The sequence below is a fragment of the Neopelma chrysocephalum genome, unplaced genomic scaffold (assembly GCF_003984885.1).
Source record: "Neopelma chrysocephalum unplaced genomic scaffold, ASM398488v2 Primary Assembly neopelma1_24, whole genome shotgun sequence".
NCBI lineage: Eukaryota > Metazoa > Chordata > Aves > Passeriformes > Pipridae > Neopelma > Neopelma chrysocephalum.
The window spans coordinates 17,649,556-17,788,035 of record NW_020897693.1 but is presented as its reverse complement, the minus strand read 5'-3'; the positions used below and the strand labels follow the sequence as shown (position 1 = coordinate 17,788,035).

Below are 138,480 nucleotides of genomic sequence, written 5' to 3'. Positions count from 1 at the left end.
CATGCAATTTGAGTGCCTCTCCTTCCTCCAGCAGTCAAGGTTTCTGATGTCCTGGTTCCCAAATCAGTTTTTCAAGTCCTTTGATCAGCCAAGGCTGACCTCACCTCCTCCTTTTTTTCTCTGGATTGTTTCTTGGATGAAACTGGCAGGTAGCAAAGAGAAGGCATAGCTTCTCCCAGCCCTTTTACTGAGTGGTGTAAGTTTAGCTCCTAGAGCTTCCCTTCCCAGTCTTCTTGCTCCTTGGCCATACTGAATATATACCATTTCTGTGCTGCCTCCTTTGATTTGTACAGAGGAAGCCTTTGCCAGTGGTGGATGTGTCTGATTTTTCTCACTATGCTGCAGCAGCTTTGGAGCTGCCGAGATCCCTGGAGACTCAGCAAGTCTTCAAACAGTCAGAGGAGCTGAGATCCAGTCTCCTGAGACATCTGAGTGCAGCACAGCATCCACTTTTTGATACAATGCTATCAAGACATTTCTCTGTTTTGGTTTGTTTGGGTTTTTTTCACAAATCAAGAGAATGGAGCTGGTTTCGCTCCTGCTGTTGTTGGGGGTTGTTGAAGAAGGAGGTGTTTTCATTTCAGCTCTTGAGTCAAAGAATAAAGGAAGAGGAGAAGGTGGGGGAGAGGAGGCAGGAAAGAAATATCAGAAAGGACGATAAGGGAGAACATCTGCTCACAGCTTTTCCATAGGGCTGGTCCTCTCTGAGCCACAGGAGAAGGCAGTCAAAGGGCATTGCCTGGTTCTGGAAAGCAAAGCCCAAGTGGCTGGAGGTGAGCAATAATGAATGGGAGGTGGATAGAGAAGGCTGCGTGGTTGCGGGGTCTGGGACACCCCAGGAAGCCCAGCAGGACTTGGCAGGACAGGACTGAAGGAGCTGCTGTCTTTGCTGAGTCCAGATGCATTGACCATTTGGCCAGTAAATCAGTGTGGCACAAGGCAATTTCCGCCTTAAACCCTCGAAGGGAAGATATTAGCTTTGCCCCCTCCCAGCTCTGTGGGGCACCCTGTACCTGTAATGCCATGCAAAGCCACCCACAGGCTTTTCCATCAGGCTGCAAGGTTTTGACCTGGGGTCCCATGCTCTGCCTTGCTGCCCCAGCCCACCCTCCAAGGACTCCAGCTCCGTTGGCTCAGGAGCCACCTCTGCCAGTGCTTCCTGGGTTCCAGTCCCTGCTCTTGCCCTGGAGTACTCTCCATGGAGACTGTCACAGGGATCAAACTGCTCAGATACAGGGATATTCCAGGTTATCTGGATAAACACTCACTCTGGCTCTGGACCCTGCCAAGCAGACAGGCCTGGAGCAGGATCTGGCCCTGTTCTGTCTTGGGTTGCAAGGCAAATGTATTATTTCTAATCCTCATCTAGCACCTTCTTTGGGTCTGGCCTGTGACCATTAGTATAAAAAATAGCCTTGGCAAACAGCACCCTTCACAGAAGTAATTCTCCCCTCTTGCTTGGCTTAGCTATGAACTTCTGCTCCGGTGGACATCCCAGAGCCTTCTGCAGGAGTCTGCTTTGTTCCAGTTCTACTTTGCCATGGTGTCATCTCTGCCTCAATAAAAGCAACTTGAAACCAGAGCCTTTCTGAATGTCCCCAGGCACACTCTGTGTCCATGAAGGTACTCTTTGTTTGCTTCCCTGACACCAGCGGGACACAGTATCTTCAGCCAAGCTGCTGTTGTTTTGGTGGGTCATCTCAGCAGGGACCTTGCCTTCCCTTGGACCTGGCTGCAGCTTTGGTGCCACTGATAATGGGCCCTCAAAAGTCTCTCTGTACATGCAGGGAGCATGTCAGATGTTAAAATCACCCATACTTCCCATACTGCCCATACTTATTCCCAGCTTCCATATGCATACTCTCTGACAACCTCCCTCTCTTCTGCCCGAAGCAGGTGCATTTTTAATTTGTCTCTGATTTCTTCTTGCTGCTCGGGGCACGCAGACTCTCCTGCTGCATGAGAGGAAAGGGAGCAGGAAAGGATGCTGGCAGAGCCTGGCACTTCCCCTCCAGTGCCTCTCTGCACTTGATCCCAGCATCTTGAGAGTGGATCTCTCTCTCATTCTCCCCCCACAGGATATAAGAGGCTTTTCAGCTCCCCTCACATATGCATGCACTCTCTTCTCTGCTAATCCATGGTGCTATTTATTAACAGACCCAGCAAGAGCTGGGCGAAACTTGTGAGTCATTAATTCAGCTGGAACGATGAGCTAATGAGAGGAACCTTGCGAGCTTCCCTCCCCACTCCTGGTTGCTCAGGGCATATTAATCTTCCTGAGTACATGTGCCAGCAGCATCCCCAGCAGCTGAGCACACTGCTGCATGTTTGCTTTATGGGCCGTTGTTCCCCGTGCCCAAGACCTGTGCTTGACTTGCTATAGTTCTTCCCAGTGAATTTGTTCCAAACCAGATGATTTAGATGCAAGCAGAGACCTGGAGACAGCAGAGGAAGGCTGCACACATTAATGAAGCCCCTGTTAGTACTTGTGCTGTCACGTGAGCAGGGGAAAAGTCCCCAGTTCCTCTGTGCCAGGTGGGACTGAGCGTGGTCCATCCTTCTGTGCATGGTGAGGTGCTCTGAGGTATGAATTTGTCCAGCTGGGCTGGATGACAGCAATTCATCTGCTGTGGGGCAATGCTAGCATTGATGAAGAATAATGAATTCCGTGCACTACCCAGGGGATAGAGGGGAGTTTGAATATGAAGGCTGTAAAACTCTCCCGGGTGAGTGCATCCACCGTCATTTGAGCTTTGTGAGCTTTCCCAGTTGTATACCTCCGTTCTAGGTTCATAAGGATTTTCAAAATTATAAACACTGAGACACGAAGGGTATGAGCAAAGGAACTTTATTCTATTACTCGCGATAGCAATTAGTACATACCGACCCCTGGATTTCCGAAAAGCCACTGAGCAGAAGGAGATGGAGCATGGTACTCAGCAGAAGGGGCAGGCAGGCAATGCACCTTCAGGACATCCCCTGGATCAAAATCATGTGCATCTCATCCTCCTCACCCATCCAACCCAGAACCACCTCTTATATCCCTCTCACAGGAGTGGAATTTTTCAATTGCGACATCAGCTCACGTGGGGCCAGCGCACAAACCAAGACCACAATGGCTTGTGATACCAACTCCATGCTAACAACAGCTTTGTTGTTTCTCTTCCAAAGGTCAAGTTCTCACCAGTTAACCTAACCTATTGTTTTTCTTTCTAAGGTTTAGTTCCCAACAGTGAAACTATACAATATTTTCCTATGCCATATCGACGAGCACAGCCATGGACCAGTTATGGCAGGGCCTCAGACACAACTCAGGTCCCTGACACAACCTCCTAAAAATATTCCCATGGAGTCACAAATTCCTGTAGGGTAACTGTAAGGCTGCTGACAAGAGGCTCGCTTTTCTTAGTTACTCTTAGAAATAGCCCACAGCACTCTCGGGATCCATTGATCCCTGGCTGTTAACCACCGACCTGAAGCTTGTAGAGGAGGGAAGTGAGAGGGTAGGACCATGATTGCCACCCAGAAAAGCCATGCACACCAGGGCAGGCTATTAGTTTAAAAACTGCTGCCTGCCATTATAAACCTGTCACCACCAGGCCAAGAGCTACATGGTCCCTGGGATGTTGGGAGCAGGCAGCTGTCCTGTCCTTGTCAGGCTCTGGCATAGGATGAGGCTCAGAACATGGCGGGCATATGGTGGGCTCCACATTGTCTACAGCACCATTTCCAGTTTATCTTCTGACCATAAATGTTTAATTTCTCTTTAAAGGAAAATTTTAGAGGGTATTGTCCATAGGCTGGTGGCTGTCACCACTGGAAGGACAACCACCAGGTCTCAGCCTTGCTGGAGGGACAGAAGCAAGTGTGTTTTGATGCTGTCAAGCAACAATCCAGTTTTAGGTTTGAGCGTGGGAGGATTCTGCTTCTTCCCCAAGCTCAGATGGCTGCTGTTGCCTGAGCTGTAGGAGCAGGAGGTATTTAAATATTACTGCTAATTGGGAGTATTTTTGGTCTATATTTCTTCTAAAAATTAATTCTCTTGATTGGAAACTCTAAGTCAAGGCATAAAATAACTGACAAAATGTACATTTGTTGCTGAAAAGTTAACACTAAGCCAAGAACACAGGAAGCACCCCAAACCCAGAATGAAACACAAAACCATAATATGGCAACAGCAATGGGCTCTGGTGCAGCAAAAGAACTGTCCTCAGCTCAAAGATAAGCTTGGTCACATTCGAGAGGCTGCAAACACCAAAAATGAGAAGGGCTCATTTTCCTTGTCCTAGCAGTGACATCTGCAAGGTTGAAATCTATACTGCTGAAAATCCTCAAGGACCCCAGAGCCAGAAACCAAGCCGAATTCATTAACTGCCTCTAATGCTGCTTTTAATAAATTGTATGGCTTCTAAATGTACACATATTTTGAGACCTCTTTTGTCCTGTGTCTAAGACAGGTAAGGCAGGATCATAAAACCAAGGGTAGATTCTGACTTTGCACATGTTTCAGTTAATTACCATCCAAATTAAAGCTTATTCAACTGATGAATTTTTTTAAAAAAATCATCTAGTGAAAAAATGCAATATTAAGCCTTTCAACACAAAGTGAAAAAAAATCCAAATAAATGTTAATTACATAATAGCTCTAATAAGCTGGTTTAACTACAATGGAAGCTGGCAGAAAGCAAGTACTGGGTTTTGCTGACCAGCACCAGTCAGCTTGCTTTAGCGAAACAGGGAAGTAACTCAAACGTGAAACGAGATTAGAGTGGATTATTTAAAGGCTTCCTGTTTACAGATTTAGATCAACTTGAATTGAAATCAATTCATCCTTCCTGCCTGGAAGCGGTTTGCTGAGAAAAGTGATGATTTGGGATTGTGGCAGGTGCGATTCCCCCTTACTACCTCTTCAGCTCTTTCCATAGAAAGGTGTTGTACATAGTTTTTATTTATATATTAGAAGAGGCTATGAGATAAGTGAATCATCTGAGGAACTGAGGAAGCCACAGCTGCTGGATCATGCCATGGAACTGGATCGTTTGCTCTGAGGTCCTCCTGTTTGCAAGGAGGGAAGCAGGATGCTGGTCACCTGGCCACAGTCTGCATGCATCCTGAAGCCATGGTTAGACCCTTGTGCCCCCAGTGTGCCCATCCAGGAGAGGGGCCCCTCCTTGCCCCACCCCTCACAGAACCGCTGCAGATGGGGCTGGTGTGACAGATAAATCCCCAGTGCCCGGCCATGCCAGATGCCTGGCACGTCAGTGTTGCTAAGCAAGGAGAAGTTTTAACGTGCTGATTAATGCCCTGACTCTGGGTGAGTAATTAGAATTAATGTGGGATATCAAATCAGGAAATCAGACATTATTAGGAGGAATTAGTGATTTATTTTCATTTTACGCCTGGCTCACCCCAATTCCCCAACACAGACGGGGGATTTGGCAAGAGACGAAGCTCCTTACTTAGAGCACAAGGAGGAAGAAGTAACTGATGATGGGAGGAGGAGAAAGAAAGGGGAGAGCACAGCTCCTGCATGGTTAATTGCCAAGTCTCAAGACAGCCTGTGACTGTGGTGAGTGAGGTGCAGAGCGGCAGTGAGGGACCACAGCCATGACTACTGCTTGGAGTCCCAGACAGCTATGGCTCGAGACATGGTGAAAGCCCAGAAACTACTTGAGCTGGGAAGTGCCATCCCAGCACAAACCCTGACACTTCCCTGCTCTGATTTGCTTTTGTTCTTACAGACTGTGGATAGGACAAATATGCCAGAGGCAAATCTGTGCTCCTACAATAGGCAGCATGGCAGCAGGCCAAGGCAGGGGTGAACCTCAATGGCACTGATGCTGGGGGTCTTCGTCCTCAGAGCAGTCCTGCTCTGGCACAGCAACGGTGACTGAGTGGTCTCAAGCCACGCTGGGCTGCAAAACCTTTGCCCAAACACCCTCTGACATCCCAGCTGGTTATTCCAAAGCTGCTGTCAGTCAGCACATGGTTGCAAGACAGCATGTGTGGCTGACAAATAGCTTGCAACAGATAGCTTCCCAAGCCACCATGGGGTGAGGGTAGGCTGGTAATCATAGAATAGTTTAGGTAGGAAAAAACCTTTAAGATCACCAAGTCCAATTGTTAACTCAGCACTGTCAAGTCCACCACTAAACCATGCTCCTAAGTGCCACATCTACATGTCTTTTAAATAACCTCCAGGGAAGGTGGCTCCAGCACTTCGCTGGGCAGCCTGTTCCAATGCTTGACCACCTTTTCAGTGAAGAAATGTTTCCTTAATATCCAATCTAAACCTCCACTGGTACAATTTGAGGCTATTTCCTCTTGTCCTATCGCTTGTTACTTGGAGGAAGAGACCAACCCCCACCTTGCTGTAACCTCAGTGAAAGGACCAGGGATGCTTAGAGTGACTGAGCAGGGACAAACAGCAGCAGCAGCATCCCACCAGCCTTTGATTGTCCAAGCTCTGCATTTGCAGGGAGAATTTAAATGCTAAGGAGCCCAGAGCTGGTGGTGGAGTAGAAGACCCAGCACTGCTGGTGTCCAGCTGAAGTGCCAGTAGGAAGAAGCAGGGCAGTGTCCCAAAAAGCTCCCCTCTGTGATCAGACCCATTTGGAAATTCATCTTCTCAGGCAGAAGTTTTAGGTAGATTTTTTTCACTCTTTCTTTTTTTTTTTCCCCAGGATGAAAATGTCATTGGTATTTTTTTTTTATATATATATATATATATATATATATATACACATGTATATATATATAAAATAGCCCTATTGTCCTGGTTAGAACGGCTGGGACCAATTCATCACTGGATGGGTGCAACCCAAAACTGTGTATTCTATAGCCTTCCATGCCATTTCCCCAGAAACTGTTGTCAGTGGAGGCCTGCGAGGTGGGGGGATGTTCCTGTCCTCATACCCTTTTATGGAATTCCCCGCTCTGATGCCCTTTTATGGAATTCCCCTCTCTGAGGGAGGGACTGAGCATTATCATGCCCTTTTATGGAATTCCCTACTCTGAGGGAGGGACTGAGCACTCCCGCCTGAACTGGAGAGTATATAACTGGGAGTTTGGGAACCTTGCCACCTCTCCTGGGATCCAGAGGACGACTGCAGACCACTGCCTTCAACTAGACTGCAGACCACCGCCTTCAACCAGACTGAGACCACCACCCTCAACTGGACTGCAATCACCACTTCTGACCAGACTGCAGCAGCTCTCCCACCAGCAGGTTTATCCCCTCTCCCTTTGCTTTGGACTCGGGGGTGGGCCAAGGTACACCACTTTTGTTCATACCCCAGGGTGCTGGATTATACATTTGGGTTTTGTGGGTTAAAACCAATTGTCTGTCTGTATAATTGTACTTATTGCATTATTTTAATAAATTGTTATTCTGACTTATAAATCTCTCTTTTGAATTGAGTTCATTTTCCCTTGCTGGTTAACTTTTAAACCAGCACACCTATATATATACCCTATAGTGTCTCAGCCATATTTAGTCCCTTTGATATATCTTACATGCAGCATGCATCCTGGTAGCAGCGAGAGGAAGCTTCAGGATCAGTGCTCAATGTGCACAAAGGCTGTCTCTCAAGAAGTTTACCTTCACCAAAAAAGGTAGATGATCTTCCTATGTATAATTATTTTGAATCTATAAACAGGGAAAAAGCACTTTCTCCCTCTCTCCTTTCTGCTCAATTGCCAGGGAAGAGAGGAAAGCAAACAAACATAAAACAGGATGCAGGACTGGGTGGCTCAGTCAGGCCTTGTAGTGCAAAACCATATGATGTTCTGGGTACTGCAGATGGAGCCTAAGTGGCACAGCTCAGCCTGTACCTCATACCTGGAGTTTTTATCCCAGCTGAAGAGGCAGTCAATTTGTTTTTGCACAGGACAAAAGTAAGGCTTAGTCAATGAGGTGCCCAGAAAAAACAGTCCCTGCCCTGGCACACAGTCCAGTGAAGGGAGTCAAGGATGAAGAGCTGGGTTTGACAGGGTATGAAGACAGCAAGAGTCCTGTCTCCCAAGCAGGAGGGCTTGGGAGGTTTCAGCCCCCACCAAGGTTCATTGACCAAGCACTCTCCAAGAAGGCATAAGAGATTGCAGAGCCGACTGCTAAAATGCAGCCTGCTGTGAAACATCACAACGATTTACATGTAGATTTTAATCAGAATTGAGATATATTTGTTTAATTAGCACCACTGTAACATAGGCTTGGATGGAAAAGCTTCACAGGGGAGTCAGGTTAATGCAGAGCTGGACGCTGGGCACCCCAGGAGAGCAGTCCGCGTCTGAAAAGCCTGCTATGCTGGGGCAGCTTGATCACTGCTGCATGAGGAGCCAGAAGAGGTTTTCCAATGTGGCACCTAGCAGGGCAATCGGCTCTTGGCTTTGACAGAAGATGCTTTAGCCTGAGGAAGAAAAGCTAGGGGCCATCACAGCAGTCTGCAATCCCAGCCTAAGTGTGGCAGAAAACAGCGGTTTTTCACCAAAAACAGCATCTGTCACTCAGTTGAGTTAAATGAGGCTTAAATAAACGAAACAAACAAACCCAAAGAGAAAGAAAAATGTCTTAAGAATAGTCTGCTTTCCCAGATGTCTGTTTTCAAATGTCTTGAACATTTCGTCTCTGCCTGAAGACACCCCAACCAAACCAGGAGCGGAAGCAAAGGGGTGAGTGCCAGTTGAACACTCCAGAGCAAAACCAGGAGCTGCTTCATCTCCTCTGAAGGGGCAGGGTCGTCCAGCTGGGGTTGCAATATGCTCCCAGCCACTCTGTGGTGGCACTGACAGCCCAGGTATGCAGTTGCACTTGTCAGTCATACCAACAACAAACAGACATGAAGATACCATAAAAATCCCACAGATGTCTGCATGCAAATGTTTGCCATATCAGGTGTTTCCAGCCTTGCAGAAATAACTGGGGCATCTGCTGGCAGAGCAGTGGCACTGATGGCAAGGAGCACAGCCGAAGCTGGGGGGAGAGAGAGACAATCCCACATGAAGAGGAAAGCCCAACATGGAAGGATGTGAAATCACCAATGGGACAGGGTGGACAGCAAGGGATAGTGGTCTGAGCTGGCAGGTGCCTACTGGCTGTGGAACAGGCACCGTGTCCTCCTCTGGCCATTTTCAGGGAGCAGCAAGGGGAGGGTGACTTTCCCATGCCAGGTGGGAGGGAAGACTCGGGTTACTGACAGTGTCAGTTTCAGTGCTGACACTGGTACAGGGCAGGAGCGGGCTGAGGACTTAAGCAATGAGGCACGATACGCCTGTGAGCTCAGTGATGGATAGAAAGTGGCATTAAATGGGACTCGGTGCATGTCTTTATCTTGTCTTTAGCCATCACAGACAGGGTGACATAAATGCTGAGCACTTAGGTCATGGGAGCTGCTGCCTTTGCTGGCCTGGAGGCAGGTAATGCCAGCAGCAGAGTGCAGAAGGGACTGGGGGCATCACAGACCCCACAGTCCTCTTTGCTTCACAGTGCTCTGGAAGTGCCCTTCTGAAAGGAAATGTATTAGAAGGTCTTGTAGCTCTGGCTTACTAAAAACTGAACGGTGATTCTTCCTCTGTACATCCATCCAGAAGCCATGGAAAATTCAAAAGAATTTGAGGAAGCACAAGGCAAATCAAAGCTTTTTCTATCTAAGGTACTCTACCTCATTACATGATCCTAAAAGAGGCGTCCCCTGCCACTTATGTCCCTGAAACCCTCTTTCTTCAATGCTGTCAGCCCTGATGCCACGGGGATGGGCTTGGCTCACCTTGTATGGGCCTGCAGCTCCTCCTCCCAGGGCAGTACTTCAGGGGGAGCCCAGGATGGCAGAGGGCGGATGGGGCAACCCCCAGTGTAATCCTGAATGCTAGCACTAAAGTTGGGCTCTGCGGAGCTTGTCTCAGGGGTTGCTGTTCCACTTGGCACATGGGCTGCCATGTTGCCTTCCACAGTGCCCCTCTGCTCCTCCTTGTCTAGGGGCTGAGATGGGTTTGTCTGCTGCCAGACACCAGTGCCCTTCTCCTCCTCATCTCCTGGAACCTGTAGGGCACACTTCAGCCAGCCCAAAGCACGGGGCTGAAACAAAGCCCTAAGGAAGGGAGTAGCAAATGCCACGTGGGGACAGGCCAGAAGGTAGAGCAAGTGCAGAGATCCCCAGCTGCATCCCAATATCTCACCTGCTGCCCTGGCCCCAGGATGGAGCCCTGCACTCACAGGGTTGCAGGATAGGCAGCTCCCAGGCAGGGGAGAAGGCACCATAGCAGGCAGGAGGCTGCAGGCACGCTCTGGCACGGGCAGTGGCAGGCACACAGACAAGGCTGGGCTCCACTGCGGCAGATTGATAGGTGTCTGGCGGAAAACATCCTACTGATAGGCTGAGAACAAAATGCAAACAGGGAGAAATGACAGCTGTTCCTGTAGCTTTTCCATCATCTCTGCCGATAGCAGCCGCAGCGCCTGCAGCTCCGCTATTGATGCATCTCCAGGGACTCCGAGAGCACGGATGCCACAATCAGGAAGGATAAAAGAATTGCTGCTGGAACCCAGAGGAGACTTCGGATCCTTATCAGGAACAAAAAGGACATCAATCTGGTGCCAGGACAGGCCTGTCAGATGCAGCCACACACTCAGCAGCCAGCCCAGCAAGGCTGGCAAGGCACATTCACCCCTGCCGGGCCCTCCTCCCACCCGGGGTAGCTCTGTTTCAGCCAAGCAGCACCAGGGAGCAGCACCAAGACACAGCCACTCCTTGGCCAAGAAAATCCTTGGCAGGAAAGATGTGGCAAACAGAGCAGGAGATGAGCCTCTTTGGAGTCCCAGCTGGCTCTGGAGGGGTTGGTCCTCTGGCCTCATGCAGCTTGACAGATCATCTGGCTGCGCTGTGAGCCCCAGCCTGAGCCATGATGCCTCATGGCTGGTCCCCTGCTATCTGACCCTTTGGAGTCCTGGTGCCCACAGTGTATGGGACTGCTTTATAGAACACTGTCAGCAGTGAGCATTGACCCCTCCACAATGGACAAAGCTGGCATTCTCTTTTAGGCCTAGCTTCTGGGCACGGTAAGATGTAGGGACATAGCACCACTGTTGGTTGGAAAGCACCCAGGTACTTGTGCAAACTAGTCATCTGGGACTTTCAGACAAATCCTGCTTCAGGAAACCCTGCTGATGCACCTCTGATCTGTGTGAGGGGGCTGGTGCTCTCATGTCGTAGCAAACACACACAGCATCCCTTTGGCTGCCACTGCTCAGTGGGTGGCTGGAACTCCCCACCTGGGGACACAGGAAACTGCCATCCAAAAGGACCTTACTATTGCCTCTCCTGATGCAACCTGATCTGTGCTGCCTTCAGCTTCTCGGGTAGAGCAAACAAGCTGCTCGATAACCACACTATTTAAACATGCAGAGGTTAAAGACAGACTCGCAGGACAGTCTGTCCCCTGGGCACAGCCAGGTTCTGGGCTGGCACAGGTGTCTCTATCACGGGTGGCCAGGGCAGGTGGCTCTGGAGCTGACTAGAAGGATGGAGGCTGCTGGCATTGACTCTGAGACTGCTTTCTGCAGCATCCATGCCTCCTGCTGAAATCTACCATCCCCAGAGCCAGGTGTAGAGCTTCTTTGCTCACTGGTGTGCCAGGACAGGGCTGAGGGGAGCAAGGCTGATTGCAAGACTGCATGCATCCCTATCACCCCCTGTCCTCCACCCCAAAGGAAACGTATGCCACTAGGAGCATCATCCCCATGAAGCCAAGGAGAATTGATAGGCGTCACCATGCAAAGAGCTTTTGTGTAATGCTCTTGTGACAGCTTGTGGTGAAAATACAGCTATTTCTTAAAGTCCATTCTCTGTCTGGTGGGGAAGTAGGACAGCACACTGAACTGTTTCCCAACCTGCAGGCTGGCTCAGGAACCATGAAATGGCACGGAGGCATTCTGGGATGCGCAGGTACATTAAACCTCTTATTTAAACTTTCATGGCCATGGTGATCAGTAGCAAAATCATAAGATTTGGGTAGCAAAAAGGAGCTCTGACTTTTTAGCAACAGAAGTGTTTTGTTTGGCTCTGTGCACACACATACACACGTACACACAGCCCTCACACATGCACAGCCAAAGGGAAACCGTGCTGGTCGAGTCAAGTGTAGCAAGACCTTGTTATGGTGTGGAGCAAATACTAATGCTGTGTAAAGAGTTCTAATTAGTTTAGAAGCAAAGCTGTGTTCCAACATTTTGGGGAACTGCACTGTGGCCATTTGAATCTCCACTGCTGCTGTCCTCTGGAGAAGGCTGGAGATATTTCTCCCTCTTCTGGAATAATGTTTGTCTCTGTGACTATTTTGCCTGAGTACTTCAGCTGATACAGGGCTACTGGAGAGCTGAGCTCCAGAAAAGGAAGAGTTTCTGGGATGGGCTTGAAGTGCTGCAGCACACACAGGGCCACGCAGGGCAAGACACAGTGGTGAAGGAAGGTAGTAGGAGATACTTGGAAAAATGTGAGGATTTGGTGACAAGGTTTTTGAGGCTCTCAGCAAACTGGACAGCTGTAAAAGGTTGCTCTGGCCAGAGCCAAGGTCTTACATGGGTATCACCATTGCTGTGCCTTTCTAAGCACTGGCTGTTGCTTCTGCAAACCCAGCTCCCAATGGCAGAAGGGGCTTGGCTTGCTTTTCTCTCTCTCTCACCTCCCTTCAATTTTAAATAAGCTTCTATCCTTCACCGCTTGGAGGTACACTTTGAAAACCTGACCCCGATGCACCCTAAAAGCTCAGAAAGCAGCAAGTAAATAAAAAGAGTATTTTCTCTTCTGAGTTAAAAAATCACATTTAAGGAAAAAGACCAGCAATTTTCTAACCCTTCTTGCTCTAATTCAGGAGAAAATTTTTTCCTCTTTTCTTTCAAGGCTAGTACCTCTGGGGGATTTTGAGTTGTGGTGCCAGTGCAGCCTGACACCTTCCTGAGAACACTGAGTTGTCCCAGTGGCGGGATAGTGCTGTCACCTGCCAGCCAGCACTTAATGGCTGTGGGGGACCACAGCACTGCTGTCACTGACATCCTTTCCTGATGGAGAGCTTTACCATGAGCATGGACACAGCCACAGAAGCCATACTTTTTCTGAGAGCCTTGACACCCTTCTCTGGTCAGGGTGACTTTGCTCCTTGGAGCCATTAGTCAGGAGCTAATGCACTCACCTAGAGCTCTCTGGTGGCCAGCTGTTCCCTGTCCTAGTCCCAGATGCCTGTCCTGGGCATGCAGGTGTCTCTGGCAGAGAGGGCAACCAGCCTTCAGAGCATCCATGGATGAATTTGTCCTCCCTTCATCTCCTCCCCTCTTCTGCGCATCAGTTGTAAATGCTGGCAGGAGATCTCCAGCTGGAAGCGAGCTGCAAAGCACTGGCAGGTAATTGCTAAAGCAAGCAGGGCTGCATTAATTGAGATGACGGCAGCCAGCAATGTGCTCTCCATTAGGCTTGGCTCTGCAGCAGCCTGTGGGGAAGCAGAAAACACAGGGGAACAGGGGACAGGGTCTGCTTTGCTACAGAGATGCTCTGGGCAAGGGACTGCAAGGGGGCAGGAGGGAAACCTGCCCTTCCCCCTGGGTACTCTGAGCATTCATTAGCTGCACCTCTGCCACTCACTGTGGTTCCATACCCCTTTGGCGTGGGCTGTGCCATATCCAGCACTGCAGCTGGCTTTGCTGACTTGTGCTGGGGACCCCTGCCCGGTTGATCATCCTGCCAAAGAGATGCAAGAGGCTGATGCAGCAGCAGGGTGGGAGGCAAGCAACCATCTGTGACAGGCATGTGCGTGCCCAGCAGGGAGGGGCAGGGGATCTCAGCCCCCCTTTTCGCCCCCTCTCCTCCCACCTGTTCTAGAATCGTGCCTGGAGGTACCGCAAGGTCTGGGCGGGGGTTTGCAGCACCCTGTCCCCAAATGACTCATTGACGCAAAGGAAAGATATTACTCAGGCAACACGTGAGAGTGGGAGAAAAAGGGGGTGATTCAGGCCAGGAGCACGGGGTGTAAGTGGAGTGGAGCGCAGAGCCAAGGCAGAAATTTGGCCTTTCAGGGCTCGGGAGTGGCTTCAGACCTGGCTGGTTAAAGGTGCAGTGGGATGGAGGGGCACAGCACAGCCAGATGTGGTCCAGGTCTTCCTCTCTGTTATCCCAGATCCTGCGTGGGGCCACACAGCCAACCTGCTAGAGCAGAGATGCTGTCGCTCACTTTGTCATCCCAAGCCACCGCTGTTAAGCCTGGACTTGCCAGCCCAGAGGGTTCACAGCGTATCCAAGGCTGCTCAACTGCTGGGGAGTAACCAGGCGCTGTGGCCACAGCAGCTGCTGGCTGCAAAATAAATTGGAAAGGAACAGGTTAGTTGCTGTGGTTTGCCTGCAGCAACAATGAGATAAGCAGGGCTATCATGAGGTGCCCAGAAGGTGGGCAACAGTCAGCAACTACTTATGCCATCCTTCCTGCTGGGTGCTACCAGCTGGACTGCTCTGGAGACGGGTGCTCCTGGAACAAGAGTGTTCCATCCACCTGCACCACTGCCCAGGGAAGGCTGCCACCAAGATGAGGGACCCTGCCCTCTGTGGGGACCAGAAAACAGCTCCATCTGCCTAACACTGGGTGCTGCAGAGATCAAATCCACTCTAATCAGAGGCGTTCCTTTCAGCTCAGTTACAATGCTGCCCACTGAATTGTAGGGGAATTGTTCGGTCACAGACTTCAGGAGAAATGGTTCAAAAACCACCCAGTATCATAAATGTGGCATGTGAGGGCCAAGAATGAAGGCAGAGCCCCTCCACTGTGTAAGCAAGGGGCTTGCAGACACTGCATGGCCCAGAAATGCTCTTCTAACTGGCTATCTCTTCCACACCCAGCATGTACAGGCTCAAGGACGGGCACTGACCATCTGCAGGAGTATGAGCATCTCCTCTGGCCCTGACCTCCAGGGACTCAGGAACCCCAAAGGCAGAACCCCACTGCATCCCATAGTGGGGCAGCCGGCAGGGAGACAGGAGGAGTTGGATGCAGCTGTTATGGCAACAGAAGTTCTCAAGATAGGGAAGGGAAAAGGCACTCTTTAAAGCATGTTTCCATGGCAACAAGCATCTTCAAAGGCCTCTATAACACCCCAGAAATTTAAAAAAAAAAAGAAAGAGGTTTCCTTAGAGGTAGGGACTTCTGTGAGCTGAGCTGCCTCAGGTGCTTTGGGAGTTAAATGAAGAACCTGGGCCTTCCTGGGAGGGAATGGGACCAGCCCTGCAAGGCAGAAAAAGTGGGGGAGCAGAGTTTTGCAGTGCAAGGGCTGTGTCATGCCTCTTTCCTCCCCCACATATTTGGGGTTTTTTTTGCTAGGAGGGCCTTTGCTCCATAAGATGGCCAAGTCCAGCAAAGAGGGCATGAAACAAATAGCTTGGAGGAAGCTGAGGGGCAAAGAAGTGCCTTGCTCTTGCTCTGGCTCTTCCAGCCTTGCTTTCCCTACCAGGTGGAGGACAACCCCACAACATTCCCTCTCCAAGGGCTTGTGGACTCAGCACCCTCCAGGGGTGGGGGCTGTAGGTGGTGAGCTCTGGGTCAATACTGCAGCTGGAAGCATGCGGCATGACTGCCTGCTGGGTACAGGGATGTGGCGTCATGGCCATGGCTGATGTGACAACAAAGGGCCAGCTGTCCATGGGAGCAGCGGTGACAGCCTACTCTGTCTGGGGATGGGATGGCATGGGATGGAGCCAGCGTGGTCAGGTACCAGCTCCATCGTGCACAATTCTGAACTTGTTTTGTGCCACATGTGCTCTGATGCTACAGGATCTCTGAGAAGATGACCCAAAAGGCTTTTCTTTCTTCTTAACACACACCCCTTGACTAGAGAAACATCAGACATTCCTGGAGGGACAAGAGCTCCTGACAAAGGTTTGAGTCAGCCCTGGCCCCTGCATTGTGTGCTGGGGGAGTAGGTTACCTGAATTGGGCACCACAGTGAACGCTTTCAGAAGGGGGCTTCAGCCCGCTTTGCCTTCTTTCTCCCTTCTCTTCAAGGGCAAATTTGCCCCAGCTTTCTCTATTGTGTGATCACAAGCCTTAGGCTCACTTTCTTCATTCTCTGGGGGTGCTACCTGGTGTGCAGGTGAGACACTGCCATGAGCGGAAACAGATGTCTCATGGACTGGCTTTAGACTCATGAAGCACATTAGTCAGTGCTGAACTGCAGCCCCTTTCTCTGCTTTTGCATTGTAAAGAGCTATATAACCACTGCTCTCACATACTCCTTTACCAGAGACTCCAGGCACTACTATGGTGGTCGCACCCTAAAAACAAAGCCTCTTTGCTTGTTAAGAAATGGTAAGCACTGACTTTTCTTTACTTTGGGAAGCAGGGATAGAGGGGTGGTGTGTAGCAGAAGTGTCCTGATGCTGAACAGGTCTTGGCTGGAGGAGCTTTTTGAGACTGTGGAAAACCATGGGGGCTCCAAACTTTAACAGCTGTTCAAAAAAACAGATGAAAAGACACATTCCAGATGGCCAATGCATCCTGGATCTCTTCAGTGTGGGATGCACTCAGTTTTAGCTGATATAATTTAATCTGTGGGCATTCTTTGCTTCAAACAAAAGAGGTTGCAATTACAAGGAGGGACAATATTAGTTGGCAGAGCCCTGCTATTGTCATTTTTTCTCTATCAGAGTACTCCCTGAGAGGTTATTGACCTTCCTGAGAGGATATCCACTACCCTCAGTGTCTCGCTCCACATCAGCAGAATATTGCCCAGCCCCTTCTCTGCAGAAGTCTGTACTTCCATGCCTTATTTTAAGTCTGCTGCTCAGCTTGATGACTAACAAAGTCTATGCTCAAATGATGCAGACTAACATGACTAATTCTGCCAGTAGCCCCTTGGGATGCTGGAGAACAAGCACTTTCCTGAATCCATGCTCTACAATCACATACATCCACTCGTTTTTGCCTGATGCAATAGCCCCGCACATGCTCTGGTCTCTGGTTTTATCAATGGATTTTGAGAGGATACCTGAAAAATCCTTTGAGTGTTTTTTTTTGTCTAATTATCTGCAACAACACAACATTATTGGCAAGTAGTGCAGGAGAGTTTGGGCTTACTCAGTGTAACAGGCTAGAGGTAAATTTAAAAGGACAAGTAAACCAGAAGTGCATTAAAGGGCTTCCTTCAGGTGTACGAGTGAGGGAAAGATTCCATGTGATCAAAAAGGTGCAGCTTAAAGGACTGTCTGAGCTAGCTGGATACAGCAGGGCTGCACAGCAGAGCATTTTCCTAGCTCAGAGGAGGCAGCAGGGGAGCAACCCAGAGTATGGCACTGACCGCCCAGTAGTCCCCTGTGCTGCTGCAAGGGCAGGAGACACCACGGCTGCACCCCAGCTACTGTTAGTTCCCATCAGCAGCTCCCGGTAATAACACCAGGATCAGCCATCGACTTCAGTTATATTTATCAGGCAATCAGTCATGGCAGCCCTGTTAGCACAAACTCTCCCCACGTGCGGGGGAGAGTGGAGTTCAGCACAGGGCGTGTAATGAGAGGCACAGCTAGTGATGCTGGGGGGACTGGCATAATGCCATTCCAAGTGTGCTGGGAACGTGGGCAGGGGATGAGCTGGGGACAAGATGCACACCAACAGGCCTCACTCCTCTCCCTGTCAGCCCCCAGGCACCTTCAGCAGGACCAGTAGGACATATTGTTGTGGGACCGTCTGGGCCTGTGAGATGTTTCCCCTCTGGCCTTTGGTACTTGTTTCTCTCCAGCCTGTCTGCCCCAGCTGGCAGGGAATACTGGGGATCAGAGAGAACCAGAGTGGGGGCTCAAGGCAGAAGTTATGTGAGTGCTTGCATTCACTGAGCTGTTGGGAAGGGTCTTTATATGCTTTTTATATCCTTTGAAGATTAAGTGGAAGCAAGGAAGGGATGCCTGCGGAGAGAAGGAGTTTTTCTTATCAGAAAGAATGTCTAGATGGTAAAAAAAAAATCTCAAAGAGACAAGAAAACTATTCATTCTGACTATATGAACCTTGAGCCAACCCACACAAAACGGGGCAGCAGGGATGCAACGTCACAATACGCACCTCTGTCATCAGAATACAAGCTGCTCTGAGGAGCCCTGCAGCTCCTGGGTTACATTACAGTAGCCAACAGCTCCTCTGTGAGGCGTAATATGGCCCTTCTCTGCCTTAATCCATGGGATAATTTGCAGGGTGCAACTTGCTCCATGCACTGGAGCACTGTCAGCTGCCCTCTTGTTGCTCATATCCTACATGGTTAATACACAGAGAAAGAAAAAAGGAATTGCTTTGGTTGCACTGCAGCAGGAGCACTGAGTCACCTTCCCGGTCCCATGCCCAGTCTGAGCCTGCTTCTCAGCCTCACACAGGTTTTTCCTCCTCAGCTCTCACAGGCTCACAGCTGGATGTCCAGAAGCAGCTCCTGCCTGTGGGCAGCCCACACTTGCTCTCCCGCTGCTCCAAAAAGTTTGGGAGGTCAGGGCTCCTTGCCCCATTTCCTCCCACTCAGTCATGGGTGCTGGGCTCTCATGGGTCCTTCTTTTTAATACTCTGGGTGTGAGAATGTTCAGCATCGTGCCAACAGGAGCCGGACGCTAAAAAGTACAAATATAATGTGGTGAAAATCTCCTCTGCAACCAGCTGAAATGGCAGGGGAGGAGGCAGCTGGGGAGAACTCTGCTGTCAGCCTCCGCTCTGCCCTGGATTCCTCTGACCAGGATTTTTTCTTCTGCGCTTGGGCTGCTGCATCCTCATTACCAAGATCCTAGGCCACAGGGAGGCTGAGAGTTCCATCTTATTAGTTTTGGGAGACACAGCTCACGAGTATGTTTGATCACCTCTGCTCCATGCCAGCTCCCGTCCCCCTCGATTGCTCACAGGTCCTTCAGGTGCAACAAAGCTAGGTGCTGGCTTTAAAGCATACACTCCCACATTTGCAGTGTGGTCTTCATGCTATCCATATTCATTTAATAATAGCCAAGGCCCAGTGTATTCCCTGGCAAGCTTGACCTAAATTCAGCAGCAAGGTTTATTCTGCAGCTTGCACTGCAGCGGATGGGAAAGTCTGCAGCCGCTGGGGGAAAAAAACAAACCTTGAAAGGGAGAAACTTGGATTGAATTAAATCTGAATCAAATCACAGCCATCTCCTCTGTGTTTCTTTAATTGGAAGTTCAAATTCAGTTTATTGTTCCCAGCTCCATCATCTTTAGTTTCCAATGTGCAGCAGGATTTGTGATCTCAAATGGCTGTAATTGTTGTGCAGGGAAATTTTGACTGCTGTGGCTGCTAGAAATTGGGCAAGGGCTATGGTGTAGTTTGGATGACAGTTTACTAGGTTTCAGAGTCAGCCTTGAGCAGAAGGTTCCTGCCTCTGTGAGGCATTACTGGTTTCCTCTTTCGTCACCTGTAGAAGGTATTCACTGGGCTGATTTATTTTGTGTTACTGCCGTGATACCCAGGCAGAAAGGGTATAAAGAGGTGGCTTCAACAAACTGTTCTCAGGGAACAAGAAAATAGCCAAGGCTTAATAATGACAAGCTAAACAGGTCTTATGCACATGCCTTTAACCACCATAACCCCAGGATTGTTACAGCAATTACATGCTTAATCCTAGCCTGCTTGGCCAACTCCTAACTTTGTTAGTCAGCTCCCCGGAGGAGGAGCAAAAGCTACTCACGTATGTACAGCTCTAAGCCATTGGCTATGCTCCAGAAAATAGTCCTCTTTGCTGCTGGAGAAGGATGCTCACCAAAGCTTTGCTTGAGCTCATTCAGACACATCCCCTGAAGGGATTAATGCTCAACAGATCCCACCTGAAACATGCAGAGAAAGTAAAATGGCACTTTTCCCTGGAGGGTGATAACAGGTATACTGTTGGCTTCAGGTGTGGGCAGAAGCCAATGCTGGAAGCTTTCTGGTAATGCCCTGTGCTCCTGAAGAAGCTCAGGCTCTGACATCCTCTTTAGAAAGGTCTTCCATCTACCTCCACCATCTCAGTCAGCTCAGCAGTGCTGTAAGAGACTGGGAATAGAGCTGGATGGAGGAGGATGAGGAGAGAGATGCCTCAGCTGGCACTCCCCAAGAACACATCAGAGCAAACCAAGCACTTGAGGGAGCCAGGCAGGGAACTTTGGAGCCCTGTTAGGGATGGATGCCGCCAATTGGCCACCAAAGCAGGGGAACAACTCTGCCACACCAGTTCCACCTCTTACCTGAGAAGCCACCTTCAGCCGAACTGCAGAGAATGAAGCCAGAGCAAAGCAAAAGCGGAGTCACGCTTTGGTTTCTCCACCTGACCTAGCCTTAAAAACTCAATTTGAAGACAGCATTAGGGAAGTAAGACATCGTTTATCAGGAGTGACAGATACAATCTATAAATTAACACACTTAGCCTGGGAGTCAGGAGGCAGAGATATCTATCACTTCCTCCCTGGCAGGCTGATACAGGCACACAAATTTGCCAGTTCCCTAGAGCATCATCTGGTCTCTAGCAGATCTGAGGACCCAGAAGTGCTGGGAGGGCAGGTGGGGAAATTATATGGGAGAGACCTGGAGAAGAATCAAACTTCAGACTCCACTTCACCCTGTCCTCTGTGGTCTGGGGTCAAGAAGACCCCCAGCAAAATGAGGGTCATGTCTTAGTCCAAAAGCATAGTACCTTTTTAAACACAACATCAAGGCATTCAATATATGATGAGTTGCAAAATGGTTGCAGTCCACTAGAGAAAAGCTGGCTATTTTAAGGTACTTCTACATAGTTTGCCCCCAAAATAAAGGATAATCCGTGGACATTATATTTGCTTTTTACAGGAGACTTACACAAACATAACTTTACATACATTCAAACTACTATCTCTCTGCTCAGTAAATCTGGGGTCTTAACCCAGCCCTGGCAGGTGCTGGGTGGCTTTTGGTGATGCCTGACATGACTCTGCTGTAAAAAGACACGCAAACAAGGACATTCACAACCCTGTCACAAGGCGCTTGTCTCACTGAATCCCTTTTCTACATAAAACCAGAGAGCCTGAGCCAAATGGTGTAAATGGGTTCAATCAGGATGCCCTGGCAGGGCCTCACTCCCATCCCAGGTAGCTGGGTCTCTGCATCAGCCACTCCCTATGGGGAGGAATGGCCGGTGGGGTTGCTGAGGGGACCACTCTCTCCGAGGGACAGGGAAACTAAGTGATTAGGGGGCTCAGATGGTGCAGCCAGGAAGACTGTTAAAGGCCTCGTAAATAAGAGCCCATGTAGACAGCAGCTACTGTGGGGCTTTATAGGCCTATAAAACACTCTGAGCTGCCATGGAGGCTGGAAGGGATGGGTAGGAAATCTAATTTCACAGGATTTAAAGCAGGTGAGAGAGATATAAATGTGTGTTTTTAATAGTAATTAATGCTGCCATTCAGAAGCACTTAAGCACTGGGTTCAGAGAGTTTCCAAGGGCTTGCCTCATAAATCACAGCCCACTACCTGCCCGCCCTACTCTTAGGGAGCTGGGCTGCTGTTCCCTCCCCTGACCTGGCCTTGGCAGTGGGGGAATTTCCAGCTCCAGGCAGAGAGCTCAGCATCTCTGCAGCCAGGCTGCTCCTGAGCCATGGCAAGCAGATCCCCAGCCATCTGTCCAAACTGGGGGCCACCCTGGGATGGTGTCTGCTTCCATCAAGGTTCTCCCCTTTTCTTCAGAATCAGAGGGACAAAACAGCAGCTGCTTCACACCTAGCTCACTTTTTTGCCGTGGGCTGCCAGTTTTCACCCTGCCTTGTTAAGTCATTTCTGCCGCGCAGGCAGTCAGGTCCCAGCCAGTTCCTGCCTGGTGTTAATGGAAACGAGAGGCTGCCGCAGCTCACAGGGATGAGGTGGAGATGGGTGGGTGCATGGGAAACATACAGGAACTGGGTAGTGTATATAATCCGTGATGTTTTGTGTCATGCTGTGATTTCTAATTTGTCAACCGGGCCTTCGGGGTCTGATTCCATACTGTTCTTGGGCAGCGACAGAGGCCAGGTGCTTAGAGCAGCTCAGCATGGGCAGCTGGAGATGTGCCCCTTGCCTTAGCATCCCCACGCACCCTAGAAAGCAGCAGTCGGAGAGCTCCCAGCCCTTGCTGCACGGTGTGCACCAACTCCCGCCTCTCACGGCTGCAAGCGGGCAGGCGAAGTGGGACAGCAAGACCAGGGTTCCCCTCGACCCCAGACCCAGCCCTGCCCCAGCCTCGCCCCAGTCCTGCCCAACTGCGCCCCAGTACAGCCCCAGGCTTGTCCAAGCCCTGCCTGGGAAGACTCCAACCGTGTGCCAGCCCTGCCCTCTAGTGTTACCTCTGCCACAGCCACACCTTATAACCCAGATCATTTCCCCACCAGCGCTGTTAAAGATATTTCAGCAGGGAGTCAGATGTGACTCTTTCAGGCAGAGCTTGTCTTTCACGCCGGGGGAGCAGGGCAGGGGAAGGACTCGGGCTCCGAGATTTGCCAGATGGTGATGCTGTAATCTGGGTTGGAAGGAAGTTGCTATTGTCTTCACCTCCTGTGTCTGCCCATTGTCAAAGCGGATGCCCACCATTTCCCCAGTCCAGAGTGGAGGAGGCCAGGAAAGGACAAGACAACCAGGAGAAACCTTCATAAACTATTTCTTATGTTAATGACCACCAGGAAGGAGTGGTCTCCCCAGCCTCCCTGCTGGCCATTCCTAGCCCCAGGGAGCAGCTGAAGCAGAGACCCAGATGCCTGGGATGGAAGTGAGGCCATGCTAGGGCATCCTGATTGAACCCGTTTACACCATTTGCCTATTTCTTAGGCTGCTGCTAACCACTTAAGATCAGTGAGATTGTCCAGGCTGGGGATTCAGTAAGCCCCAGATGCAGAGAGAGTCTGAGACGTGGCCAAGTATATTAGCTGATGGGGCACCTGCACTGCTTCCAGAAACAGGTCAGGTCTGCAAAGCCCAGGGCTGTTTTAATGTGGCAGAGCCATTGTAGAGGTCCTGTTGGACCCCACTGCCTCTCTACAGAGCTGAGTCAGCATGACTGCTCCAGGGGCCTGGCACCAAACGTGCAGAGATGTGCAGGCAGTGCTGGTTTTGATCCAGTTTCAAAGCTGGTTTGGATCCAGCTGGGAGTTAGCCCCTTCTGGACTGAGCTTCAGCAGATTCTGTATGAGTCCCCCCATGTTCTAGGGTCCAGGAAGGTGTCTGAGCTGGGCATAGCTGGATTCAAGCAGTCTCCAGCTGGTGCCACCTAGCTGCTGGAGGACAGTATGTGGGGCAGGCACCAATGCATATTTGCAACAGCTGTCTGGGCCAACAAAGGTGGCACAGAACCACAGCTAATAAATTCACCTTGATCAAAAATGTTCCTATTCTGCAGTGACATCGGGCTGCCTCTGCACTGGACTGCCCTGGTGCTCTATGTTTTTCTACAATGAGACTGCAGCAACATCTATTATCCTGTACAATAGAGACCTACAGCAGCACTACCCTGCCAAGGCCATTTCTCCTACAAACTAGGGGGAGTCTGGAAAGATGCTGTATTGTAATAGGAAACACCAGTACTAGAAACAGGTGTTATTTAAGGACAATACTGAGAGATTATTCTCTCCCCCTGATTCATGTTTATTACTCTAGCAGAGAGACCTGATTCAGCTATTCTGAGCTGATAAATCAGGCTTAGGTTTTGCATTGGCCTTCTTCTCATATATTGATTATCAGCAAATACTAAATAATGGTGTGACAGCTGAGACCTGTTGTTATTAGGCAATATCTTCAGTTCAAATTTGAAACCTTGAAAGCTCAAGCTAATTTTGTTGAGGTACACAGCAAACCAGAGGAATCACCAACCAGTAGGTTCAGTAAAGTAGTACTCCTGTCACAGGAGAACCTTCCTAGGTTGTTGGTCCCTGCCTGGACACCGTTGTGACACCACACTGCCTGTATGTAGTCTGAGCATGCACACACACATATGTATATGCATATGCGCAGATATACATATACTTACATACATATTTGTGTATATGTGTCTGTCTATACATATATAAAGCTAAATTGATGTCTTGACTTGTACTTTTTAAATGTCAGCATCAAGGATGCTTGTATTAACTGGAAATCAGATACCTATACTTGCAAGGAACAATAAATTCTTAAATACACTGGAATGACCTCACTGCTGAGCTGATTTCTTCCCATGTCCCATTCCACGTAGTGGAATGAGTCCTATTTCTAACTTCAAAGGCCTCTTCCTGAAGACTCAGAAAGAAAATTGGCAATGTTTTCTGCTGCTTCATTTGTTATTTTACATGACTTACAGAGGGCCTATCTCTACAATAACACACTGGTCGATATGTCCAGGCCTCTTGTGTGGCCAGGAAATGCAATTTATGCTGTCTCACCACTGGGTTTGATGTACATCCCAAAGCCTATTGCTGTTTTATCAGCTGGGTGCTGGTTATCAGCTGATTTGCAGACTGTCAAGTAGGTCACCTAATTTAAGTGGGGAGAGCTCTCACCTCGGATGAACAGCACCTGTCATATTTTAAAAGGTTTTCTATTCACTTGGGAAAGGATTAAATAAGACACAGGAGGGCACGTATGTGGATGTGCATGCCAGCACCAACACAGGCTCATCACAAGACATGAAAGCAAGGACACTACTAGCCAGATTTCCCAACATGAGGAGCCTGTCAAAGCTGCTTATTTTCTAGCCTCAGACCTCCACTAGTGAAAATTGTTTATTTTGTAAGCACTCAGGGAACATGAAGCAGCACAGTCCTAAGCCAGAAATAATCCTGTGCTGGCTCCTCACAATATGTGTTACCATGTTAATACGCAACCAGGCAGCAGGGCAGGAAAACATCGAGGTCTCGTCTGCATAAGGAAGTGCTGCGGTTTATTATGTAGTAGCATAATAAACATCTTCTGTAAGGAAGTCAAAGTTATTTATCTTCTCCAAAAACTAGGTTAAAAGGTAACTTCATCTGCCTGCAAGCGCTTGCTTGTAAAAAAATCAGCAAAGTTGTAATAAGACCCAGAAGTTGAAAACTTGAACCAGGCAATGCCAAGTATGAAAACAAGTGTGCATTATTTAGTGGGAAAGAACCGCCACCAGAATAACATTGCTAGTGCCCTATGGAGTTCAGTCTCCCTGGAAGTATTTTTAATCAAAATTAATTTTTTTTCATAAAAGATCAACTTTAGTTCAAGCAGGGGTTAATTCAGGAAAGCCTAAGGCTGGTGCTGTGCAGTAGGCCAGGCTACATTGTCTCAACAGCTTCAATTAGCATTATAACCTGTTCATTACCACTTTTACTCTGAAATTTCTAAATCACAACTTTAAAACACCTTCCCCCCAAAGCAAAGATCCTTGTGAGGTAGGTAGGCAGACACAGCTATGCAGAGTAACTCTGCCAGTCAGTTTTTGCACCTTGGAAAGGCTTTATTCAAAGCACTTGTCACAACCATGCTGTAGACAAGCTCTGCCTAGAGAGATTGACCAGCACAACTATCACAGAACTACTTGATTATTCAAGAATAAATCACTTTTATTTTGGAATACACTGTCAGCACCAGGGAGTTATATTGGCAGAGCTGAGAGAGCTATTCTGGTCAATTCTCCCACGTAGACGTGCCATACATGTGTGATAAGGCTATAGAATAATCCCCCAGGAGAAGCAATGAACATTTTATTGATTTGGATATTTCAAACTTCTGCAAGACAAAGTAATCTTCTGTGCACTGAATGAGCAGACAAGATGGAATTGAGGACTGGGTTTGAGGACTGCTCCAACTTCTGTGTTTAGTTTAGAGAAGGCACTCTGAACAACACTAGCAAGTGGTAGAGAGGGGGAAAAAATATCTATATCTGGCTCTGATTCTGCCAGAGGCACTGTCATTCTTGCAATGTTAGTGGCAGGAGAGGTCATTTCCTTGAAATTCAAGACAAATGTGTGATGCTGAAGCCACAGATATGTGTAACAGGCCGTGAGGACCTCTAGAACCAACCCAGTGCCCCGCACCTAGCCTATCTGCTTTCTTTTCTTCCCTGACCATTGCCATTTATGGGAGGACTGCTGGGCCAGGCACTGGAAGAAGGCGGATGGGAAGGGACAGAGGATAGGAAGCTTGCAATGACTAAGTGCTAGCTGCACTTCTCCCAGTGGTATCAAAGCACAGCTGAGCTAGAGGGGACAGTAGTTGGTCATTTCGATAGCAGCTTTCCATGCCTGAATGCCAGCTCCTCTGCAGAGTCACGATCTCTTCTGTTTCCATAGCAGGATCTGCAGGTCTGCATCTCCGGGATTTCATGCCCCATGTGAGCTCAGGCAAGCACCATGCATACCAGCACTCCCGGCTGTGCAGGCAGGCAGAGAGGGGAGGCTGGTGAGGTGAGCAGGCAAAACTCACTTGGGGTTGCAAGGGCTCTACCAGGTACCCATCACAAGGTGTAAGGGTGAGAGAAGGTGCTCAGCATGCACACAGAAGTCTCCATCACCCTGTGTAGCATTTGGGCAATCCAAAGCAAGCACACAGGCACTAACTTTCTCTGTCCAGAGGAAATGTGATTCTCATCAGCACGCAGATGCTGTTTAAAGGGGAAGGGCTGTGAGGAAAGGCAACATCTTTTACTAAACCAACTGATGAAGCCAGGAGAAAAAAAATCAATTGTGACTTCAAAGATTTGAGATAAGCATGTTATGCCTGAAACATTTTCCAGCCACATCAACTGGTCTAATTAAATACATCATTTTTGTCCCCACATTTTTCTGTCCTTCACAACTGAAAGAGCACAGACTGCTACAGGGGCCATTAAAGCTGCTGGCCTTGCCTCCAAAATCCTCTTAATTATGTCCCCTGCAAATTGCTGGGCCCCAGGACATTGCAGACCAGACACTTTGCAGCAGTCTCAGCTGAAATAAGGAGTGGGGGATCATACTGACCAATGTTCAACACAGAGCTCACTGCTGCCTCCCCCGCCACATGGAATCGAGCATTAATTTTAATTTATTTCATCCTGTCCAGCAGTTTGAGTCCACAACATGCTAGAGTTTGGTACTGAAAAGGCTCCTTTGTTATAAAGCACCATTAAGAGAAGGTGGGACATTTTGACATGTGAATATGGGCAGATGAGTCTTTTATACCTGGAATGATGATGTGGGACTGTGGGGTAATTGCTTTAGCATGAGAATGTGTACAGCTTACCCAAATACTCAGGCTACCTGGAAAGTAGTTAGCACCTGTATAGTTTACAATGTAGCCGGGTAATGCAGAGTTCAGCACAGGCTGCACCAGAGAGGTTAGTGGCATTGGCAGAGACATTCTCCTGGTTAGATTTCAAAGTTGTCACAACAGCAAGGGGACCTAGACAGCCAACACTTCCCTGTGCTGACCTCATGAGCTGTTTGCACTATGTTATCATGCCTACTTCATTTAGGTCGTATCGGGAAGGTTTTATTTACCTTAAAAATGCAAACCTTATTTCTGTACAGAGGGCTTAAGCAGCAGAGCACAGACTTGTGATTTGTGTGGGCTGTAGACAAAACTTGTGTTAGCAAATCAATGCATGTCCAACATCCAGATCCCACTTGCTCCAACCAGCATACAAAGGATGCTGACACAAGCCAGCCAAGCAGTGTTGTTCCCAACACTGGGACCACTACCAGTCCCCTCCTGCTGCCCACTGCCCAGCGTGGATGGAGTGCTGGTCACCATTAAGGACCATGAGAGCGGCAGCCCTTCCCCAGTGGCCCCGCAGGGAGCCTCTCACTCCTGGCTGAGTGGGGTGACTGGGGACTGCACTCAGGGGACTGCTTCTCGCTAAACTGCCCTAGTTGCTGGCTGCCCCTATTGTCCCAAAGTAGATTCTTTCACCCAGTGTGCAAGAGGCCAATCCACACACAGAGTCGAGGTATTTGACTGATTTCCAGTTCTGCGCAAGAAGGGGTGCTTGGGTGGCAAATCCACAAAGCCAGCACCATCTCTACGAAAACTGTACACTATTTATACGTTTTAGCAAACAAAGGCATTGTTTGCTATGGAACAAAGGTAGTTCATTGGCTACAAGGGTTACCGAGTTTTTTATTAATTAGCATTCTATGCTCTGTTGTTTAATGCTAATTAGTCTGCATGCTCAGTCTTTCTTTTCATTTGGGTCGGTGAATCGGTGGTTGCGATCTCCCCCTGCCGGAATTACCTTTCACCCAATCGGAGCTGATTCAACACAATCTCTGGGCTTTGTTAATTTCTTCCTTATCTTGGGGGTTCTGACAAATGTTCTTGTGGCCCGTAAATTCTTCATTCTTCGTGTCCACTATCAGTGGTACATCCTTCTTCCCAAGCTTTGTTAACCTGCCCCTAGGTCTGATATCACTGAAATACGCCGAGCCCTAAGCCTTAACAAGGCAATTCTACCGACAAGCAATTTGTCTTTCTAACACATAGACATCACTTGTTCGCTACTATCTGATTCACGGTAAATCACCTTTCTTGTCGATTAGGCCTGGAAGCATACAAACAGCAAACATGAAAGAGCATCCTTTCTAAGGAACATTTTTACATATCCCACGTTTCCCAACATCCCCGCTGGCCCGGCCGCGCTGCCCGGGGCGGAGCGGGGCGGCGGGGCCGGGCCGGGTCCTCCCCCGAAATGGCGCCGCGGCCGGGGAGGTGCCGAGCGGCGCCCGCGGGGCGTGAATAAAGGGCGGCGGGCGGGGCAGTGGCGCTCCCGGAGGCGCGGGGCCGGCAGCGGAGCCGGGTGAGCGGGGCCGGCGGCGGCGGGAGGCCGGGCCGCGGCCGGGCGGCTCGGCCCGCCATGAGCAGGGCGCAGCTGACGCGGACGGGGATCCTGCGGATGGCGCTGGGCGGTGGCGCCGCCGACCCGCTGCTGCCGGCGGAGGGCGGCGGGGGCCGACGGGCGCCCTTCCTGCTGCGGGCGCTGCGCATCGCCGTGGTGGTCTGCCTCTACTGGTTCACCTCCATCGCCATGGTCTTCCTCAACAAGTACCTGCTGGACAGCCCCTCGCTGCGCCTCGACGCCCCCCTCTTCGTCACCTTCTTCCAGTGCGCCCTGACGGCCGCCCTCTGTCTCGGCCTCAGCTTGGGGGCGGCCTGCGGGCTCCCCTGCTCCGGCCTGCCCACTCTCCGCCTCGACCCTAAGGTGTCCCGCAGCGTCCTGCCCCTCTCCGCCGTCTTCATCGGCATGGTCACCTCCAACAACCTCTGCCTCAAGCACGTCGGCGTGGCCTTCTACAACGTGGGGCGCTCCCTCACCACCGTCTTCAACGTGCTGCTCTCCTACCTGCTCCTCAAGCAGACCACCTCCCTCTACGCCCTCCTGGCATGCGGAGTCATCATAGGTGAGGGGGAGCAGAAGGGGCTGCACCGATTCCGCAGCCAGCCCCAGAGAGACAGAGGTGGAGTGTCTTTCCCTTGGAGGTCATCCCCATATGTGTGGCAGCTTCCTGGTGAGGTGGGGTAGCTCAGGGCTCATGCCTTGCTCTGCCTCCGGCAACTTGCTTTGTATGTCTGGAGGATGTGGATAACTCATTAAGAGAGGAAATTACCCTTGACCATGGCTCCCTTTTTCCTTTGAGCAGTAAAACCTATCTGGCCCCTAATGATGCTTAACTTGCCTTACCTTTTTTCTTTTTCCCCGTACAGGCCATAAAACAGCAGGTGGCTTTCTTCCCGTTCCCAAGTGCTTGTTCATTATTAACTTTGGTAACAATAACGCTTATGTCATCACCACTGGGCCCATGCAATGGAGCTAGCCAATTCAGACAGGCTGAATGCATGTGATGAATGGTTGGCTGATGAAGCCAAATGTAAAACACCACTAGAAGATCTGGTTGCGTGGTTAGGATGTAGGGCCGAGCATTGACTGGCTTAACGGGGTTGCTTACAAGTCTTTAATTCCAAAGGCACTGGGAATGCCAAAAGCTACCTTCCACTCGGGGGTCACTTAGATGCCAAGAATGATGGAATGTTTATTTCAGTCTGGTTCCAGGTGAACCTGTGTTCACTTTGGTGCTTAGACAAGTAGATGGATTCAGGTGAAAATGAGAGAAATCTCATTTCCATAGAATAGGTGAACAGGAACAGAACTACTCTTTTTTTCCACCCAAGTGATGCAAGCAATTGCTTTAGCTAATCTTTTGTTTGGATACTGCCCAGGAATATGGTGTCTGCCAGCCTTACAGGGTTTCTCTAAGGCTCTGTCCCCCTGGCTCTGTCTCCTTTTGCTGTGAGAGCATTGACAGTATGCCTGGAGTAGCACAGCTGAGCATCCTCTGTGGCCTGACGCAAAGCCCTTCCTGTCAGTGCATTGAACCCTTTTGTATTTGGGCTTAGATTAAAGCATGTTGGTTACTTTGCAGGTAACTTGCCAGACCAACTCCAATGTGAAGCAGCTTATGAAAACGTGGTGCAGTTCTCCTTCAGTAGCTCATCTCCCCTTTTATGTTTTGCTTATGAGCTGGATAAGGAGACACAAAGCCTGTAGCTCCTGTTTTGGAGGTGGTTGAAGAGTTCATTACCCATCAGAGTTTAATGTGTTGAAGATACTGCACACAGTTTCTGCCTTGTGATCTTTTCTCAATCATGGTTCTTAATATTACATCCATGCATTTACTATCTTTCCCTCTTTTCTGACCTTTTCCTTCCTGTTAACAGGAAAGCCTGTGAGGCTTTTTTTCCCCAAAACCTTGAAGAATATTTTTCTACCCATGTATGAGTTTGCTGTCTTTTCAATTAAAAAACAATCATACAGTCACCCGAAAATTACCTATATGCAAAGACTAGCTGGAATAATAGTTTCTGAACTAGTGCTGCCTGCTCGGCATGGGAATTAGTCCTCTGAGATTGAATTAACCACACAGTAAATTACCTGCCCTCTTAAAATAAATTTTCCCAGGACACTAGTAGTGAACATTTTTGTGTTCACTTAATAGAAAGGGAAAATCCTTAAGCCTGTCCCTTTGTGATTGTGGTTGTTCAGTATAAAGTAGATGATGAATTTCTGACTATGTTTTGAGCCTTTCAGCAGTTTTTCAGGTGATGCCTGATTTGTTTGGTTGCAGGTGGCTTCTGGCTGGGCGTTGACCAGGAAGGAGCAGAGGGCACACTATCATGGACAGGTATATTCTTTGGGATCCTAGCAAGCCTGTGTGTATCTCTCAATGCCATCTACACCAAGAAGGTGCTGCCTGTGGTGGATGGCAGCATCTGGCGCCTGACCTTCTACAACAATGTCAATGCCTGTGTCCTGTTCTTCCCCCTCATGATGCTGCTGGGAGAGTTCCGCACGCTCTACCACTTTGACAAACTGGGGAGCCCCAGTTTTTGGGGTGTGATGACCCTGGGGGGAGTGTTTGGCTTTGCCATTGGGTATGTGACTGGACTTCAGATTAAGTTCACTAGCCCCCTCACCCACAATGTGTCTGGGACAGCCAAGGCCTGTGCCCAAACAGTGCTGGCTGTTATCTACTTTGAGGAAACAAAGAGCTTCCTGTGGTGGACAAGTAACTTGATGGTTTTGGGGGGCTCCTTTGCCTACACATGGGTGAAAGGACTGGAGATGAGAAAGGCGCAAGAGGATCCTAATGTCAAAAGCGGCGAAAGAAATGAGACTGGTGTGTAGGCAGCTCCTGCACTTCCATTTCTGTGCCTAGGGGGATAACCTTTGGTGCTCATTGCCTCCTGGGAGAAGAAGAGCAGGGATCAGGAAAAAATTCTCCTGCAAACTGTATGGGGAACTGTGTCAGGAACCGGAGCCAAAGACCTGACTGGATCATGTTTTATCCATGGGATCTCACCCCTATCAGAGTTGTGGAGAGCATGTGTTGTAGAGATCAATTGGGGTTTTTTGTGATTGTTTTTTAAAATGGATGTTGCTATTGACCTAATCTGGGAAATTTGCATCTGTGGGGTGTGGGTGGGTTCCTAGCAGACAAAGACTGGGGTGGGAGCTTTCTGTCGTTAGGGATCTAGAATTAGCTGAATGAATGCAGACTGAAGTTATAAAATCCTGAACCTCCAGGTAAGGAAGAGGCAAGTAGCCAGACTGTTTGGGCTTGACTCCAGTAAACTTCTGCTGTAAAAGGTTTTTGCAACAGCCATTCTTCCTGTTGCCCCATTCAGTGCAGAGGATGGAAATTCCTTCCCTTCTGGCTATGTACAAGTCTAAGCAACAGCAGTACCTCCAAGTCTTCTTTCCAGCGAGTCAGTATCACGTCCTTCTGAGGTTTTTTTCTGTGTTGCCCTACATCTGATATCTCAGTTTGGGGAAGCATACTAAGACTCAGGAATTAAACTTCTTACTCCCTCTCCACTGTGTCCCATGAGGGAGAGCAGGCTCCCTCCAGTGGACTTTGTCATGGAGGAACGAGCTTCGCCTCTGTCTCTCTCCATGTCGGGCAGAAGGGGAAAAGTTACTATGAAGTACTTGCTGCTGTAGGGTGGGGATCCCACTTCACGGAGTTCACAACACTTCTCCTCTTTACCCTCTGTGTAGGGGGGTAGATTTGTGTTTGAAAATGGGGTTGTTACTAATTAGGCTTGTTTCAGGAGACTTGTTCCATACATAGTTTGCATCTCCTCTGGTGTTTGCAGTTTGTCTTTTGACTTGTTCCTTTTAAACATCCCCGTGGCCAGCTCAGTGAATCCTTCAACTCAAAAAAAATCCTAGGTTTGCTCAATTGCATCAATTCCTTTGCTTGGAACTTGCTGCTGAAGAGTTAGTTCTGCAGAAATCTCTGCCCCCATATCTGATCCTGTGCAATACTCCGTGCTGCGATTTCTGATCCCACGGGTCAACAGCAACACCCTGTTGTGAGCTGTGATGTTGCACCGGCTTTCTAAATCCCTGGCCCCTTTAAACATAAGGAGTTATTTTGGATAGTGATCCTGGGCAATCCGTGCCATTGCTTCGTACCCTGCCCAATGGATACTACACGATGTACTGTGCCCCGTGAGTGATGTCTAGCCACGCCTACAGAAAAACACTCCATTTCTGCCCGGAATATGTTCCTGTTTAATTTGAGAGTGTGCCAGGTTTCATGACCACAGGTACCTTTTTGATGTAGGCAGCCATTGAGGGTCCTTGAAATATTTTTATTTTATTTTTAATGTTGCACGTACTGCACGGCGGCCGATCCTGCTGAAGGAAGTCGGGGGTGGCTCTCGGACTCCGCTGCGGGTGGGATCTCCCTTGCGGGGGTTTCGCGGCCGCTGGGGGGCAGCAGAGCGCTCCGGGTCCCCGCGCGCCCCGCCCAGCGTGCTGATTGGCTGCCGTGGCGCGCGCCAATCACGCGGCGGGGCGGGGCGGTGGCGGGCGGCGCGCGGTGGCCGCGGCGGCAGGAGTAGGCGGCGGCGATGGCGGCGGCCGCGCTGGGCCCCGCGCCGGCCCTGTGCCGCTCCGTGCACTGGTTCCGCCGCGGGCTGCGGCTCCACGACAACCCGGCGCTGCAGGAAGCGTTGCGGGACGCCACGTCCCTCCGCTGCATCTATATCCTCGACCCCTGGTTCGCCGCCTCCTCCGCCGTGGGCATCAACCGCTGGCGGTGAGTGGCGCCGGGCCTGCGGGCGGGACTGAGCGGGGTGGGAGCGGCGGGACCCGCGGCGGGGAGGGTCCCGCGGCACCGGGGCGTTCTGGGCGCGGCGTGAGCCGTGTCGGTCAGGCCGCATCAGCGGCGGGAGCAGCACCCGCTGACCTGCCTGGCCCGGCCCACGCACTGCTCCGCCGGCCCTCTCTGCAGGAGAGCGGCTCTGCCGTGCCCGCTTGGCCTCGCCGCGATGTTCACAGCGGTGCTGCCTGACTCGGTAGGAGGATGCCTTCAACTTTATGTAATGTCATTAGACTTTCTCCTTACCAGCTGGGTGAATGTATGACAGCACCCATGGGCATTTATCTTTGGGAGACGCTTTTCCCTAGATTTAGAAACAAGCGGAAAGAATCCTCAGCGCTGCGTGGCCTCTCCACGCCTCCCCTCTGCCCTATGGCTGCCGGGCACGCGTAGGCATGTGCGTAGGCAGCTGCGTTCCTTCTACCCCACAAATTTCTGTGGAAATACATATCGGCTGCTACTAAGAAGGTAGAGAGGAAGATATGTGTGGGCTTTTTCCCACTGTCTGCAAATGGAAAAATGTACGGCATGAATCGCGTGTGCAGAGAACAAGACCTCATGTACCTGTAGCCAGTAACATTACATAACGCTATTGTCTCAGGTCTCAGCTGCCTAAACATTTGGAAACCCAATCCAGGTAGAGACTCTCCGCTCGGCAAGACTCCCCTGAATACAAATGAGGCACATCTTCCCTCCCCTCACACTACCCCGAGACAGCCACCTGGCTAAAGATCCCTTGAGAGCCCTTTGAAATGTTATGTGGCTGTGAACTACGAAAACTGTAGTAACTGATTGCCTCTGCTGTGCACCTTAGCTTCATCTCAAGGAATGTGATTATATGAGTGATACCTATGCGTTTCTAAAACCCCACATTAGAGGATGGCTTAAAATTCTAAATGTGCGTATGTTACCTCAATATACACATTCAAATTACAGAAAATTGTGGATTCTGTTACAGATAAGTGTTCTAGGAGCCTGAACTGGTCTTTCGGTAGACCAGACATTCTGCGGGCAGCAGAAATGCCTTTCACGTGCTGCTGTTGTTGCTGACTGTCCCCATTTGGAAGAACCAAAGCACTGCCACAACAGATTAGTTCCTGATCTGTTTAATCCTTGTTTGTTTCTACCAGCATTGCGGAGGAAGGGAAGCAGTTAGTGGTCTTCTTTATGTTGTAGTCTTGGAATATATAAGCAAGTGAAATTTTTAAAATAATGTTTTCTTGGAGGTGTGTGCCAACTGCAGATGTCAGAAATAGCACCACTGGCTGTTGGGGAAAAATGTATCAGCAAGTTACTTACGTTGACTGAAGTTCAAAAAAGATGGCATGTGAAAGGTGGAGAAAAGTGTTGGACAGGTGTCAGTAAACACCCAAGGGTACTATGCTAACTAATTAGAGAACAAGAGTATATAACCAGAGGTTGAAATGGAAGTTTGGTTGGTTCCCATTGGGAGACTTGGCTTTGTTTTGCTAATTTTTTTTTAATGCAAATACTTGTATTCAGGGTTCTGTTCTCCAAAGGCAAAGGTTTGTGTTTTACCTAGTTCTCACAAATTTATCATATTGAAAATTATTTGTTATTTAACTGCACAGCATGTGTGAGCCATATAGGACTAATGCTTGATAAATTTTTAGAACACCTGGGAAAGTTGACATTCTCATTTAATAGATGGAATGTGGGCTAGGGGAGTGGTTTGTTTACCTGGACCTGGTTTTAGATGTTCTGCTTTTTGATAGAGGGTCCCTCTTTCCATGAACCCCATGTCTTTTTCTCCTTTGGGATGTGCAGAGGGAGCTTGTTCTATGTGGTAAGCTCAGTTCACACTATGGGCAGTGCAGCTGAGGAGAGAGGAAACCCCCACTTAATTGTAGCTTAGCTTTCCTTAGCTGTGTGTGGTCTTAAGGGAGCTGCTGCTGATACTCCTGTCTCGCAGATCACGCTGCAGAGTGATTGTGTAGGTGGGAGGACCTGTGTGACTGGGAAAGCAAAGATGATAACCTTTAATGTTTTATAGCTTAGTGGGGGATCAGTCAGACACACCGTTACCTGCAGAAAGCATTTACATGGGTCTTTAGATTTTTGGGGTGAGACGGAATAGATGAATGCCTTGGTATGCTCTCATCTATATGTCTTCATGGTGGAAGATGAATTGCAGTTCTCTTTGCAACTATTTTAAATACAGATGATTCTTGCCTCGGGAGATCCTGGTGCTCAGTCTTGTGCTGCTGATGAGGTAGGAGAGTACATTTCTCTGCTGTGACATGGCGTATTTGTAGCCAGAACTGTAAAACTTGCACAGTTCTTGCAGTATTTCATTATATTCCTTGGAGTAGTGCATTGACATTTTTCTACTTCATATGCAAAATCACTCCTTGCCCCAAAATCTATGAAAGAATATGCAGTAGGGAATTATATGGTTTATGCTTTTCTACGTCTCATAATGTGAAGAGAGCATCTGACAGGAGTGTTCTTCCAGCTCTGAGGGAGAACATGGGAGGGGGATTTCAGGAAGAAGAAAATCCTGGAAACCTCTTGCATCTGAACAAGCTGGCTGGTGCTGCAATCTTATAGCAGTTGTTAGACCAGGGATCAATATGAATTCTTGATTTTGGTTTCTAGTCTGAATTCCAGTTGGATTTGGTGATGCAGGTTTGCTGGAGTTCTGTGCAAATTCTCGTTTGCCTTTTAGCTGTAACCAGTCTGACTGACACTAACTGCTGTTGTTTCTTCTCTGCAGATTTCTACTCCAGTCCCTGGAAGATCTGGACAACAGTTTAAGGAAACTGAACTCTCGCTTGTTTGTTGTCAGAGGGCAGCCAACAGATGTCTTCCCAAGACTCTTTAAAGTAAGAGAATAGTTTTTTGGAGCATAGTGAAGAAAAATTGATGGCCTGGTGCTAAACTTGTTTTCACTCACTAATGACTGGAGATTCCTTTGGCATCTCTTTAGCTATAACTAATTCTTCACTGAAACAAACTTTTGTCTTTAACTACTACTAACTACTATCCATAAGGGCCAGCTTGGGAGCCAGGTCCACTCCTAACTCAGACTGGCAAAGAAATTTAGTAGTAGGGTGTAACCTAGTATCAAGGTTACAGGCTTCTGTATCCTTGTATCAAGCTCAGGCTTCTCTTTTGGATGGTGGTCTTGACCTTCATTACTGTAAGTCATCTCTCACATGGCTGCACTGTAACATACTGACTCTCTTGTGTTGAGAGCTTTTTCCCTACCGGTCATTTGCTTCCTGCAGTTTTTACTTGGGAAGACTGCTGTGTCCGTACACCTTTACGGACAACTGGAAAAGCACATTGATCTTTATGAATTGCAAATAGGACTTTGTGTTAAAATTTCAACATTCAGAAGCTGTTAGCTGACCTTCCTTTTCTTCTTCTTTTCAAGGATGCACTTCAGTCAGCTCAGCAGCAGAATATGGTTTGGGTCCAAGCTTCTTGCTGATGTACCATTTAGGATGTGGAATATGCAGTTACCTTGATGGTCATTGGTGGATTGGGGGATACATTTCTAAAGTGGTATGTCAGGGCTGCAGATGTCAGGGCTGACGAGAGCATCTCCTTGAATATCAAGGCTCCTCAAGCAGTATCATTCTTCTCTATCCTGCTCTAAGATTGTATTTCCAATGTCTTTGAAGCTATCTGACGGCGTCTTTGCTAGAGTGTCAAAACTAAATGAAAAAACACAGTTCCCAGTACTTGTACGAGTTGGGTTTGTCATGTGGACTGTGCTTTACATATGGTTGACAGAACTAGTGTCCCCAAAGCCTATTATAGACCAGTTGCTGAGAAGGAGATGTAAACTTGAATCTGTACCCTCATGCAGTAAATGGTTCTGATGTATATTTTCTGGAGGAGGGCAGTACTGGGGAGGGGAATTGCCCTATGCAGGTGAGAATGGGCACTGATACTTATTTTGGCTTCTGCATCTTAATACATGACACAAACTATGTGCTGCTTTTAGTCTTTTCAGAGTCTGGGTTATTTTTATCTTTTGATCTGCAAATAAGTTCTGGCTATTAGTAGTTCATGACCTCTTTATCTTAGTTCAGGCTATTCACGGGATAATTAAAACTTTGTTGGAGAAAAACGCTTGCTTTGGTTAAAGAACAAAAAGTAGTTGGCAGAGTCTGAGGTTTGGAGAGATGGTTGTGAAATCACCCAAATCTGCTTTTTGCTGTAGTCTGTTTTGTCTGGGGAGGTGAGTTGATGAGTATCTCAGGTGTGCTGTAACACAGCTGAAAAAAACAGAGGCAAGTTTATGCTATTACATGGTAAATCTATGACTTTCATGGGGATTCAGGCGTCTGCAGAGCTGCTGCACTGAACAGTGAATTAGCAGCAGCTCATGCCTTGCTGTCAGCTGTTGTGGAAGGAGAGTTATGTCACATGTGGTAATGCAGCACTTAGACCTAATATAATTTCTGCTCCTGCTACCAGTAGCTGAGCTACCTTGTTGCTAACAGTCTCCGCTAAGACACTATTGTGCATGGATATTGTGAAAAGTGTACTTGTTAGCAATGTGTTAACCTTTGCAGAAGTTTTTTTGTCTCACTCTCTCTGAACAAATGTCTGTAATTTTACCTCTTCTGTAAAAGTGTGTTGTTTGTTCACTGAAGTTTGCTCACAATCCCTTTGGTGTCTTTTGCCCCTACAGTTTTTCTTTGCTATAGGATAGATAAAAGAGAGAAGTTATTAGTCATACCTTTTCTTTTGTATATCTGCAGCAATTTACTGTCGTACAGCTAATGAGTTTTCTGGTTGGTTGTGCTCTGCTTCCTATGTACTACTGTATCACATAGAGCACTGGCCTTCTCAAAACTGTGGGAATACATGAATTTAAAGTTTTGGATGCTTACCTAAAATTTCTGTTAGCCTTACATGTTTTTTTTATTCCATTCTTTCAAGTAATATGTATTTCTTCAAGACTAAATCCATCTTTTTCAAGCCTTCCAGCTGATAATGTTTTTCTTATAAAAGAAGAGTTTAAAATGAAGCTGATAACTCACATAGGAGCAGGGCAGGGCCTGGAACATGTCAGTCTGACCCCTGCTGTGAGTTAGGGTGCTGTCATGTTCTTACTTAGAAAAATGAGTGGAGGACCTCTCTGAGATGTACATTCAGTGATACATAACTGGTTTATTTCTCTGTCCTTCCTAAAATTAATTTTAGGACTGGATCAGCAAGTTTAGAAAAGAATGGGACTTGTGCAGTTGTTTTCTGCTTCTGAATTCCCTTCCCCATCTTTGGCATTATTTTTAATGGTCTTCAGTAAACTAACCACAATTGTTCTTTTGCTTTGTTTCTGTTTTGGAGGTGGAAAAGTCTCCTGTATATACAGAGCTGACTTAGACTGTCTCACTTGGAGAATGTGGTTCGTATGTTCGCTGTGTGAGGGTTTCTTTAAGTGTCTATAGATTTCTTTGACTAAAGTGTTTGCTAAACAAATCTGTGGGCTGCTGCTCTGCTTGATGGATGTCTTGGGAGGGTCGCTGTGGAAACCGTGAAACCTTTTCTCATAGGATTCATTTTCTGAGGAAAACTAGGCCATAGACTTTGAGAACAATCTGTGCTCTAGAAAAACCTGGAAGAGGCTGAGTGCTATTTCATAAGGCCTATTCCATGTAATTTGTCAGGGATCTATTAATGGTATGAAGAACAGAATAGGTGCATGGCTTGACTAGGGTAAACTTCAGGGATTGGAATTATGTGATCTTTAAGGTTGCTTCCAACCCAAACCATCCTATGATTCTACAATTCTAAAATAGCTCCGAAAAGGCAGGACTTTACCTTAAATCTGAATCACAGTATCATACTCTACTGTGCAGACCATAAAGGTTCACTCAGTTGCCATCCTATGTCTTGCATTTCCTACAACCTGTTTCTTGCTCTTTGGGTTGGACACTGATTCCCCAAGATGTCATGTCTTTAAAGAGACATTGGGAAAAATTTAGAATGTATTGGTTTTACTTCATGATAGTTTCCACATAAAAATACAGGGTTTTGAGTGGAACGTGTCTTGAAAGAGTTGTCTGAAATGCGTTCTCTGCAAATGCTGGAACAGGATGGTAGGGTTACTTTGGGATAGCATATGCAACAAAACAAGGTGTTTCTAGGATTGGGGACTGAGCTGAGACCTAAGTGATAATAGAGGAGACCTCAACCTCCTCTCACGTGTTAAACCTGACATTTTGCAAATTTGCGTAGCAGATGTGGTGTTTGCTAGAGCTGATAAAATTGTTGAGTCTTTGGTTATCTCAAATCCAGACTGCTGTTCCTCACAGTAACACACTCTAAGCTTCCAGGACTTAACACTGTTCAGGAATTCTGAAATCCATGTTTGTAATTGTGCTGATTAGAAAGGGTCTTCTGTTTGACAGCTGGGTGTATTGTGCTTTTTGCAGGAATGGGGAGTCACTCGTCTCACCTTTGAATACGACTCGGAGCCATTTGGAAAGGAGAGGGATGCAGCTATCGTCAAACTGGCCAAGGAGGCTGGTGTGGAGGTGGTGATAGAGAACTCCCACACCCTCTACGACTTGGACAGGTATGGGGAGAGCAAGGGCAGAGGTGCTGTCTGGGCTAGGCTGGGATTGTCGTGTCTGGGAAGACTTCAGTCTCCTCCATTACACTGATCACTATCATCCTGTGTGAGCCTAGAAGGATTACTCTGTGCACTCGCACTTTTGATTAGAACACGTCAAAGTGCTCACAGTGACGTTAATGTACAGACAGGTGTTGCCTCAAGCTTATTAAACTCTGCACTTGACTGTCATTTAATTTGCTCAGCTGTGTCCGATTGATTGCTCTCCTTGAGCATGTCCTCACTGTATGGACTGCTTTCTTTTGCTTCATTGTAATAAAGATAGTTGACCTGTTGTCTCAAACAGGCTATGAAGGCAGGGCTTTTAATTCATGGATGTGCCAGGACAACTGGAAGAAGTAAAATAAGGTAGATTGGAACAAACTTACCTTATTCTAAAACCTGAATGCCTTGTCTTTGTTGTGTATTTGCTATGAAGGAACTTTGTTTTGATGTTGAGTTTTGTATATTTACTTATTATATCTCTCTCTATATATGTGATTTTAAGCAGTGGAGACAGTCTTTCAGCTAAGACTCTGAGGTGTGCTTGATTTCAATGATGCACTATTCTTACAGGTTACCTACTTTTTTTCTTTTCCTTTTTTTTCTAAACTTTTTTTTTATTAGACTTGTGCCAGTAATGCTGAATTTGGATTTTCTCCTATAAATCTTTAACATCCATAACTTCTCATGGGAAGAAGCTTTGCAGTTAGCATATGCCATGTGGGAATGTTTGTCTTTGGAGCGAGGAGTATTCTTCTTAAACCTGTTTCATGAGCAGATGCTGCTTTCTAATTTTTATTTACCAGTATTTATTATATCCTCACCCCTTCAATGTCAATGGGCCTCACATTCCTTATGTCATCTTTGTGTTTTCCAAGATGGAGAGTCCTAGTTTTAAGTTTTCAGGTGGAATCTGTTCTATATCTCATAAGCTTTGTCACTTTTCTTTGTACTTCTGGGTATTTCTAGAGATGGAGAGCAGTGGTGAAAACTGTGACTAGTGTGCAAAATGTAGGAGCGACATGGATTTTTAGAGTGCTGTGATGTTTCCTGTCTTCTTCTAATAGTCCTTCTCCTAATAATAGCATTATTTTTGCTTTTTCTGAGTGCTGCTGAACACTGAACTGATGTCTTGGGGCTTCCTTCCAGAATGGTCATAGCTATTTGAGGGGCTGCTACAGTATAAATAAGTTTAGGATTGCATAGCTATGCATGTAGAGAAACAGCATGACCAAAACTGCATTTCATTTGGTATTTTTGTCAGCTGGTCATGTGGTGTGTAGGGAAGTTTTTAAGTTGTCTTTTACCTTTTGCTATCCCAGATAGCTTATTGCATTAGTAAGCTTTATCATCATGTTCTTTTTTGTCCCTTCCCAGATATTTTTAAAAAAATTTTGAGCAGCACAAGCCCCAGCTCATCCCTGTGTAGGATTCCTCTTCCTGTTGGAAAAATGGATTCCTGCTTTATCCTGTATCTCAGTTTTCTGTCTGCATGGACTTTTTCCTTTATCCTGAATCACTGTGGTTTTTAAAAAAATTTTCAGTGAGGGATCTAGTCAGATGGCTTCTCAAAATCCATGTAGGATATTTCAACTGAATCTCCCTTGCCTCAAGCTCAAATGTCACTAATAGATTTTTAGGCACAACTTCCCTTTACCAAGCCCAAATTAACCCCCCAGCATATTGCATATACCCATGCATTCACTGTTTCCATTAGTATTTCCTACCCATCTGCCTAATGCTCATAGCAGACTCTATTCATTCCTCCCTCTGATGCCCCTGAAACACTTTTAAAATCTGGAGCTGTATTTGCTTTTTTTTTCCCCCTTGCAGTATTCGGACAGTTTTATGGTACATTCCGCAGCTATCAGTTTGTGTATTTCATGATGCCCTTTACAGTTCCCAGGTGAATATTTGCTGGTCGTGGGAAGCTTTTGCTGTTCAAGCATAATTTGTTTTGTGGCACTGATCTCCCAGTCTGTGATCACATCTGATACATTTCTTTTAAAAAAATCAAGATTCATAACCTTTGTAGATACCTCCATAGTGAATACACTTGCAAAAGTAAATGCAGAGGGTTTTGCTGTGCTGTTACATTCTCTGCTTTTTGTAATGACTTGATCACCTCTTGGCTCCATAAATATCCTGAAGTGTCTGTAAAGGGCATTTTTTTATTTTTTTTTTTACTATTTAAGCTTTTTTCAAAAGGTTTCTCAAACTTTCATTTGGGTTGGAAGGTGCAAAGGAGGCTGTGGGTTTTAATTTAACCTACCAGGTTGGGGAGTTCTATCTTTATCTTCATTTTTCTGAAGGATTCTGCCTTCTATTGTCTTTGCTCTTATTATTCTTTAATTGCTTTGACTCCTGTGATCTTTCTGAAATGTTTTTTCATGGTTTGTGTGCAATCGTTGAATTTTTTTCCCCCAAAATCATTACCTCTCAGTGATCTGCATCTCAGCTTGTTCTTTTTGCTTAGCACACTTTCTTACTTTTTTTTATGCATTTCCCTTATTGAAAGCAAAGTCATTATGGTATTGTTGCTCCTGGAAAGTTGTTAAATTGATGCATGGCAAAGTCACAGTTAGTGCAGGCAAGTGATAACTAACATTTTCAACTATACCTTTGCACAGCCTAAGACCAAATAATGAATTGCCTCTCCTTGTGGGTTCTTCATTAGCTGTTCCATGGAGAAGTCCTTTATGGCGACTAGAAAATGGGGTTTTGGCAGCTGATGGGGTGTGGCAGGTACCCAGTCTGTGTGGACACAGTTGAAGTCTCCAGTTACACTGACATTTCTTCGTTCTTGGCATCTCTGAGATTTCTCAGCAGATGGTAATACAGTTCTGATACTGTATTTCTCCTGGAAGCCTCATAGTGTATCACCCTCCAGCTGTGTTACCGTATTCTAAGTCACAGTATGTGTTCTCCCTCTGCTCACCCTAATGTTTTTCCTGCATAGTTAGCTGGGAATAATAGTACCTGGTAGTAGCATCCTACTTCTCATCTTTCTTTAATCAGATTTCCAACAAGATTGTTAGCCTGGTTTTAAGCAATTTAGACTAATCTTCCACAGCTACATACATGATTCCAGCAGTTCTCCCCTTGCCCTCCCCTGACACAGTGCCTGGCCAGGGAGGCGGCAGGCAGGGCTGCAGCACTTTGGGACCACTTCCACCAGCTCCTTTTAAACATTTACCAAGAGCCTGTGCAGTTAACTTCTGAATTTGACCAGTTGTACCCAGCGGGAAGATTGCAACGTGCCCCTTGTTGGCACTGCCAGCATAGCTGTGTGATTATCAGAGCATCTTTCCCCTGCTCTCCTCAAAACAAAGAGAGGGCTATAGAAACTCAATATCAGTGCTGGAGAATACTCCTGAGAAAATCTGGGAATTCCCAGTCAAGATTAGCGATGCTCAGGTTGTAGAAGTTAGACAGAAAAGATAATCTCTTGGTTGTTATCCTAGCCTGCTCAAAGTCTTTACTTGGCAATTATTCTGTCTGACAGCTTCCAGCTGACAGATTGTTTTGTCTCTTCTCTGGATCTGCCTATTTTCTCCTTAGGATCTAAATCCTTTGTAGTGTGCTCATTGATGGTCAGCACTGTGGTTTCCATAATCCCAGGCAGGCCTGAGTTATTCTGAGGGAGTGGTTTAGGTCAGAAAAAAACATTGTGATCTTGTATGTTTGTAGCATGCATCCAGAAGCAGCTTTTCCTCAAATGCCCTAGCCTAAGGCTGAAATATTAGTTAAACATATTTTAATAGAAGCACATCCTAACCAAGCACTGGAGAAGCATGCACACCTTGGTGGTTCTGCAGTTCAGTACACTATTGTAAAAAGATGGGTTATTTCCATCTGAGAAGTTCAAGTCAAACTTGTGCCTGCCAGATCTTGTTATCCTCTCCTTTCTTGCATGGTGCTCTGCTGTCAGGTGTTTTCTCCCAGTACAGATACCCAACCTGTCATCAGGTCACATCTTTCATCTGCTCACTATGTGTCTGCAGAAGTTGAATTGTTTGTACTTTGTTCAGCATCTGTTGGATGGATGTATCTGTTGCTTATCTCTCCATACCTTCTTCGAATCTGTAGAAATACCCCTTGTCTTATGTACACGTAGCCCTACATGAGCTCTGTGGAGCAGGGAATTAGATCAGAACAATTGCATAAGCTGGCAAGGCTAACTAAATAGTCCGCGTGAATTGGTAGTGGGGTGCGTTGAGCAGCCTGCTTGCCGAGTGCTGGCAGCCAGCTCTTCCTCATGCAAGGAAGCAGGGAGTATATTCAGTCTCTTGCCAGAACCTGGCCCTGTTATTTGTAAGTGAGCTGAGGTTTCAGGTTTCTGAGGCAAACAGCTTTCCCTGTCCCCTTAGCCATCCTGCTGTGGCACTTCTGTGGAGGTGCAAGTCAGAAGCTGATACCTGTGAGGGTGTGCATTCTAGTCTGCAGACGCTCTGCTGTCACAGGTGACTGACTGTAGGATACCTTATAATCATAGCAGTGCTGGAACTGTGGTTGCTCAGGTTTTGGTTGCCTGCTTTCTTGAGTTAAAGTGTGACTGTGTGACTGACGGTGAAAAAGACCCTCATAACTTCTGGTACCGAGGTACTACTGTCAGGTGGTGCTGGGCAGTATAGTGCTAGTTTGGTAGCACAGCGATTTCGTGTGCTCACTAAGGTTAGGTTCTGTGTGATCAATACAGTGATTCTGCTCTTCTCTGTTCCACTTCAAGAAAACTAGAAAAAAATTGCCACATGCTGTCTGTGGATTGCGCTCAGGGAGATGGATGAAATGGGAGTATTAAATCCTGGGGAGGGATCTCCCTTTTTTTTCACTGGTGAAAGTCCTGTGAGGTTATATGGCCTGGATTAGAAGGACAATGTGAGGAAGGAAAGGCCTCCTGCTTGAGGAGCTTCCTGTACAAATCTTTGTACAGAAGGCTGAACAGCACTACAATACCCAGTATGTGTGGTATAATAATCCATTATTGTGCAATACCAAATATTCAATACTGCTTTTCATGGCAGTATTGTGAGAGGTCCAGGTTTTGTGTGTTGTGCCAGTGAAATGTGCAACTTGTCCTAGTCCTATTTAGAAGATTTGTGTCCCAGATCCAGTAACTCTGTTTAGGAATTCAGGAGCTGTACTAGGTAACTTCACTCATATTCACTATCTTGATGATGTCACATACAGACACTGGCATCCTGCTAGTCACAGTGATTTGCTCCAAGTAGCTAGCTGACCACAAAAGTTTTAGCTGTGGATCTAGGATGTGGTGTGGTGGTCTGGATCTCGGATTGAGCTGCAGCCTCAGCAGATCTGTGGAAGAGGACTGAAAACAGAGGCATTTTGAAAGAAGTAGCTTCCCTGCCCCCATCCCAAGCACCTCAGGGCAGACACAGTGCAGCTTTGTCACCTTTTCTCTTCCAAGCTCTGAATTCCTGTGGAAACAAGTGAGCCTCTCTACAGTGCTGTAACTGGAAATGCTTCACTTCTCTTCCAGTGACAACATTGATTTTCTGGGGATCTTTGGCTGGTCCTGTTTGGCAGCTCCAGGGCTCAAAGCAAACCACAGAGAAGATAGTGGTGGGTAGTATTCATGAGAGTTCTGTTATTTCTTGCCATCTCTGGGATGTTACACGGAGACAGCCAAAAAGTGCATATGGGAAAGCAGAGGAGATGCACTCTGGTGTGGTGATGTAGGACAGGATGTATTGGCTGCAAGGCAAATACAAACAAATACACCAGCCAGAGCGGGGCAGAGTGCTGTGGCCATGTTTATAACCCGGCACTAAAATTGTACAGTGCTTTGTACTCTTTGCACATCCCGATAGCCCTCCCTCCCACCCTCCATGCCCTGTTCGTTAGAGTCTTTTATCTTCTCCCAGTGTTTACAACTTGAAAGCAGAAACACGGGAGGAAACTACAGGTGGCTTCATTTTTAATCTCTGCCACCGTGCTGCCTGTGGGGAAGCTCCCCTTCCCTCGGTGTGGTGTCTGCGGGGTCACTGCGGCGCACACGTGCGGGAGCGCCCGCGGCCGGCGTGTCGCTCCGCCCAGCTACACGTGCGGCAACGGGGGAAGGGACGGCACATGGCGTCCGCCGGAACACTCGGCTTTAAGCCTGGCCCCTTGCATAAGCTGTTGATTGTAATGGGTGGGGAAAGCTGCTGTGCTTCAGCTCCTGTGTGAGCTGTGAGGTTGGCTGCCTCAGCTTTATGTAATGCTGGCGATCCCTGTACTGTCTGCTTTGCTGTTAACTCCTTCCTCTCCCTGCAGGAGAGGGGTTAAAAATGGCATCTTTCAGCCTGGGGAAGCTTACCTTGCCCGGGGAAGCTTACCTTGCCCAGGGGACTTCTCAAAGCTCTCTGTCCCAGGAAAAATTAAACTGCATGGCCCCAGCAGGCTGTGGATGCTTAGTGAAGTAGAGGAATGAGGAACCGTGACTTTCTCTTTCTGTAGCATGATCTGATATAGGTGAATAGCATGACATGGGGCTGCTGTGACCTTATGGCATGGGGGAGGATGGTGATTTCCCTAATCACAGGGAGAGAGGAATGATGCAAACTGGGATTTGCCTCATCTGAGATAGGTGAAGGAGGGGTCACTAATAGGCTAGGTCCTCTGTGTCAGACAAGGAGGAAGTAAGGTCAGAATCAGGTTAGGATATCACAAGGTGTCAGGGAAATAGATGCAGGTCTAGGATTTGCCATCTTGGGGAGACAGACAGGCAGTAATCAAATTGAGATTTCATACAGGGGTCTGATTAGGAGCTCTGGGAGAGAGGTATGATGCAAAGTCTGAATTCAGCTGGAGCTGTTTTGAGGTTTTTTCCTATGGAGATGAGTAAGTATGTGCAGTGTTTTGTTTTCTGATGTATTTTGGGATCTTGTTTGTTTGGTTTTAGTATCCCTTTGAAGAATGCATCAAGTGAAAGGTAGGTCTATAAGGATTTTTGTATCCAAAGTAAAAGGCTATCCAGAGCAGAGATAGCAGGGTAAGTTTGCATGTCATTTCCTTGTGTATTCTGTGTTAGTGAGGCTGTGTGGTTTCACTGTGCTTATTTTATCTCCAGAATAATTGAGCTGAATGGCCACAAGCCACCGCTCACCTACAAGCGCTTCCAGGCCATCATTAGCCGTATGGAGCTCCCCAAGAAGCCAGTGAGCACTGTAATAAGTCAGCAGATGGAGACGTGTAAAGTGGACATCCAGGAAAACCATGATGATGTTTATGGGGTCCCATCGCTGGAAGAGCTGGGTATGTATCAAGAGCGAAGGCAAGGATTAACTGCCAGCTGAAACAGGATCTACTGAAGCTGTTTCCGATGGCTGGCACATGTTCTCACCTAACGTGGGCTACCTCTAGCCATAGAAGCAGGCTAATGTTTTTAGTGAGTGCTGGACCTTGTGGTGTCCCTTGCACTGCTGTCAATGCCCAGCATCCCTCTTAGCATTGCTCTGAAGCGCTCTGCATCTGTCCTTATGTTCTCTGCTATACTGAGCATGTAACCCACTGTATCAGTATCTCATGTCCTCACCAGCTGCTTTCCTCCTACTGCCATCTCAGACACATTGTGTAACAGACCCGAAGAGGTAAACTATGTAACAGGCTTAGATAATTTCATTCAGTTATTGCCAAGCAGCACCAATTTGGGAGCTTAGCAAGACAAAAAATATTACAGAAGCTTCTTTCACTCCTCTCGCTATGCCTTATGGTCCTGTGTTTTCCTTGGAGAAGGAGAATGAATGGCTAAGGCATGGGGAATGCAAAACCTACAGGAAAGTGAATCTAAATGCACGGGAAGAAAGGATTAATGCAGAATATTGTCTGTGTGTCTGTGACTGGAGGCTCCATACCAGCTATATAGGAAATATCACTTTGTACCTTAAGGCGCAATTTCAACAGGCGTTGTAGGAGTGTGGGGCTTCACAACAGGAGTATCTTCAGAGCCACAGTCCTGGGTTGATCCACTTGCTTTATTGCCTGGCCTAATGTGAAACTGCCTGTAACCTTACACTGCTCTGCTTGCTGCCAGGGGAAGCTCCTCTGTCAGCTCAGGAGACTGCATTATTGCTTCACTCTTTGCAGCGGTTCTTTAGCACTAATCCAGTGCCTTCCCCAGCACCAGCTTTCAGCAGAATAGGAGCCTCACCAGGAGCAGCCAGGCTGTCTAGTGAGCTGCAGATGTCAACAGGTATTTTGTGAGGCAGAGTTGTGGAGCAGATGTTCCATTGCCAGCTACTCTGGCCTTTGAAGCAGAGCCCTATGGGTAGTACTGACACACCAGAGAGACTGCTGGCAGTGAACAATGGGGGAAGTCACACTAAGGCTGCTTGAAGTACTGCAGGGAGAGGCCCTTGTAGTGCAGTGTCATGAGCGGGCGCTCCCCATATTCCATATGATTTGCCTGCTGTACAAAGATTAGAGCAGCAAGTAAGCCACGTTAGTCAACTGTAATATGTAGTGTCTTGCTGTTATTAATGCTTAATCCAATATCTATACCCTTTGTCTAGGCGTGGCTTCAAATCTTACAAAGTTCTTTCTCTCAGGCTTTCCTACAGATGGTCTTGCCCCTGCAGTTTGGCAAGGAGGAGAGACGGAAGCTTTGGCGCGGCTGGATAAACACTTGGAAAGAAAGGTAGCCCCTGTTATTTAAGTGGCAATTCCTGCAGACTGTGCCTCCAAATGAAAAATTTAGAGGGTTGCCCATTACTCTGTTCCCTGCTCTTCCTAGCAGTGGTCATAGCGTTTGCCTCTGAAAAGGAATGTTTGGTATTTTTGGAGTACATCTGTGATCTTGGTTTGTGTGTGGAGCAGGGAGCTCCTGGGCTTCCTCAGACCCAAAGAATTAGAGCTGTATATCATTAATGCTGCTGTTTGAAGCAGAGAGGATTCTTTTCCTTGTTTTTACCTCTCAGTTTCCTTTAGAGGAGTGCAAACTTGGAAACTCTCCTGTAAGTTGTTCAGTCCCTGCTACACACTGCACACCATCTCTTTTTATCTTTAGTTGAGGTATTAGTGCGAGTATATGCTTAGAAAAGAATGCCTTCCCCTTGTCCTTTAGCCTGTTAATAGGTTGTCTCACTGACTGGCATTCCTTGAGCCCCTTGCTGAAATAATCCATTTTTTTTCAATATGTTCTTGATTATAATGCATAAGGCAAACAATTTCAAAGTAATGAGAGGTGACCCACCTGCAGAGGCATGGCTCAGTTTTAACCAGTTTGTACTTCTTTAATGCTGAGTGGCTTGGTGGTAGTTGTGAAAATCAAAGCATAAATACTTGCGCTGAAGGGGGACTAAACTTTCAACATAATGCTCCTCAAAAAGGTCTGAATTTCCCTGATTTTCTTCTTTAGTGTGTGAAATGAGATAGATATACCTGGACATAAACAGTTGTATTATCTTGTATCCCTAGGAACTGTCAGGGTTATTAGCTCCTACATGCAAAGCTAATTTAATCCTTTTCTTTGCCAAAATAACTAACTGGTTTAAATCGTGGAGGAAAAGGTTTGCATTTCTTGAATGGGGTGTGGGGGTTGGGATTGCCCACTAGAGATCTCTCCCAGCAGTGATTGGAAGTGAATAGAAGAGACTGTGCTGTCAGACCTGAGTGATCTCACCACCTGCACAGAGGCCTGCCCTTAACAGTGTCCCACAAATACATGGGGGTTTTGGCTGATTTCTCCTGAATCTATCTAGGCATGGGTTGCAAATTACGAAAGACCAAGGATGAACGCCAATTCATTGCTGGCCAGCCCTACAGGACTCAGTCCCTACCTGCGTTTTGGCTGCTTGTCCTGCCGCTTGTTTTACTATCGTCTCTGGGAGCTGTATAAGAAGGTAAGACAAAAGAGACGTGGAGAGCAGGCTGGGTTTGAGAATATATGTAGCGTGATGCTGGTTCCCAGACAGTGCCAGAACAGGTACAAAAGTTCCAGTTGCCTTCCTCATGTTTGACTATTGGGCTGAGCTTGTTGCTATTACAGAAGAGGCTCTTGGGTGAGAAAAAGAGATTCTCCTGTAAATACTCAAGCAAACCTTAAATCTGCTGGTACCTGGTTCTTCAGTCTGGACTTCTGCGTTACGAGCCATGTAGAGCCTTTTACTGTTAGTTTTGCGTAATTCTGGTCACTTGTCAGTGTACTGAGTGAACCAAAACCAGTGCTCCGACTTAACCACCTAGGAGTGGTAAGGAGTAAGGAGTGATCTGGTAAGGAGTGATCTATAGTTGAGCTCCTTTATTGCAACTGACTTGGGAAATGTGTATAAATGCTTAGGTGGCTTATGGCTCAGCTGCATGAAGCCAGTCCTCCTGTGCTTGTGAATACCCTTGTTCCCTCCTCCACAGGTGAAGCGGAACAGCACGCCCCCCCTCTCTCTGTACGGACAGCTTCTGTGGAGGGAGTTTTTCTACACAGCAGCCACCAACAACCCGAAGTTTGATCGCATGGAGGGGAATCCCATCTGCATACAAATTCCCTGGGACAGGAACCCTGAAGCCTTGGCAAAGTGGGCAGAGGGCAAGACAGGCTTCCCTTGGATAGATGCAATCATGACCCAACTGAGACAAGAAGGATGGATCCACCATCTGGCTAGGCATGCGGTGGCCTGCTTCCTGACCAGGGGTGACCTCTGGATCAGCTGGGAGTCAGGAGTCAGGGTGAGTCCTGGCATTTTCAGATATTTGCAGGAGACCAAAAGGAAAACAAAATCTCCCTGGCGTTCGCTGCAAGGATGGGCACACAGGTATGGCTTTTGCTTCATGTGTAAAAGGTGCATGGAAGAGAGGATTTGCTAGCAGGCTCTTGGCCAGCCAACAACCTGACTTCTTTCTGCCTTCTACTGTGAGGTTCTGACAGTATCACAAGCCTTGAGTAACCATAACTAAATGTGTGTGGGACCCACTGGTAAATATGGACTAGGGTTTTGGGGGCTTTTTTGGTTTTTTGGGGTTTTTTTTTGGTAAAAATTCTCTCAGTCCATCTGTTTTCTTTGCAAGTTTAATGCCACTTCTTAACCGGACCTTTTTCCTCATTGTGTAATCCATCACCGTGCCGGTCAGGGAACGCTCCATGACTGTGAAATCTGAGTCTAGAGTCTCTCAAGGAAAGAGGTAAAAGACCCTCCTCTTGGGCCATCTGAAGGGACAGACAGCTTGAAACCTCCCCAGTGTACATACTGCCCTACATAAAAAGTGGAGGCAGGGGTATCTAGTCACGAAGCTGACAAAGCAGAGCATAATTGAAAGTGCTGCTTAAGGTGCAGCATCTATGCATGGATGTGAGTGAGTTATTGCTGAAACCTTTCTGCCTCTCGGTGATAGTGTGCTCTGGGATCTTCAGAGGGGTTCTTCCATCTTGCTTTGGTGCACGTTCTTCTGTGCAGCATCCTCTCCTTCCCACGGTCGGTGCTTTGCACTTGTTATGCCTGCCAGGCTAGGATCAATACCCAAAGCTTGCTGCAGCACTAGGTAGTGATTTAGTCTGTAGCTGCATGAGAGATAAGCCAGCACTTTATCAGTGTGAGCAGACCATGTTTCCGTACGTGAAAATGTCAGGAAGTGAGATATATTGACCAACCAACTGCCTTCAGCCAGCAGATCGCCTCTTTGCTGCCGCTCTGTTCTCATAGCTCAGTGCCTGCCATTTGAAATAGCATCTTGGCTCCTACTGCCACGAAGTCCTGTCTGGGGAAGGTCTCAGTGCCTTTTCCTCCAATTGCTGCAGGTCTTTGACGAACTATTGCTGGATGCAGATTTCAGTGTAAACGCAGGCAGCTGGATGTGGCTTTCGTGCAGCGCATTCTTCCAACAGTTCTTCCACTGTTACTGTCCTGTGGGCTTCGGACGTCGCACAGACCCCAGTGGTGACTATGTTAAGTAAGTGATATGACTGCAGCTTCCTTGTTGCTGGATCTGTGAGCCCAAGTCACTCAGTGGCTGACAGGTGCATGGTGCGTTCTGTGAATTGTGTGTGCTATGTTGCTTTTTACTTGTGTTGCAGGAGGTATCTGCCCAAACTAAAAGGTTTCCCCTCACGATATATCTATGAACCGTGGAATGCTCCAGAGTCTGTGCAGAAGGCAGCCAAGTGCATCATTGGGGTGGACTACCCCAAACCCATGGTGAACCACGCAGAGACCAGCCGACTGAACATTGAGCGCATGAAGCAGATCTACCAGCAGCTGTCACGCTATCGGGGCCTCTGTAAGTACCAACAATTGCAAAAGTTTGTGTCTAATGCAAGATAAAATGCTGGGAGGAAAGGTCATGATTTAAAATAGATAGCACTTGTCTCTCTGGCCAGTCCTTGCAAGAGAAAGCAGTCCCTGCCAAATCTGCTCAATTTGTTTCCAGGGAGAGAGCTCTATTGAGCTGCTGGACAGCTAAGAGGAGTAGAGTTTGATTAGTTTTGAGAGCTGCTTATAGCGAGTCACCATCTATATACCACCAGTGGTCCATTCTTCACTTTGGAAGAAAACCTAGGTAGTGCATCCTAAATAAATATGCTGCTGGATCACAGGATGTGTCTGTGGTCAGCACTGGGTGAGCGCAGCTCTGAACTCCTGCTTTGGGATATGGATGTGCTGTTTGGTGATCACAAAGGTGTTCCCATGTGAAAGGCTTGTCCCACCCCAGGTGTGTTTTGTTTCTTACTGTAATATCCTCTTGCTGTTTGCTAGGTTTACTGGCATCAGTCCCTTCATGTGTGGAAGATCTTAGTGGCCCGGTTACAGACACGGCTTCAGGGCAGGGCTGCAGCACCAGTACAGGTGAGTTGGAGTTATTTGTGTGCTTTTGAGTTTCCTGTTGACTTAAAAGTTATAGGCAGGAGAAGATGATCCTTTTCTAATAGGAAGAGGGTGTATAGCTAGGAAAATATAGATCACATTCACATTCCTTTCAACTTTCTTCAGAAGTCCCCAGTGAACCTTCATTTCTAAAAGGGCTGAAGAATAAGAGTTCATTAAAGTTACTCTTTTACTACCTGTATGGGATCATATGCAGCCACTTAAGGGAGAAGTGCAGATCACTGTAGGGCTAATCAGGTAAAATTAAGCTGTTCTCTGTCAAAAAGGATGCTTTTATGTTTATTCTGGGGGACTTCATTCTGCTTTTAACAAAGCATTTTTTAAAAGTTTCCAAGGAGCCTATGGCAACACATCTCTGTGCTTGTGGACTGCACAGTCTTCTTTCTCCCAGCCTTGTGGCAGATTAGGCCAGGGTGTACGTGTGAGGCCACCTAAAGGCAGGGGAACTGTTTCAATGACTCTTCTTCATCTGCAGTGGTGAGGCTATCGCAAGCAGACCAGGCTTCTCCAAAACGCAAACATGAGGGAGCAGAAGAGCCATGCACTGAAGAACTGTACAAACGAGCTAAAGTGACAGGTCTCCCTGCTTCAGAGATCCCTGGCAAGAGTTTATGATTGTGAGTAGTTCCTAGTGTGATCTGGCTTAAACTACCTCGTTCTGGAAGCTAACAAGGCTCAATCTTATTTGCTCGCTGCATTGTAATGAACTAAGTGAACTTCTTGTAGAGGGATGTGGCTCCTAACTGTATTTCCATAACCCTATAATTTGGCAGTGGTCTGCCCACTGGTTGTTTTGCATGATAAGCTGTTAGCTCAGTTGTCCGGGGGAGAGCAGTGCCCTGCTGCTGGAGCAGGCATGGAGCACAGTTGTGGGTTTGCTCTTGTGAAGCTGCTTCTCCTTCCACAGAGTGGGTTTGCAGCCAGGTTTGCCCATGTGGTGAGGGTATGGGCTAGAGGAGGGGAACAATCGGGTTCAGTCATCTGCCTCCAATGCTCCAGATCCCAGGAGGGAAAGAGCTGGTCACATGTTTTGGCAATTTTTCAGTATGAGAGAGGAGGTCAAGGCAAACTGTCTCTTCTGCTTTCTCCTACAGCCAGCGACGAGCACCCTACCAGTGAAGAGGGAGAGTGCTGAAGAGGTGACCAGAAGAGTAGAGAGTGCTGCCACAGAGGGACTGGAACTTGTGATCTGCAACAGAAAATCTGGGGTCTCATATAACTGTGTAATTCCAGTAGCTGCCGCAGAAGGGCACTGCATTACTTATGCTTGGGAATATTTGGCTTTCTGACCTCCAAAAAGCCAAATATGTCTCTTCTCAGCCATGCCCCAAATCTGCCCACATTTAAGGGAGCAAGAGCCTTCTGTCAACTTGTTCACTCGCAGGTGTATCTTTATTTTCTGACTGTGGCTTAGTGCATGTGACTTGATGCACTGATGTAGGAATCAGCATCTGCGTGTCTCACAAATAGTGAACATCCATTCTCATCAATACTACTAGGCAGTGATGTGTGCTGATTAATTCAAATCATAGTAGGTGTTGAGAAGGAAACTGCTACAATGTCAAAAATAGAGTACCCATCCTACGAGAGAACAAGGAAATCTTGGTATTTCTTTGGTTAGGCTAGGCTGATGTCAGAATGCTTTCTGAGTAAATCAAGGTAGTGCTTCTATACGATGGAAACAAAATGAAGGTCAACTGTAGCACAGGAACAGATACAAACTTACACTTAAAAGGCTCTTAAAACTTTCCTGCAAAAGAACCTTGCTGCTGCAAGGTGAGCCATAGCGCTGTTGCCTGGAATGGGCAGCTTCAGAGGTTTGACATCTGGGGAAGAGGCACTCTGAGAGAAAAGGAATTCTGCAGAGAATAAGATCATGCCTTGATATGAACGAAGCAGTGTCTCAGATTAGGTGTGGTCCAAATAATAAGGGAGCTACACCTGAGCCCAGCACTCTACAGCATTTCCTTCCCTGAATGAGTGCTCTCTCAAATGAAGTGACCTATGTCTGGTGTGTAGACTGTGGAGTGCCTCATACTGATAGAGGATGTATTACACATCAGCTCCTTGAAGTGAGTCTTCCTCAAGTCAGAGTCCAGTGTCCATTCTGTGTGCCCATTCTGTTTGCTCTTTTCTGTATTGGCATCTGTGTTTTGAGTTTCTACACAGTATACTCCTGTACCTCTTGCCCTGCACGCTGCGCCTCCTTGCCATTTGCATTCACGCTGGTGCTTTGTAGCCTAGTGGAACGACTGCGTAGCTTTCCTGGCTCTTAACCATACACTCCTTGCCCAGTCCTCTTACATGTCACTCCAGCACAGTGCTGGCAGAGCACCTCTGCCTGTCACCAAAAGCACAAGGGAGGGTAGTACTGCAGAAGATTCTCTCTTGTGGCTGTTTTCAAGAAGGAATTAGGTTGAGTAGCTAGTCCTGTGCAATGGGCTGCTGTTGGCACAGTTTTCATTTGCTGTCCAAAACCTTTTATCCGTGCCTGGCACAGATAGTGTGGGGCTATATGTGAGCTTATGCAACTACCAGCTTGGGGAGTATAGGATTTGTCTCCCATTCTGACTGGGATAATCAGATTCAGTTTTGAAGCCCATGTTTGAACCCAGAGCGATAGGGCTGTGAATTGAAACTGACTCAAATGTATCTGAGAAACCTGAAATGGTTGAATTGAATCTGTGAGTAAATTTATTGAATAGCTGAATAACCTTTCCTTCCCACTCCCTGAGGCATTGACCCTGTATTCTTTTTCCCAAGGGAATCCACTGGGCAGACTGAACAAGTAAACAAAGAGTCACTTTTCCTAACCTTACTTTATTCTAGACTACTATTCATAGCCTGCCTGGTGGATAGCCCTGTCATCAGCAGGTTTTGTCCCTTTCAGTCTGACCCAGATATTACTCCCACTGTCTTGGGAGTAGAAAGGTATAAAGAAAAAGAGATACTCCCCCACCCTCATCTTCTGCTGCAGAGAGAAGAAAGGGGAAAGACATGAACTTTGTACACTTAGGTTACAGAAATTGTGACTTTTGTCATTTGGAGAGTTTCATGCTTAGGCAATGGTCTGTAAATACAACTTTTTATAAATGTCTTTAACCCCCTCTTTCCTGTCATCCAAATTATTTCGCTTGGTAAGTGGCATTTTTGGGGCTGGATCTGTGGGGTAAGGAGTCAAAGGAAGGGGAGGCCGCATCTCCTAAGTGATCTCTTAGAAGGCTTTGTCGGGGAGGAGGAAATCACATATGCAAGGTTCCTGTCAGCACCTGGAATATGGATGGTGGCATTTGGAAGAGCTGCACCTTGGATAGTAGCACTGGGAAGGACACAGACACACCAGGCCAGCCAAAGATAAGGGAAAAACTTCCTGCAAGAAACCTGTTATGTAGGCTCGGATTCATCCACTCTGGCATCTTTTCTCAGCTGAAATGATAAAGGTAGGTGAAACTGTGATGAGTAGGGGATGATTGTTCACTGTTTTCAGTAATATTTAGAATTGGGCATGTTTGGTTAAAGTACAAGATGGTAGAATGAGCACAGCTGCACCTTCCTTAGTTTTTGTGGCAAGTTCTTCCTTAGTTATGGGTGCTAACAGTTTGACTGAGTTCAAAAGAACTTGACCAATTCATGGGGAAAGAAAAAGCCATCAGTAACCATTAGTGAAGATACCATCTTTGTTTCAGGAAGCAGCAGAGGACTGCTGGAGGCTGACACAAAGGAAGCAGCATGAAATGGATGCCAGATTGGCGGCACTTTGTTTCCTGGGATAATGACTGTTTCCTTTGTCTCAGGGCTAGGTGGCAATATGTGACCTGAAGTAGGCACCCCCAATGCAGGTGTAGTGTGAGCTCATTCCTTGGGTAGAGGGAGCAGTTGGCTTTTGATGCTGTGAGAGTAGTGGCTTTTGGGGTGCTCCCCAGGGTGGCATGAAGGCTCTTTTCAACTGAGGTTGGACACTGGGGCAGAGGAGTCCTATAGAGCTATGAACAGTTGTTCAAGATGGGTCTCCTTCAGTGACTGAGCCTTGGCTGTTGCTGTTCTCCAGCTAAGTCATGAACTGATATTAAATACATCAGACTTGGTAGTCTAGTAACTAGCTAGGATGCAGCTGAAGTCAAGTTCTTGTGTGTTATGCCATCCTCGGTGCTCCTGTGTAGAGCCAGTTACTGGAGCCTTTCTTTATCTTGGGAGAATTAAACGAGGTACATTTCTTTCCTAGTACCCAGCAAGATTCAGGAAGTGCATGTAGCCATGCAGTTCCCTGTCCACGTTCAGCAGTGGGGCTGATGCAGGACAGCAGTGCCTGTGCCTCACAATTGGGCATGTTCAGATAGCACCAATCTGAACACCAGCTAAGCAATTATTGCAAACAAGCTAACCAAACCAAGACACAGTTTTAATTCTGTGTAAATAAACATTTAAAATTTGGTGTCTCTTTGCTTAGCTAGTTTGAAACAAAAAACATGTTAGAAGATGCAGATTAGGGTGTTTCACAGAGTGCTACTGGAGAAGCTGCTGCCTGAGCATTCTCACACCATTCGGGGAATCGCACACGTACCACCTGAGGCTTTTAACTGCTTGGACCAGGGGCCTTTGCAGCGGGCAGCTCTGGTGAGCTGACAGGTGCACTTTTGGACCCCTTGCTAATGCGCACACACCCCCCATTCTCAGGCCAATTCCTCCTTCAGGCTCAAACTTACATTTCTTCTAGCAGAGTCTCAGGTGTCAGATTTATAAAAAATAATTTAATGCAATGGTACAGCAGCAGGTCAGCTCGAGCTGGGTGCCTGTGGGGAGGGATCCCAAACAAAAAAATACCTGGACAATTATATCCTTATGACTCACTCACCCACCCCTCACACGCTCTCTTACTTAAGCTGAACAACTAATACCTCTCAACAGGAGGTACTGGGGCATGTCTGGTCTACGAGGTGGGCAATGTGTACAGTGCATTGGTTAACTGAGGGGGTGTGCAGTCAAGGCTCATGGTATTGCTGAATTGTTCTCATTTTCAGTGAGGACCTTGTGGTCTTGAAAAAGTAATACTTACTGAAGTGCTTGGAGTGGCCTGCTCATGACAAAAACCTTTTTGAAAACAGCAGCTTATGTCTTAGAAGATGAGGAGCCAGGATGACAGGAAACTCAGTCCAGCTTTCTCTATGCAGATTGTAATAATATAAATTAAACCTGGAGAGGTTGGGTTTGAGGCTCCTTCTCTGTGCTGGCCAGAATATCTGTTTTCCCTGTCAAAGGAATGGCGGTGATGTTCCTCAGGGTTGAAAATGGCTAACCTTGGATTTCTAGCAGAGACTGACTGTCTGCCCCATGTGCTGGTGCTTGAGAAAATGTCCTTCCCCCATGTGTCTTCTGTCTGCACAAGGAAGGAGCTGGAGTGGCTTCAGGAGTGGCTGGCTGAAAGGTCTGAAAGTAGAAAACACACCTGGATATGAAGAGATGGGGGTCAAGAGATGTGATCATTGTGACAGAGGGAGAAAGAGCAGTAAGAAGGATGGCTGATCAAAGAGTGGAGTGCTGGTCTGGTATCACAGCTGCATCTAGTGGGGGATCAGATAGTTCAGCTGGAGGAGAGGAGCAGGAAAACTTCTCTCAGCACATAACCTTTCCTCAGGTTTCATTTAGGGCTTACAAAAGTTGGTCTGAAGTGAACCTGATGATCAGTTGGACAAATTGAAGGCAACAAAAAAAGTCAGCAGATGCCTTGTCAGAGATGCTGGCTAGGATGGAAGCATAGTCTTATTTTGCAGGAGATGTGCATGCAGTCTCCCAGAGGCCTTGGGCTCTACTGTGCATCTAAGGAACAGATATGACCAACAGTAGTGCAGCCAGAAAGGCCAAAGTGGGTCTCCTGCCAGGCCAGCCTGAGCCAGGGCTGGGATGAAAGGCCTGGTGACCTAAGGGGTGAGCTTTTGGTGCTTGGTGTCCAAAAAGGTGAGATATGCTGGTGGTGATCTGGCTGTGGGACAAGGCAGCACCCTCACCTTCTGCCCCAGGTCAGAGGCCAAATGATAGCCATGCTGCAGAAGAATCATTTTGGTAGGTGGGGTTTATGCTTTGAGATGGAACAATGTCAACGGTCCCCTGAAACTCCCTGAATGAATGCTGGTGAGTCTCTTGGGTCCAGCACCACTCTGTGCATCCAAATGGTGAAGGAGACACCCCTCAGGAGGCTGCCCCAGGGGTACCTGCACATGGTACTCCTGTGGGCTTGTGTTTGTCTCCACACTGGCCCAGGAGTAACATCTCTTTCCAGTTTGGCAGGAGACCAAGATTCCTGAGAGAGAGAGCAGGACTGTATGCCTCGGAGGGCTCTGCTTGTTCTTCTCTGGAGGAGCAGCTGGCATCCTGGGTCTTGGCCAAGAACTAATACCATTGTCTCAATGGCAGTCAGCTCTGTGGTTTGAGAAACACTGAGGGGACTGGCTGTATCTTTAAAGTTTGAACTGCTAAAGCAGTGCCACCCATGCTGTCCAGGACTGTCACAGACAGTAAATGGGAGCAGAATGGGCAGGCAGAGAATAGGAAGAGTTCTGTTCAGGTACAGAAGTAACCTTGGGACTAAAAAAACTGATGCTATCCCCTTCTGTGCATAGCACAACCTGGACAGTTTTCTGAGGTAGCCTGCAATGCATGGGGAGGAGAGGCAGGAGAGAGAAACTTGCTCAGGCTGGTGAGGAAGGGTAGAAGCAATGAGCACTCACTCAAGATAAGATGCTCCCTGGGACACAGCAGAGTGGGTTTGCCCCTTCTGAAGAGAGACTTGCAACCTTGAGTTGCATTTTTTCCCCTCCTTGTGCCTGTGGAAAGTGTGTGTATGCCGCTTTTTTAATTCCCTTGGCGGTGCTTGCAACCCTGGCTAGATTCAACAGGGACAGGATTTGTGCTGCCAGACCTGTTACTACCCGGGTACTGTAAACCTGCCATGGGGGGAAAGCACAGCCTGGTTTTAGAAGCTGCTCCTGCTGCCTCCAGACGTGTCCCCGCTGATGAGGAGCCCCCTTGCAAGTGGACCTCTGTGTCCAGCCCCTCACCCTGGGCTGCTCCCTGCCCGCTTGGTGAGTCGCCCCACTCCTGGAGTTGCTTCTCCAGGCCTGGGGGAGACCCCGGCTGCCTCCCGCACCAGGGGCTCTGGGGCTGCCACCACCACCTGCGGCGTATCTGTCCGTGGGGGCGCTGCTTCCAGCTGCGGGTACATCCTTCGGGGCCGGTCCAGCTGTGGGCACATCTGCCCCGCCGGGGCCGGCGTTTCCCAAGGCCCAGGCGGAGCGGCTCGGGTGGGAGTGCGAGGTGTCCCTTCCAGCTGTGCCGCATCTGTCCTGCAGCTGCCGCCGAGGGCCGCAGGATGGAGCCTCCGGGCCACACCCTCCGCTCCCTCCGCCCCGGCGGCAGGTATGTCCCTCCCCGCCGGCACCACCAGCATCCCCCTCCCTCCATCCTTCCTTCCCTGCCTCCTTTCCTGCCTCCCTCCCTCCTGCCCGCCCTCCGCCTGCATGGAGAGAGCCACAGAATGGCGGAGCGAGAGAAAGGAGCCGCATCCCCGCCCGCCTCCTCCCCCTTCCTGGGGCTGCACCTCGCCTCGCCCCCCAATTTCAGGTACCGGCCGCCCTCCCCACCCCAGACCCCCCCGGGATGCCCCTGCCCCCTGCCCGGGGCAGCGCTCCCCATCTGCTGCAGCCCCCCCGCCCGCATCGCCGCGCCGGGCCCCCGCCTCCTCCAGCGCTTCTACCCCCTCCCCGAGCATCCCTTCGACCCCCCACCCCAACCATCCCTTCTTTTCCCCACCCCAGCCACCGCTGAACCCCCATCGCAGACATCACCCCAGCACCCCCATGGCTGCTTAGCCCACCCACCTAAGCCATGTTGGCCCTCACCCCATACATGCATCACTGCAGCTCCCCAGCTCCCTGCTTGGCCTCGTGTCCCCCTCCACACTCTACCCCCCGGCCCCCTTACCTGTCTTATGTCCTCTTCAAACACCTCTTCATCTCTCTCCCCACCCCCAGGAAAGCCGTTTTCTAGCCCTTTCCTGGAAATCCCAGATGCTCCTGCTTCCTTCCCACCCCTGTGAAACAGGAACTCCAAGTGAGACGGTGGGAGAGTGCCAGAATTGATCCTCTTAGCAATACCAAGTGTTCCCATCGATTTGGGATGCAGGGGACTGTGTCTCCTCTGAAACCCAACGAGGCTTGTCACGGGGACTTCCAATGGCATGGGCCAGGCCAGGGATGGCTGGGGGCTTTCAAGCCTCTGGTGCCTTCCAAGGGCAGCTTGGGGGCAGGGATGTGCTGGGCGGGCGAGGGAGCTCTGCTTTTGCCCGCAGGTGCAGTGCCTGGCGTGGTTCGCTTGCCATCGGGGGAGGCTCCCTGCTCCTGACAGCCATGCCATCATCAGCCATTGCTCTCTGCTTGCCTCTGCCACCCAGGGGTGCTGTGGGCGAGCTGTCAGGGAGCCTGCTGAGAAGGGGAGACTGGTACTGGCAGCTTTGTGTGCTGAGATTCTGGGGAGGAAAGGAGAGGCTGGTCCACACTTGGGGCCACAGCTAAGCTACCTCTGGCAGGCCCAGCCCCTGAAGCTGGGGGCTCCATGGGACCCTGCGAGGAAGCAGGCAGGTGCAGGTGTTCAGGCAATTTACCCTTGCAGGGCTCTGCTCCCAGACCCCCTTTACTAATGGCTCCGGGGCTTTGGCAGCTGCCTCCTATTGCAGCGCTGCCTGCGAGAGCTGTTGCAATATGGCTGGTATACCCTGCAAACCCAGCTATTAAATGCTGCCTCTGGAAACATCCACCCTGGAGAAGGGGCTTGGCCACTGAGCTGGGGGCTGAAGGCTGAGCTGCCAAGCAGTGCTGGGCCTACTACCTGGCACTGTCCTGGATGTACTGGCTGTACCCTGGGCACCCTCCCACTCCCCAGCAACCAGCGATGCCCTGGGAGGGAGAACAAGGTGCTGCTACTTGCTGTGCCTCAGACCTTTGAAAAAGGAGCCCAGTGTGCTGCCAGCCTGCCCTAGGGAAGAACTGACCTCCATGAAGGAGGCTGTGCACCTGGGTGGAAAACTGGGGAATCAAGGCAGGAGTGCAAAATCTTCTCTGGGCACAGAGTTCGGGGTGTGAGACTTGAAGTGGAAGAAGATGCAGCGATGTCTCTGAGCCTGGGGCAAGGTCTGGCAGATCAGAGGCGATGTTGTGGCAGGGAGTGTTGTGTGAGAAGGGAGCCACGCTAGTGAAACATTTACAAGCAACATTTACATGTCACAGCTTGGGTTGTGCCTGTCCCAGGTCCTGCATCCCTGCAGCAGGGCTTAGCGAGGGGCTGTCCCCCCCAGATGAGCTGGACCCAGAAACAATGAGTGCGATTGAGGGTGAAGGCCCAGACTGTGGCTGGCAGTGAGGTCCTGAGTGAGCCCTGCCCTCTACCCCTGCTTGCTGCCTGCAGGAAAGGTGTTTCAGATTTCTGCCCTCTGGTACCTACATCTGCTCTCTCAGTTCCCTGAGCGGTGACGTACTGGCACAAGCATTAGGTGATCGGTTGGCTTGAATTGAGAGAGGACTTGATCTGGGCCAGCAAGCAGCCTGATGGTCTGAAGCTCTGAAGAGGAGAGGCATGGTGGGCTGGCAGGTCTTCATTGCCAGGGATGGTTTGGTGTTATCTGAGAAGAATTGGGAGGAGAACGATAGTGAGGTGAGTCCTCCTTTAACCAGGAAGACCTCCAGAGGGGGCCACTCACTGTGACAAGAACAACAGCATTTTAGAAGACTGCAAAAAGAAGTTACTCTTATCCAGTCTCCTTGTTGTCCTTAAGCCTCACAAAGCCTTGCAGTGGGGGCTGTGTCCATTGGAGCTTCTCAATGTCTTTCTCTAGAACACCAGTTTGCAACTCCTTGCCCTGCCACTAAGCTTTGCCAGTGCTTTGGGCCAGGCTTTCCTGTGAGGAGCTCTGGGGGCTCTCTGGGATTGGGGGTCCCTCTACCCACCATAAGAGGGGCAGGGAGGACTTGCACAAGTGGGGTGCAGCTGGATGCAGGGCCCCACAGCGCTCACAATGCTGCCTGCCCCACTGCCTCCAAGAGTGTGGCTCTGATGTAGCTGGAAGAGGTCAGGGACTGATCTCCTCTGTCTTCTTTAGGTTTCCCTGAAAAAAGCAAAGGGCATCCACTTAGCTGCTGGATAGGAAGGCTCCAGGGGAAAGAAGCCCTTAGGGAGTTATTTGCATAGATCTGGCGAGAGTGGGAACTACCCCGCTCCTCAGGGAGCCCCGTGGGAAATCATAGCCCTTTGGAAGTGAGGAGGTCTCTGGGGGAAGTTCATCTCCTTGGGAATTTCAAAGAAGCACCTTCGGGCTGAGGCAAAAATCAATCCTAGCACTATGGTTTGTTTTATGTGTCGGACATGCTCATCTGGAGCTGTCAAAAGAGCCTGTTTGGAGGCAATGAATGAGCTGGGCATCAGAAGGGGCCTACCTGTTGTCTTGTGAGGGGAGACAAAAGGGCTGCCTTCTCCTGATGGAGAGAGAGAGGTGCCTCTCCTTGGTTTGAGTAAGAGTCTCTGTGGTTTTTGTGATGGAAGGAAAAACACGGGGCCATCCAAAAGTAGGATAGTACTATTTTTCCCATTGGTGCTGGTTACAGGACTTCCACACAGTGCTGCCTGACAGCAGACTATCAGAGCACAGCACAGGTAGCCAGGTTTTTTGGAGCCCCCAGCTCCATCATGTCATGTTGCCCTGGCCAAATCCCCGTGTGAGAAATCCCATGCAACAGCAGTGGGGTGGGGAGGCAGTATTCTAAGTCCTCTTTTCCCTGTCAAGGCACAGAGTCAAGGGAGGTACAGCAACCAGGCTTGATTATAAGGCTGTTATTAGCACTGTGATCAAGCTGCTCCTGCCACGGGCAGGTAATGCTTGCTTCTGCTCATGTACCCATGTGTGCACTCTTGCTCACAGTTCCCAGGTATCCTGAGTTTATCAGTTCTCATGCATCCAGAAGGGCTCCATCCTCTCAGCACATGCTTCAGGAAAGCACCCATAACCTCTGCAGGGTCAAGGCTCTTCCACCTCCATAGATGGGGATAACCTCCCATATACCTGTGATTCCATGGCTGCTGGTGAGGGAAGTTGGCCAAAATACACATGTAGGTCCTGCTCAGAATTTTACTACCAGTGATGGAGCTGAGGAGTCAGAGCTGTTAAATTTTGCTGGTATTTTTAGCCTCTTTGAGAAGCAAGAGAGAAAGGCAGGGTATTTCCAGCACAGGGAGGAGGGGCGTGTAATGGAGAGCCTTCCTTGTATCTCCTAGGAAGTCCTGGAGCACCCATGTGAGAGGAGCAAGGGGTGAAAGTAATATAGAGATAAGACATTTCTTTGTTCATTGCATTAAGTGATGAGATTTCAAGCAGATGAGGTCCCTCCAGGCAAAGCTGATAGGGAAGATGGAGTCATGGGTGCTGTTCCTGTGGGGCTGAGAGACAGTGAACACAGTATCAGGAGTGACATTCACCTGTGGCATGGCACTGGTGGGGAAAGAGCTAGCAACAGGTTAGCTCAGCAGAGCACTCCAGGCCACCCTGTGAGCTGGGCTCCTGTGGACATCACTCCCCTTGATCTGGCCAGGAGTGAAGCCAGGTCCCAGGCAGCTGGTGGGAGATGCACCCATCACTTGAAGCTTCTGGAGTGGGTGGCGGTGAGAGGCAGGAGAGCAGTGCTGTGATGGGTGGCAGTGGGGTGCCTCCCCCCTATGTGTCCGAGTGGGGTATGTGCAGCCGGTGGAGAGGGTGTGCCCTATCCAAATCTCGAAATCACAGTGGGTGCCTCTCCTAGAGCTTTGACTCCATCTCGATGGGGTAAGGAGTGAACAGCTCTCCACTCATGGTGGAGAGCTCATGGTCTGCAACATGCTGCTGGGCAGCAAGTGGGTCTGAGAGGTGTGGGGGTTATGGAGGATTATCTGAGGCCACTGTGTCAACAGTTTGGCAGCAACACCTGACAGCCTCTCCTGGGAAAGACCCCTGCAAGGGTTAAATGCATGCATGTACCCCCAAAATACCAGACAGGATTTAAGAGAATTTATTTCCAAAAGTCAAGAACACTTAACATCTCGGTACAAACAGCACAGGACCTAAGAAAAACACACTCCCTCTTCTTCTCAGGCTTTTATTGTCCCTGGCCCCCAAGCTGTGGGGCCTTCAGACTTGTCTGCAAGAACTTCTCTTCTACATGCGGAGTGAGCTTCTCTGGAATGCAGGAGGAGAAAACATCTAAAACTATTTCTGGGAAAGATGCCTCTTTCTAGGCAGGAATGCCTTCTTAAGTGAATTGAACTCTCATCTTCTCGTCATAACTCTTCTGGAAGGGTCTTACACACTTACAACCCCTATATCCTTCAGCAGCGGAAGAGAGTTGGGAGCTGTCAGAGCAGCTCACCAGGTATTTCACTGGCTGTCAATGTGGGTTAGAGGTTGGGGAAGCTCAGGGATGGTTCTGCCTGAGGCAGATGGTTAGGTGGGGGCAGACAGGGAAGGGACAGTGCTGTCAGCACTGCTCTGCGGTGTCTGGGTTTGCCCCTCAGCAAAGGTGCTCCTCTCGCTTCCCTCAGCTCGGAAGTGCAGCTGGCCATGACGCTGGTCCCACTGTGCTGGAAACTTTCTGGCCTTTGCATCCGTGAGTGGCCTCACTCTACCTTTTGAGAAGCCAGACAAAACACTCCTGTCTCCCACTGCTGGCTGGGGCAGCAATGCTGCAAGGGCAGGAGGAGGTGGGTGGTGCAGGTGTCTGTGATGGGGTAAGCAGATCCCCTGTGCCCATTGTAGGTGCTGGGGACCGAGTGCTGGAGCAGGAGCAGGAGCCAGGCTGGCTGGCTGGCAGGCAGAGGCAGTCAGCGGCAGTCAGCATCCCCAGCAGAGTGCAGGGACTTGGCGCTGGCTCAGCTGGGGAGGTTATTTTTTTTTTCCCCCTCCAGGACAGCTGATTCCATCTATTTTTAATGAGCTTCCCCAGGTTGCGCAGTGAGCTTACAGAGCAGCGCTGGCAGCCACAGACTGCGACGGGTCAGGCAGAGAGGCACTTGGCACCCAGGGCTCAGCTGTCATCTCCCTCACTGCTCCTCACAGCAGGCCTGGGGGTTTTTTTGGGGAAGGATTGTGTCCCCCAGTGAAGGGAGGGGTCCTCCTCAATGCAGCTGCCCTTGAAAATGGAGTCAAGCACCGAGGAGGAGAGCTGGCTGGAAGATCAGTGGGAGAAATGGTAGGGGACTGGCTGGGCCTAAGGGAGGGGGGGCTGTCCCGCGGGCATGCAGGGGGTGAGGGGCAGCCCCTTGCTCCTGGCACATTGCTCTTCTCTCTAAGCGATGGCCACAGGACAGGAGCAAACTTGGCATCCAGTCGAGCCCAAAGTTTTCCTGGCTGCGCAGGGAGCTGTGTGGCAGCCAGGCACCAGAGCGGCAAAGGTATCTGGCCACATTCTGCTGCACCCCAGCATCAGCAGGCAGGGCCAGTGCTGGGGACCTGTGCAATGTCTCCCCATACTCGAGAGCACGGACAGGGCTGCCTGTCCCCATCACGGAGTGGGGGGCACTGCCAGCCCCTCATGCTGCTCCTGCAGAGCTAGGGAGCCCCTGCCAGCCCCTTGGCAATGTTGTGCCTCTTACTGGGACCCTGCAGTGCCCACTGTGCTCCCACACCATGGTGGGTGGAGGCCCTGAGCATTAGCAATGGATGATATCCCACCCGGGTGACCCGTGTAACCAGAGAAGAAATCAATTTGTGCTTTGAAGGCTTGTCATGAGCCTCCTGTTCCATGTTCCCTCCCTCCCATGGGCAGCAGGAAGACATGGGTGAGGGGGGGTCCAGTTGCCCCACCCTGTGCTGAAGGCTGTGTCCTTGCACTCCTGATGCATCTTGCAGGGGGTGCCTCCATGGACACAGTTGTTCCCAGCTGTCTTCACCCCAGGAGACCACTACTGGTGGGGTCCTCAAAAACAGAGGGAAAATGCTGCTTCCTCCACAGGCTTCTCCGGCTCTTTTCCCTCTCCAGGGTTCTGGCACAAGGGAGGTGTTACCTGTCCATGGCACTGGCTTGGTGCCAGCACGGGGCGACCCCCGGGGTGGGCAAGCAATGCTTAGAGTGAGGATGGGAGCTCTACAGGTCACAAAATACCCTTCTCCTTCCTTCCTTGCTGCTGAGGGCCAAGCTGGAGAGGGATGATGGGCTTGGCATAGCCCTTTCACCTAAGTATCTCCCAGCCAGAGAAGCTGGGAGCAAATGGAAATGGTGGCAAGCAAAGCAGTGCCCATGGCCACTCCAGACAAAACTGAAGGGTCTGAGTTGGTTGACCAAGGACCTTTGAGCTGGGCTCTTTTATTTACCCCTGTGGTAATGAATAAGTGAGAGGAGCATTGAGGTACCACTATCTTGAAATGTTTTAATGCACAGAAGTCAGGAGCACCTCACTGTCTCCCTGGGGTTGGTCAGCATGTTTTCAGTCTATAAAAGGATATCTCTGTAAATGCTTTGAAGGGGTGTAGAGAGCTTGTGGGTTGGCAGCCCTAAGGAACCCCTGAAGCCATGCAGGTCAGCTCAGCAGCACTAGTGTTCACAGGGATGCCCGTAATCACCCCAGGGAGTGATTTTGGTGCAGAGGGAAATTGCTGCCCTCTCTTACTGCAGGCACCTGCGCTGGGACATCCCTCCCAGCTGCAGCTCAGGGGCTGGTCGTGCCATGGCTGAGAGGTTTGCAGTGCTTACAAGTTCTGTGGGTCTTGACATGGTCACTTATCCCAGAAAGGTCCATCCTGCAGCTGTACCCAGTCAGGACTCCCAACCCTTCCACTCCCTGTAACCCTGGCCTTTCCCTTATTGGGTGTCTGTGCCCAGCTAGGACAATCCCAGGGGCTCCCTGGGACAGCGGGAGCAGAATGAACCTCCTGGGATAGGGCTGGCTGTGCTGTCTGTCCCATGCTCTCCCTGCAAGTCCCTGCTGTCTTTGGTCAGGCAGGGACTGGTTTGGGGCACACTCCTCCTGCCTCCCCACAGCCATGGAACATGCCAAGCCCAGCCACTCAACAGGGATGGACCTACCACCTCTGGAAGGAGCCGCCTTCCCAGTCTTTCTTCCCAGTAGAGACTGGGAGAGCCTCTCCTGATGTGGCAATGCTGCTCCCAGCCCAAAGGCAGCATAGTGCCCTGCACCCTCCTGCCTACCACCAGCACAGTGGGTGACCGTGCCATCTCCATTCTCTCCAGGCTCATCCATGACATCAGCCTTGAGGAGTTTGAGGATGAAGACCTCTCTGAGATCACTGATGAGTGTGGAATCAGCCTGCACTGCAAGGAGAGCCTGGCCACCCGGGTAAGTGTGACAGGGATGGGGAGGGGTGGGGCATGGGCAGAATGTGCCAGTGGGGCTGGCAGGACCATCAGCCTCGTGCAAGACCACCAGGTCCCCAGGCCAGCAATGCTTCCTTAAGGTGTCCATTTCCATGAGCCCAATCCCCTCTGCTCAGCAGTGCCCTCTCCTCACTGCAGCACAGCACAGACCCTTTCTGAGCCAGCCAAACCCAAGGGATAAAAAAGCATCTCAAAGCTGGTGCCTTTTGGTTCCCATTGAGTTTGTTCCTCAGGGACGAGCCTAAGTATTTGGATGCAACTGGGGACATGTTCCCCATTTGAGAGGAATGACCAGTGAGCATCTGGCACCTGATGAGCATCCCCAGAAATCAAGGGCATGTGCAAGGTGGCACCAAGGGTTTTGAACAGCTGTGTCTCCTGTCCCCACATGCATTCCTGGACCTGGAGATGCAGCTGAGCTGGCATGGTGAAAACCGTCCTCTGCTCACCCAGGGTGTTTTTTCTGGCTGGCTAGTTGCCTTTAGCTAGAGCTATTCTCAGGTCTTCAGGAGACAGGAGACCTGGAGGCTAATGAAACAGGGATGAAGGAGGTGGCTCTGACCCCAGCAGGCAGCAGGTGGAATAAAGATGGGTGCTGTGAAGCCCGTGCAAATGCTGCAAGTGGGTCTCCCATCCATCCTAAAAGAACCCTATGCTGATGGGGTTCACACCACTATTTGAACTTCCCTAGAAGGTCATGGGGGCAGAAACATGGAGATAAACTGATAATTACATTGGATTTGGAAATATGCAGTATGTCAAAGGAAAAGCTGCTGCCTGAATATTCTCACACCATTCAAGGAATCACACACACTACCTGAAACTATTAACTGCTGGGACCAGGCCCCTTCACAGCGGGCAGCTCCAGTGAGCTGACAAGTGCCCTTTTTGACCCCTCAGTCACCACATACTCACTCTCAGGGCCATTCCTTCTTCTTCAGGTGCAACCCTAGGTTTCCCATAGCAGAGTCCCAGGCATTGGTTTTATAAAAATAAATAATTTAGTGGTACAGCAGCAGGTCAGCTTGAGCTGTGTGTCTCTGGAGAGGGACATTGAACAAAGAAATTTCCAGGCAATTATACCCTTACGACTCATGCACCCGCCCCTCATGTGTTCTCTGTGTGCCTCTTGGTCCAATGGTGATTTTTTTGCCTAGGGTCTTCTAACACCTTACTGGGTTCTTTCTCCATGTCTGTGCAGGCAGGCCATTTACTGTTCTCATCTTGTGGAGTCACAGCTTCTGCTGACAGCTGAAGTCTTTTTGTCTTCTGGTTTGCAATTCTGGTGCACCTGCTCACTGGAAGAGTATGGGGAACTAAAAAAAGCCCTATACTTAGGATAAATATTACTCAGCAACAATCACAGCATCAGTGTGTTATCGATACTCTTCTCATACTAAAGACAAAACACAGCACTGTGCCAGCTACTAGGAAAATTATGAAGAGAATTAACTTGGTTCCAGCTGAAAATATCTCTAGGTATAAGCTCACAGCTTGTGTCTCAAGGCTTCAGCAGATTCAGCTACTGATGTTAAGCAAGTAAAGCCGAACAAACAACATACTAAATCACAGAGTATGATAACTCTGTGTAACCCATTCTAACTCATTCTACTTAAAACTTATTTTTTTAAGCTAACAACTAATGCCTCTTAACACAGAGACTCTGCATTTTGTCAATATGTTTCATGCTAACAGATGCAAAGGCTGAAGGAACAACCAAATGGTTTGAGAATCATTCTGTCCCTTAGAGGAAATGTTTCCTCTGCAAAAGTAATAAAGACCCAGTGAGGAGGGGAAAGGCAGAGCAATTTGTCGCAGATTTAAAATAAGAAAGTGAATTTATGTTGTTGGGAATCCCTCACTGCAGGCAGGATGGTACAGGCAGACCTCATCCCCAGGAGGTGAAGGTTTCCTGCTGTGTTCCCTGGCCTAATTTGTTACCTTCCCAGCAGAAACTTGGTTGCTCCCAGAGATGGGGCTGCTCCTCCACATCTCTGCTCCAGTTGCAACCTCCTCCTTCTCCGTGATGTTATGGCCAGGCTTCCCTGGGACAGCCTGGGCGTATGGGCTGTGTATGCTGAAGGAAGGAGGCAATAATGCTGGAGGCAAAACCAAAGGCAAACCTAGTGCTGGGTGTCCATGAGGGCATGGCCACATCGAGAGCCAGTCATGAGATCCTCCTGCCTGCAATAGGTGAGGTAGGTAGAGGTTGCGCATGTGTTGCTGGGCACTTCCCATTACCCATTCCAGTTCCCCACTGCTGATAGCACCACTGGGCTCAAAGCAGGAGTTTTATTTCTCTACAGGCTGCCAGCCCTTTGCTGAAGTTTGGCAGGGAGGGTAAGGGGCAGGGGGTACTTGCAGCTCGACTGCTGCAGCTCTTCCTTGAGGGGAGGAAAAATAATCTGTTTCACCCATTTAAAACAGTTGAGTGAGGAGTTCCTGCAATCCTGTGCTGCAATACAGAGATCTGGCCCTCAGTAGAGGGTTTGCTCGGGCTCTGGCTGCAAGTCCCATGCCTTCCCTGGGGACAGCTCAGAGCTGCTTTGTGCAAGTGTCTGGATGCACTTAGAGTCTGCTGGGGTGGGAGGGGGATGCGAGGCTGCTCTAGGGGAAGCAATGAGTTGTTCATAAACACAGCAAAGGAAGAAGCTTACCATGCTGAGGAAAAAATGCCTGCTAAAAATATGTCCAAATGGTTTATATGGGACACAGAGAATTGCCCAAGGAGCAGAACTGAAAGTGGTGACAACAATGGCAGTGAGAGGGGCTTTTCAATCCTAAATGTTGAAGGCGAGAGCCAGGGAGCTTTCCAACCTGATTGCCATCCAGAGAGACCTCGGGGCGACAGGGTTGCAGGATCTGCCTGATGAAAGCATCAGGCCCAGAGGGAGCAGCTTGGCTGGGTCTGTGTGCAGTGTGGGAGCCAGCAAATCAGTAATGACCCACGGCTGACATCAGCCACTAATTGCATCACGTGGGAATGGGGATGGCTGGCTTGGCAAGTCAGCCCAGTGCTGGGACCAGGGCTTGAGGGCGGCCATGCTGATGCCCTGCCTGTGGCGAGCTCCCAGTGCCACAGAGCACCTGTGGTACTTAGGATGGAGGGCTGGCCCTGGTCTGCACTGCCCTGCACTGCCAGGCAGCTGGTGAAAGCCTGGCAATAGAGCAAGTGATGTGGGGTGAAAGCAAGCTAATGGCTCACTAGATCACACCAGAGCAGAGAACGATGGGGAAGGGGGAAACAGGCACTGGGAACCACAGGGAGCCATGGGGCTGGAGGCATCCAGCCACTCCTAACTTCTCGACCGAACAGTGTCTCTGGAGAGATGGGCAGGCACATTAACCCACTGGCAAGTAGGAGAGCACTGAGAAGGAGTGAGGAGACAAGCCCTGCCCAAGGGCTGTGAAGGTGACCCGGGACAATCAGTGACCCTGGTGAGGTGGGGGATCTGGGCAGAGATGTTTGATGGCAAAACCCTGTGGCAGGAACAGGCAGCTGGTACAGAGGTCTACACCCAAACAGAGGTGGGGTTTGGGGTTTTTTTGGTCCCAGAATAACAAAGATTACTTCATTGTGGGCTATTTTAGTATCTCTTCAGAAATAGTGTCTTAGACACACAGAAACTGCAAGGAGGCGTAGACCGATGTTTGTGCAAAAGGGAGCTACCCACTGATGAGGACCACACCTCATGGACAGGAGACTATGCACTAAGAATGAGGAATAATCCCAAGCATGGTTGAAACGAGCCTTAATTTCAACAAGAAGTCCCAGGTGAATGAAAAGTGAAGCAAGGCTGAGGAGAGGGCTTTTTGGAGGAGCAGAGCTGCCTTTGGGGCTGTTGAATGGCAGGGCAGGAGGCCAGCTGGGGAGGAGCAGGGACCTCTAGGATGAGGGATACCACTTCCACCTAGCCAATGGCAGCAGTCAGGTGTGTTGAGAGGGGTGGTTGCAACAAAAGCACCAGACTTTTGCCTGGGGTTTGGCCTTGTTTTGGTGGCTTGGAAATCCGGGGTGACAAACCCTGGCTTCAGCAAGATGGATCCCAGCAAACAGACAGGCAGAGGTTAATAAAAGCTTGGTGCCTCATTTGTATTCCAGGAACTGTGGAAAAAGGTTAATATAGGAATGAAAAAATACCCAAACAAACAAACAAACAAAAAAAAGAAAAAGAAAAAATTGTGAAACACCTCTCTTGGAAATACCTGAGAGCACAAGAACAAGTGTCCAAAGGGAAAAGAGCTGAGCCTTTGTGGTCTGCATGAAAAGGCCTGAACCAGCCATGTATCTTCATACAGTTATGTGGAGATTAAAAACAAAACATTCTGTTTTTTCGGCATAATAAGACTGCTGGAAATGCCGAGGGCTTTCTCTTGATGTTCAGCATCACTGATTCAAGTGTGTCACTAACAGCAGCCGTTCCCAGCAGGCCAGTGGGACCCACTGCAAAGGGGGAAGCAGCTGCCATGAGCCTGCAACCTGCTGATCTGGGGACCAGCTGGGAGCCAGATGCATGGGCTGGGAGCAAAGGATGCAGCAGTAAGGCGGCTGCTTACTCCAGGCAGCTTTTCAGAGGCTGTCCCGTGAAGCTGTCCCTGTGATCCATGGCCAGCTGTGGCTGTGCCAGGCTGGGGGTAGAGAGGTTTCTCCTGGCACTTTGAAGCTAGAGCAAAGTAGTCACAGGTGGTGGTAGGGAGAGGAGGCACCGTTGTCCCCTCTGCCCAGCAAGTCATGTTTGCTTCCTCATGCTCATAAAATGCTTTTTCCAGTTGAAGATTTTGTCACTCCTCCTCTGACAGCTAAGGCTGCAGGAGTGGGGGAGCAGGGAAGAGCCTTTGATCACTCAAGCAACATCTTGTGTATCACCCCACTCCTCTTGCAAGAGACTTTCATTCCTAGGGAAGCAAGCAGCTTCCCAGGGTTGGCAGCAGCTCCCGTGCAGGTGATTCCCCTAGCTAGACTGGTGCTCCCAGCACCTCTCAATTGCATCAGGGTTCATGCTGCTCCAGCCCCCTGGGGCCACAGCATTGGGACCATCAGAGAGAGGCCAATTGCTGGACACTGGGATATTTTGCCATTGGGATGGCACCATGCAGGTAGGAGGTAGCATCAGCAGGAGCACACCAGCATCACATCTGTCCCAGGGATGGGTCTGTAAGGAAGCATGAGCATCCCTGTGACTGCACTGGGGTCCAGGTATGCATCTTGTCTTCATCCCGCTGCAAGATTTGGGCATTGGTACTGCTCTCCCAGATTCCTTAATCTCTCCCACAGGGTGAAGGGACTTTGGGAAAACACTTTGCTGATGCATCTGTGCTGAGGCATGAACATGCTCAAGCTGACCTTAGGTGGCATTAACTTGTTCCTAGAGGGCTTCGAAGGCAGCATGTTCTGGTAGGGCAGTGTCTTTGCAGTTAGAAAGGCTTCCCAACATCTAGTCCCTTCTCTCGCTTTGCAGATCACTGCAGAGTTCATTGAGATGGTAAGGTGATGGATTGTTGTGTGATTCCAAAATCATTTTGTTGAGCTACAGACCATTAACAAGTACCTGCAGTGGTGTAGTTTCCTCCTAGCTTTTGAACCTGGAGTGCTGCATCCCTTCTAGGGTGCCCTTTTCTTCAGAACGGGTACTGATTTGCTTTTCTGCATCCTTCTGGGACTTACCCTTCTCTGTGTGTTTTCTGAGTGATTGCTACAGCTATAGAATTACTGAGGCAGCATCATTAGCAGTCTAGGTTGAACATCACCAGCTGACTCCAATATACCTACCTTGTCTAGATATAATTTATTCAGTTGGAATTTCCCTCCAGTTCTTTTCCCATGCCTCAGTTTCCTTGTTAAAATCCGTGTGATTTATCACAGAAAACTGGTGCCACAGAAACACAGAACTTGTGTTATGAAGGCTAACTCTCAAAACAAGGGATTTAAACATTTAAAGCCTCAAGAGGGCAAGTATTGGTGGCAGTGCTTCTCCAGGTGCTCACCCAGTACCTCCAGGACTACAACAAGGACACTGGGGTGAAATGGCCACCGTGAGAGGGTTCATACTGTGTCTGCAGCAGGCAGAGCCCTGCCTGTGCTGGCTTTTGTCTGACAGTTTAGGAGCTGGTAGCAACAAGAGCTCTTGGAGGGGCTGCCAGAGCTGTTGGGTCTGTTTCTTCTCCCATGGCTCAAGGGGCATCCTCCATGCAGCTGGAGACGCGGATACCATTGGCTGCAAAAACCATCCTTCCCCACCTCTGCCCGCTGATGAGCTTTCCAGTTGCCACAAACAGCTGATAACACAGGGAATTCAACTCTCTGATGCTAAGTTGCCACCTTTATTGCTGGCTGCAGCAACCTGTGCATGTGCAAGCTCCAGTTAATACAAGGAAGGATGCTTGGGAAGGAAACCACTGACCTTTAAACATGTGCAGCTGCGAGAGGACATTGGTGCCTCTTTGCCCAGCAACACAGCCACAAGGTGTGTGGTGGCTCAGCACTGGGGCCCAGCCCAGGTGGCACAATGGGGCATCTGCTCCTCACAGCCCTCGCAGGCCATGGTGGCCACCCTGCTCCTAGAGGGCAGAAGGGGAGAGAGTGGAGCTGTCCTGAGCCAGAGCACAGCTACCACTAGCAAGTGACTGGAGAGCCCGCTCATCAGGCATCCCTTCTGCACAGTTTTGGGTCTCAATATGTGTAAATGCAGGGTGGGTAAGAAGAGAAGGCTTGTTCTATGTGGGTAAGACAAGGGGAATGGAATTCCTGGTCCCAGCTGCCTGGTGGGCATTACAGGGAAGAAGGAGCCTGATCCTCTCAGAGATGTGCAGTGAAAATTTCAACCCCAGAGAAAAAAGGTAGTATTGGTAGTAGTAGTAGTGCAGCACATAGCACCAGTACACAATGCAGCGCTGTGTTCTCTGTCTGTGAGGATATTCAGGTGTGATGGGCAAGACCCCAAGTGACCTGCTCCAGGCAGGGGTTGACCCAAACCTCCAATAAGAAAAACCTCCATGCTTGTATAAGTCCCAGCTGCCAGGACAGGAACCGAGAAAGGGCACAATGTGCCTTGGATGGGAGAATCATAGTGCAGCCCAGGCTTGAAAGGACCTCAAAAGGTCACCTGGCCAAACCTTGTATGAGAAAGGGAGCCTGGGTGAGACTGACTAGCACCCTGTCCAATGGTGTCTTGGAAACCTCCAGCGACAGGGACTCTACCACTTCCCTGGGGAGGCTATTCTGTTGAATGGTTGTTCTCACCGTAAAATTGTCCTTATTATGTTGAATGAAACCTGGGTGTGCACGTTTGTGCGCATCGTGGTTAAGTGACGGCTGCACGTACCTACAGACAGGCAACAGCCGGGGATGAGATGCCGCGGGGGCCCCATCCCTAAGGGAGGGTACTGCCTGCGCCTGGAGGCGGGGAGGGGGCGCGGGGCTCCCCGGCCTCGGGAATAACATCGCTGCCCCTTTAAAAGGCAGCGGCCGCGGGTGCCGATGCGGCGGTCCCGGGGCCGGCCCCCCTTTCCTGGCCCCGGCAGGAGGCGCGGCGGCCGAGGCTCGGCCCGCCCGCCCCGTGGTCTGATCGCGGGCGCTAATCCCGGCAGGGCCATGTGAGCCGGGCGGGCGGCGGGGCCCGGGCTGCGGGCGGCGGCGAGGCCAGCCGGCTGCAAGCCGAGATGCTCCAGCTCGACCTCATCGACGCGGCGGGGGACGCGCCGGCCGAGGAGCAGACGGCGCCCGAGCCGCTGCCGAAGGACCCCCTGGCCGGGACCACCGATGTCTACAGGCCGAAGCGACCCACAACTCTCAACCTCTTCCCGCAGGTGCCTCGCAGCCAGGTAAGGCGGGATGGGGGGCGAACGGGTGGAGGGGTGCGGGGGAGTAGGAGGGATGCTCCCGCCGTCCGCCGGGGTCTTTTGTCTCGGAGGGAGGGAGGGACGGAGAGAGAGGGGGATGGAAGGGGATGGCGGGGCTCGGCCGGGCTCGGCTGGAGGGGTGGTGGGGAGAGGCTCCGCCACCCGTCCCCGCGATGCTCGGCGGAGCGGCCGCCCCCGCAATCCGGGGGTCCCTTATCATCGCCGCCTGCGTCCCCGGGCCGGGCACAGCGCGGGTTCGGCCCCGCTGCAGAGCCAGAGGGAGCAGTCTGTGGGCTCGGGGGTCCCGGGAGCCTGATCACGCCCTGCCAGGCCGCCCCCGCACACCGCCGAGCATCCCGGCACTGAGCTCAGCGGGTGTGGTTGGGCGGGCTTAGGGCCCGGTAGGTCCTTTTTGCATCCCTGCTGCCGAGATGGAGAGGAAATAGGCAAAGAATCGTGTCGGGACTGAGCTGTGCCCCCAACAGGGCCCATGAGTCCTGGCAGAGAGCCGTGGGGCAGAGGCAGGCTGGGAGCTGGGAAGGGCCCCCGTGGGATGGAATGGAGAGCAAACGAGGCATGGCGTATGGAACGCGTGAATGAGCCATCGCAGGACGGGGCACCCCGCCACGGGCTGGCACCAACAGCTGGCGGGACTCCAGCAGCCCGGGGCTGAGGCAGCGCCAGCCCCAGGGCAGGATGGTGCCACCGGCTACCCCAAGCCTGACAATGGGAACTTGGTGGCCTCTTCTCCTGAGCAGCAGTGCCTGGCAAGAGAAGCATTAATGTCAGCGCCCAGTGCAAAATTTGAGACAGAAAAGCAACGCCTAAAATGGTGGCCAGGAGGACAAGGGGGTTCTGTTGTCTCGCTCGTACTTAGATTTTGTATGAGATGATGGATGATTTTAGCCAAGATTGCCTATCCCCGTGGCCATGGTATTGCTATCACCCCTGGGGTGGGAAGTGTTTCAGTGCCCCACATGCTGACCCGCCGAGCAGTGGCCGGAGTCCCTTTGCCCTGTCCCTCCTGCAGACTTCATGAACTCACGTAAAGTGTGCGACGTGCAGGGCTATTTTTGCCACCCTCCTGCGTTCAGCTCTGCCTTCTGCCAAGTGGGAGGATTTTCATCGTGGTGACGTTCAGCCAAGGAGCATGAAGCGAGAGGCAGGTGTCCCTGTGGGTGACAGATGGGGAGTAGTCGGAGCTGGGTGTCACCAACCTAGCACCAGCAGCTGATGCCAGCTCACTGCCTGAGGCTGCGGGTGAGAGGAGGAGGAAGAAGGCAGAGAGCCAAGGATGGGCGCCCACAGGCAGCTGGCACCGGGGACAAAGGCCACAGGGCTGGGGAGGCGGGGTAGCCCCAGTGAGCATAATGGACAAGGGGACAGCAGCAGCCTTGTCCCACCCTATGCAGGGACCCTGAGGAGCAGGTGGCACATGGCAGCCACAGTCAGCTGGAGGGATGGGGAAGAGCAGGGCCCCCTCAGTCGGTCCCAGGTCCCAAACAGTGTCCAGCGGTGGCAGCAGACCAGTGGGGAGGGAGGAGGGATTGGGGTGGAGAGAGTTGCAGAGATGGTAGGCTGGGGAGGGGGAGCTGATAATTGCTTCACAAGGGGATGGTGGAGGCTGTGGGGCTCACTGAGAGCCACGGGCACAGCTGAGCTGTGGAATGGGAGAGGGAGTCTTTGCTGCAGCTGGCAACGGGAGCCTGGAGCCAGCAGGAGTGGGTGCACAGGACTGGGGCATGGCTGGCCAGGGAGGATAGTGCTTTTGGTAGCATCTAGTGAGAGGCTGGCTGTAAGGTGCTGGATGCCTACCTCTAGCCAGAGGCAGTTTTTCCCTGCCCACATGTGGTGCCCCAAGGAGAGGACAGGGTGCAGGGCATTCCTTGGCAATCAGCCTGAAATCTGCTTCCACTTTAGTGAGACCCTCCTGCACCTTCTTGGCCTGCCCAGCTCCCTCCTCCTGCTGGTGGTCAGAAGAGGGACCATAGCCACGTGCCCAGTCAGGGCACCAGGCACTCTGTCTGGCAGGGTGTTCACAAAGCAGGGCATCATCCCACCCTCTGCTCCAGCTTCTCCTTGTGGGGCCAGGATCCAGCCTAGTGGTATCGCAGTTGTTGCTGAGCTCTCTGTGATCATCATCCCAGACAGGTGGGCTGGAAATGGTGAGAGAAATATTCCCAGCTTCCCAAAGGGGAAGAAACAGTTGTTGTGACTGGCTAAGTTCATCCTCTAAGACCTTGAGAATGCCTCTCTACCCTGGCTTAGCATTACAGACCCCAGAGTGCTCTGGCCCTGTGGGATGGGTGGGCTTGGTGGGATCTACATGCTGCATTGCTGCCTCCTGTCCCAGTGTAGGCAGCAAGGCTGGCTTGTGTGTACTGGCCCCGTGGCACTTTGCACGCAGAGGCTGTCACTGTGACAGCTTGCCTGGCCTGCATCCCAGCCCATCGTGTCCCTGGGAAAGGCAAGCGGGGTGTGCTGTTATTTACCTTGGCACAGGAAGGACTCATGGAGGTCACACTGGGAGGTCACTGAAGCCCTGTGGATGGAGTCTCTCCACTCCCCACATGAAGGCAGGGAGTCTGGCAGACATGGTTCAGCAGTGTGTGACATAATGGAATTTTGGGGCAAAGGCTTCTTTCATGTTGATGGGGAAACAAAGTAAAGGATGGGGCAGCTCCTGCGCTGCTGCTAACAGCTGCAGGCTGGCGATAAGGCCATGAGAAAATCCAGGGAGTCCCAGTGGGGCTTAGTGCTTGAGGAAAAACTAACGACATGGAAAATGCCGCTGCTGCAGCTGGGGCAGAAACACCCAGTGCCCCACAAGAGAGGCTGGGAGTGTGTGACCAGGGAGAACTTGGGGATGGAGGAGAGGACGGAGGCTGGGGCTGCAGCAGATGGGATGTCGCATCCTTCTGAGGTGGGTCAGGGAGGACTTGTCCCCCATCTGCAGGAGAGTCCTTATTAGAGGGGACTTGGTGGCTTATGGTCCCTGGGTCTCACAGTGAGGCTGAGCACGAGTTCCCTTATGCACACACAGGTGTGCACATGCGTGGCCGGCCACCCAGGGCTAGGCAGGCAGGGCACAGCACCTACAGAAACTCACCCAAGCACGGGGAGTACAGGCGGCCTGATCGTGCCCCTCCTCTTCAGCTGATCAGGATTGATGTCTGTTAGTGAACTGCATATGTGTGTGTGTGAATGTAGAGATTTGTATACATACATACATATCTATGTATACCCCTATATACAGCCAATATGGATGTCTTCAGTGGCAGGCATTAGTCTATCCAGTAGCTGGCACCCAGCTGGGCATCAGCACAATGCCTGGCCCTTGGGATTTCATTGTGGTGGTCTAAAGGTAAACAAGGCCAGCAGAATGGGAGCAAAACATCCAGGCAGGCTCGGGTCTCGACTCTTTGTCCTTGAACTGTCCAGCTGTGGGCTCTTGCAGCCAACTATCCCCAGGGTGGATGAATGCAGCCCAGCTGGCTCCTTGCCCAACCTGCTTTGGCCACCACACCAGCTCTCACAGCAGTAGCATGGTGAGATGTGGGGCTTGCAGGGGTTCTCCCTGGGCATCACGTGTCCCAGCATGCCCAGCTGAGAGGGGAGCTGAGCAGTGTGTTGTGGACCCAGGGGGAGATGGGTGCCACTGCCGTGCCACACAATGTTTACTGTTTGGGCTATAAGGCAGCTTTGTTCTTCTCCTCAGGACACTCTGAATAACAACTCTCTGGGGAAAAAGCACAGTTGGCAGGAGCGGGTGTCCCGGTCATCGTCCCCTCTGAAAACGGGTGAGTTCTCAGGCTGTTGGACAGGGTCAGCTCCTTGCACCCTTTCATGGTGCTCAGGAGCCTGAGGCAAGTGGTGCTGGAGGAGATGGTTGGAAAAAACATCCCACATGGATACAGGGTGCATGTCCATCTTGAGTCTTGCTTTCTACAGTTCCCTGAAAGAAGGTTGTAGTGAGGAGGGTACCAGTCTCTTCTCCCAAGTAATAAGCAATAGGACAAGAGGAAATGGCCTCAAATTGCACCAGGGGAGGTTTAGATTGGATATTAGGAAGAATTTCTTCACTGAAAGGTCAATTAAGCATTGGAACAGGCTCCCCGGGAAGTGGTGGAATCACTGTCCCTACAAGTGTTCAAAATCATGTAGATGTGATGCTTAGAGATATGGTTTAGTGGTGGACTTGACAGTGCTGTGTTAACAGTTGGGACTCAAGAATTAGAGGTCTTTTCCAACCTAAATGATTCTATGAGTCTGGGTGGCATCCCTGGACACCTTCCGTGACAGGGAGCATCACCCTCTGCAGGGCTGTCAGTGCTACTCTCCTCTCCCTACAGGTGAGCAGACCCCTCCCCATGACCATGTTTGCCTGAGTGATGAGGTCAATCACCAAAACAGCACAACCTCCACCAAAGACCGGGGTACATCCACAGAGAGCCCATGCCGGCGCACAGCAGCCACCCAGATGGCACCAGCCTGCGTTGCCTCGTCCCGGCTGCCCGAGAAGCACCAGGCCACCAGCAGGGCCCCACCACATGGTGCCAGCGTGGTGGTGGTGACGAGGGGCCCCGAGGCCCACCGGGACCGCATCCGCTACCAGACAGACGTGAGGCTGGAGGCCACAGAGGAGATCTACCTGACGCCTGTGCAGAAGAACTCGGACCCCCTGGACACTGACAAGCCGTTCCTATCTCAGTCCAGTGAGAACCGCATGTCCATCAGCTCTGACATTGACACCTCCAGCTATTCAGCCCTGGCAGGGAAAACTAACCCCTCCATCAGCGAGGAGGACGAGGTGCTGGACTACATGTCCTCCCCTGACAAGACAAACCTGCCCAGGGCCTCCTGTGGTGGTGGGAGTGGTGGCTCCCGGCCAGGGCACAACCTTCAGAGAGCTTCAGTGAGTTCAGACACCAGTGCCCTCTCCTACGACTCTGTCAAATACACGCTGGTAGTGGATGAGAATGTGCAGCTGGAGCTGGTCAGCCTCAAGCAGTGCTACTCGGGCTACAGTGATGAGAGTGACTCGGCCACAGTCTATGACAACTGCATCTCCTCACCCTATGAGTCAGCCATTGGCGAGGAATACGAGGAGGATGCACTAAAGCGCGACTCAGTCTGCCTCTCTGAGGACTCCACCCCTGAGGCGGACATCCACTTCTCCAAGAAGTTCCTCAATGTCTTCATGAGTGGACGGGCACGCTCCTCCAGTGAGTTCTGGACACCGGGGGAGATGGGCTGGTGGCTGCTTCCCTGGGCAGCCCTGCCCATCCCTGGTACAAGGCTGAGGGCACACTCAGGAGATGGGGAGCCACCAGCAGACATGAGCCCTAGCTCTACTTGTTGCAGCCTGTGGCTTTGTCCCTGGTGGTCTGCAAGGCATGGGGGAGAGGGGCTTGGAAAAGCCTTGTGAGCTTTAGGTTGGAGTGGTAGTAGGTGTTCCAGGCTGCCTATTTGGCTTGCCCAAGATATGGCCATAGGGGGCTGAGGGGGAGGCTCCTGGTGTGGCTTGGAGGGAGCAGCCTCCTGGTGTGCTACCCTCATCCCCAAGCCTAGGAGAGCACCAGGGCTGGTGGCATGCCCTGGCAGGTAGGGCGTCCCATGGTGTGGCTTGTCCCACACAGCAGGTGACACCAGCTGTCAGAACTGTGTGAGTTGGTGCAGGGAGGTCATCTCGCCCACGGAGACTGATGAGCACCAATGTGGCAGCTCTAGCCATGCCTCCCTCTCCTGTGGCATTGTGTGGCTTTGGCTGAGATCCCGCAGGAGTCTCAGCAGCCTGCCCGGCCCATGTCCTTCCCCTGGCTGCGATGCTGAGCCCTCAATGCTGAGATGTCCTTCTCTGCCTTTGTCCGCAGGTGCCGAGTCCTTCGGGTTGTTCTCCTGCATGATCAATGGGGAGGAGCAGGAGCAGACTCACCGCGCCGTCTTTAGGTGAGCTTGCAGGCACAAACAGTGTCCCCAGCCTCTTGCAGGGGAAAGCTGGTGCTGCTCTCCCACCAAGGTGGGGCTAGCACAAGCCCCAGTGTTTCCAGTGTGGGAAGCCCTGGGGAACAAACCAGTGCCTGTAGCTCATGCCCTACCAAGGAGCAACATTTGCCCATGCTACTGCGTGGGCAAGTCCTCCAGGGGCACTTGAGACCTCTGGGGAGCAGCATGGGAGGTTGCAATAGGGGATACCCTTGCCTTAGGTGCCAGGATGTTGCCACCTTTTAAACTTAAACCTGTTCCAATGCTTTATTTAGCATCTTGGGTCCTGGTGGCTCATTACGTCTATGAGAGTGCTGCCTGCCTGGGGTGGTGGTGGGTGCCCCGGCAGTGTGCCCTTGAGAAGGCCACCAGTGCTGTTCACCGGCCAGCTGCTAGTGCCTCTCTACCCAGGTTTGTGCCTCGCCATGCGGATGAGCTGGAGCTGGAGGTGGATGATCCCTTGCTGGTGGAGGTGCAGGCGGAAGATTACTGGTATGAGGCCTACAACATGCGCACAGGTGATCGGGGTATTTTTCCTGCCTACTACGCTATTGAAGTCACCAAGGACCCAGACCATGTAACAGGTACCAAGCCTCTGCATGCAGCCTGCTGATGTCCCCATCTTGTATTCACATCCTCTCCACTGAGCAGTGGCTGGTGTTGAGCAGGGCTAGCAGGGGAGGACCAAGCTGGGCACCCAGCAGGGAGTGATGGGCAGCTTCTGCTGTGATGCTGGGTGTTGGTACCTAGTGTTGCAGGAAGTGTTTCCTGGGCAGGGAAACATGCAGGGGTTGGAAGATGGAGAGGGGAGGTGGAGCTCAGCCCACACCTGGTCATTAGAGATGATCCCTGCCATGTGCTCTCTCTTCCAGCTCTGGCCAAGAGCAGTGACTGGGTGGACCAGTTTCGGGTGAAGTTCCTTGGCTCGGTGCAGGTTCCCTATCACAAGGGCAATGACGTGCTCTGCGCGGCCATGCAGAAGGTAGTATCCCACACCATTCTCGGGAGCAGAAGCGCCTGCTCCTTGTGGCAGCAGGGCAGAGCCTTAGTGGGGAAGGGAAAGGGTGAGCCATCAGCACTGCTCACAAGTCTCAGGGCTTTGTTTCTCTGTCTTCCTCAGATTGCCACCACACGCCGCCTCACTGTGCACTTTAACCCACCCTCCAGCTGTGTCCTGGAGATCAGTGTGCGTGGGGTCAAGATTGCTGTGAAAGCTGATGACTCCAAGGAACACGGCAAGGTAGTGCCCCGCTCCCTGCTCGTCTCATCCCTTCCCTGATGGCTGCTCTGGGCTGGGTCGTGGCCCCTGTGCTATAGGTCATGTTTGCATATGAAAATTGAGGGTCTCCACCCCACGTGTGAGGGTGTGAGAACCACCATCATCAGGGTTTTAGGCCCACCATCAGGGTCCCCCATGCCTCACAAGGTCCCAGCTCTGGCAATACTGCCAGCTGATGCCCTCGCAGCTGCCAAGCACGTCGCTGTGCTGGGATGCTGCAAGCTGAGCTGTACCCAGTAATCTGTCAGCTGCTTTTAAACCTTTCTGCTACTATTTTGAGTGCTGTCCTCCAGATTTGCCCTGTAATCTCTTTATCTGGCTAGGGCAGGCTGCTGACTAGCATTCTGCATAAGTAGCCTAGTAAAGCTAGTTTAGATGCTGAGCAGAGGCAAGTAAGGGCTTTGCAGCAAGCTGTTGAGAAACCTCCCCTACAGCTTGGGATATGAGTAGTTCATGTCTCTGAGTGCTGTGACAGAGCTGGGCTGGAGTTTCTACCTCTTTCTAGATAAGTCTTGCCTGTATCTAGAGGATGCTATCAATTTAGTTGCACTTTATAAATTTATAAATAAGACTTGTATAAATAAGTTTTCATTTCTGGTTGGGACCCCTTGGATACCTAGGCTTGAATTACCTGTTTAGTTCTAAGTTGTCCATTCACCTTCTATCTGCTGGTGTTTCTGAGACCCTGTTTAGCAAGGAAAAAGGGCCGTGTATGCTGTGAACAGCAGCGCTGACTCTAGCCTGAGTACAGTCTAACTCAGGGCCTCTAGGGAAACCCTGCAGGAGCTACTGGCAGTAGAGGTAGCTGGAGTGGGAGCCAGCAGGCCTGGAAAAGCTCTCTTTGTGCAGGTGCTTGGGGCAATCCTGAAACTGCTGCTGACAGCAGCCCAGGATCAGGCTCCAATTAATTTCACTCCTCAGTCTCCAAGTGCACCTTTCCAGAGACCAGCTGCCCCATAGGGGCATGAGGAGGGAAACTTTGACAGTTCTTCTCTTTCTCCCCCCCAGGTAAACAAGTGTAGCCATTTTTTCCAGCTGAAGAACATTTCCTTTTGTGGGTACCATCCAAAGAACAACAAGTGAGTAGCAAAGAAGCAGCGATGCAGAGGCTTTGCTGCCTTCCTGCTCACTGAGAGTAGCAAAGACTGGGCTAGGAAGGAAAGAGAAGGTTTCCTAGCACCTTTGGATGGGCATTACATCCCAGCTCTGGGCATGGGCTGTGGCAGCTGGTGGCCACCAGGGGGATTGGCTGCAGGTTCCAAACCCCTATGTCTAAGGGTGGGTACACCTCAAGGATGCTGGGGTACTGTGCCTGCTTATCTGCTGGTTCAGTCACACCTGCTCTCTCTGCCCTCAGATATTTTGGGTTCATCACCAAGCACCCTGCTGACCACAGATTTGCCTGTCATGTCTTCGTCTCGGAGGAGTCCACGAAGCCACTGGCAGAATCTGTAGGGTGAGTCCTGGCTGGGCAGGGAAGGCTGTTTCACGAAGGGCAGGAGGAACAAGGCAGCCAGGCTGAATTCCATCTCCCCATATGCATGGGGCTTGGACCTGGCTGGCACCTCTTCTTTTGAATGAGAGGCTTGGGGTGAGAGCCAGGATTGCCTATTGGCTATAGGCATCATATTCCTGACAGCACTGGAACAAGTCCCAGGTCAGGGCTTTGCAGGCAGATGTCTTAAAGTCATGCACTGTGCAGGGAATCAGAGCAAGGATGGAGACCCTGCAGCTCTGATGGCAGCTCTGAGGGTGAATGCAGGAGGGGCCAGGGACCGGGGGGCTGGAGGGTCAAACTGGCTACAGGGTAGGGTGTTAGGATGAGGATGGAAGTGGGGATCTGTAATTGCCTTATGGGGAGGATGCTGCTCAGCTTCCTGGTGCTCTTGTTGCAGGAGGGCTTTTCAGCAATTCTACAAGGAGTATGTGGAGTACACGTGCCCCACGGAGGACATCTACCTGGAGTAGGGGCTGGCACAGGCACCTCCTGCACAGCCAGGGCTGCAGTCTGGCCCCTTCCCCGGGTCGTGCATGGACAAGAGCTGCTTTGAGCCTGAAGGAGGAGCGGGCCCGGGCAGGGCTCCCCGGGGCATGGAGCACCGCCTCTTTTTGTGACTCCCCTTCCTCGGGCTGGGGGGATGGGAGGGGGGAGGGCTGGAGAAATTGTGTTTATTGTACAAAATACTCTTAGTTTATTCTATTGGAGAAGCACCTGCTGGGTGCCCTGCTTGTGAGTGGCTGGGGAGGGCAGTAGCATGCTCCTGCCCTTTCCAGCTGCAGGCTGGGGTAACAGCATCTCCTCCTTGTGACCATGGCACAGCTTCCCATCACATCCATCTGGGGTGACTTTTAATTGCAGTGGCAGAGTCGATCTCTTGCAGTATGATGACACAGCAGCTACAGAAAACAAGACCCACATTGGCTCCTGCTGGGAGATGGGATCTCCTCTGCCAGAGCCAGAATGAGATGAGACAGCTTTCTCCTGCCTCTGTCCCCATCCCTCCCTTCTTGTATCCATGCCATGGGGAGAGAGAAAAATGCCCCCATACCTCCCTGCAGTAACTATACCCTCGGGAGGGAAGCCTTTCTCTGCCCTTTTCCCCTCTCCCCCCAGCTGCAGGTGCCAGAGGCAGGGGCAGGGCTGGAGCACCCCAGGGCAGTGGGGCTCAGCCCCTGCACAGATCTGGGTGCCTGCCCAAAGCAGGGCAGGGAAGGGCTAAAGCCTGCAGGGAGCTGTGCAAAGCACCAGGGAGGTAGCAGAGCTCTCCCAGTCCCTGCAGCAAGCGGTCTCTGTGCTTCAGCTGGATCTGCTGTGGTGGCAACAACTATTAAATATGATGGTTCATGGAACGGAGCTACTGTGCCGTTTGTGTCCCTCTTCAGTCGGTTGGGGCCCTGGCTCGTTCCTTCCCTTGGGACCCCAAAAGAAGCTGGAGCTTCTCGAGTTTGGTCCAAGAGCCCTGGCTACAATCCCTGGAGGCCAGAGATCATATGATGATCAGGAGGGACCTCTGGGGGTTATTGCTCCAGCCCTCACCTGGGGGGCTGTGGTGGGCACGGGGACACACTGGCTCACAGCTGGGCATCATCGTAGTACTCCAGCAAGTCGAGACCATCGCGCTTGCTTTTGCCAGCTCTGCGCAGCACCGCCGGCCGCTCCCGGGCTGCCCGGGTTGGGAAGCGTGGCTGCTTGGGTTTGATGCCGTAATCTGTGGGCAGAGCAGAGCCACTGGCCCAGCTGCTCCTGGGATTAGGGACAACTGCCCACCTGGAGGGGTGAGTGCATGGAAAGGAGGTTCAGAGTGACAAAGAGAGCACTGTACCATCCACCAGGCCAAAGTGCTTCTGCGGAAGCTCCAAGGGAGCAGAGAAGTCCTCAGGGACCGAGTAGCTGACCCTACAGAGGAAAACGCAGGGGCAGGAGTGAGCTCAGGTCCTACAGCACTTACACAGGCTGGCACAAGAGTTCCCATGTGCTGCGTGTCTTCCACCCAGCCTGGCCAGCTCTAAAGCTCTTTGTGCCACAAGTGTCAGACCCACGTCAGGAGCCCGGGGGTACCTCTGCAGGTACCAGGGCTTGAAGGAGCAGGAGGAGGGAAATGCCATCACCTCTGGTGCGCAGGCTGTGGGAGGGCAGCCCCCAGCAGCAGGGCGAGCAGCAGAAGCCAGTGCAGCATGGTGCACACTGACAGGTTCCACCAGTTCTGCAGTGAGGTCACAGAGGAGCCACCCCAGTTGCCCAGGACTCCCACCGGGTGGGGCAGGGGTGGGAGCACCCTCCCAGGTGCTCCTGCTACCCTTCCTACCTCCTCACCTTCAGGTCCTGGGCTGCCTTTGCCTAGTCCTGCCTGGGCCCCACCACCTGCTCAGAGCCCTCCCTGTGGTGGTGCATGTCTCTCTGTGCAGCCACAGCTCCAGGGCTGTTCCTGTCCGTCAGCACCTGCCTTTGCCTCCCTCTCAACCACTCCAAAAACACTGTTGCATCTCATCTCAGTACCACCTTGTCCCTCCCAGGAGTGACCCCCACTAACACTTCACAGACTGCAGTCTTCAGCATCTTCCTCTGCTAAAACCCCCAGCAAAGGGAGCACAGTCCCTTGCTCATGGCTTTTCCATGCTACTGTTGCCACGTTGCAGGGCCTTGTCAGCTGAGGTGGCAACACAGTCCCACCTCCCCACACACACTGGCAAAGTCCTGTGGTCCCCAACTGTGGTGGCCCATTAGGGATGTGCATGTGGAACTACATCCCCAGTTTCGGGTGCTGAGGCAACAAGGCTGTGATCCCTGCAGCCTCAGAATCCCTCAGGCAGGGTTCAGGTAGAAATGCTCCTGACACCCACTTGGGGCACACACACCTGGCAATTTCCAGCTTCCAAGCACTGCACAGGGAGCTGTCTGTGGGGCAGTCCAGTGCCACCAGCTCGCTACCCCTTTTTCCCCGCCTAGGGAGTCTCCACAGTAGCTCACTGCACAGGCTGGTGCCCTCAACTGTCCCCCAGTTAGCAGAGGAGATACAGGCCTCTCCTGGGCCCTTGATTAATATGGAACAGCAGTATTTGCTGCATTAATCACTTCTCTGCCCTTGGCCAAGCCCCTGAGCACTGGCTGGCAGCCATTCTGCAAAAGCTTCTAGCATATATAAGGTGCCAGGAAAGCAGCCTGCACACTGCAGCTCTGTGTACCGCCAGGAGATACCCAGGAATCTGGGGACTGAACCAGGCATCTGGAGTTATGGAGGCTACAGTCACCAGCTAAGCAACATGTGGGGCTCTGACTGACAAAGGCCAGAGCAAAAGGCTTCTAAGGGACTATATCCCAGGGTAGACAACTGCAAAAGCTGCTCTTTCTGACGGAGACAGACCTGCTGGCAACCAGACATGAGGAGATCCCACGCAAAGAGGGAGAGGCCCTTCAGCTCAGTTCTCTCCAATCGGTCAGTTTATTTGACAGACAAGTCTGTTCCATGCAGATCGGCCAAGCACAGCCAACACAAGCAGGCTGCAGGTTCAACTGCAGCGCCTTGACATGTGAGACAATGCTCTCCAAAAACTCACTATGCTGCCTGGCTTTATTATAGCGCAGCTGTACAAAAAGAGAAAAAACAAGTGCTTAAAAAAAGAGATTGCCCCATCACCATCACTGCAGCCACAGAACAGTCCAAGAAATAGGTGGCCAGAGTCTCTGCACACATGTAGTGTCCATCATTCACAGCTAGATCTGTTAAAAAAATCACATACACCCCCTCTCCCCACCCTGCAGAACAGGAGCTTCTCATTGATGGTTTAACTGAGAATTAGACATTATCAACATCCCTCCCCCCAGCCTGCTTGCCCTCCTTAGAAAGGTCCAGCCATGATCTTAGCAGAGAATAATCATCTTCTCATCAGCCCCAGTTATAGAAATAGATTTTCTGCCAAGCAGGCAAGTAATCCATCAGTGGCCCTGAAACAAGAGAACAGAGGGATCACACATGTAGAAAGGCAAAAATTTGAAGCTGTGTGTCTACAAGTTGTATCCCCCCTTCTCATTATGATACCCAACAGTCCCAAATCTCCGCTTCCACAACTCAGATGAGTCCCAGAATAGAACAGTTAGTTACTTTTGCCAAGATGGAAGGCAACATTGCGATGTGGTGCCAGGAGCAAGCGGGATGTGAAACATGGTCAGCATGGCCATGGTGTGGGACACCAATCACTCCCTCAGAGTTGACATATCCAAGCTCCAGGGGGAATGGGGAGGCAGTCTACAATGTGCACGGGGAAAACCCACATGGAGAGAGTCAGGAGGGCACTGCTGTGACACAGGGAAGAGGGAAGACAACTCAGCAATAGAGAGCAGGTGCAAACACAGAAGCATCTGCTGTAAAATGAAAATGCTTATGTAGCACATGACTTAAGCAGGCTCTTGTCTGAAATCACTAACTGGAGGAAGCGGCTCCTGAGCTAGCCAGCTTTGTGATCTCCCCAAAGAAAGGGCAATCCCATGATGACAGGCTGATGTAATGTCACATCACTGCCATGAATCACTCCACAAAGATTCATATCATCAGGGAAGAGGGGTAATGAAGTTCTGGCCCACAATAAAGGGATCCTATGCTGAAGGATTATACCACAGACCTGGTTCCGCCCTTTGATTTACAATCAGTTCCAAGCACTCACTTACCCCTTGTGTCTGCCCTGCACACTAGAGATCAAGGAAAAGAGTTCAGAAACAGGGCTGCAAATCAGGGCCCTGGTAAACCAGCTGAGGGGCAGAAAGGAAGCACAGGGGAAGAGGCTATGTGGCAGAGACCAAGCTCTGCAGCCTCAGGGCACACAGAGGTTTACTACTGTCATCAAACCCGGAAGCAATTCATCCTTTCCTTTTCCAGTTCAAAATGACTCAAGCATCAACACAGGGTGCACTAGTGCTAACCACTCTAGGGACTTTGCAATTCCTTCCCTGGATTGGAAACCAACTGGCAAATGTTCCCAACTGCCCTCATTTTTCTTCACCAACAGAAATGGGGATATAACAATGGGACCGGACCCACTTACGTGTGATGAAGCCAACTCCAGGCACGTAATCAGCCAACAAGCGCAGAAGGAGGAGGATCCTGCCCCTAAGAAGGGAGAGAATATGAACAAGTCCAGCTGGACACCTCCTGCCCCAGCTATTGAATGCATGAACAGCAAGGGCAGTGTTATGCAAGGGCTCAGATTAACCTGGTCAGAGGCACCCAGACCTCTTCAGATCTACTCACCCAGTCCCCTGATGTTATTTCAGTTAAAAAGGAAATTTTCAGCAAAAGCCCAGCAGGGGCCCCTTACTCTGAGTATCGGTCATAGAAAGGAGATCTCAGCAGGTAGTACAGCAGTAGGACAGTTCGTCGCCTCAGCTCCGCTCGCTCTCGCCTGTTCAGGTCTTTCAGATCACTCAGCAAGCTCAGACTGGAAGGAGGAGGGCAGAGAGCTCACTCACAGTAGCAGCAGCCAGCTGGGAAAATAAACTGTGTTTCTAAAGCCCTCCACTCTCAGCTCTATGCAGAGCACACTGCACCAGCTCAGAACAGAAAGCACAGTAAGTGTTGCAGAAGATAGGTAAATGTGTCAATCCCCAAGCTAAAGACCAGCCTTTCTGTGTATTTCTCTCAGTAGGGCCTGCCCAGGATTGGAAAATGGGGAAGCGTGATGCTCAACCACCACCAAGCTCAAGCACCAACAAAGACTCTTTGTCAGACTGACCTTGAGATGTCCAGGACTGCTGAGAGGAGCCAGGGCTTCCATGATCTCTGGCCCCACACTCCTAAACTCAATACTAGGAACACACAGTCAAGGAATGCAAAGATGAGAGATGCCTAACAAGAGGCACATAGACAAGCAATCCCCCAGCTACCCACAAAGCTCTGCCAAGTGCAGGAGAATACACCCTAAGACAGTCTGGGGGGGTTCCCGGAGAAGGGGCTGGAGGACTCGTACCCACAACTCCAGCGACTGAGGCCAGCCAAAGTGTAAGAGAAGGGAGGAGTCCTGAGGCCTCTACCCAAGCAGAGCAGGGAGTGAAGCCTGGGTAAGCCCTGCACCAGGGCCAAGCCTGCAGCACCCTCTGCCGGCACCGCACACGGCAGTACCTTGCACACACCCAGGGCAGGATACGGTGGAGCAGAGGGCGGGTAATGTAGAGGGATTCTGCGATGGTTTCTTGGAGACCCAGAGGCGTGGGAGGCTGGTTCATCTCCTCCGCTCTTCTGCTCTGTGACTCCTCCCTCTGCTGGGGGGGACCCCCAGTGCCGGGACTGCAGGGATGGGGCTGAAACAAGCAGATTTGGTCACTAACACAAATAAAAGTTTCGTCCCAGCTGGAAACTAAGTATCACACAACTGCTAGCTGACTCCCCCGGCCTTGGAGCACCCCCTTCCTCCCTCGAGCAGTAGAATGGGGAGAAGAACCAGAAAAAGGTAAAGCTCACGGGTTGAGATCACAGTTTAATAGTTGAAATAAAGTAAAATAATAATAACAACAGCAACAAAAAGGAAGATAACAAAAGCCAAGGAACACAAGTGACACACAATGCAACTGCTCACCACTCTCTGACCAACGCCCATCCCATCCCCAACCAGTGACTGTCCCTCACAGCCAACTCCCCCCAGTTTATATACTGGTCATGACATTCTATGTTCCTTTGGCCAGTTCAGGTCACCCATCCTGACCGTGTTCCCTTCCAGCTTCTTGTGCACCTCCTCACTAGCAGAGCCTGGGAAACTGAAAAGTCCTTGGCTTAGAGTAACCACTACTTCACAGAAACCTACAACATCAGTATGTTATCAACATTATTTCATATTAAACCCAAAACTCAGCACTCTCTTAGTTACTAGGAAGAAAACTAACTCTATCCCAACCAAAACCAGGACACCTTCCTACCATGCTTCCCTGCACCACCACCTCACTGCTTTCTGCACTGTGAAGATGTGAAACAGGAAAGGTTGAAGAGCTGCAGACATAGCAACTGCTGCGGCTGACCAGCACCCTCAAAGCTTGCCTCCAAAGGGGACAGAGCAGGGAGAGGTACCTCTAAGATCTGTGCTCCTCAAAGCATAACCCTAATGAAGAGCTGTCTCTGTTGCACAGATCACTTGGGAAAATACAATTTAAGTGCCAGCTTTGCAGCACGCATCTGAATGCCCGTTGCTTTGATACCCACCCACCGTGGGCCCAGTGACTGGCAAGATATGTCCCAATACAAGGTTCTACTCTACTGCTCACACCCACCATCAAACATAAGGGGCACAGAGCAGAAACAGCTCAGGCTGAAAACAGTTACTTACTGCTCTGGAGAGAGCGCACAACACGGCTGGAACGCCTGCCAACATAGGTCTGATCCTTCCCTGAAGAGTTATCTTCTGTGTCTGCAGAAGAAATCAGCCACAGGAGTCAGGTCTCAAAGCAATACATTTCACCCCAGAGCTGCCAGCACCCTCCCCTACATTGCCACCAAGAAGAGCAGACTGAAAAGCTGATCTACTGCAAACCGGACCATCCTGCAGGGACTAACACCAGGTAGAGAGTGAAAAGGTAAATCTGCCTGACACTGCCCAGGCCTAGGACCTCTTTCCTCATTGTCAGACCGGGAAACATGCAGCCTGACTCCCAGTTCAGTCAGCAGTTCCTGGCTTAGTTCCTCCACCCCCTGCTTCCAGACTGTAAGACAACCCTGCCACTAAGCTAACTCATCCTTTGCAAAGGGTGGAAAGTTCAACACAGCTCAGCCTTGAGTACTGAAACCTTACAGCTTGCTGCACAAGCCACTGATCTGATAAGTAGTTCCAGCAGGACAAGACATGTGGCCCAGCAAGGCACTAAGCCAATGATGACAACACCTTGAGGGTGGAGAGGCTGCTGCTGCTCCCTGTTCAGTGGCACGATGGGAGGAGACATCTGGATGCCAGCTTTGTACCACAGCAGGAGCAGGAGACGAAGGATGGCTCTGTGAACAGACATGTGGAAGCCTTCAGTACCAGACTATGCAGCTGGGCTCCTGTTGCACTGGAAAGGTGGCTTCCACAGAAGAGGGAAACACTCAGGTCTGCTCAGAGCAACTGGCAAGGTGAGAGATGTAAACATTCCCTTCTGTGGCACAGTATCCAGTACCCCGTGGGGCTCCAAATTCCCCCAGCCTCAGGGACTAACAGCTCAGTCCTGCTTGGTCTTTTTCCTGGGGTACTACTGAGTGCCCTCCAGACCCCCTTTCTGAGCGCACATTGCCCCTTCCCCCCCACAGCACTTACTTAGCCAGCTGGATGAGGACAATGATGGTCCACCGGCCCATCTCCCCCCACACTCTGGCTGTCCCCATCTCTGCAAAGACCTCCACGCATTCTAGCACACTCAGCCAGGTCAGCAGCTTCTGCTGGGGCAGTGACTGCAAAACACAGAGGGGAGGAGGGTGATAAGACAGAGGTTCTGCTCTGGAGTTAAAGAGGGCACACACACAGCCCAGTCTGGTAGGACCCTCAGAAATAAGCACCAGATGGCCCTGGAAGTCACAGCCCCAGAAACAAAAAGCAGTGTCTGCACTGTGGCCAGAGCCTACGCACAAGACCACTTATCTAGCTCCAAGCAGGGGCAGACCGAGACATCACAGTATCACACAGGGCTGCTACTCAAGAAACAGGGAGAACATCACAGCTGTATCTTGAATTGCCTTCTACCCCAACAAACACAGCAGGAAAGTCTGCTGGGTTGTGGCACTGTGCCTGAGCTCCATGGCAAAACTCTCCCCTCCACCTCATCCCAGAGTTGAGACACACGGCAAACTTCCTCTCTGGGGTCAGAGCTGATGAGAGAGTATGCTTGGAGTAGAGGGAAGGGGACCCAGAGACCACAGGCACACCAGAGTGAATGCCTTCTGAATACAGCATCTAGATTCCAGGCATGAACCCTGAGACAGTGGGTGTTCTTCCAGTCTAGGTCTCTGCTCTCCACATGGGAACTTGCTGCTGCTGTCAACCACAGGCTTTAATCCACTAAAAAGCATCAATAAAGACAATGCAGCTGAAATTCTCTTTGACCTCAACAACCAGGGAAGTCTTCTGCATTTGTTTGGTACACACCCGATGCACCAGCCAGAGCTGCCTACACTGAACTCACACACTGAGCAGGCTTGTAACAGAAGAGGCTTGTCTGGAAAAAAACACCCTCCTCCTCATTCCCCAAAGGGTCTAACAAGTGTTGGGAACCAGCCTGGGGCTCATGCAAGCAAAATATAGAAGCAAGGTGCTTATATTTGTTTTGCTCAATGGCATATACAAAGAAAGAGTCTGAGGGACAGAATCAGATTTTCAGTGCTCCAGAGCCACTGCTCTCGAAACACCAACAGTTATTCAGCAACACCTCTGCCTAGCTCGAGTTCTGAGCTTCTCAAAAAAGCCAGTGGAGTTTCTGGTGCAAGTCAGGGCCTGATTTCTGTAGTCCAGGGAATGCTCTAGCCACTCCTCCAAGACAGGAGCTATAGAGCAAGGCTGCTATTTACCTGCATTCAGAGGTTGCCTCTGGCCTCTCCATACCTGACCGCAAAGAGAGGCCACAGGAGACCTATCAAGTTTCTACAGACACTCCCTGAAAGCTCCTGCAAGGAAGAAGCATGCGTCCCAAATCCTCCTCCCACACACTCCAGGCTTACCACGGGCAGGCTTTGCTGCAGGTCCTTTCGGAGAATCCAGTCATTTAACAGCACTAAAAGGTTGGAGGCAGAGTACACTGGAAAAGGAAGAGAACACCGCAGAATGGATGCACAGAAAGCAAGCCAAACCGGCACTGCTGCCTCTGTCCCAGGCAGGCGACGAGGGAAGGAGGGCAGCAAGAGGTGTAGACTCCTCCCATGGGCTGCCAGAGGATGCAGCCAGCCAAGGAGAAAAGCAGAGCCCGGGAGCGGACCCGCATTCACCCGCGCAAGGGCACAGCACGGTCCCAGCTGCCCACCTACCCAGCTCCGACAGCGCGTGTGAGTCCGAGAAGCGACCTGCGGAGGGAAGACAGCGAATATCAACGAGCACCCGGCGCCGGGGGAGCCCCGCGCCCCGCTGCGCCCCGGTGTCCGCACCCCTCGGCCCAGATCCCGGCCCGGAGGGACGAGGGCCCGCCCCTTTCCCCGCTCCCGCACCTGGCAGCAGGTAGGAGAGCCCTCGCACGGTGCCCTCCAGCTGGGCCGTGGCGGCCGGGTGCCGCCTCACGTACTCCTGGTAGCGCTGGCACAGCAGGCGCAGCCGCCACGCCGGGCCGGCTCCGCGGGCCCGGGCCGTGGCCGCCGAGGCCGCCGCCGCCGCCATGGCTCCGCCGCCGCGCTGCTTCCGGGGCCGCCCCCGCCGCGCCCCGCCCCGGCCAGCCCAGCCGGGCCGAGCGCCGAGCCGGCGATGGGCGGCGGGGCAGGGGTTTAAAGGAGCGGCGGCGGCGGTAGCTTGGCAGGTAGGGCGGGCTGAGGCCGCGGGGGAAGGTTGCGAGGGGTTGTCCCGAGAGGGGGACGCGGTTGCCGCAGGGTGAGGAGCCGGGGTACGAGCGGGTTTGGGGAGCCCCCGGGAGGGACACGTTCCTTGAGCGCCGCGGCGGGGACGGGGTCTGCCCACGCGTGGGTCTGGTGGGCCGGGGCGGCAGGGTGCGGGCTGCCGGGGGCTGCTCGGGGGAGCTGCCGGGACTGGCTGCGGCACCCCTAAAAAGTTTCCGATGGCGCTGGGGAGCGAGCGCGGGCACCGGGAGCGGTGCCTGCCCCACCGCAACCCTTCGGGGAGCGGCGTACGGCAGCCCCTGTCCCGGGGGCGTGCTGCGGGGCGGGGCTCCGATGGGCACCCGCGGGCGTGCCCGGGTCGCTGCTTGCCCGGCAGTGGAGAGCCGTCGCCCTGCACCTGGCGAGGGCTCTGCGTGGGGAAGGGTGAGGTGTGACCGACCGGGCAGGGGCAGCCCCTCTCCGCTCGGGGGCTGAGCGGCCCGTGCCCACCTGCTGGGTGCGGGGTAGGGGGAGGCGCTGCCCCGGAGGCTGGGAAAGGTCGGGGGGCCTCGGGAAAGGGGGCTGCCATCCTCTTGTCCGTACGGGGCAATGTCTATCCCCATCTGGGGCCGGGGGGATCGAAGGAGGGAGCAGAAGGGCCGGAGTCGGGCCGTGCAGTGGCGGCTCTCCCGGAGCCCACGCAGGACTCGTGCGGCCCCGCCGCGCTCAGTGTTTGCCGCACCAGCTCCGACCCCCTTTCGCAGACGGGAGGAGGCGCAGGGCCCGGCCGGCTGCAGCCTGTTGCGGAAGGGGGCTCCAGCCTGTGCCCGGTACCGTGGCTTCTCGCCCTCCTTCCGTGCCATGCTCCGGCTCTGCCCTCCGCTCCTCCGGGAGCGTCTTCCCGCTCAGCCCAGGCTGCCGGCCCTGCCCGCCCCGCGGCCCCTTCCCGCAGCCGGGCCTGGCCCCGCACGCCGACCGGGGCAAAGATCGGCGGCGGTGCCCATGGGCCAGGAGGCGCTTCTTGGCCTCTCGCAGGGCTCCCGGGTGCGCACAGAGCTGGGCCGAGCTGCCCCTCCTTCCTCCTGTCCGGTTACCTCTGCACAATGGGCACAGTGTGTGCCTGCGGCTTCCTCGGCGGGAATTACAGTTGCATGGGCAGGCACTTTATCCTTCCTGATCTCTCTCTCCTCTTCCCCCGAGGGTTTGTTTTCCAGCAGGCTGAGTTCAAAAAGGGCACGAGATACTGCTGGCAAGCAGTCTGGCGCTAAACAAACATTTTTAGTCAGAATCACATGGATTAGACCCAACTTTCCGTTTACCTGCGGTGCTACCTGTGAGCTTCTCTGCCTTTCACGGTGGCTGACCTGCTAGTGTAAGACAAAGGTGGGTGAGATAGCACCCAAAGCCTTTGACAGAGGTCTGGAGCAGAGCTTGCTGAGGGTAGGTGTGTGCTGCTGGTGACTCTAGGGGCATATCCAGTGCAGACTGACAGAGCTGCTCTGCTTCAAGGAGAAGCTCTAGCTCTGCCAGACAGCAATCTGAGAGCCGGCTGCCTAGGAGACTGCCAAAGACACCTTGTCTTCAGCCAGAGGTGAAGCTTGATGCACAAAGTCCTTGGGCTACTCTGAACAGCATAGATAGTGTGATTCTGTCTCTAAGCAAGCAGCATTTTGACAGCCACTTCTTCTTCACCCCTTGCCCCCACCTCCCACCCACTGTCATGTCCTCTTTGGTTCATCTCCTTCTTGCAGTTCATTATTTTGGAGGACAGTTTGAATAGCATCATACTGCCTTTTTATGGTAAATAGGCTGCAAGGAAGCACTGAAGGAGGGGTGGCTTCTCAGAGCAGCAGCAAGCCCATGAGACTGGGCAGGACTTAAATTGCCTTGGCTTACAGTGCCCATGGTGTGTGGGGGGGGCAGATAGAAGGTGAAAGGCTGGGTTGAGTGGCTAGTTTCTCTCTTGACTGTGCCTGGAATGATCATTGAGCAGCTCTTTCCTTAGTGCTTACTGTTAATCTGGGTGCTGAGGACTTGTGCTTACTGGAAATCCACTGACTATAACTGAGGCCAAATAGTTCCAATGCTCTGATGATGAGGGGTGCAGGCTCAGCACTTATGGTAGGAAAAGAAGTAAACCAAAAAAAAAGCAAACATTCTGCCAGCCCATCTGTGGGTACAGTGCTGAAGTCCAGCTTGCTTGGCTGCCAGTCTCACTCTTTGCTCAGATCCACAAGACCACACCATTTCTGGGAAGCCGGACTCCAGGCAAAGCACTGCCATGGGTCTAAGGCAGTTCATCCTAAGTAAGCTTTGCTCAAAACATGTCTTCAGGGTGCTGGGGTGAGTGAGGACATTTTCATACAGCACCTGCCAGTGTTAGAGCTGGGGAGCAGGATGTGGGAGAATAGACTCAGTATAATGATGCTTGGCTTTGTCTTCAGAGATTAGTAGTTGGGCTGGGAAGAGGATATTCTACCCAGCCGTGTTTTCCTGCTATCCTTCCACTGTCAGGAGGGAAGGAGCCTGGCAGTATGAGCTCAGGGATGTGGATCTTTCTGAATGTGGTTGGAGGGGAGCAGTTCTCATGAAGCTTGAGATGGCCTTTCTGGCCCCGTCTCCTTGGGACATCCCTTCCTGCCCTTCTCAGCTCCCACACCATGGTCTGGCCATGTATTTTCTTTGCTTCTGGATGAGCTCAGCACATACTTTGGGATAGCTAGGGATAAATTATGACTTGCTCCAAATAACCTGTAGACTGAGACATGTCAGGAAGTATTTTAGTCCCTGTCACATGAGCCCTGCCCAGAATGGAAGGCCTGATTCACTCACGGTATCCCACTGGAGGCCAACACCTTTCAGGAGAGCTCCAAAGCTCTGTCCAAATGAGGAGACAAAGGCAATGAAGCATACTAGTCTCTGAGCAGCTTGTACCTCTGATCTCAGACAGCCCTCCTGGGGTCTGGAAAGTCAGCAGCTGGCAGGGAATGAACTCAAGGATGTAGTCCTTGAGTTCCTGAACTGTTGCTGACAGGTCTATTACTTGAAGTAGTAGTCTGAGGGGAAGGGAAACCCAGGTCAAACAAGCTTAAGGGGCCTTTTATGTGTGTTTTGACTTGGAGGCATTTTGTTGCTGATCTTTGTCAATGTACTCTTGCCCTTCCCAGTTTAGCTCAGACTTGACATCTCTGGAGAGACTCTTTTTGGCTTCCCAGGAGGAACAACATGTCTGGCAATGCGTGCAGAGCCCCGCTGTGAGATAGTGACTGCCTCCAGATGCCTTTTCCAGAAAGCCATTTAGAGCCCTGGATTGTTACTTGGATAACTCTCTTCCCTGATTCATTAGCAATGTGCAGTCTCTCCTGTAATACTCAAATCTGCCTGTGCCAAAGGCTGAGAAGGAGAGGCCATGTCTTTTAATAACCATGTGATGCAGTTGGAAAAAACTTTTGGACGCGCAGTTCTCTGGTGGCCTGAGTTGATGGAAACACTCCAAGGGAGAGATACAGCTGGGCCCTGAGGGAGAGGATGCTGCAACTGCTTTTTGGAGAGTGGGGGGCAACTGCTTGTGGTTTCCGACCTGCCTTTCCCCAGCTTTACTCTAGCTTCCCTGACCCCACCTGGACAAGGCAGCACACCTAGAGATCAGTCCCACCAGTCTCCAGGTCTGGCAGGTCCTGTGCACAGTGTTATGTAAATAACTGCTGGTGGCTGGGTTTCACCTGTGTGACATGGGCTCTACCCCGGAGGTGAGGCTCCTGCCATGTGAGAACAGGAACTCTGCTGTCCCAGTGGTGCTGGTGGTCATGCTGTGGTGGATCCTAGTGGGCAGCACTACTGTGTGTGGCAGACACGTGCCTGGCACTTCCACTCAGTATTAGCTCTGCTGAAGGGGCCTTTGCTTTTCCAGCTCTTTGCTATTGAAACTACTTGGTGGTGTTGCAGGCAGCTTCTGCTTCCTGTCCCATGTGGGTGCCAGGGACTTGGCTCTTACCTGCTGAAGTGCTCCCTGGAAATGCAAAGCTCTGGTAGCACAAGGGAGAGCGTTTTGCCTGCAAAAGGGATGTGTGCCAGGAGGGTTTGGCATCCTGGTTCATATCCTGTTCCCCCTGCTCCAGAAGTATCCATCTTTAAGGTTCCACTCTTAGATCTGGTCTGAGGCAGGAGCTGACAGATCAGGACAGGTAGAGTGGGGATGATGGAGGAGATGGATGTCTGTTTACTGACGTGTGCATAGATCTGTACGTGTCCTCTCACTGGCTGCCACCTTGTAGCCGGAATCTGAGGGAGACTCGCAAAGCAAAAATAGTGTCAGGCTTTGTTGCTGAAGGAGGGTTTTGCTGAGCAGTGTGGTGCTGTACTTCATTGTCGGAGTTGCTGGATTTCACTGTTCAGGTAGCAGCTGTTGTTATTTTTTATTTCCAGCTCTTGTAGGGATCAATGTTGCCTCCCTTGTGTCATATTGTGCTGTGCCAGGCTGGCCTGGGTTTTGCTTTGTCTGGAGGGGTGCAACAGTACAGCACACTGCACACTTGTTTCTCTGTTTGGGGTTTTAAAACAGGTGAGACAGAGCAGTTAGATGCTTTTGGTAGGTTTTTATCTGCTTTTAAGGTCCTGCTCCTGCTGCATCTTGGAGCAATGATGTGTGGATAGAGGGGCTTTAAATCAAAACTCCCAATTCTTCTCTAATTCCTTTGCCCCAGCATATTGGTGTGACTGTGCTTCTGGTTTGAGCTTTCTCCTGATAACAAGACAATAATCTTTGTAGCCTCCTGGGAGAAGGACTTATCCATTTCAGCCTGCAGTTGTGAAATGTGTGTGCCCAGTTCTGTGGGAGCTGGAGCAAGATCCCAGCAGAGGAAGAGGATTTCCTGAGGAGGAGTAACATGTGCAGACCTCTCTGCTTTCTGCAGTGCAAGTTGTCTGGTGGTTTTTGCTTGCTTTCTCTCCCTTCTGCCTTTACCCGTCTTCTCTCCGTGTGCATCTATTTAGAAAGACTTTCTTAACTCCCATTATGGGGCTGCCCAGGGTATGTCACAGGGGCTCGGGTTACTGGATGTGATAGTTAATCCCTTCATTGCCTCACAAGGTAGACACTCGCTACTGCTATCATGTTTGGGAGGGGGCCAGGGAACTTGCATCCCTCCCCCAGCTCCTCATCCTGCTGAAGAGTTGGTGTGAAGACTCGTGTTGCGATGCAATACAGTGGCTGTGGCTTTGCCAGCAATTCTAGGGACACGTGCACAGTCCTCCTTGCGTGGGTGGGGAACGTGCTACAGGACAGTGCAGTGATCTGCAACTAGGAACATGCAGTGCTCAAATAGTCATTCTCCCATGGGCTGTCTGGGTAGCCTTGGGTGACACTGAGCTGTGCTTTGTGACAGGCTGGACAAAGGGGACAGGACCAAGGTGTTGGGTGCCATTGACCTGTGACACTCTTGGCTGTGCAGGGACCTGTCCCCAGACCTCTCTTATGCAGTGGCTCTTCACGTGACTGTCATTTGGGTTTCAGGTGACAGCAAGCTTCAAACCCCTCAAGTACAGCTGAGATGTCTTATCTGCCCTTCAGACTGTGAATCCTTGGTTAAAGGGAGTCCTCACAGCCACCACCAGGGCCTGCCAACTTCTCCAGCTGTTCCCAGCTACTCCTGCAACATTGGCAGCTTTCAAAGGTTAGTTACCCTATGTGTTAAGTAGATCATTTACATGTGGTGCTCCTTTTTTGTTTTAGTGCTTCTAAATGGGTAAACAGGATAAGTGCATGGCAGAAGGGCCTGAGTCTGTGGGTATTTGGGACCAGTGGGGAGGTCCTGGAGACACAAGCACTGGCACTTGTAAGCCCCCCATAGCCCAGTTCTCTGGAGGGAAGGACCAGATTTGCCACATGAATCCTTGGAATAAAGTGTGATCCCATCTCTATGGCTGTTCACTTCAGTGTGCATGTCTGGATCCTTCTCCCCAGGCACTACTATGTTCTGTTGCTTGTTTCTAGTGTAGTGGGTAGTAGGTCACTGGGACCTGGACTGAGGAGCTGGAGAAAGCTCCTTGGGCCAGGAAAAATGGGAAGACCCCCATTCTGAATGCTGGGAGCTTGTGCTGTCATTGTTCTGTCCTAGCAGCTTCTTTTCCCTCTGTCCTTTACCTCAAGTGTTTCTGTGAGGCCACTGTTTTCAGTGGCCATCTCTCTCTCCCCTACCCCTCATTAGTGCAGGGTTTGGTATGCCAGCAGGAGGGAGCCTCAGCATGTCTGTGACTTGATCGGATTTGTCAAGGCTCCTTCCCTTTTCTTCCTGTTCATTGAGATCTGAAACAAAGCAAACAGAAGAGAGGAATTCCGAAGAATAGGAGTGAGGGAAGAGAGGGACGTAGGAGTGACAGGCTGCCCCTGCACACATGCACCCCCCTGCCTTTGTCTGGTGGGGCAGAGCTGGAGGCAGACCATTCTGGGAGGCGAGGCCATTCCCTGGCACTCCTGTTTCCAGCTATGGCACCAGCTGCCTTTCTCCCTGTGCTGTGCTATGGGGCTCCTGTCCTCACTGCTCAGGTAGTTTCTGGAGGCTCAGGCATGCTACCTGCTTTCAGCATGGGCACAGTGGGCCTGAGCACAGCTTGAGGGAAACAGGCCATTATTTGAACTGGTTTGTTTGTCATGGACTGTGGTAAAAGGTTTCCCTCTTCACCTGTGTCAGGAAATTTTCCCCTGCCAGGCAGATCCAAAGGAGCCTGGCATGGAGCTGAACATCCTGCCTGGGTGCCAGGGCAGTGAGGCACTGGCCCCTCCCTACCTTGGAGCCAGATAAGTGCTGGAACAAGGCCCTTTTGTGCAGACAGGTCTGTGAAGTGGAGACAAACGTGCTCTGGTGCTCGTATTGTTTCCCAGGAGGCAGGGAACTCAGGAGGGAGTCATGGCCAGCCAGACAAAGCTGCCACAGGTAAAGCTTTGTCCAGTCTGATGGATCCCCTTGTTTCTTCCTTTGTCATCCCCAGGCCATTGCACAGTTTCCCCTTCATCCTGCCCTCAACCCTCCCATAGATTGGGTCAGGGAAGGCAACAGGATGCTCAACAGCTCTGGCATAAAGCACTTCAGGTAAAATACATCCCTGCCAGTGATGCCCTCCTTCTTGCAATTAAGCCACAAGGAACAGCCTTTAAGCCACAGCCTGTTTCCTTTCCTTCTTCCTCCGTGTTCTCCAACTTCTGGCAATCTTTGCACTCCATGGTTTAATTAAAGAGCAGAGTAAAGTGCTTAGACTCCAAAATGTGCAGATTAGGGGGTTACTAATCCTTTTCCTCAATGGGTGCTCACATCCTGTCCAGTCTGTTATCAAGCTTCTATTCCCTGAGTGGAAACTTGGCTAAACTCGAGACCTTTACCACTCCTTGCTTGCTGTGCAGAGGAGGAAGGGCAAAGGGTGAGAGGAGAGTCGTGGGGGGAAGCAAAGTGAGCTGTGGGCTTCCAAAATTCTCAAGGTGAGTTTGTAGTCAGCACTGGGTGTCTTTGCTTCTTATGCTCTGTCTGGTTTTGGTGTTCTAGGAGCAATAAAGCAGGGATTTGGTGTTTTTGTTTTGGTTTTTTTTTTGAGTGCTGTCTTCCTGTTCTAACAAAAACAACCTTTCTGTCAGAGGAAGCAACTGCTTCCCTGCGTGCATTTGTGATTATATACTGGATGATCTGGTTCAGGTCTGTGCCTTCCCTGTGCATACACCCCTCTCCCAATTTCCCAACAGTCTTTTCTGTGCTCTTATTCCCAGTGTATGCCCAAGTAAGCCATGCTGCAGCACTGCTGGAAGAGCAGGGCTCCCTGCTGAGAGTGAGAGGCTGGTGCCTGGCAGTGCTGCATGCGGCTGGTCCTATCCTCATCTGTGGAGGCTGAAATCCCTTGATAGGATATATGCTGTCAGTGAGAAGGGGAAGGTGGAGTATTTGTGAATCTGGATGGAGCCACCAGCAGGGAAGAAGGAGTAGTGAGGACAAGTGTGGTGGAAAGGATAAGACTCTTCCTAGAAGTAGGAGGGAAACTTGACCCTGATGGTCACAGGATGGGCTGAGCTCTTATGCCTCTGTCTGACTCCTGGTGCAGGCTGGGCGCTGCAGAGATGGCTGTGGATTGTAGGAGACATGAACTTTTGTCCTAAGCCCCTCATCTGCTGCTTGGTTGAGGTATGCTGTTTCTTCCCTGCCTTTGTCCTTTGGTGTGCAAGTTTAGGGTTTAGTTCAGCGGTGTGAGAAGCCCCAGGAGTGGGAACACAAAGAAAAGCAGGAGGAGGAGTGGTGGGAATGGTTAGTAAGGAGTTTGGGTATTGGGAGTGTTCTCCTTTCCTCTGCCTGGCTTTAGGAACTGCTTCCCCTTTGGGATCCAGTTCCTGTCCTTTTTTTGCCCCCATCAGTCACTACTTCATTTCCAAAATGCAAAATGCCCCATATGCTTTTCTGCAGATAAGTCTTAGCCTGAACAGCAGCTTTTTCTCCACACTGTTGCAATGTGTAAGCCTCTCTGTAGCTCAGGAATCGCTTCAGGTCTTACAAAGTGTCCAGGGCACCCTGGGTGGATGGCAGTATTGCTGCTTGGGATTTTTAGAACCTATCCTGAGCCATCCTGGTTTGCTATTTATAGTGCAGTTGTTCCATTCCTGTGTGGATGAGTTCTGCTTTCAGCCTTGCTTGGGCACTGAGGGCACTGATGCCAGGAATAGCTCTGGACAAGGAAGATAGGCTGCTTAAGCACAGTTCCCAGTTTTGGCCAGTGTCTGGTGGAAGAGGCACCAGGCTGCATCCATGAGCTGTGGCTCTCTGTGAGCAGCATCCTCCCCTTTGGCACAGCTGCTTTTCTGGAAGGAAAAAGGGATTTGCAGAGGAAGCGAAGGAATTGCCTTTCCTTGTCAGGTGCCTTGTGTGTGTTCCTGGCTGCCAGACTACAGTTTGGCATTCCAAGAGATGGCATTTTGAACAGTTGCTTTAGTCACAAGAACCAGCAGGACTAGTGAGGGACCATGGTGCGATGAAGCTGTGTGAGCAGAAGATTAGGTTGGATATTAGGAAAAAGTTCTTCACCCAGAGAGTGGTTGAGCACTGGAACAGGCTCATTAGGAAAGTGGTCACAGCACCCAGTCTGGCTGAGTTCAAGAAGTGTTTGGACGATGCTCTGTTACATGGTGTGATTTTGGGGGTTGTTCTATGCAGAGCCAGGAGTTGGACTCGATGAGTCTTTTGGGTCCCTTCCAGTTCAAGATAGTCTATGACTCTGTGCTTGCACTGTGGAGGACAGTTGGCATGGGAAGCCCTGCTTCTAGCATGTCCTTCAAGCAGGGGTAGTGACTTTGTGTGTCCTGAACCGCTGCTCAGTGGGGCAGGTGGATGCCCTTTCAGTGGGACACCTGAGGGCCCTGCTCTCCTCCTCCCAGGTGAGTGCCTGCTAGTCCTGAGGGAGCTCGAGCTAAGGCCTGAAAGGAGCCTGCAGCACAAAAAACATCAACACCTCCTCAGCACTGCTGCTTGGGCAGAGCTGCTCCGGCCCTTTGGCTCGTGATGATTTCAGCTTGTTTGGAGAGCAGAGCTGAACAAATAATTAACTGCTTGATTTAGTGCCCAAAATGAAAAGCTGGATGGAAAAAAACCACAACATAGACGAATTTGAGAGACCCTTTATCTTTTCTTTTAAATGTAACACACCTCAAAAACAAAACAATGCAAAATGAGACTTTTTGCTTGGAAAACAAAGCATTTTGTTCTTGTCCAAGACTTGTATTGAAAGAGGAAGTAGGTCTGAGCTGTCTGGAAACTGCAGTTTTCAATCAATAACTATTCAGCTGAAAACACCTACCCAGCTCTGCTGGTGACAATGCATGGCAGGCACCTGAGGGCCTGGCTCACAGCCATGCCCCTGGCACCTTCTCAGAGGTGGCAGGGAGGACAGTGTCATACTGCTTGTGAACTTCTCCAGGCAGAGAAAAGTCTGATCTGGGGTTGTTGGAGTCCCTTTGTCTTCTTTTTTTGCTGTAATTAACCTAATTAGTTTTTCATGAGATGATGGAGACTCCACAAGCACATGTAGGGGGGTAGGTTTGGCCAGATATGGTGGGATATGGTCTCCCCTATCCCACCAGCGAGCAGCCCCTGGTGCAGGTTGTTCAAGAGCATTTAAAGGGAAAAGGGAGATTTGGGGCATGGGGGTGGAATCTTTTGTTAGTCCATGCACATGGGCACTGCTAGCTGGAAACTTTGGGTGTCAGTACTTCACAGGATGAAATTCCCACCCCTTGCTATATGGGCATGATGCCTGCTGGGTGTTCCAGCTGTGCTGATGGCAGGGCTGGAGTTGGTGGAGGGCTTGCTGACTTGGATAAAAGCTGGAGCTTGTAGCTGCTGACCCTCTTTGGCTCTGACACCAGGAACTGCTGTCTGCCGCAAGACCACGGTAGTGAAAGTATCAGGAAATGGCAGGGGTGAACAGGTATTGATGCCCAGAGCACATCCGGAGACCAGGACACGGTGAACTAATGGATCCAGAGCTGGCCATTAGCAGCACAGACATCAGCAAAAATGCAGATAGTAGAAACCTAATCCCAGAAGAGGGAAAGGGAACTGGAGATCAGCTCCGATGCTGCTCCTGTTTCAAGAGGCAGTTGAGGTCCTCCTACCCTGAGTAATGTTGCTGCACAGTGCCCAGGCCTGGTCCCTCCTATGCCAGGCTGTGCTGGCTAGGGAGGCGTGTGGATGAGATTTGATCCAGGACTCTGTAGACTCTATGTGTCTGTGTCAGAGCAGCTGTTGTCAGTTAGGCTTGTGCTTCATCAGGCCCAGAGAAAGGTCAGTCGGTGTTGATACTTCACCTGCCGAGTATCCTCTTGGCATCAAACAACTTGTAGTGCAGGGAGGTAAAGCTGGAAGCAGTGTGTTGAACACTTACCTCCTCTTTGAGTTTCTTGGGGGTCTCAGCAGCAAATTGGCAGAGGCTCATGGGGGGAAGAGGCGCAGGGGTCACCTCCAGTGCCAGGCTGGAGCAGCTCTGGTTACGCCACCAGGCTGTGCAGGAAATAGGCTGAAGTGGGAAACCCATGACCAGTATGGACATGCATGGTGCTCGCTCACCCTGAGCCTGGCACTGTGGTCACAGGGCTAGCCGAGTGCTGGGGGAATGTGGGCTGCTCCAGAGCCATGTCCAGACGAAGGGTTGGACAGCCCTTGGGTGAGAGGCTTCCTGCTGTCAAGGTGTGATTTGGTCCCTGGGAGGCGATCCTTACTTCTAGCCTGGAGTGAAACCCAGCTGGTAGTGTTGGCATGTCTGCGTGGGTGTCCTGAACAGTATAGCAAATATGCTGTAGCTCAGCTCACACAGAAGCTTTCAGGGTCTATCCTGCTGTTTTCCTGCTGCAGTGAGGAGTGAAAACCAGCACCCTGCTTTCTGCTGCCCCACTGTCCCCACAGACACGGTTGAGGGCTATTGCCAGCTGGATTCTTCCAACTTCTTCTTGGGCCTAACAGGAGTGAGAGCACTTGGGAACTGTGTTGCTAGCTGGGTGGCCCCCTCTTGCTTTGCCTGAGAGTTGTGGCAAAATGCAGCTGCCCAGCTTGTAAGCATTGTGGGATGTCTGGTAGGCTTAAGCCTCCTACGCAACACTTGCACACTCTGCTGTGGCACTGGACTCCTCACATGTGCCCTGCACAGCCCTCTCTTGCTGGGGCTCTGCCAGGCAGCTGAATGCAGTGCCTGGTTGTGGACAGGGAGACTGGATGCAGTGTTGCTTTGCAAAAGCAGACTATGTCTAGCAGGGCCTCGTGGTTGGAGTCCTTGCTAAGAGGAGTTGCTCCCTGATGCATTCCTGGCGTTTTAGAGATGGAGAGGTAAGCAGAACGGCGTTCCTGTGTCAGACCCAGCCTGAACTTGCCTGTTTCCTCTGGAAACAGGGAAACAGTCTGGTGACAGAAGTCCCTACTTCAGCCAAGCTCAGAACTTCAGCACCCTTCAGAGACTGTTTGCTCCTCCTCCCCAAGTGCTATGCTTCTGCCAGAGAAGGAGAAGCTTTATACTTTTCAGTATGACCTTTGCAGAATACAAAACTGAACTTGAAGTGGCAGGATTGTGTGTGTGGTAATCTTACAGGCCTGAGGAGAGTTTGAGAATGAGCTGTAACTGAGGTGCAGCTGCCTGTTGCCCCGGGAGGATCTTATCCTTTGTAGGATTTTCTCTGCAGCTTGGTGGTGTTGGGGACAGTGGGGAAATGAGGATGCTTCCTTCTTTTAGAGCTCACATGTTGGTATCCAACTCTGCAGGTGCTGCTTGATCCCACATCTAGAATGTGTTGGCTGTTTTGCCACAGGTTGCTCTTTGCAGGGAAACATGAAGGTGAAAATCTCAATTAAGTTTTGCTTGTCATAAGACTGGGGAGGGAGGGACGGCGTGGTAATCCAGAGCATGGGGTTTTAATCCTGTTCTTCTGGCCAAATTCCATTCCGCCTCTGTAAATTCCTGCAGCTACCCTGCTCTGCACTGCTTGTGTGGTATCTGCTGGCTGGCACAGCCCCCCTCAAGTGGCAGCATTTTAGCCGTGGGGAGGGGGACAGGGAGGTGACCCTGAATCGTAAGGCACTTTGTCAGATGGATGCTGCAGTACATGCTTTAAAGGCGACCTGCTGAATGAGGAACCAGCCTGTCCCTTCCCATCTCTTTGTAAGAGCAAAAGATATCGTCCCCAGTTGCCTCTCATCAAAGTGTGGTGGTGCCAGTCTCACCTTCAAGGTGAGTTGCCAGTCTGGCTTTGAATCACTTGCCACAGCTTTCAGGCCCTTCGTCACCTTTTCCAAGCCCGGGAAGCTGCCGTGTTGGGCTCCTGCTGAGGGAGTCTAAGCAGGTCAGCTAAACTCTTGCTGTTCCAAAAATGAGACGGGAGAAGGATTTGCAGTTTCTGTTACCTATAGCTAGGTAAGACAACAGGCAGCATGGCTCCATGAAGTCACTCCTCTGCTGGCTGTCCTGCAGCTCTTTATGGGGAACAGCCAGGCTACTTCTTGACTTGCAATGCCTGGTGGGGAGGCAGTAGAGGGACAGCAAGCCTGGAGCTGTCCCTGTGCCCCTCTGGGCCACTGCCCTGGGACCTGCAGTCTAGCTGTGCCTCAGCATCCCTCTGCAGGTGCACATTAGTTCTAGAAGAGACAACAGGTTAAGACGCCCACCCTGCCACGGGCCTTGCTGCCAACTGGTGCTATGGGAAAACAGGGCTGCTCTACTCTGTGTTTGCAGGGCTGGAGGAAACACGCTGATGTGATGCTAAAGTTCCCACTGCCAGCTGTCCCTAAACATTAACTGCTCACCTGACACTCACTGAACCATAAAGAGTGAAGGCCAGCCAGGCTGAGCCATAGTCCTACAAAGAGAATATCTTGGAGGAGTGGGGTGCCAGCACATGGGCAGCTCTTGGGGGGAGCTTGGGGCAAGCAAGGTAAGCGCACTGTCCCAGGAGTGAAGGTTGCTTGTGCACAGAGGGGTGGCCAGCAGGAAGCAAGCCTTGGGCTCCTGCCCACGCCTCAGAGGTTGGTGTGAGCTTGCACTGGTGTTTGTGCAGCTGCCCAGCTCTGCTGGCGTGACATTCCCTGTCCCCTGGCCATTGTCCTGTTGTCACTGGAGGCAGGGTGTCCCGGCATTAGACAAGACCTGGGTCCTGCCTGCCCTTTCCCTGGCATTTGCTGTCAGCCTCTTCCAGCAAGAAAGGGGACTCAGGTGCCTCTTTCTGTCCCATTTGCCTTGTCCCCTGATCACTGCTGAGGCAGGACCTGGGAAGAATGTGGGGGAGGGAGGATAACCTGCTGTGAACAGCACTTCTGCCCCACACCCACGTGCTGGGATTGAAAACCGGCAGTATTGGGAAACTTCTCGTCTTACTGCTGGCTGCACTTGTCTGGCACGAGCAAGGAGACTGAGGAGGGAGGGCAGAGAGGCTCAGTGCCATGATTGCAGGGAGGGGTAGAGCCAGGAGGCTTGCATGCTGTGCCACAGCTGCTGGTACCCACTGTGCCCCTTGCCTAGCAGCTCCTTCCAGCCTTGCCCTCCACTTGCTGTGCCTTTAACGTTTCACGGAGGAGGAGAGACTGTGTAGCTGCCTTCTGGCTTGCGATCTCCTCCCCACCCCCATGAACATCCTAAAACTGCCCCTGCCGTGTCTATGCTCCTCAACAGCCTACCTGTTCCTGCCCTGGCGGGCGAGGGCCTGGCTGGATCTCACTGCACTGGGTCTGGTGCTGGGAGCAAGCAAGTTATAGAGAACAGGAAAAGCTGTGGAGAGGCCGTAGTGGTCAGTGGAAGCAGGAGGCACTTTCCTCTCCCAGAGCATGGGGAAGCCCTGCGTGGCCACTGTCTCAGCTGAAGACTGTTACATGATGGATGGGACAGGGGCAGGGCGGTCCCGGGGGCTGAGCTCCATGTGCCCCGGGCCAGGTGGGGGAGCAAAGGGAAGGGTTCCTGCCCTGGGGAGCTGCTGGCTCAGAGGAGCAGCAGGGCAGCCCGCGGGTTTCCTCTCCCTGCTGGGGCTGGGCTGGGCCGGGCAGGGCAGAAGGGCACTGCTGAGGAGCTAGTCCCTGTTGTACCCGGGACTCTGCAAAGGCAAGCGGGAGCTGCCCGAGCGGGAGGTAAACGTGCCTCCCAGGGCAGGGATTTGGGGGCTGCCTGGGCGCACACCCGGCCTGCCCCTGCCCCGGGGCTCGGCCCCTGCCTGTGCCTCTGCAGATGCTGCTGTGGCTGCACAGGCAGGCCGGGGCCCGCCGCAGCTCGCCCGAGGCTGTGGGGCGGAGGGGCAATTTACATTTCATCAGGAGCGCCGTGCAGGCGGTCTGCAACCCAGCCCCTCTGGCTGCTGCCAGTGGTGGCTTTCTCCCAGCACACCCGGCCGCTTCCAGGCACACGCGGCACTGGACACTACCGGCAGGGGCTTCTCCTTCCGCTCCAGCCCCGGGCAGGGGCTGCCGCCTTTCCCCAGCTTCGGGGCCGGGCGCGGGGGGAGCTGCAGGTAGATCCTGTCTCCGCATAGTTAGCATTCCCAGCCCCGGCCTCCTGCCGCCCTCCTGCTCGCTCCCGTTGACTGGGGCAAGTCTGAGACAGCAGGGGATAGTTCTTTCCTTTTCAAATCTACGGTGGGGCTTGGACCCTCTCAGGTAAGGGGCAAGTGCTCAAACGCCGGCCAATATCTCTTCGCTCCGGGTAGCAGAAGGTCTGCACCCCACCCTCGCCATGCTTGTGTCCCGGGCTGGCCATTCAGCCCCTCTCGGCTAGCCATGGGGAGACAGGGTGGGCTCTGCTGCCGTCCTGAGCCGCCTGAAATCTCTCCATAACGGGACAAAGCCTCCTGCACCTGCCCCAGAAAAGAAGGAGGTGGGTGGTGGGTAGGGGGTAGATAATCCTGAACCTTCCCTTATCTCAGTAAAGGAGGATATTTGAGGCCTGGGAGCAGGAAGGGGGATGGAAGGAGAATGGGTTCCTCCGAATTTAGTTTGAGCAACTCCGTGCCTGTGGCGCTGGGGGCTCTTGAGTAGAAAGCGAATTTAATCTCTTGTTTTGTTTGTTCTTTCTTCCTCTGGAAGGGGGGCCTGCGGGGCGTGCGGGGGGAGCTTGGGTTTGAGAGCGGGGAAGGAGGGGGGGAAGTGTCAGATCTGGAAGGGAGGAGTAAAGGGAGGACGGGGAACAGCAGCCCCGGGAGGGAGCAGCAGCAGTGGGCTGCCAGCCGGCTGGGGAGGCACCGAGGAGGGAGGCAAGGGGAGAGGCAGGTAAGGAAATCGCTGCCTGGGGGGAAGGCGAGCGTCCAGGTGAGGAGCGGGACAAGGGGTGGCAGGAGGGATGGGTGTGCTGTGAGGGGGGTATGGATGGACTCCTTGGGTGCTTCTGGGAGAGGTTTTGGAAGGTGGCTTGCTGCAGGTCCCATCCTGGCTCCCAAAATTGCCATCCTAGTAGTGTGCTTACATGCAGGTTGGGGACAGAGTACTATTCCTGCAATGAGGGGCCATGGGGGCAAGCAGGAGCAGGACAGGCTCTGCTGTGTGGCACCACCTTCTCTATCCTTCGTTTGTGCTGAAGTTGCTTCCCTGTCCCTCAGCTTCCCAGACTGCTGGGTGCTGACTGACCTCCCTGATCTTTCCTTGCTGCTCCCCTGCCCCTCCTGCCTGGCCTGGGCATCCCCCAAACTTTGTGTGGAGCTTGGCATGAGGGATGGGAGGCAGGCTGATAGCAGCACATGAAGACCTTGCCATGTGTCCAGCATGGCCCATGGCTGTGGCAGGGACAAGGGGTGCCTGGGCATGGTGGGCTCCATGTGTGAGCTCCCCTTTCCCCACCATGCCCATGCTTGGCCTGCTCTATAGAGCAGAAAAGGAGGTCAATGCCAGGCCTGGCTTGCAGGGAGCTGTGGTGCCAGCAGGACCCCTTCTCTGCCAGGAAAAGGAGTGCAGCCCTCAGGTGCCATGCCTACTGCCATGTGGACACAGCAGCATCCCCAGTGGGCTAGCATGGCCATGCTCCCTCGGGCTGGCCATGCCCCAGCCCTTGCGGTGCCTGAGTATTCCTCGCTGAAGGTGGATGGAGCTATCCATCCGCCCTCAGCTGCGATTCCTGCAGTGGGCAGGCGCTTGCACCCCGGCCCCAGGGGCCCCGGGTAGGGGGGGAGTGGTGTGCTCTCCCAAGCCGCCTACTCGAGGCCCCGCGGCCCCAGGGGCATCTGCACATCAATGGACTTCAGCGGGGGTGTGTGCAGGGGGAGCAGACCCTAATCCGGCCCATTCATCCCGACGGCAGCTTTTGTTGAGCTTCCAGATGTTGCTGCCCCGAGGGCAGGGGCTCGTTCTGGAGCTGCGGGCAGGGGGGCAGAGCGAGGCCAGGCTGCGGGGGGAAGTGGGTGGCCCTGCCCCTGGGGTCTCTGCCGGCCCGAGTACCTGGCTCCGAGGGTCTAGGGGCAGGGCTCTCCACCGGTCCCGAGCCATGAGTGGGGTTTAGCCCGTGGAGGAGCGTCCCGCCGGCGGGGCGAGGGGGCTGCTCCGGCCGCCCCGTGCCCCAGCGGGGCCGGGGAACGAGTTTCACCGAAGCGTTTCGGGCTTTGCCACCGAAGTGGGCAGCGGTGTTAGGTGCGGGAGTTCCCCGGGTCCCGACCGGCCCCGCGCTGCGTCCTTGAGGCCGTCTGCCCGGGGCAGCCCCAGTCCCTCGGCCTGCCCGGGCGGCGGGGGAGGGACCGCACTCCCTCCCACGGGCAGGCTCCGTGAACCGCCCGGCTCGGGGAGGCCTCTCAGCATTGCCTCTCCCCTCCCTTGGGAGCCTTGGCCTGTAGGATGGCAGGGAGCAAGGCACACAGCTGGGGTGAAATGGGTTGGAGACCTCCTTCCCACCCCCACCCCCCTCCATGTTTGAGATCTCCCCTCCGCGGGCTTTGTAGCCCTGGCAGGGTGGCAGGACAAGTCCTGGGGGGGGGGGGCAAATGCCCCAGCACAGGGCAGGAAGGTGCCAGCTGGGAGAAGCTGTGTCTGGAGTGTTGATGGGCACCTGTCTTGCCGCTGTACTTGTCCAGGTGTTGTCCTGGAGGGAGCAGGCAATGGGGGATGTCCTGCTGGGGGAATGTCAAGACACCTGGGTGCAGGCTGCTGGTGACACCTCTCTCTGCTTCCCTGCCCCTCAGGCTCTAGGATGCTGGGGCCAGCCAGGCTCGAGTTGCCCACCTGATCCTTGCCACCTGTGTCCTGCTGGCACACCATGTTGCGCTCCTGGCGCACAAAGCTGAAGCTGCTGCTTGCCACAGTGACCCTGGCCATCCTCCTCTCCTGGCTCTACCTCTTTGTGGGCAGCCTTGAATGTGAGTGGGTCCTTGTCTTCCTCCTTGGATCAAGGGAGAGTGCAACAGGGGGTGAGGCCTTAGGGTGGGTGCTCTGTGGACGTGCAAGTCGGTGCAGGTGTATCTGACCTGGGGACATCTCCAGGGACATCTGTAGGGATCAGGGGAGCAGAGCTGTGATGTTGGCTGGGCACTTGTGAGGTGTGCTGGGAGCTCTCAGCTGGGACCATCCACACTGGGCCCTCCTGGCCTTGCCATGCCCGCCACATAACCTGTGTCTCTTCCACAGATGGCCGTTTCCTCCTGCTGCCACCCTGCCTGGGCGAGCAGCCAAACCGGGATGTGGAACGGGAGGCTCTGGCCTCACGGGTGCGCAGGGTCGAGGAGGAGAATCAGCAGCTCCGCCTGCAGCTCAGCCAGGCTCAGATGGAGGGCAGCGATGGCAGCCCACAGTGGGGACCCTCTGCCGAGGATGGAGATCTCCCCAGGGGTGAGAGGAGCAATCACACAGCCTGCCCCAAGCAGCAGACAGTGCACAAATGTGAGGTGGGTGATGGCACTGGCATGGTGATATTGTGGGATGGGAGGCTGGGACCCTGGTGGAGCATGGATGTATGTGCAGCCCACCTGGCACTGCTCTCCCTATGTTCTGGCCATGCTGGGGCCTCATCCTGGCTCTTCATGGTGCTCAGTGAGCCACAGTCAGTGGGTGAGGGCATCTTCCTTCTCCAAAGAGAAGGAAGCCAGACAGGCAGAGTGGCAGCCAGACTCCTGGTCCCTGTTTCTGAACTGGGGAACTCCTGCCTCTCTCTGGGCTCCTTCCATAGGGGATGTGCTGGGTTATGGAGTCTCTCTCTGTGTTGTGGTCCCAGGGAGGAGCTGACAGTCCCTGAAAGGAGGGGGTGTCCAGTCTCAAAAAGGCACCATTTGTCTCTGGGCAGCTCCTGCATGTTGCGATTGTGTGTGCCGGGCACAACGCGAGCCGGGACGTGGTCACCCTGGTGAAATCCATCCTCTTCCACAGGTAATGGGGAAGTGCTGTGCCAGAGGCCCACTATTTGGGGTTCCCAGATGAGCTGCTGCAGGCTGCGGGGGGCAATGCTGCAGGAGAGGGGCTAGGGCTCCTCTCTAGCCCCTGTGCCACTGCTTAGAGGGACAGAGAGGGATTTGTTTCTCCCAGAGGGCTGATTTTTCTCCATTTCCCCCCCTCCAGCTGATGTCTGTCCCTTGGCAGGGATGGGAGTGATGGGGACTGTGTCCTCTTCATCCCACTGTGGTGCTGAGTGCTGCTGTGTTTACCCTTGGCAGGAAGAACCCTCTCCACTTTCACTTCATCACGGACTCTGTGGCCCACCAGATCCTCCAGACACTTTTCCACTCCTGGATGGTGCCTTCTGTACACATCAGCTTCTACAATGCCGATGACTTGAAGGCAGGTTCTTGCCCTTCCCCTTGCCCTGTCCCAAGCCAGTGTTCAGAGGGTTGAGGGGAGTAGCAAAGAGGGGAGAGTAGGTGGAGATTCATTAACTTTTTCTTGCTGGTCCCTCGCTCACCCCCTCCCCTTTCTGGGCTCATTGCTGGTGCAGCTGAGAAAGGGGCACAGGGCTGGTACTGGAGGGGTGGGGAGGCCCCTTGGGGTACCACTGCCTCTGTGGAATGAGTCCCCCACTGAGCACTGAAACACTGGGGTCCAGGTGGGCATTCTGGTGGCTGAAGGGAATGCTCCAGGCTTGTCTGGCTCCACAGCAACATATGCCCTTCTGTTGCTGGCCTCCTCTGCACGGGGTACTGGGCACACAGAGCTGTCCTGCCCAGGCAGGGGAAGGGCTTGGCTGTGCCCAGCCCTGAGCTGCGTTGCCTTGCAGCCGGAGGTGTCGTGGATCCCCAACAAGCACTACTCTGGCATCTATGGGCTGATGAAGCTGACGCTTACCAAGGCGCTGCCCTCCAACCTTTCCAAGGTCATCGTCTTGGACACTGACATCACCTTTGCTACTGACATTGCCGAGCTTTGGGCTGTCTTTGGGAAGTTTTCTGGTGAGGACAGGGTGCCTCTGGGGCCCTGGCATGGGCCTGGGTGCTGGGCTCAGGGTGGCAGTCCCCACCTGCCACAGAACCAGTGCAGTGTGTTTGCTTGGGCCTTCTGAACCAATAACAAGATGAGCTGCATCCATGGCCCTCTGTTTCCTCAGAAAAGCAGGTGATTGGGCTGGTGGAGAACCAAAGTGACTGGTATTTGGGCAATCTGTGGAAAAACCACAAACCATGGCCGGCCCTGGGACGTGGCTTTAACACAGGTGAGTGTGGGCTGCCAGGGTGGGCCCTGCAGTCTCATGGCACATCCAGCTGAGGCAACACTCAGCACAGGGAGGCTGGAAAAGGCTGAGGTGAAGTAGGAGGGTCTGATGGGAATGATGCTACAGCATCCCGGGGTAGTGTGAGTGGGTGCAGAGAAGCGGCATATCCCAGGGGATGAAGGAATGCAGGCTGCTGCGCTCCAGCTCTGTAATGGCTGGGTGCTCCCTCAGTGACCCAGTGCCCTCTTCTCTGGCACTCAGGGGTGATCCTGCTCCTGCTGGACCGTCTGCGTCACCTGGGCTGGGAGCAGATGTGGCGGCTGACGGCAGAGCGGGAGCTCATGAGCATGCTCTCCACCTCGCTGGCCGATCAGGTAATGGTCCCTCCCCTGGGGTGGTCAGCCCTTCTGCATTCCCACAGTACTGCTGGCATGGGGGGTCTTCCTCTTCCACTTGTGCACTCACCTTTCTCTCTCCCAGGACATCTTTAACGCGGTGATCAAGCAGAACCCATCCCTGGTGTACCGGCTTCCCTGCTTCTGGAATGTGCAGCTCTCTGATCACACCCGCTCGGAGCAGTGCTACACTGAGCTTTCAGATCTCAAGGTGGGTGGGTTTGCTGCCTTTGAAACTGTAAAGGGCCTGAAGGACACTGGAGGTCCATGGGAGTCAGAACGGGGTCTGAGGGCTTGGGGAGCACTGGGTGCTGCTGGCTTCCCTTCCACGGGGTGACACACTATTGCCCAGGTGATCCACTGGAACTCACCCAAGAAGCTGCGGGTGAAGAACAAGCATGTGGAGTTCTTCCGTAACCTCTACCTGACCTTCCTGGAGTATGATGGGAACCTGCTGCGCAGGGAGCTTTTTGGCTGTGCCAGTCTTCCCAGCCCACCCAGGGACCAGGTGAGGGTGATTGCGACTGCCCCCAGCCCCAGAGCATGGGGTCGGCAGAGACCACACACAGCCTCCCCAGCTCCCTGTGGGGCTCTTGCTCTCCTTCACCTTCATGGTGTTGCAGCTACAGCAGGCACTGGAGGAGTTGGATGAGGATGATCCCTGCTATGATTTCCGCCAGCAGCACCTCACACAGCACCGCATCCACCTGTTCTTCCTGCAGTACGAGTTCTTGGCATTTCCCAACCCCACCGATGTCACCCTAGTGGCCCAGCTCTCCATGGACAGGTACTTCCTGGTAGGACCAGTGGGAGGTTGGATCCCACCTCCACTCCTCCATTGAGGCTCCACAGCTTTGGAGCTACAAGGGATTCTCATCTCATTGTCCTCACACCAACATTTTGCAGTGAGGAACAACACTCCAAGCTGGGAGCATCAGTTCCTCCTGAACTGGGCTCGACTGGCATGCAGCTTTCTGGCAAGTGCCCCGTTCTGGGTTTGGCGAAGCTGCCACAGGGCAGGTCTGCTGCTCATGCACTGCCCTCTGCTTCCCAGGTTACAGATGCTGGAGGCCATCTGCAAACACTGGGCAGGCCCCATCAGCCTGGCACTGTACATGTCAGACGCTGAGGCTCAGCAGTTCCTGCGCTACGCCCAGGCCTCGGAGGTACTGAGCGCCCGCCGCAATGTCGCCTACCACATTGTCTACAAGGAGGGGCAGTTCTACCCCATCAACCTCCTGCGAAACGTGGCCTTGGCCAACACGCAGACGCCGTACGTCTTTCTGACGGACATTGACTTCCTGCCTATGTATGGCCTCTATGATTACCTCAGGTAAGCTTTCTCCAGCCCGCTCTAGCTCAACCTGCAGGGTTCCCCAGGCACCAGAGTTTTCAGGAAAAGCCCTAGGCAGCAGTCCTCAACAGCAGGACTGGGAGCTGTTCCCTTTATGTTCAGCCTCAGGAACCTGCCCTTGCTTTTGTCAGAGGAACGAGGATCCACCCAGTGGATGAGGAAGGGGCTGTGGCTGTGAGCATTGCCCCATTCCTCCTACCTCTGCATGGTACCACTGCAAATTGTCCAGACATTAATATCCTTCTGGAGTGGTATGCAGGCTGGAGGGGCTGAGGAAGGAGGCCATGGCCATGGCTTGCAGCCAGGGAGACCTCATACTCTTCCTATCACCATAGGAACTCCATCCAGCAGCTGGAGCTGCCCCAGAGGAAGGCAGCTCTCATTGTGCCGGCATTTGAGACCCTGCACTACCGCCTGACCTTCCCCAAATCCAAAGCAGAGCTGCTGTCCATGCTGGACATGGGCTCCCTCTACACCTTCAGGTAGGGACTGGAACTGCTCCACTATCCAAGGGGGGCTGGCAGAAGCCAGTTTTGTACCCTTGTGCCTTGGGACTGTGCACCCCCTGTCTCAGAGGACCCCCTGCATCCTCCTTCTGTCTCAGGGAGCTGCCAGCTTTGCCCAGTGTCTCATTTCCATCTCTCCCCGCAGGTACCACGTGTGGCCAAAAGGCCACGCCCCAACAGACTACGCCAAGTGGCGGACGGCCACTGTGCCGTACCGTGTGGTGTGGCAGCCAGACTTCGAGCCTTACGTTGTAGTGAGGAGAGATTGCCCCAGGTATGACCAGAGGTTCGTGGGCTTCGGCTGGAACAAAGTATCCCACATCATGGAGCTAGATGCGCAGGTGGGTGAGGGGGTGCTCTTGGCAACAGAGAGGCACTGGGTGTGGGGGCTCTTGGCCAGGCAGTGACATGTTGGTACCACTAAGCTGATGCTGTTGCTCTGTCCCCTCTCAGGAGTATGAGCTGCTGGTCCTGCCCAATGCCTTCATGATCCACATGCCCCATGCCCCCAGCTTCGACATCTCCAAGTTTCGCCTGAATGCAGGATACCGGGGCTGCCTCCAAACGCTGCGGGAGGAGTTCCACCAGGACCTGTCACGGCGATACGGGGCCGCTGCGCTCAAATACCTCACCGCCGAGAGAAGCCTGTGACGCCCGGGGACAGTGGGTGCGGGGTACAAGCAGCACACTGGGAGGGTGCAGGGCCTCCCTCCTGCCCCTGCCCACCACCGCAGCCCAGACTGAGGGAACGGAGTTGGCAGCACAGCCTCTCCAGCCCACCAAAGGGATACCCACAGATAAGGTGGAAGACGTCAGCTGCAAGAACAGGTAGTGCCTGGAGGTCAAGCTACCACAGCCTTCCTGAGTTACAGGGGAACCTCCTTATGCCAGGGGCCAGGGGGTCAGCTCTCCTCCCTCCTCTCTTTTAGTAGATGTGGGTTCCCTAGTCTTCACTAGCTCACTTGACCTTGAGGCCTGGCTCCTCCAGAGGTTTGGGAGCTGTGCCATACCCTGCTCTGCCCTTGCTCAGCGGTCCAGTTCCAGTCCTTGCATACTCCTCTGGGGCTTTGGTGAGCGAGAGATGAGGTTGTGGAGCAGGCTCAGAGGAAGCCTCCCAGCACCTTGGGAGCTCCAGCCAGGGAGTACCAAGAGTTGTTGGAGACCTGGTTCAAGCCGAGATCGAGGCTGGCTGGTTAACAGCAGAGAAGTATTATTACTCCCGACCCATATGGATGCAGTCTCCAGTGGAGTTAGCCCTGCACTGGTGGTGCTGGAGTCACTCAAAGCAGGATGAGCTCCCAGAGCAGGACAGGCTGTCTGCTGTCCCCAGAATGAGCTCCCAGAATAGACCTGCACCTCCCGTCTGGGAGCAGCCGTGGCGGTAACAGACCTGTGTTGTGTTGGCAGTGCCCCACAGGGCTGGGCTGTGAACCATGGCCAGGAGCAAAACAGCAGCTTCGTGGGCCAGTCCATGCTGAGAGAAGTTTCTGGCAGGGATCACCCTGCTCCTCCCCAGCTCTCGGCAGCGCAATCATTGCCATCAGCAATCAGGGATGCGACTGACACTGGACAAGACCATAGCTGAGCACTGTGGCAGGAACCCTGTGCCAGAAGCAGCTTGACCAGACACTGTTCTACCACTATCACACACTGGAGCACAGAGGACGCATTGCTTTCCTCACGCTGTTTAAATTATTTAATACTTTTCTCATAAGAGTTCAGTAATTAGGGTGTCTGGGGTTCTTCTTTTTAATCCTTTTTTCCTCCAAGATGATTTTGCTGGTGGCCCTGGAGGCTCTCTGGGCCAGTTGCTGCTGCAGCCTCTGCTGTTCTCTCCTTAGCTTTGCTCTGGGCTGCAAGAGCTAGAGCTAGCTCTGTGCAGGGGTGAGGATTTCCGTCCATGGTGGGAGCGACTAAGAGGAGCCATACAAAGCACGGGGTATGGAAAGGGCACAAGCGCCTCTTGCTTTTTTCCTCGTTTTAATTTAATTTTTAAATTAAAGCTTTTTTATTCTTTTTCACATTCTTGTTAGAACTGCCTGGTTATTAATTTTTTCTGCCGTGAGCCTCCACATGTCCCCTGGAGGGAAGACAGCAGGAAGAGTGCAATGGAGGAGTAGCCTGAGCCTTGGCTGTGGAAAAGTATCACTGGGCTTGCTCTGCCTGGCATGTTTGAACCCTTTTCCTGTTGGGCTGGCACAGTGGGAAGGTTAAGGAACAAGGAGCAGCAGCAGGCAAAAGAAATGCCAGCATCACCAAGTGGCAGGTGCACTGGTCCCCTGCCAGCTCTGAAAGGGTTGTTAGGCTCAAGTCTGATGGTTCCCAGCACTGCAGCAGGGCCCAGGCAGCCTGCCTGCACAGGCAGCACCCCTGAACTGGATCATGGGGCTTCACGGTTTAGGCATGTAGTCAGTTTAAACACCCCCAGGTAGAAGGGATGTAGTTTCATCTGGTGGTGCTGCAGCTCATCCCTGAGAGCAGCATGCTGAGTTGGATGCTCTGCCATGACCTGCAGGATCTTTCCTCGTCCAGAGGAGGGAGGACAGGCACCCAGCTCTGGCCACAGTGCAGGCAGTGGGACCAGGTGAGGCTCTCTGCTGAACTGCCTTGGCTTTGTAAGAGTGTTGGGAATAAAAGCTGGCTCTTAGGCCCCATGAGCCACCAGCCTTGCATCTGCAGGGGGGAAGAATGAGGGTGGTTGCCAGGAGCAAGTGTTGAGGCTTTACTTGGGGAAGGGCTGGGAAGACATTGCTCATCACAGTGAAGCCATGCACAGCTCCACCCCACCAGTCCCTAGCAGGTAGCTTTTGTTTAATATAACCAAAGCTCACCCATACCGTGCTGCTGCTGCACTAATCAACAAGAGGGTTGATCACAGCTAGATGCTGTTACAGACATGGTAGAGCAGTGCCGGGATGGAGCAGTCCTCTTCCAGGTTATTCTTTGATGGCTATGAGGCAACAGAAATGCTGACTCTATGGTTATTTTGGAAGGTGGTACTGTAGAAGGAGGGCTGAGCACCATAATTTTCAGATAATTCTTCCCAACCTACACAGTCAGCGCAAAATGTGCCTAAGAGGGTAGAGGTACTTGGAAGTAAACCCAGCTCAGGTTGGTCTCCATGTGCCCTCGGCCGGGCAGCATCAGCTGGGAGGCACCCACTGAGTCAGAACTGGGAGATTATCTGAACTGAGCGCAGCCCCTTTTGGACCTAAGATTCATTTCTCCTAACACAGTGTCCTTCTCCTTGCCAAGAAAGCGGAGCACGCCACAGCCGCCGCACAGAGCCATGCTCAGAAACCCCTCTTGCGGCTGGGGATATGCTATAGGCACTACACCATGCCCTGTGCCTGTGGGACCCGCTGTCCCCACCTGGTACATACAGCTAAGGAGACAAGAGATTTTACTGTGTTTTATTTAGTAAAATGTTAAAATAAATAAATACAAATTGATCAGATGCTCTGTATCCCCTCCCCCCAACTTTAATTTGCTAAAATCTAAACACATTTGTACCAAAACTGAAACCACAAGGAACTTGAAGGCAGCAGAGACTGCAGATCACTATGAGCATCAGGCTAAAAAAAATAGAGATATTTAAAAAACCCAAACCAGCTCACAAGTCGGTGTTCTCATGGTGTGATTCTGTGACAACAGAGCAGTACCAGTCAGAAAGGGCATTTTACACCAGGGCCTGCAAGGACGGGAGATTGGTGGGGAACGGGACAGCACAGAGGGCAGAGCCATGGCTTTGCCTTCACAAACCCATCTGGGAAAGAAGCTGCCATCGTCCCCGTGCAGCACCAGCCCCGTGGCTGCGGGGCAGCACTGCCAGAACGGGGGGCTGTTCACCAAAGTCACCTGGAGAAATCAGACAGGCTGGAGGAGGGACCAGGGCTTGGATACAGAGCCCTTCAGGGTCAGGTCCTGCTCCGAGCCCATGGCAAGACTTCTGCTTACAGCTTGGTCTTGGGTGAAACACTGGGGTGGGAGTGGAGGAATGGGATGAAGCACAGCACACAGGCAGGGTGGTGGTATCAACAAATCTACTGAGATGGTGCCACCATGATCACAGGAACACGAAGCCGTGATTGAGGCCTGAGTATTTTCTCTAAACAAGCAGAGCTGCCTTCACAACCCTCCTGCCCTCAGCTGCAGATGACACGGTGTTCGCAGATTAGAGCCAGTCAGCCTCACAAAGACAAAATTCGGCATGGGCAGCCACCCCAGTGCTGCACCAGACCTCCCAGGCAGCAGCAGCTCACCACCACTTCACTGCTGTTGACACAGCAAAGTTGTTTCCTTCCTCTGCAGGAGTCTGAACAGGTCAGCACTAGCAGGATCCCCCCTTCCTCCTGGTACCTTGCTTAAGCTTTGCTTAATTGAGTTTGCAAGGCATGCTTTGCTTCTGTGGGGCTATCAGAGGCAGCCAAGATGCCTCTGACAGTGTAAGACAGCGCTTGGGGCGACCCTACAGCTGTAACTGGAGTGAAGCTGCTTGTGGGACACAACTGCCTCCTGGCTCTGGTTGCTTGGGGCTGCCCGGAAGCTGACCGAGTCACAGGGGCTTATGCAGGAGCAAAAACCTTCCTTAAGGAGGGTCTTGGCTGCCTGTTACATATGGCATCAGGAGCAACTCAGAGACAACACACCTGGGAGAGCTGACAGGTAAGACTATGCCTGGCTCGAGAGTCAATCACTGCTTTGATGTCAGTGATAATTTAAGTAAAGAAATATGAGACTATGATTAGAAATTACACAGTAGCCCAGAACAAGCAGAAACACACAGCCTCCTGCCGCACCCAGCAGAGCGTCTTTCAACAATGCCTACCCCAGTGCCCGCAGCCATGGAAAACTGCTCTTCTGGAGTCAGACCTGCCAGTACCTGCTTTACAGAGGCGAATGAGAGGCACAGAGCCTTCTCTTTCCCTCCTCCCTCAATTCTAACATGCCCCACCTGAGAGGCCAACACCTGGGTGACAAGCCAGGGGAGCCCCTGCCCTTGTACATGCACAGCATCTTCCCAGCGCTGCTGCAGTATCCAACCTCAGCGCTGGGGGTCCAAAATCAAGGGTGGCCACTGAACACAGCCCCAGGAGCTGGCCTGTGCCACTGCCTCCTTTCCCCGCCTGAGCTACAACCCCAGGGCTCACTAAGAAAAGTGATATCTTGAAGCTCAGAGGCAACAATACTTCATTATTTTTCCAACAACAGAGATCTAACAAGGCACATGACAAAAGGGCGGGAATCGGTCGAGGTTTACATTTGCCAGTGCAAATTCAGGAAAAAGAAAAAAGATGCAAACTCCCCAGTTGGTGAAAAATGCTGAGAGCCAATGGATTGATACTGCTCGCTGCTGCTGCCTTTCCATCCTACAGCTCCACCCAGGACAGGCAGAACCAAGCTTACATGGCTTTTGAGTTCCCCAGGCACTCCTGAGAGTAAACATGCCCTTAGTACTTCTTCCTTTCTAGAACTAGGGACTGGGTTGAGCTTCTCTCTCTCTGAAGCATTTGACACCTGCTTGGATACTACAGAGCGAAGAAGAACAGACACAGAGCTTACTCCCTGTTCACACTCGAGAGCTGGGACAGGTGTTTTCCCCCAGGAGGGTGCCTGTCCCATGGGCTGCTGCTTAATGTAGCCTAGAGGCAGGGCCCTCAGCTTCTGACAGGTCACATTAAACTTACCACATGCCACAGTCTAGGTGCACTGGTGAAGTGCCCCTTTGCATGTGTCCCTAAAGAATCCAGATCCTGAGAAAACAGGGAGGCATTGCTGCTCAGAGGGATTTTGGCACAGAACTGCCAGATGTGACAGCCCAGAGAACAGGAATCTTGCACAGATACTCCAAAAGATGGTGGAAAAGTACCTAAGTCACAGGTCCTGCCCCACACTGTCTCTTTTGCTCAAGTGGGATCCAGGACCTCTGGGAGCTGATGCTGGTTTTAACCAGGCTAATTGTAACACTTGAACTAGGAAGGTGCAACCACACTAGCAGAGCTGAACCTTCAGCTAGTCTCCGGAATACTTCTAGCCAAGAAAATGTTTAATTAATATGGTCCAGATTAGAGCAGACTCTGGCTGCCCCAAGGTCTTCTTGATCTGCCTTATCCTGACATTGTGGCTTAGAAGTCAAATAAGGCTCTTGTCAGAATGGGATCACTCAGCAGCAGAAGCAGAACTAGGGATGACTTAGTGCCTACTTCCTTCCCTACCTGCAGCCAGGCAGCTCTTCTACCACCACACTTGCTCCTTTTGGAATACAGATCAACCCACATCCAAAATTGAGGTAGGATAAAAAGCAATTTTGTTCTACTCTTTCCACTGAACTTTACCTGGGGTAAAGCAGAGCAGAAAGGAAAAATGTGGAAAGAGAGAAGGAGGGAAAGTGAACGTAGGAAAAATCCAGGAGTGAAATAGGGCTCCATTGTGAGGAGATGGGTATTCCTGCAGTTAATCTTTGTTTCCTTTGCTCCTCCTGCTTTCTCCCTTCCTTTCCCATCTCCAGCCCTGTACTTCTCACCCCTTGAGCCTTCTCAAGAGGCTTCTGTCCTTTCTTTTGTCCCTTGCAGCACCCACCTCTGGCCCAGGGAGATGGGAAGCCCTGGCCTGGCTGTTCTCATGAGACACACTCCAGGGACTCGCACAGCACAGCTATTTTCACGGCACTGGTTCTCTTGACAAGCCTCTTTTTTGTTCACTACTCATTTTAGTAATACTGACAGGGATACAGACAGACTCTCACACAGGTAAGGTCTTGGTTTTCTGAAACAAGCCCACATCTTAAATTAACCTCTGGGAGAGGTGTTTTGTCTTTTCATGGGTCTGTAATTACCAAGCTTACCAGTGCATGGTATAAATAATTTTCTTTATTGGCAAGTTGATCAACTATGTGCCTATACAAGACCCAACGACGCAGAAACTTCTTATCCCAGATAAGAGAGAAATAGGGGGAAAATGGAAGCTAAAGATAAAGGATAGAGAGTCATACTTTTCAAGTATTACATTCCATTCTGTAGAGTTACAAACAGGACTGAGCTTAAAGAAGGGTCTGAGTAAGACAGCAATAACCAGGAGACAAGATGTCTGCAACTATCATCTTTTCCTGATGCCATCTGATTTTTGAATCATTCCCTGGTCCAGGTCTGACCACTGAAAACAAGGATCCAACAGCATGTCATTGCGAGGTTCACTCGCATGCCCTCAGACACCAGTACCTAGCTGGCTGTTGGAGGGTTCTTTGGAGACATTCTGCCTTCTGAATGCCAGAAACTACAGAATCCACATAGTGCTCAGAAATGGCCTCTGCTGAGGTAGTTTTTTGGCCAGGCAAGCCTAAGTGCCAAATGAGTTAGCTGCATGACAAAACATCTTTCTCTTTCTCCGGGTTCCTGACTCTTACAGACTTCTCAGAAAACTCTCTGCAGTAACCCAGCAAGGCTGAACTTGCCCCGATCTTCAGAATTCCAAGGCAGGACAAATGGAGGTGAAAAAGGGTCAGCCCTAAAAAGAGACAACAAACTCTGCCCAAAGGGGAGTAGTCGACAAGGAAGTGTAATATTGGCATTTCAGTGATTATCTGAGCAGTTCATTGAGAGAGGCCCTCAGTAAAACAGTGAATTTTGGTTTAACGTCTTAATATATGATATTTTAAACCCATGTTATTTTAAAAACACATTTCATTAAAAAACGTGTATTCATCATTAGTGCTTCAGAAGCAAAGAGAGCAGTGTGCAACCCAGCTGGGGAAAGAAAGAGAAACATGCACACTACAAATTCACAAATATTTCCCATTGTATCCACATGGGAAGGAAATTTCAGAGTTTACTCCCTGTATTGTGGGCTGCCACAGCTTGGTGGGCCTAAGAGGGAGATTTCACTCTGGCTTCTCCTGAATGCTGACCACGTTGCTTTTCAGGGCTGTCTCTGCAACAGTACATGGAAGAAGATGATTTGAAGCCAAGGAGGTCAGAATTAGGGTTCACATTTCTAAACAGATGGAATATAGACTTGCTTTCTTAAGCCTGGTCAGCTAGGAAGGATAAACTACAATACTGTTTTTCTGCCAACAATAAAACTAACAGATCTGCCGATAAAATTATCACCTTTTTAATTTCTAGGGTAGCAGCTTTTAATTCATATCCCCACCGACAGAAACTTGCTTACGACATAGAACAAAGCCCTGTTTTGCTAATGTAAAACATTAATTCATCCCACCAACATGGTAACTCCTGGCTAAAAATGATGTCCTGGAAGAATCAGCCATACTACTCACTCTATCTGCCAATCATCCCTAGAACTATTGCTTTTACTGGGTTTTGTACAGCACTAAAATCACTGCTGGCTCTAAACAAAAATAATGAGAACAATAATGATAGTACTAATCCTTCTAGCCAGGTCACATGCTCACTTTGCCACTCTGACCACTACGCACCTTTCCAGCTGTTTAAAGAACAGATTGCAAGGAGAAGGGAAAAAACAACTTCTGCAGCACTTGCTCTATTTCTGAGCAAAGGAGCAGAGTACTTCTTAAAAGTCCTTAGCACTGGGCTGAGAGCCAGGATTGTCTCTGATATGAGCTTCCTTTGTGGTCTCATCGCTTCCCTTATAACAGAGATTTAAAAGCCACTTGTTTCCCACCAATGACAAGCAATGACATAAGAATTAGTTAATATCTTGGTGGTGGTTTGGAAATACAAAACCACATTCCATATGACAGCTTCCCAAAGAGCAGAAGTTTTAGTGTAAACTCATTCTATCTCAAACGTTACATGAGAAAAAACCCCAAACCAATACAAACCCAGAACACAAGCTTGAGCTTTAAGCTGTCAAAGAGTTTAAATTTCTTCCTTGATTGGAACCTCTTGGAGCACCTAGAAAAAAAATTTATTTTCCTCTGAATATAGTAAATGCCAATTCCCCTTCCACCCTATTATTGGTAATTGGGCAGAGATAATCCCAATTTACTCTGCCTACATAGCAGCATCATTGCCAGCGCCACTGCAGCTCTGGGAATGCTCCTTGTCTATTGACTGTTGCAGAGCTGGAAGAAAAAGCATCTGAACAGGATCAGTGGGAGAGAGAGAAAACTACCTAAGCAGTATCAAAAACTGTAAGTTAAGATCTGCCAGGTAATGTTTAACTAAATGCATCCTTTTACAGTCTGGAACACAAATGCTGTAACAAAAGGGACATAAAAGTCTTATCTACTTGGATTCTGGAGACAAGAAGATGCCTCAGAAAAGCAGTAATAGCTGCTTTAACATCTCCTGTCTGGTTAACTGTGCTCAAATTTAAATATGGCTACTAGTGAATTTCACTTCCATTCCCTCCTGAATCAGCAAAGAAAACAGAAGGACTATCTAGTCTCCAGGCATAGCCTGCTACCTCCAAATACTGCAGTGTTTCCAAGAGAGCTCAGCAGGTAACACCACAAACAACATGAGAACCATGAAGACTCAGCACGCCTATCCCTGAGACTGTCTCTTACCAGGAATGTACTCGATGCTTCAGAAGATGATGTTAAGAATTAGCCCGGTGTCCAACTAAAGAGCAACCTGTTCAAAAAGGCAGTTTCTCCTGAATATCTGGCCATTAGCTGATGGCTCATATTCTATGGAAAGAAGGCTCATGTTCAGTTTGCTTTCTCTCTTCCACCCTGGAAATTGACAGTCTTTTGTTTAAATGCTATGGGTTGCTGGCCCAGTGCTGCCCTGTGGTGATGACCCCCACGGGTAACTGGATTGATGCAAGGACATTTTTAGTACGATCAGTTTTGATGTCATCTGCCCAGCCGTCTCCCTGCCACTCATGCTAACTTATCCTTCCAGCTCCACTAGTTCCAGAACAGAACTCAAACATCAAAAGACAGAGTCGAGGTTATCACAGCTGAGAAGTGCACCTAAGAGTCACTTTCTCAACTGCAGATAAATGTGAGAACTCAGGATATCAGTTCTGAGCTCAGAGCTGAAAATAGTGCACACTTCTACAGAAGGAATAAAAGTCCTTAAAGGGCAGAAGGGCAACCTAAGGGAGAGGGAGGAAAACAGCTCTAAGAACCCCACAGAAGCCCATTTGGCTGTGGCAGCAAAGAAACTGTCTCAGGTTATTTAGTGGAGTATTCACTTCTGACTAAGAAATGCATCCTTGAAATCAAAAGCTTTTCTACCTTCCACTAGAAATGGCTGAGCAGGTCTGCCTCGCCACACAACGCATGCTCTCAAGGCCACCACACCGGAGACACTGCCTCACATTGTGTATGTAGTAGCTCAACTCTGCTCCCACCAGAAGTAAAGGGAGTTTTCCAAGTACTTCCAGTGGAAACAGGCTTTGCTCAGATGTTTAAATGCAGTAATGAAACTAGACAGCTCTGGGACACAATCCGACGTGACCACAATCAGCACCCTAAACTGAGACAGACCCCACAGTCAGGAAGCACAAGGTAAGCTTTGCTGTCAAGAGTGAAAAGATTATACATAAGAGATGAACTTCTTAAACAAGAGGAGATAATGGAAGGCGATTTCAGTCCAACCAACTCACTGTCTTTCATCCTCAAGGCTCGAATCAGTCCATATCACAAAACTGTAAAAACCTTAAACAAGCACATTGTCAACTGCTTTCCTCTGGGTTACAAACACATGAAAGAATGGGGGAAAGATGGTAACAACAGAGACAAGCCTGGCCGATCCTCCAGGTGGGGTGAGATCCAGCACTGTAGGATTTGATTCTCTTTAGAGTTTAGCCAGTAGATGTATGGTATAATCTACTGAAACTGTCCCATTTGATTTTAAAACACAAACACAGCAGAATGTGATCATAAATAAGCAAAGTCTGTGTTAAAAAATTCTAAGTACACAGCATTTTCTCCAGTTCTGACACCTTTTTAATAGAAATCACTTGTTTAGGAAACAAATAGCACTTTTGTAATTTTTTTACAATGTTTCTTACCTTGATCTTATTTTAAGTAACACTAGGAAGACCTCAATATCTTTTATTTTCCTTTTTAATTTAAAAAAGTTGTTTTTTTTCCCCCAGATACAAAGATTTTGCCCTTGCATAAAAAAACAGTGCCCAAAACGATGACACAAGGACTCACAAAGACTCACTGTATCTCACTGACACTATTACTTCTAATCTATACCATGCAAGGTCCCATCTACCTCTTTAATTAGACTGTCAGCCTGAAAAACAGCTTTTCTATTCCTTATTTAGTTCTTGTTACCAAAAGAAGAGAAAGGAAGTGAAAGAAAAGGACATTTCTCTGTTGAGTTCACACATCTGGGTTATGTGCTACTTTGTTCAGGATACCTTTGTTGTTTATAAATACAGAAAAGGGCTGAAATCTCATTTTCAAGTAATTGATGCACATTTTCTCTTGAGACACCTCCATCCAATGCTCCAAGCTGACCCTGAATTCTGGCCCTCATTTTCCCATTCCCAACATAGACTTTATGGATGAATGTGAGGACCCAAACCAACTCTGCAAAGCAAGTCTGTTGTTTAATGTGAAGAAACAGGACTAACCCCAAGCTGTTGGGACAGTAGATCCTCAGCCTATACATGTGAGGGGAAGCACAGGGGCAGGTACTGATCTTTTCACACTTGTGACCAGTGACAGGACTCGAGGAAACTGCATGAAGCTGAGTCAGGAGAGGTTTAGATTAGATAGCAGGAAAAGGTTTTCCACCCAGAGTGTGGTTGAGCACTGAAACAGGCTCCCCAGGGAAGTGGTCACAGCACCAAGCCTGGTTGAGTTCAAGAAGCGTTCTGACAATGCTCTCAGGCACATGGTGTGATTCTTGGGGTGTCCTGCACAGGGCCAGGAGTTGGACTCGATAATCCTGGTGGGTCCTTTCCAACTCAGCATATATTATGATTATATGATTATATGTGCTGGTTACTCAGTGAAAAGTCCATCTCCTTTCCTTTTGTAAATCTCCTGTCTAAACAATAGTAAATACTGCTTATTTGATAGACTTGTCCCTTCTGGGCACTGGGATTTGATAATTTATATTTCTGGTTTTTTTGGTTTAATAGTACTGAGAGTTTAGAAACAGGAAAAGCCCATAGGCTCTTTGGACTTGTTTTTGTTTTCCCCTAGCTAAACAAACTGTTCTGCAAATAGGAACTTGAAACCTGCTCTCCTCCCTTATCCCTGCTCCTCACCCCAAACAAAAATAAAACAAACCTATAGTGGCTGTGGAGGCTGCTGCAGGCACACACTGGTGTAAAATATAGAGAGAGTAAATATATTATTTCACTTGGCATGGTGCTGGCAAAGAACCCCCAGCTGGCACTATTCATGTAACATGATCCAAACTTCGCATGTACACACAGAATAAGAAGGATCAATTGGCAAACTCCGGTGCCGCCTGGCACAAGCATCTTCACGCTCTCTCTGGAACCAAAGAACTAAAGAATTCTGCACTTTCCAGAAGAAATCCAGTTTTGCTTTTCTAGAGTTTCTTTATTTTGCTCTTTCTCCTCGCCGCCACCTCCCTTGGCTCCTTCTTAACTTCACTGTGTTATTTAGTCTCATCGCCCTTGTTACAGTTCACCATGCAGCTCTGGGAAGGGGAGGGGGCTAAGGTGGAGGTGGCAGCATTAGTATTGTTAGTGGAGTCCATGCCGTTGGAGATGGCTACTGAATTGACCTCAGAGTTTATGGGTTTTGAAAGGTCGATGCCTTGAATGAGGCGGATCAGCTGTTTTACCTTCTCCAAGGAGCTGTGCATCTCCTTCTGTTTTGCAAGGATGGTATTCTTCATTTCCATGCATTTCTGCAGCAAAACAGAAAAGCAGTAATAAGTTCAAGCTTATGAATGAAACCAGGTAAAAGAAGGAATATGCTGTTCACAGATCTAAATGTAAGAACCTAGAAAAGACAGCAGCTACAATTTCACTTTTCCAACATAGAAGAAAAAAAGTCTTTGGGTTGTGTTCACAGGAGAATTCATAATTGCAGGCTGAGGAATTAAATTGTCAGGACATAGCTGTCACCTGGTATGGCTCCCTTTTATTCCAAGGTGTTCTGCAAATGAACACAGACAGCTTCATCCTTTTGTGTTCTTTTTGAAGGAAAACTTCCAAGTATATGTTCTTACTATTTTTTCTATTAGTATAGCATTACTGAAATTTCTTTAGCTTAGATCTGCAAGCTCAGGCATCCTACTGCAGCTGACTGCAGACAGTGTGTGCACACCATTAGTGGGATACAGCCTTTGCTTTCACATACATTTTAGCAGGAACATCACTTCCTTCTCTCAATAAATAAAGGGGCACTTGAAAAGGAAAACAAACTCCTCTTCACTTGAAAATCTTATTTTGCGGCCACTTCTTTCTCTTAGAAGTGGTAGTAACATAGCTAGCTCATCAGTTAAGTGTCAGGGTAAGACAATTTTTTTAAAAGGCCACAAATGATGTTTCAAGAGTGAAAAACTGCTTATATGTACATTTGAAACCCTCAAAAATGAGCAAACAGTAGCTATGTCTGTTACATTCAGGCTTTTACACAAAGATGGCAATCTTTCTACATTTTTTAAATCTTTTATTCATGCTGATCTCCAGAAACAGTTGGTTTTAACTTTACTATTTTCACATGCAGCTCCTGGCACCATAGTAACACCATAAAATCCAGACCGATTGTGTCTGTTTTTGGACAGGTCCAATGTAAGTATAAACACTCTCCTTACCCACTGCTAATCCTTCATGTTAAAAGGCTTGCATCTGCCTGGGTGCCTCACTGAGAAACAGCGTAAGTGCTTTAGTGCTGCTCAGGTTACACCCAGCTACTGCTAATCAGAAGATGACAGTGTCACAAACTGCTAACCAGCACCTCTCACCACTCGTTTGCTCCCAATCATTTTATTGTATTGTCAGCACTGAGGGGCCTGAAAACACAGGACACTTCTGTTCCAGTAGGCCAAGACAGGCAGCTTGGAAAGTGCATCTGTATTTAAGAAGTCTCTTCTTATGTATCCAGCCTTACCGATGTTGCACATCGGAGATTTCGGTGTGTTTCATTATGTGATACTGACCAGGACTGCACTAACTGAGGGGCTCAAACTTTACACTGGCAACTCAAGAGATTGATTTGCATATTAAGGTGAGAAGAGAGAGCAAATTAATATGTATGTTCCAATTACTGCAATAAACTAAGGTGGAAACTAAAGCTTCTGGTTTGAAGTATGACATTGTCTAATTAAATATTATGCAGAGCCCCGCACAGTGTCCAGGTGCTGACTGCCAAGGTAACATGCCAAGAGCCTGAGAGTCATCCTTGAGCAAACAGTCGCTTTTGCATCAGGAAGGTCTGGAAAGCTCAACAAGACTACAACTCTCATTACACACCATTCTTGTTTAAGTGAGCCACTGGAGAATTTGATTCAATCTACTGCCCACAGACGATAATGCTCTGTGTCGTTTTTGTCACCTGCTGATATTACAGGTCTACCTACATGGTCAGCATGGATCATGTATAAGAGACTCAATGTAAGTATTTCATTGCATTTATTTCAAAGTCCTAAAAAGCAAAGGAAAATGCTCACTTAGTTCTCACTAAATCCAGTGGAAGACAGGTCTAGTACATCAAGTCACTCTATAATAGTTTTCTCTCTGCATTCTGGCACTAGAACACAGGTGAAGAATTATTTGGGAGGACAATACTCACTGTTATAGAATTGCTGAGCTGTTTGACCTTCTGCTCTAGTTGTTCTCTTTCCTGTTTTAAATCTGAACTCCATTTAAGTAGCTTCTGTTTTTCCTCTTCTTTTGCTGCAAAACAGGATATTTAAAATGTTTCTGTTACAACAGTGAATAGAGGGTCTAAACTGCTTCATGTAAAGATCATAACTGGGTTTAAAGTCAATTCAACAACTTGTGCACTGAATCACCCCCCAAATTTTACTCACATACATAAGCATCACAGAAGGCTTAACAAATATTTAGACTGGTATTTTCACTTCAATAGTTATTAAGGTTCTTCCCCTTTAATTTCCTTTTATAAAGGAAGTACCATTCTGTCCCATTCCCAAAATAACACCTTCCTCTGTTAAAAGTGAAACAAAAGCATTGTCCACCATTTTCCTACCTGCTTTATATGCAATATATGAATGAACAATTGCTAAAGTTCCCGGCCATGGGATTGCTTCTTCCTTCTTTAGCATCTGAAAGAAAATTGTTTATAGAGATATAGCTGGTAAAAAAATCTACCTCTGAGAAAATAAAAAGGAGAGACAGAAAGAGGGAAAGACTGAGGATTTTCTTTCATGGCTATCATTAGTCTCAGCCCTGTTAACATGAAGCTTCACAGACCTTTTCTGAAATTTAACAGAGTGAATTATTCACAACTGTATTGTGGCTTCCACAAAACAGGCCTGTTTCTTACAAATGTCAGCATTTTCCTAAATTCCTTCCATAGCCACAAATAAAGTCTATTAATGAAACTGAACAACTCAAAAGAGGAATGAAAGGATAATATATCTGAACTCAAACTGTCCAGGAGACATAAACATTACTTCATGATTCAGACAAATTGCTGATCTTAGTTGTTCTGGGAGAAAAGTTTTCATGCCACAGAACAGTCTCCACACCATACATTCAAACATCACACTTCCTGCCTAGTAAAACATGAAACTCTCCTATCTCCCCTTCTTATCAGAATCATCTTAATAGAGTTGTCAAACTCTCTTTAAAAGGGTAAGAACCATTTATGTCTTTCATATCCTTCCTACATTTTGCTTCCTCACAAACTTTTTTGAGAGGAAAGACACATATTTTTAATAACTGATCAGAGTGGTACCTCAGAAGACAGAGGACTCGGTTAGTTTACAGTGAATTTACTAGATCTCCCTCCCTATCACAGAAATATGAAGAGGACGGGTAAGGTCAAAGTAGGCAAGAGCAGGAATAGAGGGAAGTGGTCACAGTCCCTCCTCTCTGGCAACTAGTGACCAAGTCACTTGAATTTTGGATTTTCGTTCTTCTGAGCAGCACATCATATGTCAGGCTGTTTTCTCACATCACCACCTGGCTAACCAAAGGTCATGTGGGTGACCAAGCAGTATGTTGTGTTAGACAGAACACTAACAGCTTCAGGCTGCTCATTATCAGCAGTCCTTTGCAACTTCTGGAGTTCCATGGAAGGGTTAGGAATACAATAGTTTACTTCTTCATCTTGTAATCTCAATGCAATTATGAACAAAATATTAAAATATAATCTGTTCGCTTCAACCGTGTATTTTCAGAGAGGGATCTGCAAGGAAGGACCACCAAAGTGTTCACGTATCCTCATTATACTGATGCTGGGTGATATTATTAAAGAGATCACTGAAGACAACCTCTTTATATGAGCAAACAGGGGCTTATATTTGCCCTATCTATTGAGGTAGGCTTGTGCAAATGTTTTATTTATTTGTCCAGAAGAATATACTAATAACTTTTGAAGAAACAATGAACTTAAGATGAACAGCAAAATTCCTACGGGTAGAAAGACAGAAATATCGGTCGTGGATAATCTTTCCCAAAAGTCTGGATGCTTTGGCCCAGAAAAAGAGCAAAAACACAAGGGTAACAAATACAGACTCCAAATTTGGGAGCAAGACATAACAGTTTTGTATTTGCATGCATTCCGACAGAGGTAGTTTAATTAATTTCACACAAGCCTTATTACAGATCAAATAGATTTGTTCAGTGTCAGGCTGTCTTGGTTTAAGTAACCCAAGCAATCTGGTTATTTTCTTTACACAGAAAAATCTTCACAGTGCATTGTATATAACTCCCCCTGTCTGTCAAACAATACCTGGTCTTGACATTTGGGACAGATCCACATGCCCTTGGGAATGGTTTTCAGAGGCGGGTCCAGACAGTCCAGGTGATAAACACGTGAACATGTGTCACACATCAGCAATTGCCCGCTTTTTCTGCAAACACTGCAAAAATCCTCATGGATATCACCCTACAAAATTGAGGGGAAAGGGTGTGGGTGAGAGAAAGAGAGAGAGAAGACAAAAAGTGAACTTTGGCCTTTGACATCTACATCCTAGTTGAATTGAAAGTTTACAGCACAAACTGTTTCTAAGGGGATTCCAAAAGATCAAGCCCTTTTTAGTCTGTGAAACAGGAAAACCAGGCAGCATGTCACTGACATCGGTCCTCCCAAACACTCTCTCTTGTCCTCCAGAGGCAAAATGGTACAGCAAACACTTATTAACATAACTTCTCTTAACAACTGCTATCCCATAGTCTTTCTTCTTTAAAATTCCCACTTTACTCTGCTTTTTATTTGCCTGAACTGATGAGCTACACACTTTCTTAACCCTCCTCATTTCTGGATGTAAGCCCAACTCCACTCCAGGAATGCTGATGAGGCTGTCTTTTGCCAGTAATGGTATGTAAGAAACCCCGAGTGACTTAAAAGAGCACTGTCAAATATTTAGGTCACCTTTAAAAATGAAACTGTAAGGAAAAGGGGTTGTGCTTGTAAATGAAAAAGGACAGAATTAATTACGTTCTGCGACAATTCTTTTTACTTCACTTAGGCTATCTCAAGTTGCACCAAAAAAAGCTGTGAGCCGAAACTTTCTCATTCTCTACAGAGAGTGGTTTGTTTCATCACTAACAAAGGCTGAGAGCCAGGATGAAAGAGTATCGAGAGAGATTCTAACTAAGGGGTTTTTTAAAAGGAAATAATTGAAAACATGACTGGCCGTGTCTTTTAAAACAACTAGGTTTAGTTACTATTGCTTCACCATTAGAGAGAATTTTTTTCTACAGTCATTAATATCCCAAAAAGGTAGGTCTGATTTTTGTGACTTTTTCTTCTCTCTCTCCTCTCCTGTTACTCCCATCTCATGCTAGGAGCAGTGGTGGTGTTTCTGTTTGCTTTTCTCTGTTTTTAGGATATTTGAACAAGAGGCATGAAAGAAAGGTGGCTCAGCATTCATATTGAAGGCAAGGGGCACCCAGCCCTCTCCTCTCACCACCTGTGGGTTGCCCTGGAAACTCCACATCAAGGCCCTACCCAGAGTCTGAAATACAAACTTCTCACCAACTTACAATGAAGTTTCATACATGCGCCAGATGTGCAAGATTGTGATCTTAAGATGTGTGTGTTGAGTGGAACTGTGGGTATATGCTTCCCCTATATGAAATATCAACATGTGCAAGGTTTCATTTTGATGCATATTGTCTTTTCAGGTGTGTGAATAAGTTCTATCAATTTCGAGGGATGGCAGATTTGGCCATGCACTTACACATTAAGTTACCAGCCAAAAAAAATTACACTAATCTCCACTATGGCTAAAATAATACACATGTTAGAAGAATGACACACAAGCAACCTGCTCAGGTTTCTACTTCCCAGCTCTCTCACTCATGAGGCCGTTCTTCAAAGGGAGGGCTATTCTTCTCTTAATTCCCAAGGTTAACAGTGATTTCATGTTTTGTAAAGGATCATTCTTTAGTGATTTTTCAGTGCCATGCTTTGGATCCATAACTCCCAGGAATCATTGAGAGCTGAATAATGGTATTACTTCATCCTTTAACATCAAAGAGTTCCTCAGTGTTAAATGGAAGAACTAAATGGGTGACAGTTCATGCTTCTTGTGAAGTGGTATGTGAGTACAAGGAAAGGAAGGTAGACAGGAGATGTCATATAAGCTAAAATAAAATCCTCTGCAATCTAAGGAAAAATTTAAGAGGAAAATTCTCTCATTTTAGAAAAAAAATTCTACTCTAGAGAATTACATATCTTAAGATGCTTGGGTTGCCACAGATTACACAATGGCTCTTGGTAACTGGCTCAGGTGCAAAATTATTGAGAGACCTACAAAAGAGACACATGTAGTTGCTTCTTGAGGAAAAGACATTTATAAATTTAGACCCAGAACATTCCAAAATCAACTGAATGCTGCAAAACCTGTAGTGATACAGCTGATCAGTGTGCAATGCAGCTGAACACATGGAGATGACAACACACAGGCACAAAATTCACAATCCTATTTTTGGTAATGCAAAGTTCAGGGCATTTCCTCACAATTAATAGCTGTCCTTACCAAAAACCCAGTCACTGTTGGATTCCAAAGAAATGCCCCAGGTTTTATGGGCAGTTAACAAATATATGCATAAAGAGGTGCTGGGTTTGATGTTGTGACATGCATCCTACTAACCTCAGCTTCTGAACCAGCTCTGTGTAGGCTGTAGGCAGTCAACCTAGGCTAGAGCAAAGCTCACTGAGGCAGGCTGAAGTGACTGAAGAATAATTTCAGAAGAGACACCATAAAAGGTGATTCAACATCACTTTTTGTTCTATCTTCTCTTCATCAAGGGACCAGGAAAACAAATTAAAGCCTTCTGGATAATTAACAGTTTTCTTTATTTTTATAAAGTGTCTAGAGCAGCAGGGCCTGGCTTTAGGCAACAGAACTGAACAATACAGTATCAAATGTAGTTTGTGTGTTTGAATATGTGATACCTATACTTTTGCATACACTTCATTGGAACAACATGGGAAAGCTAAACATTCTGCTACAGGAATTTTTCATGACCACATAAATAAAGATGATCAGAGTGTACAATGTAAATGAATTTAATTATCAGAACAATAATAAATCTGGCCTTTCCTAACTTCTATGGGTTTGATTTTGCAGTCTGAATGTTCTGTGATGCTTATCTCAATTGAAACATTGCTTTGATATAAGAATTTACTAATGAAAAGGCATTTTGTGACCACAGACTTGAACCATCACTAGAACAGAGATTTTTGCACAATTCTTACTGCTGAGTAATTGACCTTCAAAGGCAACTGCTATCTTCCGGGTGAATATGCCACTACTGCATGAGGAACAACCATACATAACCAACTGATTCACAAACAACTGCCAAACAGGAAAAAAGGAATTAAAAAAAAAGAGAGAGAGAGAGGGGAAAAAAAAAAAGATGTTTTGCTCATGTTTTGTTCAATCCTACCTATTGCATTACTTCCTTCCTTTTCCCAGGTTCTATTCCTACTTTCTACCCCTCCATCCTTATCACCAATCCCATCTCAAGTTTCTGCTTCATCCTCCCTTCAAAATTTCTCCCTGTCATTCAGAGAATGACATTTCAGGAGAAATTCAAAAAGGCTTTTCTGGGTCATCGAACCTGATGCCAAGTGCTTGACCTGATTTGCAATTTTCATAGGCTGGCTAAACGCAAAGATTACTAAAGTGCTAAAATCAAATTTCCATTCTAAAGCCTATAGGAATTAGACCTTCTCAGCAAATTAATGCAAAAATATTTTAAAGATAGCCAAACTGCAGTCTTCTTCTGTATCTGTCTGATGAACTGCTCAATTGTTTTAACTGAGACTTCTGAAATAGCCTTTTTCTTTGGCATGCGCTTGTTGTATTTTCATTTTTAAGTCTCCAAAAGCTGGAGGCTACAGACAACATGTTCTGTCCCATCTAGAATAAAGAGACCTTTCTATAGTCACATCATCTTCTAACAGTGTAGACCCTCTTCAACATGACATGGTCTGGCCTCATGGCCAAAAGAAGTGATCCTGCTTTCTGTATATGCCCAAACACACATTTCAGCCTGTATGAAGCTGGCACAAGAATGTGTGTGTCTATAAAATTAACTGGATTAGGGCATAATCCTGGTTAAAA

General features: G+C 50.4%; 7 protein-coding genes across 19 annotated transcripts in view; 4 read left to right on the top strand and 3 right to left on the bottom strand.

Moving 5' to 3' along the window:
• The first annotated feature begins 28,745 nt into the window (after positions 1-28,745).
• On the top strand, positions 28,746-32,595 carry SLC35C1 (solute carrier family 35 member C1). Its single transcript, XM_027706139.1, has 2 exons — positions 28,746-29,352; positions 31,075-32,595. Exons 1-2 carry the CDS (start codon positions 28,809-28,811, stop codon positions 31,632-31,634), a joined length of 1,104 nt encoding a protein of 367 aa, XP_027561940.1. The 5' UTR covers positions 28,746-28,808; the 3' UTR covers positions 31,635-32,595.
• On the top strand, positions 31,075-56,137 carry CRY2 (cryptochrome circadian regulator 2). Of its 2 annotated transcripts, none has more exons than XM_027706126.1 (12): positions 31,075-31,131; positions 36,356-36,464; positions 40,035-40,177; positions 47,289-47,473; positions 48,766-48,854; positions 49,918-50,058; positions 50,567-50,878; positions 51,945-52,096; positions 52,221-52,423; positions 52,900-52,989; positions 53,504-53,645; positions 54,123-56,137. In XM_027706126.1, exons 1-11 carry the CDS (start codon positions 31,124-31,126, stop codon positions 53,641-53,643), a joined length of 1,572 nt encoding a protein of 523 aa, XP_027561927.1. In that variant the 5' UTR covers positions 31,075-31,123; the 3' UTR covers positions 53,644-53,645; positions 54,123-56,137. The 2 variants fall into 2 exon arrangements, with proteins under 2 accessions (XP_027561927.1, XP_027561919.1); XM_027706118.1 differs by lacking the exon at positions 31,075-31,131 and adding an exon at positions 33,360-33,555.
• A 4,386-nt stretch (positions 56,138-60,523) lies between these two features.
• MAPK8IP1 (mitogen-activated protein kinase 8 interacting protein 1) lies at positions 60,524-85,733 on the top strand. Its single transcript, XM_027706065.1, has 12 exons — positions 60,524-60,642; positions 68,283-68,388; positions 76,014-76,247; positions 79,984-80,065; positions 80,618-81,490; positions 82,139-82,214; positions 82,662-82,834; positions 83,123-83,232; positions 83,371-83,490; positions 84,538-84,608; positions 84,887-84,985; positions 85,425-85,733. The coding sequence occupies exons 1-12, from the start codon at positions 60,557-60,559 to the stop codon at positions 85,495-85,497; spliced, it is 2,103 nt and encodes a 700-aa protein (XP_027561866.1). The 5' UTR covers positions 60,524-60,556; the 3' UTR covers positions 85,498-85,733.
• Positions 85,698-87,217, bottom strand: CUNH11orf94 (chromosome unknown C11orf94 homolog). Of its 2 annotated transcripts, none has more exons than XM_027706154.1 (4): positions 87,139-87,217; positions 86,853-86,926; positions 86,567-86,738; positions 85,698-85,926 (listed from the first exon to the last, which is right to left on the bottom strand). In XM_027706154.1, exons 1-3 carry the CDS (start codon positions 87,204-87,206, stop codon positions 86,602-86,604), a joined length of 279 nt encoding a protein of 92 aa, XP_027561955.1. In that variant the 5' UTR covers positions 87,207-87,217; the 3' UTR covers positions 85,698-85,926; positions 86,567-86,601. The 2 variants fall into 2 exon arrangements, with proteins under 2 accessions (XP_027561955.1, XP_027561966.1); XM_027706165.1 differs by having other exon boundaries at positions 87,089-87,165.
• A 1,229-nt stretch (positions 87,218-88,446) lies between these two features.
• On the bottom strand, positions 88,447-95,334 carry PEX16 (peroxisomal biogenesis factor 16). The gene is given in 12 exon segments (XM_027674218.1): positions 88,447-88,972; positions 90,067-90,131; positions 90,340-90,459; positions 90,754-90,826; positions 91,165-91,285; positions 91,287-91,318; positions 92,335-92,415; positions 92,887-92,993; positions 93,295-93,428; positions 94,689-94,765; positions 94,992-95,027; positions 95,169-95,334. Coding segments are annotated over 12 exon segments (1,071 nt in total). The 3' UTR covers positions 88,447-88,913.
• An 81-nt stretch (positions 95,335-95,415) lies between these two features.
• Positions 95,416-119,858, top strand: LARGE2 (LARGE xylosyl- and glucuronyltransferase 2). Of its 7 annotated transcripts, XM_027706022.1 has the most exons (17): positions 95,416-95,470; positions 100,999-101,158; positions 102,474-102,574; positions 113,131-113,304; positions 113,573-113,829; positions 114,225-114,307; positions 114,592-114,715; positions 115,149-115,320; positions 115,476-115,580; positions 115,842-115,954; positions 116,061-116,186; positions 116,328-116,483; positions 116,599-116,762; positions 117,030-117,308; positions 117,665-117,811; positions 117,981-118,176; positions 118,289-119,858. In XM_027706022.1, exons 4-17 carry the CDS (start codon positions 113,205-113,207, stop codon positions 118,484-118,486), a joined length of 2,220 nt encoding a protein of 739 aa, XP_027561823.1. In that variant the 5' UTR covers positions 95,416-95,470; positions 100,999-101,158; positions 102,474-102,574; positions 113,131-113,204; the 3' UTR covers positions 118,487-119,858. The 7 variants fall into 7 exon arrangements, with proteins under 7 accessions (XP_027561823.1, XP_027561857.1, XP_027561847.1 ...); XM_027706056.1 differs by lacking the exon at positions 102,474-102,574 and having other exon boundaries at positions 116,608-116,762; XM_027706046.1 differs by lacking the exon at positions 102,474-102,574 and having other exon boundaries at positions 116,605-116,762.
• Positions 119,859-130,280: 10,422 nt separating this feature from the next.
• PHF21A (PHD finger protein 21A) overlaps positions 130,281-138,480 on the bottom strand; it is a 127,721-nt gene continuing 119,521 nt past the window's right edge. For all 5 annotated transcript variants that reach the window (XM_027706078.1, XM_027706086.1, XM_027706099.1 and 2 more), the window contains exons 15-18: positions 134,634-134,789; positions 132,924-132,999; positions 132,504-132,607; positions 130,281-130,614 (exon numbers count right to left, since the gene is read on the bottom strand). In XM_027706078.1, the coding sequence (XP_027561879.1) occupies positions 130,360-130,614; positions 132,504-132,607; positions 132,924-132,999; positions 134,634-134,789 (591 nt within the window). In that variant the 3' untranslated portion in view covers positions 130,281-130,359. The remainder of the gene's footprint in view (positions 130,615-132,503; positions 132,608-132,923; positions 133,000-134,633; positions 134,790-138,480) is intronic.

Coding starts and splice junctions, on each gene's coding strand:
- MAPK8IP1 (XM_027706065.1), top strand. CDS start 60,557: ATGGCGGAGCGAGAGAAAGGAGCCGCATCCCCGCCCGCCTCCTCCCCC. Junction 82,215..82,661: donor ACTCACCGCGCCGTCTTTAG/GTGAGCTTGCAG, acceptor CTCTCTACCCAG/GTTTGTGCCTCGCCATGCGG. Junction 83,491..84,537: donor ACTCCAAGGAACACGGCAAG/GTAGTGCCCCGC, acceptor TCTCCCCCCCAG/GTAAACAAGTGTAGCCATTT.
- SLC35C1 (XM_027706139.1), top strand. CDS start 28,809: ATGAGCAGGGCGCAGCTGACGCGGACGGGGATCCTGCGGATGGCGCTG. Junction 29,353..31,074: donor GGCATGCGGAGTCATCATAG/GTGAGGGGGAGC, acceptor GTTTGGTTGCAG/GTGGCTTCTGGCTGGGCGTT.
- CUNH11orf94 (XM_027706154.1), bottom strand. CDS start 87,206: ATGCTGCACTGGCTTCTGCTGCTCGCCCTGCTGCTGGGGGCTGCCCTC. Junction 86,927..87,138: donor CCACAGCCTGCGCACCAGAG/GTGATGGCATTT, acceptor TTTCCTCTGTAG/GGTCAGCTACTCGGTCCCTG. Junction 86,739..86,852: donor GCACTTTGGCCTGGTGGATG/GTACAGTGCTCT, acceptor CTCTGCCCACAG/ATTACGGCATCAAACCCAAG.
- CRY2 (XM_027706118.1), top strand. CDS start 33,368: ATGGCGGCGGCCGCGCTGGGCCCCGCGCCGGCCCTGTGCCGCTCCGTG. Junction 36,465..40,034: donor TCTTCCCAAGACTCTTTAAA/GTAAGAGAATAG, acceptor TGCTTTTTGCAG/GAATGGGGAGTCACTCGTCT. Junction 40,178..47,288: donor ACCCTCTACGACTTGGACAG/GTATGGGGAGAG, acceptor TTTTATCTCCAG/AATAATTGAGCTGAATGGCC.
- LARGE2 (XM_027706005.1), top strand. CDS start 113,205: ATGTTGCGCTCCTGGCGCACAAAGCTGAAGCTGCTGCTTGCCACAGTG. Junction 113,830..114,224: donor AGACAGTGCACAAATGTGAG/GTGGGTGATGGC, acceptor GTCTCTGGGCAG/CTCCTGCATGTTGCGATTGT. Junction 116,763..117,029: donor GCCCAGCTCTCCATGGACAG/GTACTTCCTGGT, acceptor TCTGCTTCCCAG/GTTACAGATGCTGGAGGCCA.